The sequence below is a fragment of the Meriones unguiculatus genome, chromosome 4, assembly GCF_030254825.1.
Source record: "Meriones unguiculatus strain TT.TT164.6M chromosome 4, Bangor_MerUng_6.1, whole genome shotgun sequence".
Classification (NCBI taxonomy): domain Eukaryota; kingdom Metazoa; phylum Chordata; class Mammalia; order Rodentia; family Muridae; genus Meriones; species Meriones unguiculatus.
Window position 1 is genome coordinate 105,926,336 of NC_083352.1, and position 121,896 is coordinate 106,048,231.

General features: G+C 46.4%; 2 protein-coding genes across 2 annotated transcripts; one reads left to right on the forward strand and one right to left on the reverse strand.

Moving 5' to 3' along the window:
- Positions 1–54,954: 54,954 nt before the first annotated feature.
- Positions 54,955–66,937, forward strand: Apcdd1l (APC down-regulated 1 like). Its single transcript, XM_060383238.1, is given in 6 exon segments — positions 54,955–54,997; positions 56,451–56,571; positions 59,197–59,318; positions 59,321–59,748; positions 64,622–65,240; positions 65,243–66,937. Coding segments are annotated over 6 exon segments (1,479 nt in total). The 3' UTR covers positions 65,389–66,937.
- A 12,852-nt stretch (positions 66,938–79,789) lies between these two features.
- Vapb (VAMP associated protein B and C) lies at positions 79,790–121,181 on the reverse strand. The gene is made up of 6 exons (XM_021644411.2): positions 120,995–121,181; positions 101,775–101,927; positions 93,030–93,133; positions 90,138–90,218; positions 88,283–88,459; positions 79,790–86,201 (listed from the first exon to the last, which is right to left on the reverse strand). The coding sequence occupies exons 1-6, from the start codon at positions 121,050–121,052 to the stop codon at positions 86,043–86,045; spliced, it is 732 nt and encodes a 243-aa protein (XP_021500086.1). The 5' UTR covers positions 121,053–121,181; the 3' UTR covers positions 79,790–86,042.
- Positions 121,182–121,896: the final 715 nt, after the last annotated feature.

Genomic DNA, 121,896 nt, shown 5'->3' on the forward strand with positions numbered 1-121,896 from the left:
CTGAAGAAGGGCTTGGCTAACATGGAGCAGTTCTGAGGTACAGTGGCACTCAGAGAGTTTCTCTTATACAGTGCCACTGCAAGAGGGATCAAGGATGCTGCCTGCCCCCCCCACCCCAGTATCTGAAGTAATCTCAGCTACCTCTAGTAGAAAATAACACCCTGCCACTGAGCCCAAGGGGTGGGGCTTCAGTGGCCTTCCAGCAGTTTCCGACTTTCTGGAGCAGGTATGCATTGCATGGTCCTTCCCTGGCCTCCGTCCTGAAGGTTGTGCTTCTCTTGTGTGGAAGCATCACAGCCTATGGGGTGCTGGACCACCTATGGAAATCAGCACTTTCTCTAGGGTCTTCTGGAATCAGACTCAAAGGCCCCTCCTCTCCTGGCATAAGGACCCTGGGGTAGATTCAGATTCTGCGTTGCTCAGCATCCCCCCTCAATACTCACTGCACTGGGAGAAAAGCCCATCAGAACCCTGCCTGCCCATTCTCACTTTGAGCCCTGAAAACGTTTGTTGATAAATAGTAGAGCAATTCAGGTTTTGGTGTTCTGTGGATCCCTGGAATAGGAACATGATTTCATTGTAATCAGTGGAGAGAGAAGAGACCCCATTGCCAGGCCCGATCCCTCTTACCCTTCCTCCAGCCTACCTTAACTGCTCGATGGACAAACACAGTGACCAGAGCTGAGTACAGAATGGCCAAGATGCTGATGGTGAGTGCAGTAAGGCTGGGGCCACCTAGCCTCCCGACAACCATGCCTCATTGCTAGCTGCCAACATCGTGCAGAACTCTTTGTGTCATCCACGTTTCTCTATAGTCCCTTAGAACAGTCGCCCAAGACAGGCTGTTATGATCTAGCAGACATACAAAAACAGCAGTATGGCCAAAACACTGCCATAATGCTGCAGAGGCCCGTGGTGTGTTCCCAAGGAGCAGCAGGGGCTGCAACTATTCTCCCTTTTGTTCTGGGGACAGGGGAGCAAGGACTGCTCTCTTGTGTCCCCTCCCGCCACTACATGTACAGTCTGTGTAGGAAACACATGGTTAAAATCCACAGCCGTTGGTCCCAGCAGGACCTTCTGCATTTAGGTAGGTGCTTGGGGTCTGCAAGTGGGTCTGTGAGAGCACAATAATAGATACGCACTGGCTTCCCCCTGAAACCTCTCTGTCTCCCTCTTACTAGGGCCATCCTGACACAAGCCTCTGAGCCTGATGGTGCATTGTCTGTCTGTATCTCCCACAGATCTCCTCATGTCCTCTGGCTCACGTGTCTAGAGGGAGGGCCATGACCACAAAACCAAGATCGAAGATCACCCACCCTCAGGGATGTGTGCAGGTCTTTTAATTTGTTTAAATTGTTTGCTAAAACTAATGGTGTAGTTCCTGGAGCCCAGGGAAAACTAATTTCCTGGAGCTCTGTGAAAGCAAACCAGGGCAGAAAAAAAAAAAAAAGTATATATATTAGCTTCCAGTTTATTTTCTCCCCACCTCCTCCCAAAGAAAGAAGGTGAAAGGATGCCTGCAGCTGACAAATGCTGGTGGCTTCCATCAAAGCCCCGTGTCCCCTGTTGTACGATGAGGCCGCGCAGCTCCCAAGAGCCTCAGAGACCAGCCCCTTCCACCGGGTCTCAGTGAGAGTCTGTGCCAGCCATAGGCTCAAGTGCATCTCAGCCACATCAAAGTCAAGCGCTTGTCACCCAGGAGATGCTGGGGTGAGCAGAGGACTAGAAAAACAATATCTTGTTAACCTTTTTTCCTAGGGGCATTTTGCCCTCTTGCCAATACCTCATGTTACATTTGCCTCATCCTTGAAGAACTGCGATCTTCTGCAGCACAGAATATAAATTTTTTTTTTCAAAGCTAGCAAGAGCAAAAACATAACAGGTAGCTGTCCAGACCTGTTTTAAAAGGAAAAATATATATATATATATCCATCCCTGCTAAGAAAAAAACACCCCGTCGGCTTTTATCACGTGGACTGGACAGGAAAGCCAAGAGCATAAAGGAGCCAAAACTCGGGTTCTTGTTGTTATCATATTAAGTCCATTAGGTATGTAGGGAGGAGAAGGCCTTTACTTTTGGGGCCTGGTTGAAACTATCAGGGACCAGATTAGAGTTAATTAATGCTCTAAACCCTGCAGCCGACAGCTGGGGAGGTTCCAGATAGAACCCGAGTTCACACCTGTCACAGGCATGAGTTCAGAGAGCCAAGGCAGACACTGACAGCCCCTGCCTCCCCTGCACTGCCTCTATGGATGCCTAATCTGTAGCTTACGCTCCAGGATCAAGAGATAAGCCGCAGCACCTTGCACCTCGGAGACAGACAGCGCTGTACTCAGAGCAGAACCTGAAGGGCTCCAGTACTCCGGAAATTGCCGGGGGCGGGGGGTGGGGGTGGGGGTGGCTTCAGGCCGCAAGGCGAGACTGCTAAGTTGCTTCTGGCTAGTAGGAAAGCGCTTATCAATTATTCATGCGACTGGATAAACAGGGATTTTATCTTGTAGCATGAATCAAGAGATAAAAATTCCATTTCAAGAGTGGTGTGTGTGGAAACTAATCCCTGAATGTTAATTGTAAACCGAAAGGGAAGGAGTTCGGAGAACTGTAAAGCGCTTTTGCCTGTGCTCTGCTTGGAACCTTGGGACATTCCCTGTCCCCTGTGCTCTGTCCCCAGAATTTTGTTTCTATCATTCCTACGACCTCCCAACCCCCAAACCAGGCAGCCAGAGGAACGGTAAACCACACACTCTCCGCCCTGAATTCAGACCACCAATAACTGACCGGCTGTACATCTTGAGAGCTGATAGTGGAGGATAGGTTTATGGGCAAAACCCTTCTCCTTCAGCACAACCTGCCAGGTGTTTGGGGTTACACTCAATGTTCTGCTCCTGATTAAAATCCTAAGCAACTGCCTGCCTAACAAGACCGCAGGCAAAATTAAAGCAAGCCTGGGACGATGGATCCTGTCTGCCCCCTGGCTCTGTGCCAACCTGAAAAATACTTGGACAAAAAAAAACAAAAAAAACATTTTCCCAGGTCCAGTAGTACAAGCCCGTCTTCCAGCTACCCGGGAGGTTGAGGTAGGAAAATCAAAAGTTCAAGGCTTGTCCGGGCTACAGAGTGAGCTCAGGACCAGCTTGGGTCACTTAATGGGATCCTGTGTCACAATAAGAACCAAAACGAGGAGCCTGGAGGGATGGCACAACAGCTAAGAGCACAGGACCTGGGTTAGGTTCCCAGCACCCACAAGGCGGCTCACAATCACCTGTAACTCCAGCATCAGGGGATCTGATGCCCTCTTCTGACCTCTGAGGATACAAAGCGAGCACAGGGTGCACACGCATACCTCAGACAGACACACACACAAAAAAAATAAAATTTGAAAAGATAAGTAAGAGAGAACTGGGGATATAGTTCAGTAGTAACCGCACTACCGGACTAACCTGTACTTTCCCAGCGTCTGTGGGGGCCTGGTTCTCATCTCTAGCATCAAAAATATTTTAAGCGTCCCATGAGATGGCCTGAACTCTTGAGTTGGATCCCCAGGATCGACATGATGGAAGAAGAAACCCAATTCCCAATAGTTATGCACTGAACTTCACAGGGACCCATGCCATGTGCTCCCACATCATATGCAAAATAAATAAAAACACCCAAAAAATATTAAAGTACATGGTTTTGTTCTGTCTCGCACCCTTACGCTTTACACAGCCTTGCCGGTAACGATCCCATAAGGGCTGAGGAAGAAAATTACCCAAGAGACAAAGTGGGGCATTAATGGTTTATTTTGGCATGAGATTTGATCACACCTTGGAGACATACCAGTCGTCGTAGGAGGGTACAGCAACACAGGTGCATTTGGATAGAGATAGGCACGCACACAGGCAGAGAAACGTGCAGAAGAGACTGCAATGTCCAGGGTCAGCTGCGGCTGTGCCTCGCTAGTAGGAGTCTATATGACTATCAATTTCATCTTCATTCTACTTTCTCTGTATTTTCCAAACTATATTGGGAGCACTGCTAATTTCATAATGGAAGAGAAATAATAAACTTTGTGCTTTTAAGGTAGTGTATTAGGAGTCTGTATTGATTTTTACATGGGAGGATAACAGCACACTTTATAACCAGCACTGTGAAGGACATAACTGCCTTGGCTTTATTTTTCCCTTCTCAAAAAGAAGATGAATCTGCCTCAGAGGGTATGCCCTTTCTTGGCTCCAGCTGGTAGACGGGAAAGAGGGTGAACAGGGGCACTCTGCCTGGAGCAGACATTCTGTAAGCGTGCGGAGGTGTAGGCTGTATTCTGAGCTCTAGGCAGAGAGGCATCCTAGGAGAACCTCAACAGGTCTGTAGAAGCATCTGTCCACCTTCTTGGCCCTGCTGCTACTCCTCTGAGGAATGTACCACCTACCTTTGTGGAAAAGTGTCCCTTGAGGACCAGGATTGTGGTGTGTCTCCACAGTCTAAGGGATGGTAATTCAAGGGTGAGTTCATGAATCAGGGGGTTCAGTAATGAATTGTTACTAATTGGTGAACATGAGGGGGAAATAACAGTGTTCGGGCAACAACTGTGACAACCACAATGCTAGCTGACTCTCACTCTCACTCACCACTCATCCATCCATCCAAGCTCTGCTCCAACTATCAACTCATCTATCTAAGCCCTAGTCCATCCATCCATTCCTCTGTCCATCCACACACCCACCTAAACCTCAGTCTATCTGTTCACTCATCCATCCATCCATCTATCCATTGATTCATCCATCAGCCCCTGTGTATCCATCACTCACCTCTCCTGCTATGCACCCATACACCTATCTAAGCCCTAGCCCATCGATCCATCCATTCTGTCATTCCTCCACCCAGTAATTCATCTATTCGCTCAGACAACTCCACTAAGTCAAGCAGTACAATGTCATCACCTCCCCACAGCCATAACACACATGAAGCAAGATGAAAAATGTCTAAGATAGGTACACAGGTTGATGAGGGAGGTCGCAAGAAATTCGAGGTTTCCAAGTGCTGCCTCCCAAGAATCAGGGAGGCAAGAAGCCACTCTAGATCCGGAAGTGTGGAAGGCTGAGAAAGCAGACTTCCAAGCCCCGGCCAGACCTTTCCCAGCTAGGCTCCACTGCACACCAGCCATGAGGCCTTCTACTCTTTTCCAGGGAGTTATAGGGTCTGAGAGGGCTGGATCTTGCTCTGGTCTGGCCCTCATTCATCCAGAGCAGCCCAGGAGGCCACTTGGACGTTTATGTGGTTGTTAGATAACTAAGCCGGGCGCTGTTTCTTTGATCAGACACCCTGATAGCAAGCAGAGGAACAGAGCGTTTCCCAGCAAGGCTTTGGTCGATCTTATCTTCCCTGGTGCTTTTAACATAGGCGAGGGTGGGAACACCGGTGCTTAGAAGGGAGAGAACAGACAAAGGGCCGGACTCAGGGTGGACCCCTAGCACCCTTGTGGCTGTCAAGAACCCCCCATATCTACCCCAAGCCCACCCCCAAAAGTTCCTACCCAAGGCCCTCTGTGATTGCCAGCCCAGAATACAGAGCTGTGCCTACTCAAAAGCAATGTTGCCCTGGGAGGCAAGTCACACTAGTGCAGGGTGGGGCTTCTTCCCCAGATAACTTCATGGCACAGCCACTCTGGAGCTTCCAGAGGGATTATTCTAGAGCTACGAAAGAGGTCAGGAGCCAAATGTGGCCTCCTTCCTCCTATGAGACAGAGAAGGTTAAGGCAATGCAGCTTTTTATCTTTTTCTTAATTTTTTCTCCCTCCCTCGGTCTGCCCCTCCCTCCCTTCCTTCTTTCCTTCCATCTTTCCTCTCCCCTCTCCCCTCTCTCATCTCTTCCCCCTCCCTTGGTCTCCACACATCTGCAGATCTTGTTTTGATGCTGTGCTGCCTGGCTGTTTTCTAGTGTAGTCGCCACCATGGAGAATCAGAGCAACGGTGACCACCGTCATGACTCTCAGGAGTATTGACATTGACTACACACCGCACAAACCCTCCCTTCCCCCACTACCGACTGGGGCGGGAGACGCTCTGCTAGGACAGCTGCTCAGCGGCTCACAGCCATCCTGAACAGTTTTCAAAGGCACAGGTTTAGGTGAGCTGTTTGTGCTGTGGGTGGGTCAGCGATGCCACCCAAGGGTGTAGTAGCTGGCTGTGCATAGTTCACGCTCCTGAAACTCATATGCTCATTGGTTGCCCAGACCTGGAGTTGGATAGCGCCTTCTGTTCGGTTTGTCAATAGTCTCCCATGGAAAAATTCCTACTTTTGTTGTTATGGTTGCCTGTGGATAGATACGCTGTGGGGGTATGTAAGGAGGTCAGATAACTTTGTACAGTCATGCGGGTTCTAAAAATCAAGTCACTGGGTTTGTGCAGCACGCACCTTTCCCACTGAGCCCTCTCCCAGGCCCCTTCTTATTTTATATTTTGCTGTATATTGTATTGAAGTGAGGCCTGTGCTGTCTCCAAGCAGCTAAATTTCGGGTAGCTCACCTTCCCCATGCTTCTGCCTCTTCACCTAGTGGATCCAACACCTGGCACGTAGGCTTTTCGAGCTTCCTTTATCATTCCGAGTACAGTTCCTTCCACCTCCTGATACCCACCTGTGTGGCCCAGGAACAATGGTCCAGACTAAAAACTCATTTTTCTCATGCTGGGGCTGGAGGGATGGCTGGAGCTAACAAGAGCTACTGGCTCATTTGGCTGTGAGGGAAACAACAGGTGGGCCACCCTGTGTTCTCAGCAATCAACAGTTCTGGCACAGAAATCAGCCAATACAGCCATTGCGCCTGCCACCCTCTGTGGGGAGCTTCTACTTTTAACAGCAGCATGGTTAGGTTCAGAAAGATCAAATTTAACCCCACCTGGCACTGCCATGCAAAACTCCCTTTCAAACAAACAACCAAAAAGAAAAAAAAAAAAAAAAAGGGCTATTAATGTTTGAACTTCTGTCTACATCCTGGACTTGGAGCAGGGAGGCTGGTCGCCCAGTGATGAGCAAAAGCATGCATCGTCGTCTTAATCTGCAACAGCAAATTTTACAAATTTGTAGACACATATGTACCACAACTATGCAACCTATGACTAATCCGCATGTGCGATTCTCCCCTTCCCCCGCCCCTGCCCTTAGGTCAACCCTCTCCTGCAAACTTCCTGTGACAAGGACACCGTAGGCCAGCAGGGCTTGCTCTGATGTGGCATTCAGAAGTCCACCATGGGCCTCATGCTGTGCTCAGGACTCCACAGACACAAAAGAAATGTCATCCTCTAGAAGGAGGTCCGTCAGTCCCCTCACATCTCCCTTTGTGGAAAATCACTTCACCTTTCCTTCTTGCCTCTTAGGAAAAGAATAGTAAGGAATCCTAGGCTGGGGGTCCTGAGGGTGGAGGTGAAGGGATGTTGGGGTCCCTGAGTCCCTCACCCCAGTTCCTTGTAAGAAAGAGAGGAGAGGTGTTTTGACTCCCTTCTGAAATGCTCAGGTGGGCAGCTGGACCTCGGAAGCTTTTAGAGGGCCAAGCTGAGTGCTCAAACAGGTGTGTCTGGACACAGATCTGCCTCAGAAAGATAGTGTTCCTCCTCCTCTTCCTCTTCCTTCTTTGTTTTTCTCGATGCCCTCCCTCTGTCCCTCCTTCATTTCTTTCTTCCTCTGTCCCTTCCAATCTCTCTCTACTGTCTTCTCTTCTTTCCTTTCCTCTTCTCTCCATTCTGCTACCTCTCTCTCCATCCCCCTCTCTCCCCTCTCTTTTTCTCCTTCCACCTCCCTCTCTCCCCCGCTCCACCTTCTTAAATCTTCTCCCAGGTCACTAAAACACAAGGAGCTGCCCCTTGGGATGATACCCCACCAATCTGGTGCCCACCTCCGGTTCTGTTTCAATGGCCCCAGTGCTCCTGTGGAGAGGACAGACCAGAACCACTTTCCCCAACCGCATCACTCTCTCCCCTTATAAAATCATAACTTTGCCATGTCTCCTTCCCAGGCGGACTAAAGGCTCATTTTGCCATACAAGGTGCCCCTTTCAGTGCCTTGAGGGGGGGGCGCTCTGAGGACTTCTTTGGAGTCATTCTTCCTGTCTTCACAGCTGCTTTGCCTCTGCTCTGCTACCAAAAACAGACTCCCTCCGATGAGTCCAGTGGGGTAGTGGCATGAGGAGGAGTTAGGGTGGAGGAGGAAACTGCAGCAGCTGGCTCCAGGCTTTGCCTAATTACGAAGAGCAGTGCAGGCTGCTAAGTATCTGGAAGACTTCATTTCTGGGGTCCACGGCCCAGAAAGGCTAAGAAGAATCTTTGACATCCCTAGGTCCCTGTCCTTCCCAGAAATACCTCTGGTGTTGGTGCTCTGGCTTTGTGGGGAGGCCTCCTTGTCTTGGGCTATGGCTCTTGGGGAGGCAAGGGCCCCGGGAGGCAAGGGCCCTGGGAGGCAGGATGCAGGAGGTCGCCTGGGAGTGTGAGTGGCAGGATCTGTGCACTGCCCTGGGGCGGTCTCCACCTCTTCTGGCAAGTTTAAACCTATGAGTGTGCAGCTCAGCTCTCCAGGATTCCCAGCCCAGGAACAGGAGTGCAGCCCGGACAAGGGGGCTTACGACCCAGCCTGCCCCAGCCCACAGCTTGCCGGTGCCTCTTCATGGTACGCCTTCCTCCAGCCAGTCCGCAAGGCATACCTGCAGCCATGCTCCCCTACGTGCTTCCTGGTGCTCTTAGGAGGTAGGTGCCACTCTTCCCCATCAGCTCATCTTTTGATGATCCCAAGGGCCTTTGGAAACGGTCCCACTGGGCCTGGGTACCTTCCCTGTGCTTGCTGAGTATCCCTTTTCCATTCTTACCTGGTGGGCACCCATGGCTTCTCCAAAATCTTTCTAGGCCCTGCTGGAGAAGCTGGGCTACCGGGCAGTATGTGAATTTTGCCCCTGGAGTCTTCTTCCAAGTATACCGAGCATCTTTTTGTGTTGGGGCTCCACGAAGGTGCAGGACCATCCCAACAACAGTGAGTTATCCAGGTTACTGAGACCAGGCTGTTGGTTTGGTCTTGCCTGCCAAACCCTTAGATGCACAAGGCTGCATTCTACTGCAATATTGGGAGAGAAGGAAGTGGGGGGGGTACAGTTTTTGTTTCTCACCGATGATACCTGATGGTGAGGCAATTAAGGACCTCAGGGACCCCTGGTGAAGAGTTTCCTCTCTAGAACAAATGCCCTCCTGTCGGCTCGGCTCGTGCTCAGAGCTCTACAAATGCCTGCTGTGATAGCCCCAGGTAGCAAAGGTAAAAAATGAGAATAACCACAGTCATTGAAGTGTATCAAACCCAGGACTCACCCCAAGCACAAGTTAATGATTCTGGCCCTGGTCAAGTTTTGTGGCTTGGAAGCCCAGATTAATTCTGCACTCGACTGTGTGCCTGACCCTTCAGGACTCTTGGCCTCGACTTGCTCCCCTGTGAGATGGACATGAAAACTCCTCCTTTGTCCAGGGTTCCTGTGAGGTACAGAGGATGAGCCACAATGTCCCAGATGGCTGCCGCTAGCACCCGGTGCTGCTCCAGTGCGCAGCAGCTGGTGTTCCAGGCGCTGAGGTCCTGTGGGTGGACCCCTAGCATGTCCAACCCTTTCATAGGTAGGTTCAGGCAGCACAGCTCTTCAACACAGCCTTGCCTTCCCACTCCCAGATTTCTACACAAGATGTTTTGAGAATAGATGAAGGAACCTGGAGAAGAGTCAAGGGTGTTGGCGGGAGGGGGTGGGGGGGAGGGTGTTCTCAGTTTGAAGACTTGTAGATGCACGCATCCATCAGGGCCGAGGAAAGCAGAGGTCACACAGCTAGCTTAGCCCTCAGCACTGAGCCATCCTAGTTAAAAAAAAAAAAAAGTCAATTAAGTCCTTCTTGTTGGCTTGCTGGCAAGGAAGCTCAGGAGGTCTGGCCGGGGGTGGGTGACAGAGCTGGTGCTCATTGTGATGGGCCTTCCTTCTACCGTTTCTTCAGTCCTCTGGTTCTCCCAGGGCCCTGGGTAGGCTGGAGTGGGGGGACACATCACCATAGCAACCTGTAGTCTCAGCCCCAGCATGGGTTGTTTCTTTTGGCAAGCCTCAAATTCCTCACCATGCCAATAAAATCAGTGAAGTTTAGCACCAAACTTGCTCACGGGGAATCTTGATGCTTCATCCCTTGTGAACTTTCAGTGCAGCAAGTCAAACGCCCAGTGGGGTGACCGGCAGGGATCTGCTCTCTGACAGGGCAGCTCTTGGTCAGACCTAAGATCAAGAGGGCGGCAACTCTACCCAGGAAGGCTGCCTTCAAGGCTCCCAGTGCCAACCCCATGCCAGACAGTGTGTCCTAGACAGTGGTTTGGTCGAAGTCCACCCTACCACCGGCACCATCACCCGATGGCAAGGTCTTTCGAATTCCTGGAAGGAAACAGGACCTGGTTGATCGTTCAGTTACTTAAACAGATCAGTACCTGAGCTGGAGCATGCCTGAGCACCATCTCCAAGTTCTGCAAAGGTTGAGTAGAATGGCCAACCCCTCAGCCAAGGATTGTACAAGTGATCCCCAACGTCCACACACCCACCCACATCCTGAGGCTGAGGTTTCTCGGCCTCAGCACTGTTGACGTTTGGAACAGGTTTCTTTGTTGGAGGAGGGACTGTCCTGTGCATAATGGCTGCCTGCAGCATCGCTGGCCGCCTCCACTCAACACACAGAACTCCAGAAGTGTCTCGCAACACTGCTAGGTGTCTCCTGGGGGCAAAAAAACACCTCCCTATTAAGAACCACTGGTCTAGCTAATTCAACCCCATCGGGTAGGTTTTCACAGGAATATTTGTCCAAATTGCTGGATTGGATGGATTTTGTTATTCTTGCTCTGAGCAATCAAGAAATCAAGAGCACAGTGGGGGCCCACGAAAAACAGCGCAGCCTCTGTGCTTTCTAATTGGGACACAGATTGGTTTTGTTTTTTGTTTTTTGTTTTTTTTCCCATTTGTTCTCCCTGGGTCTGTATTTGAAAACGTCTTTGGCAGAGGGTGACAGGAGTGAGGGTATGGTACACATGGTGCCAGATGTATCCCAGGCCAGCTCTCTAGCTACTGGGACCAGTTCTCTGGCCCCAGCAATTTCTGGCTTTAAAAAAAATCTCCAGTTCAAAAAAATTCAACAATTTATGCTTGAGGTGGGCAATGAGAAACCGCTGCCTCAGGTTTTTGTTTTGTTTTGTTTTGTTTTTCAATCTTATGTGTTTTGTGTGTTGGGGTTTTCTAATTTAGGTCTTGCTTTTATCTAAAGCCATCCATCTCTTTGTGATGGCAAGTTACCATTTAGATACAGATTAACCAGAAACAAATTACAGCCATTCCCTAATAGACTTGTTCTGATGGAGAGAACCATTTCAAAACCCAGCGTAAAAAATGGCAAGGAGCTGAGGAGATGGCTCAGCCATGCAGTCGTGAGGACTTGAGTTCTAACCTTTAATACAGTGCTACATATCTGAGACCCGCACTGAAAGGTAGAGACAGGAGGCACACTGGGGCTTGCTGGCCAGTCTTGCCAAATCAGTGAGCCCCAGGTCAGTAAGAGAGCCTGTCTCAAAGAATTAGGTAGAGAGTGATTAAGGAAGATGGATGTCAACCTCTGGCCTCTGCATGAACATGTACACATGTGCACATGCCCAAACATGCACACTGTGCATACACAAACACACACACACACACACATACACAAGAGGGGAAGAAAATTAACTTAAATACACTTCTGAGGCATTCCAAGGGGAATAGAAATTGGTAACTGTGTTAATTATTTAAAACAAAGGAAATTATCAGCAGAGACTTCATTCTGTACTTGGCAAGTCTCAGGCAAATCATCCTGGCCAGCTGCCTCACTTATCTTCTAACTGAAGTTGCAATCTTGAAATTCAAAATAACCAGCTCGAGGCAAACACTGCAGCTTCCTTGATTTTAAAACCATCTGGATGGCAAACCAGAGAGAGGCTACACATGAAGAAATATGTGTGTGACATACAGGACGTTAACTGCGCTAATGAAAGCTGTAAGCCTAAATGAGCCCCTGACAAGCCTTCCAAGACACAGTGGTTCACCGCCAAAGTCAGTCTACAAAATGAAGATCAATAGCCCAATACAAAGGGGAAGGGAGGCTATTAAAATCAACTTGAACTCGAGAGCGTCTAAGCTGAGCTAGGGGGACTCTAGGGAAAGGATGAAATTCTAAAGTTGGCACAGAGGGTAGTTATCAGTTGGCCTGCACAGTTGGGGTCGGTCTGTTCCTGACATGAACCCTTTGTGCAAAGCCAACCTCGACCACTCCCCTGGAGTTTTCAGACTGTTTCCAAAAGACCCTGGAACAGGAAGCCACATCCGGAAGAATGATGTGCCCGGCTAGGAGGAGGCAGTGAAAATGTCACATGGGAAACAGAATGCCGGATCTGCCGGTTGGAGGGGTGACTAATGATCCAGTGAGCTCTCGGACAGTTGGTGGGGGCAGACTGGTGCCCACCATGACATCAGCCTCTGTACCAATTTTAGACAATGACCTGCATCTCACCTTGGCTTTATTACCTGCTTTGCTGTCATGGGACCCTCAGGATCCCTAGTGAGTTTGGAATGTTGATAGCTATGGCCTCAGGATGCCGGATGCCGGATGCCGGATACCAGAATCCAATGGGAAAATAGATATATGCTGGCTCTGGGGCCACCCTGCAGAGTTGAGCCTTTCCCAGAGGCCCTGCATCCAAAGTAAGAACAGTGGCCCTGTTGCTACTGAGTGCTGTTTTCCGCCCACTCTGATGCCCATCAGAGCTCTGCAATGACCCGAATACCTCACAATTATGCAGCCACACCCAGCCTTTGCTGAATACAGCCTTCTAGATGGTCCCTGACTCATAAAGGGAGCCTCTATCATCAGGGCTCTTGTTTCTTCAATGGGCATGTGGGTGGCTATTAAGCTAATTGTCAGAGCTGAAGAGATGGCTCAGCAGTTAAGAGTGCATGTTGCTCTTCAAGGTTCAGTTCCCAGGGCCCATGTGGAGCAGCCGCCTGTAACTCCAGTCCCGGGGGAGGGGGGAATCTGATTCCTCCGCCCCCAGCTCTTACTGGCACATACCCTCATACAAGCACAAATACATAATTAAAAATGAAATTAATGTTTAAAAAGGAATAATCATCTAGCAGAGTAGTGCCTAATGGGTCACGAGCCAGTGAACATATGCTGGGTCTCTTCTTTGTGTAGGTGCCATCACTGGGGTGAGATGGAGGACCAATCAGGTCAATAACAGTCAAGGAAGAAGGAATAAAAAGAGTGATAAGGTCTAAGGGCTCCCAGCTAGGGCTGGAAGGTTAAAGAACATTCCCTAAAAAGGCGACAAGAGGACCAGAACTGGAAATAAGAGCTGCCATTGCCTGGAAGAGCAGGAGGAACATCAGACAGAAATGCTGGAATGAGCAAAGTCTTGGTTTCCACTGAAGGCAGAGATGAGCATGGGGAGAGGGGAGGCTGCAGAGCTGGCGAAGAAAGGGTGAGAGGTCGAGAGCTGGATGAGGTTAGCAATCATCAGGACCCAAATTCCAACAAGTCACAGATTTCAGGAAGGAGTTGGACCTTATGGTCCTCACCCTCACCTGACAGATGAAGAAACTGAGGCACAGAATGACTAGGACTAAATGCAGCTGAACTACTGTCAAGCCTGAGGACCCTCCTTGGCAGGCAAGGTGGCGGTGGTTTGTCACAACCTTGACCTAAGCCTTCTTGTCTGAGAGGGAAAAAAAAAATCACAGTACCTCACACACACTGTCCAAAGGTCCCAGTGACCTGGCCCTGCCTATGAACTGGGCTTCATCCACACAGAAACAGCGCATGCTCATGTGTGGAGTTCAGAGGGCAGGTCAGGGTTCTCATCTCTCCTTCTACCATATGGGTCTTGGAGACTGGACTCAGCTTGTCAAGTTTAGTCACAGGTTCCTCACCCTCCTGAGCCATCCAGCCTCCAGATCCCCATTTGCCTATGGGTTGAAGAATAAATTTCTAGCAATGGAATTGCTGTAATGAAAGGTGTGTGTTAAATATGTCCCTCATCTCCCTTCCAAGGAGTTGTACAGCTGCCCCCATAGAGGCCCCATGATTGCAGTGACCCTTGTTCTCACCTACCCCTCCATCATCATACTTCATGAGTCAGTCTTGCGAGTGTTGATATTCCTGTCATGAGTGCCATAATCATTCTTCATGAGTCAGTCTTGAGAGCGTTGACATTCCTGTCATGAGCGTGGAGGGGTGCCCTACCGGATGAGGGACATGTTTGTCACTTGCCTTGTTGCTGTGATGAAGTACCTAACAGAAGCAAATTCAGGACTGTAGGGTTTATTTGCGTTCACAATTGAGGGTCCAGTCCATCCTGAGGAGAACATCACAGCAGCAGAAGTGAGAGGCAGTCAGCCACCTCATGTCTTCAGTCAATAAGTGCTCTCTCTCTCTGTCTCTCTGTCTCTGTCTCTCTCTCATTAGTGAACTATTTCAGGGCTTTCTTGTTCACCAGGGAGGGCTGTACTTTTGCCTGCCCACCCCCAAACTTTTAATTGTTACTTCCCTTTCATAATCTACATGCGATCTTGAAGACACCATAGCCAGGAAACCACTAAGCTTTCTTCCCTTAAACTCTGATCCCATAATTTACAGAATTCACCTTTACAGGTGCAGTGAAAATCACACTAGAATTTACTACTAATTGTATTTCTCCCCATCAAAATTAAATACTAATTGTATTTCTCCTCATCTTAAATGTCTTTACTTGCATACCTCCAGGACCCCGGTGACTTCTTGCTCTTTATTTCTCGGAATATACGATTCCTTGATCCTTATTTGAGTCTCCTGCATCTTTCTTGGCACCCTGAGTTAACTCTCAGCTTAGGCACATTGTCCAAAGTGTTCTGGAGTGTCTGGATCCCAAACATCCGAGTCTGCAGAGACTCCTTATCTTCTGGAGCCTTCCCTGGGATTTCCACACCTTTCTTGCCTGTCTCTTTCTCTGCTACATGAGGCAAGAATATCTCACACATGTTCCCAGTCAATGTGTCCCTAGTTTCAGACCTGTTGGCCACATCACCTAGATTCCATAGCCCATGCAGGGGAGGGGGGTTTCCTTGTGGCTTCCTTTCTCTCCCTGTCTCGTTTCATTTGTTCTGCTTATTTGACAACCTCAGACATTGGATGCCCTTCATAAGCTTCCTCCGGGGCACTGTCATTCCCACCGTCTCATCTGGAGTGACTAGGCCCATTTACTTTGTGTTTCATACCTTTCATAGTCATGGTATGCTCTTGTATGAATTGTTACGTTGCTCTTGTGTGAATTGATTCTGTTTGTCACAGTCCTCAGCTCTTTCATCTGCAAAGGCTTAGGCACACTACATAGCTCTGTTTCCCAGGGTGCTGGTCTCTCCTCTGCTGCTTCCCACACTACAGGAATCAGCCTCCTGGATCTTAGCTTTCTGTCTCTTTCAGACTTCCTGGATGGTAGAGAGACGCCATTCTTGTTCTGTGGCGCCCAGGGTCTCTGGTGTCCACTAAGGTTTCCATGGGGTTCCCATCATTCCTCTGCATGCTTTCTGAGGTTTTCCTGGGTTTAGCTTTTACTCTAGAGTGCTCTTAAGGCTACATGTGTCACCTCAACATTGCTCAGTGTGGTGTGCTGTCTAGATTATTTCTTGAGAGGAAGCTGGGTCTTAGAGAGATTGGATCTCCTCTTCATCATCTCCTTTCTATCCAACCCAGAACATCAGTCTGTTGAATGGTACTGTCCAGTTAGAGATGTTAAGGATGGCTTTCCCACCTCAGTCTATCTGACCTAGATCATCCTCACCCCTCACACACATGTCCAAAGCCCGTTCTCCTAGGTGACCCTAGATCCTGTAAAGTTGACTGCTGGTATTAACCATTCCTAAAATGGCACCTGGTTGGTCAGGGTCTCAGTGTCAGAGATGGCATCACACACATACAGGAAGGTGGGAGACTGTCAGGCAGCCTGGAGCTACTGGCTGTTTGAAAGGGAATTGATTTGGGTGTTTAGGAAGGACCCTGTGTCCCCCCTGCTATGGACTAGTGGGTGGGGCTTTAGAATGGGGTGAGGGAGTCTCTGCAGGGTGGCTGAGGCCAGACTGTAGTTATGGATGGCATCTACTGGACACCAGCTCTCAGGAAGGCATTTGTGATCTGGGTGTTTTCATTATCTGCATTGTCTACTTGAGACAATGGACATCCTGGGCTAGAGTGTTGTCAAAGGGCAGGTCCCTGGGGAGACTGCAACCTGGTAGGAGCAACCAGAGCTTGTGACAATCTTTATCCAGTCATCACAGGAGTCAGGGCTCCTGGGTATCTTGAGATGCTAATAGTCCTTTGGCATGATCAGTCCAGGGATACTAGCTGAGACACTGTCCATTACTGAGAAGAACCAGGAAAGGCAAAATTTTTCCCCAAAGCTGGGCTACATTGGCAGTGGAAGACTCCTCTACCACACCATTGTTACTCTCATCTCAAGTCCTGATTGAGAGCAGACTGAAGTGGACGAGTTGATGACTGTCTCCTGGACCCCAGTGGTCTTCATTCTTCTTTATAAACCCAGTCCCGAATGGCACATCATTCCACATGCCTCACCTCCATGGGGGATGTGGGACTCCAGCTGAGGATGCTCATTGCAGGGACCAGACACTGGGTGCATTCACACTTAGAGCATGCTGGAAAGCTGCAGAGTGCTCCCTTTAGTCCAGTGAGCACCTACGTCCTTCCCAGGAATACTTTTAAGCCTGCAAATGTGTCATATGGCTTCTTTTTCTTGTAACTAAAGTACCTACATCATATATCTCCAGTGTCTTTGGGGGTGGATGGTCTTAGAATAGGAAGCTCAATAGGGTCCATTCCACGAACATTCATTGGAGCTATCACAAGAACATGGTGTGCATTTGAAAACACTTGTCTAAGGGCTGAGGAGATAGACAGATGGGTAAAGTGTTTGTTCTGCAAGCAATAGGACCAGAGTTTAGATTCCCAGAACCCAGGTAAAGCTGGGCACAGTAGTACATGGCTCTAATCCCTGTGGTCCTACAGAGAAAGGTGGAATCCTCAGGAGCTCACAGAGCAGCCATCCCGGTGTATACAGTGACAAGCAGGAGATCAAACAAAATGGAAGGCAAGAGCCAACACCCGAGGCTGTCCTCTGACCTCCACACAAACACCATGGCATGAGCATGACTTGCATTTCATACATGAACATGCACACACACACAACATACAAACACATCATAGCTATACAGAAATGTGCACCTCATACACAAACACATCATATACATCATAATACACATACAAACACACACATCATACACACACACACACACACACACACACACACGAAACATACATATCTAAGCTTCCCTCCCAGAGCCTCGATACTGAATTACACAGGAAGAAGAGAGGAAAGCAATAGCTTCCACCTTGCCCCACTCTGTCCCCCAAGTATGTGAAAATGCAGAGCAAGACACAGGTGTGTTGAGCTTGGAATTGCTGGTGACCACAGCAAATGAAATGGTTTGCTCTTTGGCATGTACTGTTAGAGCTGTCTTAGCATGTGTTTTTGGTGGCTGGGAGTAGTTGCTAGATAGGTGGAAAATGGACCCATCAGCTTTAACCCCAGGCTGACAGGCTCCAATTTCTTCCTCAACTCTAGCTCCTAAGACTGAAACCCCTGCTTATAGGCGGGAAGATCTGGGCTTTGACCATGAGCAGGGTTTGGATTTACAGGGGCTCTGCCTCAGTTTCTTCTCTGTTGCTGGAATAAAACACCCTGACAAAAGCAACTTAGAGAAGGAAGGGTTGGGTTTGGCTCACAGCACAAGGTATGGGCCACCCTGGTGGGGAATTCTAGGCAAACAGGAGCTTGAAGCAGCCAATCTCATTGTGTCCGCAGTCAGGAAGCAGAGAGAGATACATGACAGTTCTCAGCTCACACTCTCTCTTTATAGAGACCAGGACTCCAGCATGGGGAATGGGGCCACCCAGAGTAGGGAGGGGGTCCCCAACTCAGTCATCCTAATGAAGATAATGGCCTGACAGATACACCCGGAGGCCTGTCTCCCAAGTGACTCCACAGCTCAGATTCACAATTTCAATTGACATCACAGCTTTATATAGTCCCACAGTGTTGGAATTTCCATCAACAAAAGCTACCACCAAAATTTCAGAGAAGGTGAAAAACCTCCCATTTGAGGGAGGAGTCTCAGTTTGCCAGTAAACCCCAGATGTAGAGTTTGAGACTAAATGCTATCATGGGATGTTTAGAGGTAAGAGTATTTGTGGTTTGTGGTATGTGGGGTGTGTGTTTGTATGTTCTTAGGTGCCACTTCTACTAATATTACATAAAGTTTTCTTATTTTGTTTTTTAGATTTATTTTATTTTATTTTAGGCATATGAGTGTTTTGCCTGTGGTATCACATTTGTGCCTGCTATCAGAAGAGGGAGTTTGACCCTCTGGAATTAGCATCACAGACAGTTGTGATCTGCCATGTGGGTGCCAAGAACTGAACCCAGGTCCTTTTTTTGTGTGTTTCTTAGCCACTGATCCATCACTCCTGGTGATTTCCCCCTTTAATAAGCACAGGTTCTTTTCTCACACAATCTGATCTGGATACAGTTCCCTCCTCTGCTCCTCTCAGCTCCTCCTCACCTCCTCTCTCATCCAGATCTACTCCCTTTCTTTCTCTTGATAGAAAAGATCAGGACCCTAAGAGATAACAACAAAACATACAAAACAAAATATAAGAAGATAAAACAACAACAACAAAACATCAGGTCTAAGTTGGACAAGAAAAGCCAACAGAAAAACAAAAGAGCCCCAAGAGAAGACACAAGAGGGGCTGGAGAGATGGCTGAGCAGTTAAGAGCATTGGCTGTTCTTCCAAAGGACCCGGATTCAATTCTCAGCACCCACATGGCAGCTCACAACTGTCTGTAACTCCAGTTCCAAGGGTTCCAACCCCCTCACACAGACATACATGCAGGACAAACACCAATACACATTAAATAAAAATAATTTTTTAAAGATAAGACACAAGAATCAGAAACCCACTCATTTACACACTTAGGAATCCTATGAAAATACTAAACTGAAAGCTATAGTATATATACGGAAGAGCTGGTGCAGGCCCTGTACTTGCTGGTTCAGTATCTGTGAGTGCATATGAGATTTTGCTCAGTTTAATTAGAGCAATTAATTGTTCTCCTGGTGTGTCCTCCATCCCCTTTGGCTCTTAAGCTCCTTCTGCCTCCTCTTCTGTGGGGACCCCTTCTGAGGGGAAGGATTCAATAAAGACATCTCATTGAGAGTTCTGTATGTTCTAAGCTCTCTCTCTCTCTCTCTCTCTCTCTCTCTCTCTCTCTCTCACTGTGTGTGTGTGTGTGTGTGTGTGTGTGTGTGTGTGTGCATAATGTCTGGCTGTGGGTTTTCATATTTGTTCCCATCTGGTGAATGATAAAGCCTCTTCAGTCATGGCTAAATAAAGCACTGATCTGTGAGTATGACAGAATATTAGGAGTCATTTTATTATTAGTCTTTAGACCAGTAGTATTTGGTTTTACCAAGGTCTCTGGGCTATCTAGGCTCTGGTTCTTGGCCACCCAGGCAGTGTTAAGTTGTGGGTTCCATCTCATTAGGTCAAATCAGCCATCAGTTGGTTACTCTCACAAGGCTGGTGCCACCATTTCCCTAGCACATTTTGCAGGCAGCACGGATTGTAGGTGATGTTTTATGGTTGGGTTGGTGTTCATGTTTTCTATTTTCAGCCTGCAGGGTACCTTTCGGTGTCATAGACATCAGAGCACCCTGGTGGAGGTTCTGTGTAGGCACCAGCTTGACCTCGCCATGTCCAATGGGTTGTGTGGGTATTGTCTTTGGCGGTGGGGTCTTGTTCTCATTTCTTGGCAGCAGCCTGGATTGCATAGGACTTTCCCTTTGATCAACAACACAATTGGAATTGGAAGCTTCCTTTGATGACAAGGAATCTGTCTCCCTTATTATTTGAAGACTGCATTAGGATCGCCTTTATATTTTATATGAAGTTTCCACTGATCTAGGTTTCCATAGTGCCCCTCTAATGCCCTTCAGGTCTAGCTGTGTCTCCTCTTATTCCCTACCCTAGTCCAGTACACTCATAAAATCTATTTCCCCCTCCCATGGAAATCCATGTGTTCTGCCACACCCTTCTTCAATGACTAACCTCTCTGGATCACTGGATGGTTATCATTTATTTAATGGCTAACATCTAGATATAAGCAAATACATACCACATTTATCTTTTTGGGTCTGGCTTACCACATTCAACGTGATTTTTTCTAGTTCTATTCATTTGTCTGCAAATTTCGTGATGTCATTTTTTTTTAAAGATCTGAGTAATAATCCATTGTGTAAATATACCACATTTTCTTTATCCAGTCTTCTGTCAAGGGAAACCCAGGTTGTTTCCAATATCTGGCTTTTGTGACTAGAGTCCCACAAGGAATAACTGTCCTTGTGGCAGAGAGAAGAGTCCTCTGGTGTAGCTGAATCTTGAGGTAGATGGATTCCCATCTTCCTGGGGAACTGCCACACTGTTTTCCATAGTGGCTGTACAAGCTTACACTCTGAACAGCAAGAAAGGCAAGTACCATTTGGTTAGGGTTAGGGCTAGGGCTAGGGTTCCTTGAGCCACATCCTCACCAACATGAGTTGCCATTTGTATTATTCATCTTAGCCATTCTGACAGGTGTACAATGGACTCTCAAAGTAGTTTTGATTTGCATTTCCCTGATGGCTAAGGATGTTGAACATTTCTTTAAGTGTTTCTCAGCCATTTGAGATTCCTCTCTTGAAAACCCTTTATATATATATATATCTCACATTTTTAATTGGGTTATTTGGGGTTTTGATAGCCAGCTTATTGAGTTCTTTATATATTTTGGATATTAGCCCTCTACTGGATGAGAACTTGATAAAAAAATCTTTTCCCATTTTTTAGGCTACTGCTTTGTCCAAATGACAGTGTCTTTTGTCATGAAGAAGCTTTTCAGTGTCATGCGGTCCTGTTTATTAATTGTTGATCTTAGTGCCTACAGTAATGGTGTTCTGTTCAGAAATTCTTCTCCTGTGCCAATGAGTTCAAAGCTATCCCTCCACCCTGCCTTTTTCTTCTGTCAAGTCCAATGTGCCTAGTTTTATATTGAAGTCTTTGATTGATTTGGAGTTGAGTTTTGTGCAGGGTAAATAGATATGAACCTATTTGCAGTCTTCTACATGCAGCCATCCAGGTTGACCAGCACCATTTTTGAAGATGCTGTTCTTTTTCCAGTGTGGATTTCCAGCTTCCTTATAAAAAATCAGGTTATTTTTGTATGTAGGCTTCTGTCTGAATAATACTACATAATCATAAAAAAATCCACCAAGATGACATTTTAATTAATATCTATGCCACAAACACAAGGACACCCATATTTGTAAAAAAAAAAAAAAAAAAAAAAAAAAAAAAAAAAAAAACACTACTACATCTTAAATCACACATTGACCCTCGAACACTGGTAGTGGGAGATTTAAATATCCCACTCTCGCCAACAGACAGGTCATCCAGACAAAAACTAAACAGAGAAATGCTGGAGCTAACTGATGTCATAAATCAAATGGACCTAACAAAGTTTTAGGGAACATCTCACCCAAACACAAAGGAATATACATTCTCTGTATCTCACAGTGTTTTCTACAAAAATGCTCTTAATTGCTGAGCCATCTCTCTAGCCCCCTCATTGGCAGCTTTTTTTTTTTTTTTAAGACAGAGTTTCCCTGTGTAGCCTTGGCTGTTGTGGACTTGTTTGTAGGCCAGGCTGGCCTTGAAATCACAGAGATCCATCTGCCTCTGCCTCCCAGAGTGCAGGGATTACAGGCATACACCACCACATCAGGCTCCATACTAGCAACTTAATAGCCCACGTGTAAGATCTAGAACACAAAGAAGAAATCATACTGAGACATAAAGCAAGTCTCAACAGATACAAGAAAGTTGAACTAAGTCCTTGCATGCTATCAGATCATCATGAACGAAAGTTGGATACCAACAACAGAACAACAGACCACTTACATACTCATGGAAATGGAACAATTCTCTACAAAATGAAAAATGGTTAAGACAGAAACAAAGAAATAAATTAAAGATTTCCTAGAATGAAAATGAATGTACAATATATCCAAATTTACGAAACACAATAAATGGAGTTCTAAGAGGCAAGTTCATAACACCAAGTGCCTTCATTTCAAACAAAACAAAAACCAAAACTGACAAGATCTCATACTAGCAACTTTTTAAAAAAATTTATTCATTTATACATATGAGCACTTTATTTGCATGTATAACTGAATGACAAAAGAGAGCATCAGATCCCATTATAGATGATTGTGAGCCACTATGTGGTTGCTGGGAATTGAACTCAGGACCTCTAAAAGAGCAGATACTGCTCTTAATTGCTGAGCCATCTCTCTAGCCCCCTCATTGGCAGCTTTTTTTTTTTTTAAGACAGAGTTTCCCTGTGTAGCCTTGGCTGTTGTGGACTTGTTTGTAGGCCAGGCTGGCCTTGAAATCACAGAGATCCATCTGCCTCTGCCTCCCAGAGTGCAGGGATTACAGGCATACACCACCACATCAGGCTCTATACTAGCAACTTAATAGCCCACGTGTAAGATCTAGAACACAAAGAAGAAATCATACCCCAAAGGAATAGATGGCAAGAAATAGTCAAACTCAGGGATGAAATCAATAAAATAGAAACAATGAGAATTAATACAAAGAATCAATGAAATGAAGAGGTGGTTCTTTGAGAGAATCAATAAGCTAGACAAACCCTTATTCAAATTAATTAAAAGGCAGAGAAATAATATCCAAATTAACAAAATAAAAATTAAATGGGGGACATAACAACAGAGATTTAAGAAATCCAGAGAATCATAAGGAAATAGTTTTAAAAACCTGTACTCCATCAAATAGGAAAAATCTAAAAGAAATGGATAATTTTCTCGATGAATACCACTTGCCAAAGTTAAATCAAAATCAGATAAGCAGTTTAAACAGACTTATAACTTCTGGTGAAATAGAAGCAGTCAATAAAGGTCTCCCAACCAGGAAAAGCCCACAGCCATATGATTTTAGCCCATAATTTGACCAGACTTTCAAAAACAAGTTAATACCAATACTCCTCAAATTATCTCATGAAAAAGAAACAGAAGAAACATTGTTGAATTCATTCTGTGAGGCCACAGTTTCCCTGATACCCAGACAACACAAAGACCCAACAAAGAATGAAAATTACAACCAGTTTTCTTTTTGAACACAGATGCAAAAATACTCAATAAAATACTTACAAACCAAATCCGGGAGCATATAAAAAAGATCATTCACCATGATCAAGTAGGCTTCATCCCAGGGATGCAGGAGTGGTTCAATAGATGAAAATCAATAAAGTAATCCACCATAGAAACAAACTGAAAGAAAACAAAGACAGGATCATCTTATTAGATGTAGAAAAGGCCTTTGGCAAAATTCAACACAGATGGCTCAGTGGTTAAGAGCCCCATCTGCTCTTCCAAAGGACCTGGGTTCAATTTCCAGCACCCACATGGCAGCTCACAATTTGTCTGTAACTACAGTTCCAAGAGATCTGACACCTACACTAATGCACATAAAATAAAATTAAATAGATTATTTTTATAAAAAGAATAGGCCATTTATTCTCTCAACATCTATTCAATATAGTACTTGAAGTCTTAAGTAGACAACTGAAGGAGATATATAAAAGTTGGAAACACAAAGAAAATCAAAGTATCTTTCTTTGCAGATGATATTATAGTGCACATAAGTGACCCTAAAAATTCCCCTGGAGAACTCTTATAGTTGATAACATTTTCAACAAAGTAGCTGAATACAAAATTAACTCACAAAAACCTGTAGTCCTTCTATATACAAATGACAAACAGACTGAGAAAAAAATCAGGGAAACACCTTCACAATAGCCTCAAATAATATAAAATATCTTGGGTTAACTCTTAAACCAAGCAAGTGAAAGGCCTTCATGATAAAAACTTCACGTCTTAAAGGAAAGAAATTAAAGAAGATATCAGAGTATGGAAAGACCTCCTCCCATGCTCATGGATAGGTAGTATTAATATAGTAAAAATGGCCATCCTACCAAAAGTAGTCTACAGATTCAATGCAGTCCCCATCAAAATTCTAACACAATTCTTTACAGACCTTGAAAGGACAATTTTGAGCTTCATATAAAAACACACATACACACACACAGAGAAGAAAAAAAATGATAGCTAAAACAATCCTAAATGATGAAAGAACTGCAGGACATCCATTCCTGATCTCAAGTTATAATACAAAGCTGCAGTAATAAAAACATCATGGTATTGGCATAAAAGACACATTGAGCAATAGAATGGAGTCGAAAGCCCATATAGAAACTGTTTTATTTTTTTAATTAGTATCAGATGAATGAATCTGGCCATGGTAGACCCAACATAAAAATATTTATTTTTCTCTTGTTGAATGATCAAGTGGGGGGTGGGAAGAGGCCTTGAAAGCATGAGGCCCTGAGTTTGATCACAACCTCGGCATGAAGGCTTGTATTTTCAGCACTGGAAGGTGAAGGCTATCCCTGAGCCTTCCTGGCCAGCCAGCCTAGCCTAGTCGGCTATTACCAAGGCGGTGAGAGACCCTGTCTCAAAAAAAAAAAAAAAAAAAAAAAAAGATGGACAATGCATGAGGACATGAGGATGACATTTGAAGTTTTTCTTTAACCTATATGCAAACACACACACAAACAAGAATAAAGGAACAAACAGAGGTCAGGGGCAAGGAGAAAAAGGTGTGAGTATTCATGAAGAGGACCAGAGGGCCTGAGGTTGAGAGCTGAGGCAGAGCAAAAGAAAGGGGCTGGAAGCAAAGAGTTCCATGGGGGTTCTCACCCTCCATAGCCCGGCACCGTGGTGATGGAAATCACATCAATGATGAGGTGGGACGCAGAGGGCCTCATCAGCCTGTTCCACCAAAAGGGAAGGAGACAGGGAGCAGCTAAGGAGCTGCAGCCTATCCTAGGCTCATCATGGTCCAGACCATGTCAAGGACTTTTCTCCAGTGACACTTAAAGATAAAGAAAGTGGGCTGAATGATTATCTCACAGAGGCGGCAGCCTGAGAGGCCAGCAGGAGAAGAGACAGAGAAGCAGAAGCATTACTGTAGAGAGTTTCTCAAAGACTCAGGCTCTTCTGGACACAGCAGGATAAAGGCACAGACACTGAGGGACACCTCCCAATATCTGAAGCCATGTGTTTAGTTTAGAGGCTGGAGAGCATTTCTAGCCACCCTTGCAGGCAGAGGCCCTGTTGTACAGACAGCTAGAAGGTCTGCATGCTCCTTCTCCTCCCTGAGGGAACGGTGAACATGTGAACCCAGCTGGGCCATAGAGATGAAGGTTGGGTCCAGGGATGGAGTAGAGCCACAGACAGAAGGCTCCTGAAGAGAGAAGAATACTGCTTACACCCTCGGTGAGACTCAGAGTCATTCTCAGTTTGGGGAATTGCCAAAGTGATGACAGGACCTTCAGGGGACTGCAGGTAGAGGCAAGACTCCAAGAAAGAGTTTGTAGGGGAGGGCCCTCTGCAGGCCTTGAGGAGGTGTGGTGGACTGGACATGATGTCCAAGATGGGAACCAGTGTGGGAGAGCTCAGAGGACTGGCTATGTCTTAAGGAAAGAAGAGTCACGGTGCAGACTCAGCTGCCTTGCCATGGAGGCTGGTATGCCGCTGGGAATTGGGGCCTCCAGGGTAGAGTTTAAGGCCCAACAAAACTCAATGGCCAGTTTAGACACACCTTCTTTAACCTCCTTCAGCCCTACCTACACCTCCATGCCCCCTTTTCCACCATAGACATTCCCATCAGGCTTCTGCCTAAACCAGCAACATTTCTTTTTGCACAAGAGCCAAATTCAAAAAGAACCTGGGGTAGAAACAAAATCCCTTCTTTCCTGCTTTAAGAAATTATACCCTTGTTAATTAGGAAACTGGACCTCAAACCTACCTCTACCCCTAGCGAAGCATCCTTTCCTGGCTTTCCAGTGCCCAGAGTTTCAGGTTTTGGAGGCTACCAGCTCAGCGTCCAGCCAGCAGCCCACCCGCAGCTCTGACTGCAATACAACTCCTGAACAAATTTCCTCACTGAGCCAGCGCGTTTGAAGCTGGTTTACATTGTCTTTGCTTGGCTGACCTTGTATGCTATCAAATTGGAAAACGTGGTTTGTGTTGTAAGCCCTCTTAATAATGCATTTTAAAAACGAGAGAGAGAAAAAGCAAGAGACTTTTCCATTGCAAATGAGACATGGAACTCTGTGTTTACCGTGGAGAATGCCTCAGTCTGTTTTGAAACATATTTTTCATTAGCTAGACTTTTCACCGTAACAGAGATTTAAATTTTATTTTAAAAACAGCCTGCCATTCCCCCACGTGCACATGTATTTATGTGCACTCTTTCAAAGAAAACTATCTAGGAAGATACACACATCAACAGTAGTGGCGGCTGTGAAGAAAGTGAGAAACATTCTGTTCCTGTGGGTCGTCTTATTTTCCATTGTGAGCATTGTCACTGGGTCTTGCGGAACCAATCCTGGCATTTGAGAGGCTGAAATAGGAGGAGGATCAAGAGTTCAAGATCTCGTAGGCTGCAAACTGAAGAGAATTGAAGGTCAATCTGGGCTATGGAGTGGGATGTTATCTCAGAGAGAGGAGAGACAGAGACGGGGGAGATCGCCACTTAATAACGGTGACATTCTGAGGTGGCAAAAAGCTCATTGGACCTTTCCAAACTAGATACTACAGTCTCATGGCACTATCATGATATGTGTGGCCCATTGTGTGTGTGATTGTGTGACAAGAGAGGCTGCCTGCTCCCCACCAGCCCTGTGACCTTCACTAGATGCTGTGAACTGAGCTGTCCCCAACCTAAAACTCACAGATGAAGATTCTGACCCATAGGACTACACAAAATGACATTGTTAGGAGATGGACGTCTCTGAGGTTATCATGTAAGTGAGGTCACTAGGACCCCTAATCTGAGGTGACATTTGGATGAGGACGTGCAAATGGGACACCTATGTGAAGAGATACAAAGAGGAGGTAGCTTTGGTCAAGCCAAGGCTATACTGGCTGGAACTCAAGAATCTAAAATGATTCCAGCCCACTGACCCCTTGACCTCACCTCTCACCTCTGGTCTCCAGAACATGAGAAAAGATGTTTCCCTTTTTCTGGGGACAGCAGGTAAGACACTGATTCTGTGAGTCCAGCTGGCCTCATCCCTGGCTGTGGGTCAGCTTGAGGTAAGGCAGGAAATCCAGGGTGACCCTGAGGCTCCAGCATCCCTCAACCACACTCTACCCTCTACCTCCATCCTTTAACCAGGTGGTCCAGGTACCACTGATCACCCCAGCCACAGTCACCAGCTTCCTTCTCCCTCTGGCCTTTGCCTTCTGGCTCCTCCTGCTCCTGGAGTCTATTTGCTCCAACTTCCTGCCTCCTGGGTCTCCCTCCTCCTGAGGGACACTTGGAACCAAGTTTACACCTCTCTCGTCTGGTTTGGGAACCTAGCTCTGACTTTTACTTAATGTAGGTGCAAGGCTCCTTCCTCAGTACTGCCAATTTCTCCCTCCTTGGTGCCCGGCCCAGACCTCTCACACCCATGTATGGCCACAAGGAACCTCTAAGGGTCCCTGACCTTCCAGTCCTCTGTCTACCACTCAGCTCTGGGTCTTTTCACGGTTTCAGTACTCCCAGAGTCTTCCTGAATGAAGTCTAAACTGCCCCACAATCACTGGGACCCAGGCGAGCAGCCCACCAGGCTCACATACTGTGCTGCTGAGCTCTGCTGTCCATGGACCTTTGCCTCAGCTCCTTCTTTCTCCTACCAGACCCATTACGATCACGCTCCTGTCTCTCTCTCTCCTCTCGTGTGTGTGTGTGTGTGTGTGTGTGTGTGTGTGTGTGTGTGTGTGTGGTGCATTCTAAGGCCAGAGGCGGACATCAGTGGCTTCTTTAATTGATCTCCATCTTCTTTTTTGAGACAGGGTCTCTTACTAAACCTGGAGCTCACAGATTGAGCAAGACGGGCTATCCAATGAGCTCCAGAGATCCTCCCAGAACTGGCATTTGCAGATACACACTGCCATGTCTGACTTTTTTTTTTTTCTTTTTGCATGGGTGTCACAGATCACACTCAGCTCCTCGTGCCTGCATAATCTCTGAACTATCTCCCCAGCCCCGAGCAAAGCCCATTACTCTCACCTGCCACTTCTCCATAACCGTTCCCTGAGCTCCGCACCCTAGGAAAACACCTTGCATGTGGGCTCAATGGAGTACAGCTGTTTTCAGCTGTACTCTGTTAGACTGAGCTATGTCAGGTACTGGGCTTCCTTGCTTAGCAACACGCTCACACCTGTCATGGTACCTCCTGTGGGAGGGGCTCTTCCAGCATGTGATATACCAAGGTGCTCACTGCTCAGTCACTGCTCAGAAACCAGCCCGGGCTGCAAGCCTCCCTGCACCCACACTCACACCTCCTCTTTGTGTCTCTCCCACACCTGTCCTGGGCTCTGCAGAGGCTACTGCTAAATAAAAGCACTAATTGCATATACTAGATCTCTTTCAGGATTCAGAAAACCAACCTGCACTCATTAACCCTGAGGAAGCCAGGCTAATAGAAATGTGCCCTGTCCTCTGCTCATACAAATGAGGTGGGCGCAGTGTGAAGATCTGACCCCTCCAAGGCCAGCAGTTTATACTTCTGCGGCGCTGGGCAGGCGAGCCTTGTACATGTGCCAACTCCAGGGCTGAAGAGCCAGAAGCGTGGAGAGGTGAGGTCAGGGTCATAGTGAAGCAGCCATAGCCTCCAACCCTGGCTGGTGGGGACACAGGGAAGCTGGTCCTCTGCCCTGTCAGCAGCCGGGAGATTAAGGTGTGGGGACCCCAACTAAGGCTTCATGTCACAAGCCAGGCAATGGAGGCCTCTGTTTTTCATTCTAAGTCATAACAAGGGAAAGGATGTGAACTTTTCTGTCACCTGTGGGCTCTTCTCTGTGACCCCACTCTACAGAGAAGAAAACTAAGGCTCCACATGGGGTGGGGGATGGGACACCAGCATGTTAACCCAGAGTTCTGCAAGACAGCTTCCCATCCTGGATTAAGACCAGTTACAGGACCCTATAGCCAATGCCCAGAAGTCTGGGGCGCAGAAAGGGTGGCAAGCAGACAGGGAGGAGCATGGAAGTTATCAAGCCTTTAGCCTGGAAGCTTATGCCTGCTCACAGTTAGGCCACGTGCATCAGTCCTGCACTCATTCTGTCTCTACAGCCCAAGAAGGGCCCTGTGCTCACTTTGTCAGCCCACTGACATGGCATTCCTAACATATCCTGAGGCAGGACCAGTGTTTTCAATGTGCCCTGGCTTCCTGAAACATGAGGTTGGCCCTGGTCATCACTGTGGGCATGTGACTCTAGAGGAAGGATGCTAGGCATGGAGCATCATGAGTGAGTGTCCCAGAAGAACTGGTGGCTACAGAAAAGGTAGGAAGTGACCAGACTCAGTATTCTCCACAGAGGGGTCAGTAGGCCCTAACAGATACCAAGCTACCCACCTCCTATGAACAGGGCCATGAGAAAGTTCTCTCAATAGCTAACACTTGAGCCCAAAGATGAGCATGAGCTAGAAAGTTGAAAAACAGTTCTGGCTGAGGGGATCACAGGTGCCAAGCCCCGGCAGGGAGCCACCTGCACATGAATCTAAACTGTCAGCTGTTCTCAGGTTCCCAAATGCTAAGGGCACAGGACGAGAGGAATTGCAAAATCAAATCCTTGTTTCTACCCATTCTCTGAGAGGCTCATACATGTGTACAACACACGGTGGCCACATCCATCCCGCATTCATGTCCCCAGCTCTCCTTGCATCCCACCCTTCCCCTCACTCCCAACTTCACGTCCTCTTTTTCCTTTTCCTTTTTTTTTTTTTAATAACCTGCTGAGTCTAATTAGTTCTGCCCACATCAGCAGGAGTGTGTTGAGTGGATTTAAAAAAAAAAAAATTTGCTGAGACTAGAAACATGGCTCAGTGGTTTAGACATTTGCTGCTCCTGTAGAGGACCTGGGTTCAATTCCCAGCCCAGACACGGTGATTCACAACCACCTGCAACTCCAATCCCAGGAATGCAACACTTTCTTCTGTCCTCCTTCTGACACCAGGCACGCATGTGGAACACAGAGACACACTCAGACAAAACAGCCACACATACAGAGGAAAATAAGTAAGTCTAAATATACATGTACATTTGCTAACTACAACAATACATACTTTGCAGTACAGCGTGGACAGACACTGAGCTCAACTCTGCCTTGGCTCTGCTCACCACAGCCCTCCTCAACTCCTTTGCCCTCTCCCTCCCTTTCTTTTCTTTTCTTCTTCTTTTTTTTTTTTTTTTTTTTTTAGCTGTACATACTCTTGAGCTTTGTAACCATAGAAACTTCAGTGATTACAGCATGTGCCGCTTGAGCTGAACCTGAGCCTTAGCTTGTGCCTGAGTTTGATCTTGCCTGACATAATTATGTCTAAGAGGCAAACTGCTTTTGGGTGTGGCTGCATCTATCCACGTTTCAATGCTGAGTAATATTCCAAGCTGTGGGGTAGCTCTTTGTTTTTCTGCCTACAATCATTCCACGTCTTTCTAATTTCTGCTCTGATTAGGAGCAAAGCCATTAGGACCGCCTCATACTTGACACAGATTACCAAAATTTGAATCACTCTCTATTAAGGAGCCATGAAATTACATTAACAGGGCCAAGAGTCTTTTTTTTTTTTTTCTTAAGTAAAAAACAGGGTTCTTGAGCATGGTTAGCTAGCTTCTAGTGAGAGCCACTATTGCTTCCTAAAGCTTCTGCTCCTATCTTATGCATGGTGTGTGTGTGTTTCTGTGTGTGTGTGGGGGGGGTGTGCAAGAGCATTCCTTCATGGTATGTGTATGTGTGAGTACAGAAGAGTGTGCCTACATGATATGTGTGTGTGCCTGTAAATGTTCATACAGCGTTTGACACAGAACATACTTGCAACTGAATGACAGTGGGTGCTTGGAGGCTGCTGGTCTCACACTGTGAATGAACATAAAGTTAATTGGCAAAAGTTGTTTTTCAACGCCTTTGTCCTCACTTAGGCTCTCATCAGCAGGCCTCCACAGCCACACTCCACACACATGCTATTTTGGGAATTCCAAAATTTTGTTTATTCAATGAGCGTGAAGTGCTACCTCATTGATTCTTAATTTGCATGTATCGATGAGCACAAATGTATCTGCACTCTACTCTCCAACGGTGACGTATGAGCCCTCTCTTGGGTGTGGTTTTCTATCGTAGGCCTGGCCTTATCCCTCCAGATCCAGAGGGCTCCTGTCTAGTTCTGTATAGCATCCACTCTCTGCCACCTGCACTGCAGAATTCCTATAGTTTGGGGCTGGGGAGGTGGATCCATCGGTAGAGTGCTTCCACAGCAGGCCAGAAGCCTGGTTTACATCCCCAGTGCCACATAAACCAAGCTAAGTGTGCTGGCTCAAGGTCATTCTCAGATGCATAGAGAGTTCAAGGTCAGGCTGGGATACATGAGATCTTGTCTGAAGGAAAAAAAAAAAAAAAACAAGAAAAAAAAAAAAAAAACCCAGCAATAACAAAAAGCAAGCTTGAGGCTCACCAGCTCAGCTTTAATGCCTGGGCACTCTATGCCCTCTGTTTATGGAATCTTTGCCATCCTAAGGTCAGAAAGACTCTTTTGTCTGCTTCAGAAATGCCTTTTACATTTCTCTCTTTTTTTAATTTAAATTTATATTTTTTAATTTATTCATTTTATATCCCAGTCATAGCACACATACCCCCCCATCTCCTCCCCGTCTCACCTTCCCTCCCTCTTCTCCCCTATCCCTCTCCCCTAGTCCTCAGAAAGGGGAAGCCCTCCTCCCCTACCAGCTGACCCCAGCCTTTCAAGTCTCATCAGGACTGCCTGTATCCTCTTCCTCTGTGGCTTGGTAAGACTGCCCTGCCAGGGAGAAGTGATCTAGGAGCAGACAACAGAGTCCATGTCAGAGACAGCCCCTGCTTCCCTTACTAGGGAACCCACATGGAGAAAGAGCTGCCTATCTGAGCAGGGAATCTAGGTCCTCTCCGTTGCATGGTCCACATTTCATTCTTTTATCCTTAGGAAATTGATATGGAATGTGAGGAAGGAATGTAATTTCCCTCCCTCCCTTCCTCTTTTCTTTCCCAGGTGACCTGGCTCTACTAGATGGGCACCCTTTCGGTTGGGCGCTCTCCCTCCCCCCAGCCTGTCACAGAAGCTGCGTGGACCTGAGAGGCGGAATCTGCCCCTCTGGTTCCTTTGTTTCTGTCTCTGCAGAATCCACACTATCACAATCACCGCATTTTCCAGGAGCTCTTGGTCAGCTGCGCAACAGGCCCTGCATCTTATTTCCTCTCAGTTTTTGACGTCTTTGCTCTTTTGTGTTTTATAATCACCTTGTCAGAATCCTAAAAAATAATAATAATAATAAAACAAGACAATCTTTTTGGTTTTTTTTTTTTTTACTGGAATCTATTGCATCTTCATAGAGAACAGACATGTCTCTTGATGTTTTATTTTCTATCCATGAATATATCTCCTTTCATTTATTTATATCTTCTTTAATGTCTTTCAATAAATTTTTATAATCTCCTCCAACTATGTCTTGCATATTTCCCTGCGATGTATTCCTAGGTGTCTGATACGTTTTACTGCTGCTGTAAATGTCTTTTCCCCCCTAACTATTTGTTGCTGTTATGGAATGTAATTGATTTTTGTATGCTGCTCTTTTTCATTCGTCTATCTTGCTAAACTCCTATTATTTCTAATAATTTGTCTATAGATACTGAATTTTTATACAGACAATCATATCATCTGCAAATAGTGCCAATTCCATTCTTTTCTAATCTTTATGCCTCTGCTTTCTTTTCCTCGCTCTACTGCAGGGACTGTCCCTAAGATGTCTAATGTAATTGGCATTCATTTCAGTGATATAGCAACCCCCGTCCTACTCCCGCTCTCCAAAGTCCAGAATTTCACCATTAAAAAACAGCATTCAGTGTGGGGATTTTTGATAATGTCCCTAATCAGCCTAAGGACACGGCGAACTCTTTTCTGTGACAAGGGCTTTTGATTGTGAATGCGTGTGGAATTTTACCAGAGCTCTCTCTGCATTTGTGAAGGAGCCTTTGAATCTGGGCATTTCGGTGAGTGCGTTGACAGGTTTCTCTGTCGCCACCACTTAAGCTCGACACAGACACGGCACGTTGTCTTTGCTATATAGAAATGCACTCTTCTAGTACTTTATGTAAGATTTTGGCAGCCTCATTCGTGCAGAAAATCCTTCTCTCAGACTCTCCTTTATGCTTCTCTGCCACTCACTGTCCTCCAGTGGCTTCAGGCTCTTTCTCTTAAAAGTGTTCCTTCCAAAGGAACAGGACAGGCCTGTGACAACCCTAGCAACCCTACTGACTTGGAAAATACTGGAATGTCCAACCTGTGTCCCACTGGCTGCATGAGGCCAAAGTAGCCATGAGTGCCTTACAATACAACGTCATCATTTACTTTAAAATATTAAGAAATTCTTTTAAAGTATGTGGGTGTGTGTGTTGGGGGGGGTGTTTGTGTGTGTGTGCTCGCAAATGCAGGCACACTCATGCCATAGTGCACATGCAGAGATCAGAGAAGAACACATGAGCCAGTGTTCTCCTTCCATCTTGTTTGTGAGGCGGGGTCTTTCTTGTTTTTGCTGCATGCTGTATACCCAGGCTACCCGCTGCTGAGCTTCTGAGAGACTCCCCTGCCTCAGCCTCTCCTGTCATCATATTGGAATATCCCACCTTAAGGCTGCTGGCATTACAGACGCTCACCACCGTGCCCAGATTTTACAAACTTTTATCTGAGGACTTAATACGTGAGTGCCCTTTCTTTGCATCATTTCCATCTCCTCCTTACCATCCAATTCCTCTGTGTCCTTCCAACCATTCCCTCCAGGATTCACGATCTCTTCCATAATATTTTGTTATATATATATATATATATATATATATAAAACCTACTGAGTCCAATTAGTGTTGCCCTTATTTGCATGTGTTTAGGACTGGGGTCTTTCCTGAAAAAAAACAAAAAAACAAAACAAAACAAAAAACCTGGTTCTTCCTCCTTCAGCAGCCATTGACAGCTCTTCATCTAGGAGAGGGGCCTTGTAAACTGCAAAGAAAAGAAGCTTCTTCAGGGAGGAAGCTCTTGCACTAATGTCTGAGTAGAAGAATAAGGTCTTTAGGAAGCAGTATTCAGAACGTCCCTATATTAACTTAGGGACATAGTAGCAGTATGTTCTGCTCTAGGGTCTGTGACCTTTCCAGCTACAGGGTCTTGGCTAGATTTACAGTACCAGGCATGAGTTCCTTGGAAGTGAACAAGCTTTAGGTCGGATGAGATAGTTGTTGGTTCCCCCAAGATTTAAGTACCTCTGTTGTCCCATTGGAGATAGCTTACCAGTCTTGTCTTGCATCCATTGTTTTTATGTGGGTTCCAGGGACCAACTCGGGTCAACAGACTTGTGAAGCTCATGCTTCTACCACTTGAGACATCTCCTCAGCCCAGGAAGCATGGAGGAATTGGAGGGGGAGGGGAAGATGAGAAATGATGCCAATAAAGTGCACTCATACAAAAAATCCTCAAAAAAAAAGTTTTTAAAAGCTAGGCATGATGGTGAGCATCTGTAATGCCAGCAGCCCTAAGGTGGAATATTCCAATATGATGACATGAAAGGCTAAGATAAAAGAGACTCCCAGAAGCTCAGGGGCAGCTAACCTGAGTACACAGCATGCAGCATATATTGATACAATAAGTGTATGTACTCTCTCTCTCTTTCTCTCTCTCTCACACACACACACATGCAGTTCTGGAGCATGAACTTTGTAGATAGCACATATGTTGCAGTGTCAAAAGTTGAACATGCCCGATGGTTTTGTAAACACTGAGGATGTGAGATGGTCAGATGTTCATTGGCTATGTCCGTTTCTGGCCACTCTTTATTTTTGTACTCTGACCTCTTCGCAGTCATGCGTTCCCTTTTGCTATAGGTTTGTGGAGTGATTTCAGGAATCTTGTGATTACTCTCGGCTGGTGGGGTGACCCCAGAAATCTAGGGATCACTACAGTTTGACAGAGTGGTGTCAAGCATTTAAGGATTGCTGTAGGTTGGTAGAGTGACGTCAAGGATTGGAGAATCCAATGCAAGGAGTCACTGAGTTGAGCAGAATTTGCTGATGTATTTGGCAACCACTCCTAGCATGTTGCTAAATCTATGGTATCCAAGACCAGCTGTGTCACTTCTATCATGCTAACATGGAACCTAGGAACTCATCCTCTGGTTCTGGCCACCAGAACCATGGTTGGTGGAGCAGAGATGGCTGAGAACATTTCCACTGAAATGGAGGAAAAGGGGGGGGGGGGTATGCAAAGATTCTGCTCACAGCTCCTGGTGAAAGAAACCAGACTGTGGCTTTGCAGAATGTAATGACAATCTTACCATGGCAACCACGGCATCACACTGTAATGAACTGTGTCTTAGAAAGCTTTCTCAATCATCAATAACAACAAAATATTTTAAGTTGGGTGATCTAATTCATTAGCTTGAATGCCAGTTGGAAGTGTTTGTGCAAATATGCCATCTTTCTGATGAAAGGGCCCCCCATCAAGCTGAATAAACCTAAGGCTTCCTATCTCCCACACTTGTCCTTGGTCATAAGACCCCAGGCCGAATGGCAGGTAGTTTCTTCCTCTCGATCTTTGGAAGAGGTCACGCTAGATAGGGGAGAGGGACAGTTCTGAGTCTGCAGTTTGGTAGAGGTCATCTGTAAACATCCCTTGGCCTAGCTGGGCGGTGGAGGAAAACATTTTTAATCCCAGCACTCAGGAGACAGCAACAGGCATATCTCTGAGTTCAAGGCCAGTCTGGTCTACAGAGTGAGTGAGTTTCTCTGTGCAGTACATAGATAGATAGATAGATAGATAGATAGATAGATAGATAGATAGATAGATAGATAGATAGATAGATAGACAGATGACAAACAAGCAAACAAAACACCTCCCTTGGCCTGTTTGTTTGTGTTTTGTGGAGTAGGAGAGATATTCAAAAGTGCCTTCCTAACCCTTTAACAGCTATTGAATGATTTAGAATAGATGTTACTTACAGGCTGCATTTTTTATCCCACTTGATCTGTAGTATAGCACCGCAGTATAGAAACCCCAGTGTCACTGCCCCCTCCCCCTGTTCACCCACTCTGTGTTCTTCCTGTTATGTTTGGTGAGTCTCACCTGAGCTCGGTCTAATTTATTAGCTTGTCAGAGAAACCAACATAGACCCCATTCCTTCGCTCTTCAAGAATGTGTTTTCTGTCTTATTGATATCTGATCTTTCTCTTATTATCTTTTTCATTTCCACTTTCTTTTGGCGTACTCTCTTTTCCTGACTCTTTATACTGATGGTGATTGTCACCCTTCCTCCTTGTAAACATAAGTACCTCAGCTCACAGACTCACTTGAAAATGTAGCTCTCTCTGCCTCTCAAAAAGTGTTTGTGAGCCCTGAGTTCTTTCATACTTCTAGAATCTGCCCGTATTTTCTTCAGATTTTCATTTCTTCATTGATGTTCTTTGTGCTTTGAACATTTTTCTTTCATTCCAAAGCACATAAAAATTTTTGTGTTTTAATTTTTTTATTATTGTATGTATATTTGTGTTTTGCCCACATGTATATATGTGTACCATATGTGTGCCTGGTGCCCATGGAGGCCAGAAGAGAGTGTCTGATCCCCTGGAACTAGAGTTACTGGTGGTTGTGAGCTGCCTTACTGGTTCTAGGAAATAAATCAGAGTCTTTAGAAAGAGCAGCCAGTGCTCTTAACCACTGAGCCATCTCTCCGGCTTGTGTAATTATATATATATATATATATATATATATGTATTATTTTCTGGTTTTTCATTGGTTTGTGTTGTAACTGGAAATGTATCGTGTGCTTGACTTCACCAAGTCTTCAAGTCTGTTGAGACTTATTTTACAGCCTTTTGTGGTATTGTTATTTGTAAATGCTGCAGTTTCAAATGTAGAAAAAATATACATGCTCTGAGTATTGGCACTGAGATACATGGACCTGCACATACATATTGTCTCTTTTTTATTTTTTATTTTTTTTTTTTTTTGTTGCTGTGATAAAATAGCCTGACAAAAGCAAATTAAGGATGGAAGGAAGGATTTATACAAGATAACAGAACCAAGTTACAGTCTCTCCTGGTGAGAAGGCATGGCAACAAGAGCGTGAGGAAGCTGGTAGCGTTGCAGCCACAGTCAGGAAGCAGAGATGAGTCATGGTGCTCAGCTTGAATTCTCCTTTATATGCAGTCTGGGAGCTCAGCCTAGAGAATGGTCCTGCCCGGGGGCAGGGGGAGGGGGTTGTCTTCTCCCTCAGTTAACTAACCAAGACAATCCCTCACAGACATTCTCAGAGCCTAACTTAAATCTCACTGGTCTCTCACAGGCGTGCCTGCAGGCTCACCTCCTAGGTGATTCTATATGCCGACAAGGTGATCGGTGACACCAACCATCACACGTGCACTACAGTCACATGTGTGGTGGGGGAGACCTATAATTAAGTCAATTTCCTTTTCTCCTATGATAACCTTTTATATTGTTGTCAGTCTTTTGTCTGCTTGACTTACGCATAATTGAGAAGCCAGCCTTGCAGTTCTGTGGTGAGAGTCTGGCTTGTGTGAAGCCCCAGGTTAAATCCCTGGTAGCCCTCTCCCCCTCAAATTAAAGATTTGTATTACAATCTTCCTTCACAGTGACAGACTTGTTAGGATTTCCCTATACCCACAGTGGTCTTCCCACTGTATATTCTGATGCTGCCTTGGCTTTACCTTCCTAGTAGATTGGACCCTTTGCTGCAGTGGCCACCTCTCCCCCAGTAAAGCTTTTGGTTGTACATCCTCCTACCTCTGCTGTTGACGCAGCCATCTGCTTCCCCTTGTTAGCAGCCACTGTGTTTCTTTCTACCATTCTGGGTCTCCTTGTCTCGTGTATATCTGTTGTAAATGTCACAGAACTGAGGAGAAAGAAGGTGAATCTGATTTTGTCATCTCATTAATAGGTAATAAAAACCATTTTCATTCATTCAGATTTTTTTTCAAGCATCTTTTATCTTCTCCAAATTGTTACTTTATATGACTACATCTCCCTCCTGGTTTTAGGGGCTACCTTTCCAACCCCCTTTTTATTATGTGACAAAGTCCCACTAAATTGTCCAGGCTGGCCTCATACTCATTCAGTACCCCAGGCTGATCTTGAACTCATGATCCTCTTGCCTCAGCTACCAAAGTAGCTGAAATGACAGGTTGGACCTTTTAGGCTCAGCTCCAATGACTCTTTCTTATCTTTCCTTTCTTATCTTTTTTTTTTCTTTTTTAAAATTTTTACTTTTTATACTATTTGTGGGGTTGGTTTCATTTTTTCTATTCTTTTTGTTTGTTTCTTTCTCTAAGTGCTGTGAGTTTAGATGAAGGCCCCCTATACCCTCAGCAAATGCTCTCCAATAAGCTGTATCCCTGGACCCTCTTTCTGCCTTTTTTTTTGAGACAGGATCTCACCAAATTGCTTAAGCTGGCCCTGCCCCTGCCTCCTAAGCCCCTAGACAGAAGGCCCAGCTGCCCATGTCATTGGAACTATCCTTTCTCTCTTCTTTCTTCTGTTTTGAAGTTAGCACAGTGCTTGTGCGTAGTTTGTGAACATTTTGTTTTGTTTAGACACGGTCTCACTGTATAACCCTGGCTGGGCTAAAGCTTGCCTGAAGGCCAGGCTGTCCTTGAATGCACACAGATGCCCCTGCCTCTGCCTCCGGAGTGCTAAAATTAGTCATGCATCACTACACCCTGTTGACTTACAACATTTTAAAATTAGTTACCTATTATCCTCCCTTAAATGTCAGTCTTTTCACTGTATTCTATCTCTCTCCTCTTAAAAGCCCGAATTTCCTGACTTTTGTATATTCCAAATGAAACACACATATCTGAAGATTCATGACTAACATCCACATAGGACAGAAAACAAATGACATTTGTCTCTCTGGGTCTGAGTTATGTCACTCAGAGTGACTGTTTCCAGACCTATGTATTTAACTGGGGATTTCATGATTTTGTTTTTTTTTATTATATCTAGTTCAGATTTTTTTTTATTTTATGTGTATGAATATTTTGCCTACACATGTATGTACTACATGTGTGTCTGGTTCCTGCAGAGGTCAGAAGAGAGTGTTGGATTCCTGAGACTAGAGTTATAGGTGGTTGTCAGCTTCTGTGTGTGTGCTAGGAATCAAACCCAGGTCCTCTGAAAGAACAAGTGCTCTTAATTCCTGAGCCATCTCTCTCCAGCCTTAATTTTGTTGTTCTTAATAGTTAAAAAAAAAAAAAAAAGAACCACATTTTCACCATCCATTCATCAGCTGATGGACATTTAGGCTGTTTCCAATTTCTGGCTCTTATGAATAGAGCAGCAATGAGCATGGACGAGCAAGTGTCCCTGTGGGGAGATGTGGAGTCCTTTGGCTAAATGCTCAAGCATGGTAGAGCTGCATTTTGTGGGGGGCTATTTTCAGCATTGTGAGTAACCTCCAGTGATTTCCATTGTGGCTGCACCGGTCTGCACTTCCTCTGGCTGTGAATTGGAATTCTCCTTTCCCTGTATCCACCCAGCATCTGTTTTCATTTGTTTGTGAGGGTTATTTTATTTGCTTTTGTTTTGTTTTGTTTTGTTTTTATCTTAGCCATTCTGACTGGGAAAAGATGAACATTTTCTTTAATTTTTAATTTGCATTTCCCTTATGGCTAAGGGTGTTGAACACTTTTTTTTTTTTAAGTGTTCCCTCACTGTGCCAATGAGTTCAGACATTCCTGCTTTCTCCACTAGCAGACTCAGGGTGTCAGGTTTTATGTTGAAGTCCTCGGTCCATCTGAAGTTCAGTTGGATCCAGTCTCATTCTTCCACATGTAGCTAAGGCTTAAAGGGGAATAATGGATCAGAGAGGGTTAGAATGGGAGGGCAGGGTCGAGGAGGAAATGTGGAAAGTGGTAAATGACACTAAAGACTGTTCCAAAAAGTCATATGAGAGCCTACTGCTGTAGAAGCTTCATATATAACGAGAGCCAAAACGGAGCTACTCTATGATGGAGCTGCAGTGGCTCTACTACGCAACAAATAAAAAGCCCCGGGCCAGAAATGGTCTGCCTCCTTTGGAGTTGTTGGCTGGTGAGGTCCCACAGACCCCCATGTATTTCAGGCTATTACCAGTGGTTTTGGTTACTCCCCAAAACTTGATAGTAGGACCCTGTTGCTGAAGGTACCATATGCCTGAGTCCTAAGAACATGAATATATCTAAGTGGTATTGACCTGGAAGCTTCATCCCTGCTGGCCAGCTTTCAGTGCTGTAAGGTGCTCTACACACTACTGGAAGGGAAAAGCAATTAGCAATCTTGTCCAGCTGTGAGCCTTGTATATTACAATAATGGCTGGCCTGGCAAGACATAGCCATTTGTGCAATAGTGGCACCAACATCACAGGCATAACCAACCACTTTCTTATTGAATTTAAGTCCTACTCCACAAGATGAAACCCATTATTACCAGAATAATAGTAATAATAGAATATCCCTATTACTATTATTCTGGTAAGTGAATATTAAATTGATTCTCGGTTATTTGCTGCTGTACCCAGAAACCAGTACATTGCTCACCCCACATCAGAGAAGTTTCTATTTGCAGTACGTGGCAATTAACACAGAGTTCCACAGCATGTCAAGGTGCAGAAAATATTAGCCTCTGGAATGCTCATCCCTAAATGGAACATCGGTTCACACCTCTTCCACCCAAGGCTCGGATATCATATCAGAAGAGAGAGTGGAAAGAGAGCCAGAGGTAGTGAATGACTAGAAGGAAACAGTGTCTTCCAGACACTGAGGGCTGCTGCATGTGTGAGCAGATAGCACGTGGCCTGTGCAAGCTCAAATCAGAGCAAATGCCAGTATGGAAAGCGGAGTGAGGCACAAGGTCTTCCTGGCTGAGGAGCTATTGGCAACTAACAGCTGCTGCTGGAGGAAGAGTTGATTTGTTTTTGGTTTTGAGAGTCTAGGTTCAATAAGTTGACCACACTTCAATAGAAGGCCATACACTCAAGAGTACATGAGCAACAGAAATTGCACTTGAAAGTTTTGTTTCTTTTTAAGAGAGAGGAAAAAGAGGACACCAAGTTGCGTGGGTAGGGAAGAGAGGACCTGGGAGATGAGTGAATAGGATTGTACAAAATTTCCAAATTTAAAATATTGTTAAAAGAAAATCCACACACATAAAAAAAAAAAACAACAGACCTCTCAGGATACTGAGAAGATGGTTCAGTTGTTAAAGTGCTTGCCATAGAAGCATGAAGAGCTAAGCCCTGTCTCCATCATCCACATGAATGTTAGGCATGTTGGCATAAGCCTACAGTCTCAGCCCTGGGTGTGGAGAAGGAGTCCCAGGGCTCACTGTTCAACCAGCCTAGCTGAATTGGCAAGCTCCAGGAGTGGTGAAAGACCTTGTCTTAAAAACTAAGGTGGAAAACTGTTAAAGAAGGCACCAGATACCAACCGCTGGCCTCTATGCATGTGCACACACGTACATACAAGAATACATGCAAAAAATTATAATGAGGTAAAGAACAATCAAGGAAGACACTCAACAGCACCTATGTTTTCCACACACATGCTCCCACCCCACCCTCATGCAACACACAAAATCAGACCTTTCATAACATGCATGGTGGTGCATGCCTGTAATCTCAACATTTGGGAGATGAAGGAAAGATAATGAATTCAAGGCCAGGCTCAGTCACATAGCCTGGAGGCCAGCCTGAGCTATCTAAGACCTTGTTTGAAGGAAGGAAGGAAGGAAGGAAGGAAGGAAGGAAGGAAGGAAGGAAGGAAGGAAGGAAAGAAGGAAGGAAGGAAGGGAAAAAGAAAAGGAGGGAAGGAAGGAAGGAGGAAAAGAAGGAGGGAAGAAAGGAAGAAAGAAAGGAATTTTTTTAATTTTCCATCAGACCTTTCTTCAAGTTAACTTTTCTTTTTCATGAATTCGTTTGTCTAGAGCAGTGGTTCTCAAGCTGTGGGTTGCAACCCCTTTGGTGGTCAAACCACCCTTTCACAGGAGTCACATATCAGACACTGTTCATATCAGATACATTGATTCACAGCAGTAACAAATTTACAGTTATGAAACAGCAATAAAAATAATTTTATGATTGGGGGGTCACTACAACATGAGTATTAAAGGGAAGCTGAGAACCACTGGTCTAAGGTGATAAGTTGGTTATAAATGCTCCCTGTTTTGGCCCCTGTCCTTGGGAAGACTGCTTGGGTAGGCATGTAAGTCTGAAAACATGTCTGTTTCTTCCATCTCTTTTGCAGGTCTGAGCGTTGACTTTTTTTTTTTTTTTTTTTTAATTATTCTGCTTGGTTCTCACTGAGTTTTGTGGCGCCAGTGGCTTGGTACCCTTTGTCATCTCTGGAAATTTATCAGACTTTTCCCTTCATCTATCGCTCCTTTGCTTTTCCTTCCCTTCTGAGAGGCATCACTTAGTCCTTCTTATTATGTACTCCATGTCTTTCATCCCTCTTTGTTTAATTTTATGTTCTTCTGTTTCTTTTCTGACTTAGAAGTCATTTCTTTACATCAATCTTCCATCCCAATGATCTCCTTTTCAACAGTGTTGAAAATCTGCTACAACATGCAGTTGGGTTTTTATTCTGACAATTGCACTTTCATTTATTCAAGATTGTTACATGTTCTTTATACTTTCTTGGTGATTTCTATAGCCTTGTGTTGCTTGCTCAGTTTCAAAATTTTCATACCTTATTTAAGTAGGAGTTTCTCATATATATATATATATATATGTATATAATACATACACAAACATATATATATTCTATGACATAGAATTCCAGTAGCTGGTGTTCTTTGGATGCGAGCCTTTTGTTTCTGCTAACCTTTGTTCACAGAGAGTTGTTGACCTTTGTCTTTGGTGATCCTTAATTGGGAATTCGCATTTTCTTGATTTTTCTCGGAAAATCTTGGACTCTAAAATGGTAATGATTTTTTAAGAGGCCATTTGTCTTTGCTTATTCCAGGAGCCAAGAAGCATCAGGAACCTACGGCTAGTCCAGCCCAGTATCCCACCATCCTAACATGGGCAAGGCCCACATTTCCATTTCTCCCCACCCCCGGACAGTTTCCACAGGACCCAGTGTGGTGTTCTTTGGAGTCTAGAGTATTTAGATGATTCTTCTCTTTTTGAAAAAGCGTCATTTAGATTATGTGCAAATGTGTACAGTAGAATGCCTCTGAATATGCAGATTGCTGTTGCAGAGATAGAATGCAAACTCATGCTTCTTAGCACTCTAGAGAATGAATTACAGATGCCTGTGTGCATGCCTATGGGAAAGCGAGAGGCCATTGCAACCCTTCCGCTGGTTCACAATAGGGGCCTGAGTTAAAGTCGTGTCTGTGAAGATACACAGAGGAATATGTATCTTCATAAAATAAAACAGCTGCTTTTTTTTTCTTTTTAATTAACTGCTGCCCTTAGTTAGTTTTGGACACAGAACAAATGTATGGTTAATCAGGGACTATAACTTCTTTTCCACCTACAAATGTTAAATTGGCAGAAATCAAAGCCCTGTTTTCAGAAATGATGTGTGATGGCACACACCTGTCATCCTGGTACCTGGAGAGCTGAAGTAGGAAGATAGGGAGTTCAAAACCAGACTCAGCAACTCATGGAGATCTTATATCAAAAATATGTATGCATTATGACTACATTTGATAGCTTCTGGTGTGGCCAGAGGTGGCTGGATTGGGTATCCTCACATCTCCAGCAGAGAAGAAAGCGAAGCAGCATTTTTGGAGGACAATAGGACCACATTCATTAATGTTCATTGTACATAAAATTTCTTTGTGAGGTGTTTCCAACTGACATGCACAAACTTTACACCAAGAAACACTGAAAAGGTTATCTGATGTATTGTTCTTTATAATAGAAAAAAAAAAAAAAGCAAGAGTCAGAGATAGAAATGACCCACAATGTAATAGTCATCAACAGAGGAACAGTTAATTGAATCAAGATTCACCCCAGATGTTACAATTCTGCCTTTTCCTTGAAGAGGTAAGTCTAAAATGAAAAGCTGTCTCTGATAATTTAAGTATAAAAGCGAAGGGGAGAACGATGTGTATGAAAAGATCGCATGCATAAAAACATTTTAATAGCCAAATAAAAAACGCATACATATATATATAGGCAAGGACGGGCAGAGAGCTGTTTCCTGAGAGGATGGATGAGAAACCATGAATGTGATTCACTGTGCGCAAAACCACCAAGGCTTCAGGGAGAAGCACAGCTTTCACTGTTCACTTCCCACCTAATTCATATGCGCTGAAAACCCCGCTGCAAAGCACAGACTGCTCTTGTTTGGAGAGTTCCATCCATTTTTATTGGGCTCTTCTTGACAAAGGTTCCTGCTTCCCTCTGCTTTTCCATCTCCCATTTCTGCTACTTGATCATCTCAGATTCTCCCCCTATAGACCAGGAGAAGGTACACAGTCCTCTAGCCTAAAGAAAAAGAAGACCTTCTGCAAAGATCTCTGAAACCTAGCATTAGATTAAAACAGTAGGTTTCAGAATGATACATTCTGAAAAAAAATTTAAGTGTATTATATTGTGTATAAAAAAGAAAAATCTAGAAAGTTTTTTTTTTTCATTCAAGAAAGCAAATGACTCAAGTTCCAACAGCATCACTGCTGAAACATGGCTCAAAGATGGCCCAAGCACCCCACCACAGGTTCTTGTGGGGAACAGGCCCAAGTGTTTGTTCATTTGGTTGGTTGGTTGGTTTTTTCTTATGTTTTCTGCATGGCCCTGGGCATAAAATGGCTTCCATGAAAATAACAAGCCACAGAACACAACATGTCTGTCATGTACCTCTGGACCAGACTGGCTTCTCTGTCCCACAGGACACTGCAGCCCTCATTTACGTAGCACTGGGGACAATGAGCCCAGAAGATTTTCCAATTAGGCTTGAGTAAGTGCCCTGTGTACCACCTGCAGCCCTACCTACCAAAGCACTCTTCCTGTCCCTCCTTCTTGACTGTCTCACTTCCCTTCAGAGTTTGCAGCCTAGGGCAGTCTCCAGCTGCCTCCCCACACTCTGTTCTCAGCTGTATGGGTCCCTAGCCTGTGCCTTCTCAAACAGCACACCCCAAAACAGAACTCATTCCCAGTTCATCTCAGGAACAGCACCCCATGTTCCCTGGCTAAGGACCCATGTGCACCCCACATCATTCCTCAGGTTATTTTTCTGTCTGCAGCCCCGCTGCCTCTCTGTCCTGTGATGCCCTGGACCCTGACAGGTAACCACGTCATCATTAACACTAGCAGCGGGGGCTCAAAGCCTTGGCCTCCAACCACCTGTGGCTGTGAACCATCAAGCCAATTTGATTCTTTCTGATCATTGCTGTCCTAAAATTGAATCAACATTTCTCTTCCAATCAAAGAACTCATTTTCACTTAACTTATTTTTAAAAATAATCTATCAGTCTCCTCCTTCACTTCGTCCTAACACCACCACAGGCTGGATGTGGCAGTTATTGAATTGAGTCAAAATAGACAGGAAAGTAATCAGATGTATAATGCCCATCCTGGCCCCCTGAAGTCAGAAGTGTGTGTGCATGTGCACATGTGTGCACTTACACACACACACATATGCTCGCATGCTCGCACCATAAGCACCACGTCCTTCAAAACACAATGTTTGAGAACACACTGATCTTCCCCTACCATAGCTCCTCTGCCCAGGAACACTCCAGAGCCTCAGCCCCCTGCAGCTGCTCATCTCTGCACTCTCCCCATGACAACATCTAGAGCTGTGCCCAGCTCAGGACTAATTAAACTGTCCTCCATCCCTGTGTTCTTCACACCTTCCTGCCACCTTCACAGCTCTGCCCAGAGAGCCCATTACCTGGTCCTCCATCTGTCAAGCTGTTTCTGTTTATGTAAGACCCTGAAGGAACATGCAGTCACTGAATCCAGACCCACAGACTACTTCTCTACCTCCCTCTGGCGAACTGGACATGTACTGGACAGAATGTGCCAAGACAATGGTCCACCAACTGACTGTGAACCCTAAACCCTGGCAAAAATATGTCCACAACTCAGTAGACACACACACAATCGGAACTAAATAAATGCCAAGCGAGGACCAGGACAGCACGCACAGGTAGAAGAAGCTGTGCTTCCCAATTGCTGGATTTGAGTTAGGGCTTTTCTGTTGATATTTACCTAAGAAAAGTCAGACCTCATCAGGGTCCATATTCTGATCTATAGAACAGTAGCAGACAGTGTGGGTAAGTCAAGCTGGGCTGTGTAGAGTAAGGTTTTCTAAAACTCACACGCCATTTTGCTGTGATGGTACCCAGTCTATCCCTGAGGACTTAATCCGCCAGGGTCATGTAGCCATTGCATGATGTCCCCTAAGCAACCATGAGTATTATTCCCCAACATGACAAACAACGGGGGTCACTAGGGAAGGCAAAAGTGAAAGGCCTGTTTATCGAAATTTAGGAAGCCAACTTATTTCCCAGTACTACATGCCTTCGACACTTAAGCCAATATTTGTGTCTTTAGGGTTCTACTTGTATGGTAAAATAAGGCTTAGACACGCTCCTGAAGTTGAACTGTATATTGATTTTAGAGATGCTAAAATAATACCATAATTAAATATTACTATCTCTCTTAAAATCTGGTGACTCCTAACAAAATGGGTTCTTGATACATGAAATAGTTTCTCCCACACATTCCTACTCTAGGGATAGCCTTTATTTTGAATATATGAAAGAAATCACGAACTTAATCTCAACACAATGCAAGAAAAATTGATTGGTTAGACTCAACATAATTTTCTTGCAGTTAAAAATCTTCACACTTTCCGACCCAAAGTCCCTGCTCTCTACATGTCTTTGGGGAAAGACTCAAGGAGAGAGTCTTTTGTTCACTGTTAAGGACCTTCCTGGATGTCGTTTCTTGTTCCATTTGTGCCTTTTGTTCTGAGTTGATCACATGTCTCTTTTGAGACACGGATGGGTAAGCCCATTATCCTTCCACTTCGATCTCAAAATATGTCTTCAGTGTGATCTAACATGATGACCCTTAGTGTGGGAGAGAGCATGACCCCCAAAGCTGGCTTTCTATCGACTCCGACTCCGTCTTGTCCAAAGACAGGGAAGGATGGAGGAAGGGAGGAAGGCCTATGGCTCTCAGCTGGAGGCCAACTTTGGAAGAGGCCTTTGCTCGGTTTCCACCGGGACGCCCAACCACCCCAACAGAAGCTCAAGAGGTCCCCCTTGTGGGGACTCCCAAGAACAGTCCAGACTGTGGTGTATCTCCCCCAGTGCCGGGGTGGCTTCCTGTCACCCCCTAGTCTTTGATAGAAGATCGCAGGACCCAAGATCCTTCATGAAGACCTCCAGTCTCCATGGTTCCATGAAGACCTCCAACTTTCTACATATTTCTGAAAGATGAGAAGGTTCTTGGTCCTTTAGAAGAAGACCTGAAGGCCACCAAGTTCCCATGTCTCCAAGAAGAACTCAGCTCTTAGAGGTGCTTGCTCAAAGTTCCTTCTTGGGCAGCCATGGTTCATTGGGAAGCCTTCACCAACATTCACTCAGATAGATGTCTTGTTTCTTGTGGAATAAGCCACAACCTTGTGACATTCATGCCAAATTCCTTTTCTACAGAACAATGAAACTTGGGTCTTCTGCCAAGAAATCCAACAAGGATTTGTTGGTGCAGTGGAGACTTCCAGACATAGATCTGTTCAGCAAACACTGTTTCAGAGCTACACTCTTCAGGGCAAGAGACAGTGTCCATCAAACACAACCTTCCAGAACCTCCAAGTGCTCAGGACCATCCCACCCTCCCCCTCTATGTTCATGCTGAAGGCTGGTTTGGGGCAGCATGGATTAAAGATGTCTAAAGTTCTACCTAGAGATCCAGAATTCGGCACCGATGAAGCAGAGGAAGCCAGTCTAGCCTTGTCTGCTAGACTCCACATCTGGGTGGAGAGGGAAGAGCCCCCATTAATCACCCATATGCCTGGGCTATTTTGAAACAGCTGGGCTCTGGCTAGAATTTTCCAGTTTTCATCTGGTTGAGGGGGAAGCCCGAGCTCAGAGCAGAGTGATTAGCATTACCATGGGGCCCAGAGAGAATTTTGATGGGAAGTTTTTGTACTGGAACATTCTTAAACAAACAAACAGAAAAACCTGGCGGATGGGCTAGCTGAGTGGGCCAAATCTTGTCTCCCAAAGCCCCTCATTCCTTTCCCATCCCAGGAGCAGTGGGCTTCCTCTTCCCTTAGCAGGAAATGCTAAGCTCAGGCCTCGGGAAAGATGTCCCAATGGCAAACCTCTCCTCTTGACAAAAGGCTTCCCACGCACAGGAGCTCATGGCCAGAGCAGCACCAATGGCAGGGCTGAACTGATGCCTGGGTTCTGGGGTGCATGGAAGCTGAGAGGACATTGGATAGCCATACTTTTCCTTGCTAGCTTTCCCATGCGGGCCTTCATCTGCAGGCCCCCCGTGCCTCTTCCATCTGGGAATCGGCTATCGCAGGTGTCCCATCCTTCCCGAGGTCCTCAGGGCGACCGTCCACTCTGAGGTCACCCAGCAGAGAACACATTCCAAAAGGCCTGAGAAACTGCCAGGAGTGGGAGGTGGGACACGCTCATCCTAGAACTATTTCTGAGTTTCCCATGGTTGAAATGTACACACACGCATACTCCCCAAGCACAAAGGCCTTAGATTAGACGGATTACAAGGCTCTAAGATTATGGCCAAATGAAAGACATGTGAGGTGGCTGAAGTGGAGCCAAGCACGACACAGGGGCCTACAGGCTCCGGGGCGTCCAATTTTGCCTTCATTCTTCTGTGATTTGTTGGAGTTGTCAGTACATGTCAATGTAAGACCTTCTCCGGGGAGATCCACTGGACATTCTCATGCCTCGTATGTGGTGATCTCATCCCGAAGCCGCATGTTTTCCGTAGTGATGGTGAGGGCTGCCCCAGCTTCTGGGGCTCTCTGAGCACCATCAGCCAGCACGCCCCAGTGTGCACAGACCTCTGCTAATCAAGAGCTGTTGTTTGGGTGGGGCCTGTTCTTGACACTTTTATTTAAAATGTGCACAAGTCTCCAGCCCAAGCATTCCAGGTGAATTACCTCAGGCTGGGGGGTTTGAAATAAACCAGACAATGTTCTGACTTTTTTGTTTGTTTCCTTTTTAGTCGAGTGCGTTTTTTTAAAGCAAATCAGCACTTTTGGAGGTAGAAGCAGGAGGAGTTACAGTTCAAGGTCATCCTTGGCTACAAAGTATTTAAGGTCTTCAAGGTTGGCCTGAGATTATGAGACTCTGCCTCAAAAGAAAAAAAAAAGAAGAAGAACAAAAGAAAGAAAATGAACTACATGGGAGGACGGAAGGAAGGGAGGGAGGGAATGAAATCTGATTTATGCACAGAGCACAGGGTGGGGCTGCTGAGCCAAAGTCTGAGTAGAAAACCAGACCCTATTCGTTGGACCCCCTGTTGCCCAAAGAAGACCCACATTCCATTCCTAAAGTGGGGTTCTGTCCCTTGCAGTGGCGCACCCATCGCTGGAGTGTGACCAACCTAAATCTAAATGGAGCCGTGATGGTGGAACACACGCCACCCAACTTGGAAGTCAGTCACTCTGCAATCTGTGCAAGGGGTGCCTATCAACGGTCTCCATTGTCAGTTGTATGTCATCTTAGTGAATGTGATGAGCAGAGTGAACAGATGCTAAGATTAGTTTTGCCTGTTTCTTTTTTGCCTTTTGTCTTTGGCTCTTAGAAGGAATCAGGTACCCGTGGTGTTGTATCCGTGGCCTTATCTGTATGGTGGACAGACATTCCTATTGAACCATACTATAGCACTAAAAGACCGTAACTGAGAGAAGCAGAATTCAGGATGGAGAGTGGTTAAGCCAGGGCACATCCCTGGGTAGAGCAAGAGCTAATGCAAGTAGCGGGCATTGGGCTTGGAGTCTGGATCCAGTCCTTGACCTGACCCAATGTTCACATGTCATCTCCACTCAGCTGCCTCTCTTTGCTCTCCACTTGCCTGGGCTGCAGATCCTGGGAACACCATTACTCTCTGCCCTTCCTTAGAAACTAACAACAGCTGCAAATCTACTGCCAGTCTGACCCTGACAGCTACTTCCTGAGAGAAGGAAGAGGTATGTACAAGGCAATGGGGGATGGTGCTCACAGTGAGCAACGGTCCTCCTGATCTAACTGAAAGGAGTCAGGGAAGGAGAACTTGGGGGAGAGGGTGTTGGTCTAAGAACTTCCCATCAACCAGGCATTGTGCTGGGAGGGGCATTAAGAGCAAGAAAGCAGAACCTGGTCCTAACGGGGCTTGAGGATGAGCATGGCAATACTTCCATGGAAAGAAAGGAAAGGAGGGATAAAGAAAGAGCAGAAAGAATGGGGGAGGGAGGGAAGGCAAGAGGTAGATCAATAGAAGAAATGTGAGAAAGAGAAAGGAAGCAAAGAGGGAGAAGGAAAGGGAGGGAAGAGGGAGGGGAAGAGAAGCAGGAAGAGGGAGAAGAAGCCCTGAGGATCGGTACAGCAGCTCTCACCAATGGTGAACATGCAAATCTTGATGTCTACACACCATTTTCCATTAGAAGAATGGAGGGGCTGACTCTAAGATGTTACAAAGTGAATCCAGAGCCTTTTCCACCTGGGAAAGGTAAAGAAGAAGAAGGAGGAGGAGGAGGAGGAGGAGAAGAAGAAGAAGAAACTTGGCAAGGTCATGTGGAGAAAATGGTGGAGATGAACTACATCACAACTAATGTCTAAATCAGTGGGGATTTGGAGAACAAAACACTGAAAGTAAGAGTCTACAGCCTGAAAACTAAAGTTCCTATCCCAGAGCAGGTATGAGTAGACATCACAAGCCCATCATAAAGTCAGCTACTAAAGGCAAGGATGTTCCCAGGTCTCCAGGAGGCCTTGAGGCATATTACTAACCACCAAGACAACTGCCCTCCCCTAGTCACAGCTCAATGGCAGGAAAACCTGGTAGCATAACTGAAGTCCTAATCTGAAGTCCGAACTGAAGACTGACTGACTTGGGACCTCAGTGAACTAAAGTCGTTCATCACTTTTCCACCCCTCCCCACAAGGCACAGGTCAAACTCAATCATGAGGAAACACTAGTCCCAGACAAAAGGCCTCTGAGAAAAAGTGTCAAGGTTGGGGGAAATAAAAACCAAAGACACGTGGAAGAAATGTGGCAAGTGACTGGACCCTAAACTGTCATGAGCAAGACAGTGAGCAAACCTTGGACAGGCTGTTGACCACATTCTGCTTCCTGGTTTTGACCATCGTTGGGTGTCTGAATAGATGGGAACCTTCAGAGTAGGTAGACAGAAGGTATACCAGAACCCTTCTGCAACATTTTCTGAAATCGTTCCAAAAATCAAAATCGAAATACAAGAGTAAAGTAGATAGAGAGCAGATAAATAGTTGCTGGTTGTGGAAAGGCTGAACAAGAGTAGGGAGTGGCTGTGCCAGGGATGGCTCTCCTGAGAGATGGGGGCGGGGGCACAAAGCTACAGTGCCAGTCTGTGGGCCAGCACCAGAACAGATGAAGGAGACCATATGGCAACCCTTCTTTGGTGGCACCCTGAGAGTGCCCTTGTGGGATCTGCTGGGTGAGAGGAAAGGGGTGTCCACAAGCCTCATGGGCTAGGAGCAAAGTTAGGCTGGACTGCCAAGGACACTGGGGAACCTGGGATGTTAGGGACTATCATGTCCTTTTTCTTGAAGACACCCAGGATCATGGTGGCTCTGAGTTACTGCTATCAGCCTCTATAAGAAGAAATTCTAACCCTCATGGGCAACAGGGGTGTGTGTGTGTGTGTGTGTTTCTGTAAATGTCTGTAAACAAATGCATGCGTGCATATTCATCCTCAGGCAGCTGTCTCCCTCAATGGCTCTCCACCTTATTCCCCTGAGAAACTGTCTCTCACGAACTTGGAGCTCACTAAATTTTTACTAGACTGGCTGGCCAGTGAACTCGAGCCAACTTCCTGTCTCCACCACCCTTCCCCCCCAGCACTGGGTTTTACAGAGCCACTTAGTCACATCTGGCTTTTCACAAAGGTGCTGGGGATGCAAACTAAAATTTGTAAGTGCACTTAGCTCACTAAGCCCTCTCTTTAGTCTCCTACTCTTTTGCTTTTCTGAGGATTAGGCAGCCAGAGCAGAGAGGGTCCCTAGCCTCCTACACACACACATCTACACACACATATACACACGCCCATTATCATCATTTCTCATCCAACCCTCCTAGGCCTGCTTCCTGGAAAGAATTCCGGTCTCAGGGCTGGGCAGGCAGGGTCTCCAGGCCTCCACTATATATCTGCAGAGTGCTGATAACCCCGTGGTCCTCAGGATGACTTTGGTGAGAAGCAGGCAAGCACAGTGGATTCCATCCATGGGAACTATATGGATGAGGTCCATTCATAGTAACAGTGAGATTGGTGGCTGCAGGCTCTGAGCGACAGATGTTGAGTGCAGGCTTCCTTAAATGGTGACTGGATATTTGGGAACTAGACAGAGATTGTAGCTGCCTGCTATTGTGATTATTTTAAATGCCACTAAATCGTGCACTTTAAAATGCCTAAGGGATACATTTTCGGTGGAATGGTTGGGTTTTGTTTGTTGAGACAGGGTCTACATTGTCCAGGCTGCCCTTAACCTTGTGATGATAACTGTATGTATCACTGTACCCAGCCCTGATTATTGTATTAGATATTTTTTATTGCATTTTTAAGGTTGTCTAAGTGAGTTTAATTCCTTAGCACCCATGTTTAAAAAACAAAAAAAAAAAGAGTGCCTACCTACTTGGTGAATTCCAAGTTACAAAGAGACTTGCTTCAAAAATAAAAGGAAAAGATGAACACTACCTAAAGAATTACAGCTGGGGAGTCCTCTGTCTTCCACATGTACATCCATACCTGTTCACACACACACACACACACACACACACACACACACGTAAGAGATGGCTTGCGAATACAAATCTAGCTACCCAGCACTGAGGAGGCTGAATAAGGACGATTGGGAGCTCCAGGTCAGCCTGGGCTCCTGGCATGTGTAAGTCGGTACTGCATTCAGCCTTGGCAAACAAAGACGTTTCTTTAGGAGACACACAGCCAGATCCCTCTTTCATTCCGAGACTCTGTTTCCTCAACTGTAGGATGGGGATGGGATGGCCCTGAACTCCAGATGACCATGAAGACTGCAACTGGCAATTCCCAGCAATGGCCAGGCAGAAGGTGTGTCTGCCAGGGCTGTGGAGTGCCACAGCATGACACAGATCTAGCCTCAAAGCAAGGGGACTCCCGGGGAGTGAGCTCGGCAGCTGTGGGAACCCTAGTGCATCTCTAGAGCTCCACAGACCGGGACTCAGCAAGCATCCATGCTCCCCAAGGCCACAAACATGCCCCATATGGTGTCTGTGCAAGTGGCCTGTCCCTAGTGTTCTAACTCCTGCTAATACATCGGGCCATGGCAGATCATATTTTCAGCTCCGGGAGCCTGGTCTGAGCAGTTGGGTACTCTAAATTTAATTCTGCAGGTAATTTGAACGATGCTATCTAATTTCAAATGTCCCTGCTCTTATGAGTGCAAAAGCAGCATAATTTTTAATTAGTGGGTAAACAGTAAATACTGAAAGGCAGTAAAGTGGACACCACTGTTAATTAAAAATCCATGGTTGATAAAAATCAATTTGGTCCTTGCATTCAGGTCCCTGCAAAGAGTGGTATGACCCAGCCATGGCCCCATCCACTGGCAGTAGTTCATCTAGTTAAGACTTTCCTGCGGGGAGAGAAAGAAAGCGGGGTGAAGAAAGGAAAGAAAATCGAGGTCTGTCCCAAAGCTGTGAGGGGCAACATCGTGAGACTATTTCTAACTATTAAATTGGGTTGGTTGTGTTGATTTTTATTTTTTATTTTTTATTTTTTTTACAGCCTTTACATTGAGGCTACGAGTAAGTGGCATGGCTGGGCTCTGGGGCTTTCTTCAAGAAGGTCTCCATTGTGCTGGGCTCTTTGTGTGTGTGTGTGTGTGTGTGTGTGTGTGTGTGTGTGTGTATGTTTATGTTCTGAAGACAAAGAGGTCTGACTATATCTCAGAGTCTCCTAATGTAATTAAATCCTAATTTCTCTCAGAAAAACAACATAAGCAAACACACACTTAGGGGAAAAACCATCTGAGGCTTGGTGACAGAGCATGACATCTCTTCTTGGTGCCTTCAGGGGAGGGGTGCCTGAAACAAAAATGATGGCTTCCTTCCCAACATCTCTTCAAGAACCAGAGATTCATAGAGACAACAACACTATCATCTCCAGAGCCCACGCACTGTTTCACTGTGAAATAAGGCAAATAAGGCTGACCCCCTCCTGATTCTCCTTTGCTTCCATCTGTTCACCGAATCAACACTTTGCGACAGGTTTCATTGACACCGGTGATGTTCAAATTAACCTGCAGAATTGAATCCGAAGAATCCAGCAGCTTCTGACCACAATAGAGATGCAGAAGCACCAGAATGTGCTCTCGCTGACAGCTTCGGCAAGTCTGTCTCAGGATTCATGGGCTCGGTGTGGACCTCACGGACCACAGTGATCTGACTCATGTCCTATCGACACTGTGGAGGGTTAATTCTGAAAAGCCCATCTTCTATCTTGCAAAGCTTTCGTCAGCCTTGCTTCCCCAAGTGACGGTGGGCCATATTAAGGCACCTTGCCCTGGTTAGCTATTCGGTTTTGTTTCTCCTACTTGGCTGACCTTGATCTACAGGTCTGTTGACCAGTGGGACCAAGGACCACACTCAGACCTTTATTCAGTCTTTGCTCTTCAGAATGCAGTGTCCTGTACTCTGTGTCTCTAAATCAGCTCCCGTTGTTCTCACTGGTGACCCAGAAGAGCACCAGTCAACCTGTCAGACTTGAATGTGACATCATGGGCTCTGTCTGGCCTTGGCTTTTCTTGGCATGTGCCACAAAGCCACACCCAGCTCCTAGAGTGGCCACAAAGATTGCAGAACATACTAGAAAACACCCTGGATCCTTCCGTGACTGACCACACCATTGCCCGTCATCACCAGCTACATCACTCAGCCTTCTCAGGGTCACAGGGTCCCCAGGGACTCTGGATCCCAGGAACATTAAGTTTTCCTGAGAGATTGCTGGGCACAGAGAAATTGGGGTCCAAGAGCGTACCAGGTAGAGCTCTGAGGGGTAAAATGGGGTTCCCTGGCCTCCCCTCAAGCCCAGCTGGGAACCTGTGAGCATGCAGTGGGGAAGGGATGGGAGTATGCCGTGGGAGAGTTTCTCTACTCCATCCACAGCCTTCCCTGGAGGCCCTGGCTGGCCAAGGCTCTCTGAGCCCCTCCTGACCTACTTCAGCCCCAGGCTCGGTGGGAAGGGCTGGGTTGGCAAGCCTGATGTGGTGGCTAGCAGCTGGGGTCAGGGGCCACGATGAGGACAGTCACTGCTGTAAGACTTGGATGCTGCTCCACGCTAGCATCCTGCCATCTGGGCTGTGTCAGCTGGCCTTCTGAGTGGGGATGACAGCTCCTTAGCAGCTGAAGTTTTGCTAGTCAATTCTGAGCGGCAGTTAGGCACTGTGGGATGCTGTCCCACACCCTTGCCAGCCCATCCTGGGCTCACCAGAAGGACCCCTGCTGCTTAGCTCATCATCAGACACCTCATTTGCTGTGGTGCTGGCCAGGACTTAGGGAAGAGGGCCAGGTGGGGTGTAGTCTCTGTGGCTGGTCTCCTGCCCACTTTCTAGGCACCGATCATGCGCTCAGTGAGCACTGGCTGAGTGCTAGCCACATGCTAGACTCTGGTCTAGAGAAGGGGTCAGTGTCGAGCCTGCTGTATGTCATCAACAAACATCTGGGTGCTCTGGGGCCTGAGGTGAGCTGTGCAGCCTGCCTGACCCCCTGGCGTGGGGAGAGCAGGTGGGCCAGGCAGTACACATGGAGCCTGTGAATCTCTGACTGGGTTCTTTATCCTTTGCAGCGGGCACTCCAGGAGGTTGCCATCTACACTGGGAGCCCCAGTGCCAGCAGCCAGTGCCTAATGGTATGCCCATCACTACGGACCTGTCCCCACACCTCAGTGGGCCCTGGATCTCCACTGGGTAAGACTTCCTTAGGAGCCCAACCATACACCACTGGGCTGGGTAGAAGATGTCTCCCTCTGAACGTCAGTGTTGACCTCTGTGAGGTCGGGACAGCATTCCCAGGTCCCCAGGGGCTGCCTGCCAGCCTCAGTGCTTGCTTTCTCCCCTCTGGAGGTGGCATCTGGAGCAGGGAACCGTCGGGTATCACGTCCAACCAACAAGGTAAAGCTGAAGAATACACATGTCTGTTACACAGACACTCAGGCCTCCCCGATGCGAACTGGTACACAGGATGTGCAGTAGGATTAGGTGCTAAATAGGCAAACGGGGAAGTGTGTAATGTAGATTTAGCATGGCAGTGAGCTGCGCTGCAAAGCAAAACCCACGCTGTAGCAACACCTGTCCTGAAAGGTTCCTGGAGATGGAGACATCTGGTTGAGAGAAGTCCCCACTCTGAGATCCATGGGAAGGGGTGGGCACGGAGGGCAACTGATAGAAAAAAGCAAGGTAGGAAGTAACTGGCCAGAGAGAGCCTGAGGTTCCCAGCCTGTTCGTCTGACCTTGCCAGAGCAGCTCTGCAACCCTCATCTGTGGTAGCCATCAGGCCACCCTTCCTCCCAGTGTGGGAGCTGAGGGGGTGTTGTGGCTTCCCTCATTTATCCCCTCAGGTCTCCTCCTCAGCCCATTCCATTCTGGGGTCAAGGACTGAACTTCCCTTGTCCTCCTCCACGTGCCTCCTGAGCTCATGAAGAAATTCGCCTGCCAAACATCTGCTAGCGCTTTGGGTGCCGGGAGGGGGCAGGTTGCAAGCTCTCAGAATTGCTCCCTCGAACTTTTCCCAGGCTCTGGAGCTGCTGCCCTTCCTCATTCAGCCCAGCTGGGACCCAGGCAGCTCCTAGCAGGGTCACTGAGTGCACAGAGAGGGGTGCTGAGCTGTGCCGTTCCCGCCTCCAACAACAACACTCTGGAGCAGTCCTCAGAAACTTCTAGAACTCTCTTCCTAGAAAGTCCCTGCTGTACTCTCCTAGCAGGCCTTGCTGCTTGCTGAGAGGCTCGTAGAATGGGCTCAGTGGTCTGGGACTGTGCTACAACCCTCTGCAGGCCCTGGGAAAGTCGTTTTGTACTGTAGGCCCTATCTGAGGTCCTCGAGCGTGCAGGGTGACTCCACTGCAGCCATCGCCTGGTCTATTAGCCACTTACTATTTTTCTTCAGACCAACTTACTTTTATTTACTTAAACATGCTCATGCATTTTTACAGCCTTATTGGGGTATAATTGGCATACAGTAAACAGTACCCATTTATAGTGTAATATAATTATTTTTAAAGAACGCCTAACATAGCTTCGGATGCAGAGAACAGTCACCCGCCATAAATAAGAAGAAACTGTGAGGAGACTCAGTGAAACAAAGCCACATAATTGGGTTCTCTCTAGATTCACGGCCCGTCTCAGGCTCAGCGTCTGCTCTCTCTGGGAGAAAAGGGGGAGCCTAGACTCATTAGCTCTCGGCTGAGGCTTTCTCCTTCATCTTAGCAGAAAGCCTGAAGGAAAAATGGGAGCCGTTTTCTGCTTGGATGATAACAGCCTAAGTATGAAATACATATTAAGATGGCAATCCAGGTGGGCACCAAGAAATGACAGGGCGTCCCCAGCACCCATTAGAGTGAGCCCTTGGTAGGGACGTTCCATCCGTGGCCATGACTGTGGAGCCAGTAGTGAGTTTATACACCTTTTCCTTCTGAATAACCCCAGGACCTGTTTACATAAAGCCTGGAGACCAAGTCAGCTGACCACCTCTCTCTCTCTCTCTCTCTCTCTCTCTCTCTCTCTCTCTCTTTCTCTCTCTCTCTGTGTGTATGTGTGTGTGTGTGTGTGTGTGTGTGTGTGTGTGTGTGTGTGTTACAGAGGTAGATGTAGCTGTCTTCCTCAATTATTCTCCACCTTAGCTTTTTGGGGTAGAATCTCTCACAGGGACCTGGGAATCTCCATCAATCCATAAAGATACTCCTGTCTCCATCCCTCAGAGGTAGGATTACAGGCACACACCACTGTTGCTTTCTATTGTGTGGCTGGTGGAGATCAGACTTGGGGTGGGGGCGGGGTCATGCCTGTGGGGGCAAACACTTCACCCCCTGAGCTATCTTCCTGGTCTTGTTCTGGTGCAGCCATTTTCACCGATAGCAACGCTGAGTGGCTGCAACAGAACTCCCGTAAGCCTTCAAGCCCCAAAGCACAGGTTGTCCAACCCCTTTCTGGACCCTAGGAAAAGGAGGCAGCTCATTGATAAGGAGACATTTGAGAGACACCTGTCTGCTCTCCTTCTCCTACCTGCTTCACTCAGTAGGATGTCCAGGACAGAAAAGGGAGCCCTGGAACTCAGTGGGAAAGAGGCCAAGGATCCTTGGAAGCTAAGAGTACAATGAGTAGTAGATGGTGGCAAAAGCCCCAGTTAGGACCATGAGAAGGAGAACTGGAGAGCTTTTATGACAATCACAAGATTGAGAGGGTCCCCAGATGGGGAAACTGAGGCCATGGGGCCCAGGTCTGAGTGAAAGAGGCTGGGGATGTGGTAGCCCTGCCCAGAAGGAGGGGGACACCCAGGCGGATTTTCGTTTCTCTGCCCAACACCCATCTCTCCAGCAGCTGTGAGGTATGGCCAGAGCCAGAATTCCTCACCCGCTCCTACACCTTCTACTCCAACCGCCTCTTCCGAGCCTACCAGTTCAACTACAGGGACCCCTCCTGCCAAGAGCCTCCCCACTCGCTGCCATCAAGGGCAAAGTTCGTCTGCGCCAGGCCTCCTGGGTCACCTGGGGTGCCACCGAGGCTGACCACCATCTGCACAAGGTGGGCATAGTCTTCCACAGCCACAACGCCCTGTTTGACATTGCCAGGCGCCTCAACCAGACCCAGGCTGGCCAGGACTGTATAGGACGGCTGCCTCCAGACCGGACCTGGCTGCCAGGGATGCTGTATGAGCTGCTGAGCTCCCGGGTCCCAGGTGACTGCATGGTGGCACTGGGCTTTAGCATGCAGGAGCTCAGTCTGCTGTGCTTGCAGCGTCACATGTAAGAGCAGCCTGGGGTGGCACCCCATTGAGTGGAAGAGTTGTTCCTTGGGGATGTCCACACCAACTGGACAGAGAGGCAGCACTACCATGCCACTGGCTACCAGTGGCCCCTGCAAAGTGTTCTGGTGAGTATGGAGCCCTCCAGGGATGTTCTTAGTACCCAGCCCAGCAGGTTCTATAGGATGTGGCCCTGCTAAGGGTCTCTGCCCTACTCTTCTCACTGCCCTTATCTCTGGCCAGCTAACCTCAGGACATTAGCACATTCTCTTACCTCTGCCTGAGCCTTCCCTTCTCAGCTTTTGCAGGGAGAGATGGTATTTTGTAGAGAATGACCTCGCTCACCCTCCCCAGCCTAGTCACTCTCGGCATGCATCTCCTGGGTTTGGTCTTCATGACGCATGCAAGACCCCATGGGTGTCCCAGCAGGACGATGACTCAGGCAGGTTTCTCCCTGTTTGGTTCTGTTTACCTGGTCCCTCTATTCTCTGCTCTACACATCTCCCAACACCCAGCATGTGCCGCTCTCAGGGAGCCTGCCCGTCACCTCCACACAGACACCAAGCACTTCATCAGGGGAGGTCTGTGGCACAACCCAACATGGGGTATGGGGTCTGGCATCTGGCTAAAGGCAACATAGTGTTGGCACATGCACTAAAAATACTGTGCTGGGCCTGAAGTACCCACTTAGTAACATCCTTCAGGGGTTCAGGGGGGCCCACTTGTGACCAGGGGGAAAAGCACTGATGGGTGTGTGCACAGGAGCTGGTGTTTTAGGGTGTTGCATCCAACTCCACAAACATTATGGAGTTAGTATAATGGACAGAAGTGGAGTTGGGACACAGGTACTAACTCTCACTACTTAAGCTTAGTGGAAACAAAGGTGGGGGGTTGGGATTCTGGATTAGGACCCGGGTCTCTCTGAACATGTGGGTCCAGGGTGAGGCCTGTGGTCTTCATTTCTCCTCCTTTGTTTGTTTGTTTTTTTCTCATTGTTGTTGTTGTTTGAGACAGGGTTTCTCTGTGTAGCCCTGACTATCCTAGAACTCACTCTGTAGACCAGGCTGGCCTCAAAATCAGAAATCTTCCTGCTTCTGCCTCCCAGGTGCTGAGATTAAAGGTGTGCACCACCATACCCAGCTTTTTTTTTTTTTTAATGCACTCTTCATTTCTAACCCATGACCTGGTGATCTATGAGCTGATCTCCAGGGTAAGGAGGTTCTGCAACCTCAACTGTAAAGAAGTCACCATATTGTCCCTACACTGCAAAAGGATGGAACTGTCACTCTAAAAGAGTAAGGCTGGTGGAGCTGTCAGTGCCAAGAGCCTCTCTGGTAGCTGGTAATGCCTGAGCACCCTCCTCAAAAAAAAAAAAAAAAAAAAAACCTGTTGAGGAAAACCTTCTGTCTTTAAATGACAGCCAGTCCCACTAAAATAGCCTTAAGATGCGAAGCCATGACATGGGATGGCTGAGAACAAGACTCCTTCCTCACCCTCAAGTCCAAGGAGTAATAAGTGCAAACAATGTCTGAAGCAATGACAGAGGACCAGCGTGGCACACAGGGACATCTGGTGACTCTGGGACTTGCTGCTTATTATGAATGGAGATGAAAGACTCTTAGGAGCTCCCAACCAGTGTACCCCATATTTATCTCCTGATAATCAAATTAAGCATGATAGCACACATCTGCAATCCTAGCATTTTGGAGGCGGAGGCAGAGAGCTTGCTGTGAGTTGGAGGCCAGTGTCAAAAATCAACAAAACAACCAATTAAAAAAAAAAAAGCAAATGGAGAGAGGAGGTAATGAGTTCAGCCATCTTTATCAAGTGCTATTTGAACCTTGGGCCATCTACCCAACGTGCAGCAAATACTGAGTACCTACTGTGTACTGTGCAAAGCCAACCGGGGCAATTTCTGGTCTCCCGTAGCTACTGCTTGTCAGAATCCCAGGCGGTGGGCCCTAGTGATGACAGACAGACCAAGCCCATCTGCCTTCACTTTTCAACTGCTCCCAAAACCCAGGATCTGGGAGGCAGAGAAGGAACACACCCAGGTTCTCCTGAGTAGAAAGGTAGCCTCTAGCTTCTTCAGAATGAATCCCTTTCGTCAACTGTCTATGCTTCTCAGGCCTTAACCTTCCTTGTTCCAAGGAACACCACGAGGGCTGACTAGCATTCCCATCTCCTGGGCAGAGCTCAGGGGCCACTACCCCTTCTTTTCCTGCTGCCTGGCCAGCCCTGGTGGCCTACACAGGCTGGGAAAGTGATTGAGAAACAAGACACATAAAAACATGTCATTTCGGACCAGTGCCAGATGCAAAGACATTAAATGAAAGGTCTGCTCGGCAACCCCCCACCTGAGGAGGGGGAGGAAGATCATTTGAGAGAAGAAACTGCTGCAGTCGAATCCCCAAGTAATGCTTGCTCGTTACCTTCTGCTCTCGGGGGGGAGGGGGGGAGCCTGAGCCTTGCCCATGAACCAAACCAGATGGTAAACATGAACATTTTTAAAAGTTAATTTAAAACCAATTTGATCCCCAAATTTATCGCCCAGATATAGAATACTAATCCATGCTCCACCACAGTCTTCCAGACGGCATCACCGCTGGGGTTAATTAGAAATTGGTACATGCCACAGGAGAAATGGCTTGGTGGAATGGGTGTAAAGTTGGCAGGTGTGAGGCCGGGGGCTTTGTCTGTTAACACGTAGGCCTCTTGTCTCTGTTGAAGACACCCTGGAGGTGTTTGATGGGGATGGGAGCTTTGTGGCATCTTCTTTCCCCAGCCCTGAGCAGGAAATGCCTTGTCTGTCCCCTCACCCACCTGCTATGTCCCAAACCGCTTGCCCCCAAACAACTGGTCAGCTCCTGAAATGTTCCTCTGTAGAGAGATCATGTACATGGGAGGCCATGAGTGTGTCTCTGTGCACGTGGCAGGAAAAAGCCACTCTGGGACTATTTCAATGCTGTGCATTTGGTCCTGTCAATACACATTAGTGTGAACACAGTTCAGAATGTGGGTTAAAAGGCCTAAATTAGAGGGAACTCTTATCAGCCGGCCTCCCAATTACCGACACTCCGGCTAACTGCCATTGCTTCCTCCATCACAAACAAGTCTGTCGCCATTTACCAGTGCTTCAAAGTGCCTTCAAGTCCTCCAGGTCAGAATCCCCCAAACAGCAGCTAGGCAGAATAGTGCTCACTGTTATCTGTACCCCTTGGAAGCTGGGGCAGAAAGGATTGCCTGGAGTTTGAACTCAGCCTCAGCTATATATCAAGAATAATATCCAGAAATAAAACATGATATAGGGTCATGTGTTGTAGAAATAGAAGTTCAGCTTCCTCACAGGAATAAATATTAATAGTAAGAGCTTTGAAAATGTGGCAATCCAAACAAAAGAAAAAATGCCCTTTCCCTTGCCTTTCCTGCTTGGGCCTCAGTCCTGTTCCCTCAGGAACAGCGGGAACAGGGTTGTCTGCCGACTCTCAGGTCAGCCCCGAGCAGTGCCTATTCTAAGGCCATCACGTTTGCAGAGAAGGCTTTGCATTGACTTCTGGGCAGCATCTCCCTTTAAGGAAAAAAAGAAGAAGAATCGGGGAAGGAGAAGTGGAGAAGGAAAGGGGTGGGGAAGATGGGAGTCTCTGGTTCCTTTTTGGCTCCAGTAAACTTTTTTCACTCCAAAAAGTAGACGGATTACTTCCACCCAGTTAAACTTAATGTCTGTTTCCTGTGGATGGGTGGTGCCTCAGCTAAACCGAGCCTGGGATGACTTCTAGTAAGCCAAAGCCAAAAGAGACCAGTGCACACCTTGGGGCAACAGAGGGAGCCTGCAAACCCCAGTGCAATTGGTTTTGTCTGTTGCAGTAATGCTGGAGGCTGGGCATTGTGGTCCATGCTCATAATGGCAGCACTTCAGGGAACTGGAGGATCCCAAGCATGAGGCCATGAGCTACAAAGATAGCTCATGGTTCACTTGGGCTACATAGAAGAACTTTATCTCAAAGGAGGCCAGGCAGGAAAGGACTAGGGAGGAGGCTCACTGTGCCATGAGATTGCAGACTGGAATCTGGATCTCCAGATCTCGCTTCAACACTGGGCAGGTATGGTAGCCTGCCTTCGGTTTCAGCATTCAGAAAGCAAAGGCAAGGAAGTCCAGGGCCAGCGGGCTAGGGAGCCAAGTCTGGGGTCAACTGAGAGACTGTGCCTCAGAATAAAGTGAAGAGTGATGAACGGAAGATTCTCTTTGTCCACTTTAAGCCTCTACATGTGCTGCACACACAGGAACACACACGCAACCCCCCCCGACAACACATACACACACACACACACACACACACATACAAACTGTACATACAAAAGAAAAATAACATGGCAGCCTTGGGCATCCTTGAAGAGGATGTGCAAACTGAAGTGAGGCTTTGGGTCAGGTCCTGCAGGGCTGTGTTCAACTATGGACAACTGTGGCAGGCCACCTGGCCTCTGTGTTAAGCTGTCCTCTGTCAGTTTCAGGAGGGACTCATCATCCATAGCCCCTCAGCATGCAAGGAAGCTGCAAATGTGAAGGAGCAATGCTGGTGAGCCAGGAAGGCAAACTGGACAGGACTTCTTCTAAATCTGGAGGCCTAACCCACTTAGACTTCAGCCAGTTTCTCATCATTCAACCCATGTGTATTTATGGGCAGCCTGGGGGTTGTGGGAGGTCAGGACCTCAGCCTATAAACCTCTTCCTGTCTAGTGCAGAAGGGAAGGAGGGGAGGGTACCTATGAAGGGGTGATGGGACAGGTCTCCAGGATGCTTTAAAAATGTCAGGCCTTTGTTGGGCTGAGGCTCAAGGAGGAGGGTGCCTTTGCCTTCAAAAGCCAAAGACATCAAGAAGGCCAATGTGTTGGAGACTAGGAGGGGGTCTCACCTGGCCAGTCATGGTATTCTGCACTGGGAGACCATTCCAGTTGAAGGCTGGCTCCTCCTGCAGCCTGACCACTCTGTTTTGACTTTGGCAGCAACACGCTCGGCCCTGCCTGGCCTGCACTCTCATTGCCTGTTCTGATGAACACCACCCCCCTGTGCTGCCTGCCCAGACAGCCCTGCCACTGCGCCTTGGTGGCCGCTGGGTCAGCATGGGCTGTGAGGCGAGACCTGCCGTGCTGTTCCTCATGCGGCTCTTCACCTTCGATGAGCACAAACGCACCTGGGAAGGGCGCTACCGTCGTTTCTCTGACCCTGCCTGCTGCCAGCCCACCTTCACTGTGTTTGCAGCCGGCCACTACTCCAGAGGCACCCCATCTCCCAGGGTCCACGGCAGCACTGAGCTGATGTTCGAGGTTACACAGGCCCACGTGACCCCCATAGACCAGGTTACTGCAGCCATACTCAACTTTTCCAAGCCAAGCAGCTGTGGAGGCCCAGGGATCTGGTCAGTAGGCACTGAGAGGGATGTCACAGGCACTAACGGGTGCCTACCCTTGGGCATCAGGCTCCCACATGTAGAGTATGAGCTGTTCAAAATGGAACAAGACCCTCACGGGCAGAGCCTGCTCTTCACCGGACAGAGGCCCACAGATGGGTCTAGTCCCAAAAAGCTTGAGAAACGCCCTACCGCCTTCCAGTCACCCCTTGTACTCTGAGACAGGCCCAAGGGACCCCCAGGCCCTCAGAGCACAGGCCTCCAATGCAGAAACTCTCCACTGGGCAGGCACCTTATCTTCCTGTCATCCCATTCCCCTTACTACTCCTGGTTCAAGGACTGGCCCTCTTTGAATGGCTATGACATCAGTGTTTGCCTTCTGGGTGGCCCCTTGTACAGTGTGGCCCTGCAGATGCCCACCTGGCTCTGCGCTGTCAGAGCACTATGGGGGGAAGACAGCCCTTCCCTACTGCCATGTCTTGAATGAACATACGGCCCTGCCACCTCTGGTTCCTACACAGCTCAACAGCACTGCAAAGCCAGGGGCACAGACCCCAGGCTTGAATGTGGCTGCCAATTCTGTCATGTTTCTAAAACCCTACTGCCAGTTTTAATCATGTGGCTGCTGTTAGTCTACTTGCTCTTCCTTGCCTGGGGTACTGAGACAGAGAAGGCATCTTGTGATGGTGCCCAAGGACGCTTCTTTCCGCTTAGCCAGGTTCTGGGTTGTGGTGTGGAGATCATTAATTTGAATTTAGCAATACAAACTCAGCCAGGGCATGAATTAAAGATGCCACTTGGGGCGTTCAGTACCTCTCAGCTCTCTGGCAGAGGGCTTGTCTCTCTGGGGCCAGTAGGCTTCCTTGACTTCTGCCTGTTGGCATCTTTGGGCATCTGCCTGTTCTTCTGTAAGTCAGACCTCAAGCTGGCAACACAGCACACAGATAAATCCAGTCCTCTAGGGCCACAGAGCACAAAAAGAGGGTTCTGTCTGAGCTGAGACCTTGGCCTTTCCCCGCAGGCTGTGGCCTCCAAGTCTCTCGTGCCCACGTGTAGAGCCCACAAGCTTAGGGCTAGCCAAGAGGGGCACAGTCCACAGAGGAAAGTGCATTGCTGCCTTTGGAAGCTAATTAATACTAATGACAGCTGCAGCACAATGCGCTCTGCAGTTAGCCCCATCTTCTTCCAGGATCCGCTGCTGTCAACAGAAGGGGAGGAACACAGCAAGCATCTTTGGGACCGCCCCAGGGGGAGGTCAGGACCACCAGGCTGCATAGCAACATCTGGAGGCAGGACCCAGGAAGCCTGGCCTCCCCAAGTCCCCACACTGCGACGCTAATATGTTGAGTTCTCATCTGCTCAGGGGGGCTGTCATCACGGTGGGGACCCTGCTCATAGGCCTCGGGCCTCAACTGCACACTGTGAGATTAACTGGTGTCCTGGTGGGCTCAAGGGTTTTCAGGACTGTAAGCCACTTGTTCCCACCTCCTTTTTCCTCCTCCCACCCGTGTCTCTTATCACAGATCTTGAACAATTCTATATGAGGCTAATGATGCACGCAGAGGAAAGCCCTTGTCCTCCCTGAGACTGTGTGGGGTTCAATCAGTCCAAGGGGATTGCTCTAACTTATTATCCATTCTTCTCAAAAAAAAAAGAAAAGAAAAAAAGGCACCAAGTTAATATTCTCTGTGGGTCACAGACAGCTACGAGTGTTCCTGGCATATTTACCAAAGTACAAGAAATAATTAGATTATTTACAGGCTTGGACTGCATGGCAGTGGGGAGGGAGGTTAACACCATGGGCATGACAGTAGGTGTTGAGAACACAGCCATGGCTGAGCAAGCCTATATCTGAGGCTTGAAGCAACCATGCCAACGTTCATCATCAAATTTAAATCTTTTAATAAAGTTAAACAGCCTGAAAAATGTTCTCACTGGTTATTAAAGTCAACCAACGGGATTATAGTTCCAAAGAAAAGACACATGTGAAGAGAATAAAGCAAAGTGGTAAACCCCAGCCTGCTGCACCCTCCCAGTGCCCTGCTCCCTCATCCCTCTATGGTGCCCACTGTGCTGAGTACCTCAGCTCTGTCTTACTGTTGTCTGCAGGGTTCAGCCACAGCTCCCCACACCCTGGATGTCTCTGCCTTTCTGCCTCTTGATCACACTGAGGGGTCTGGGGACCCTTGCCACATGTCCTCCCCTAGGCCAGCAGACACTTGGCTCTTTCCTTTTCATTCAAGCCTCAGACTGAACATCATCTCCTCAAGAAGGCCTCCCCCACAACGATCATCCTACTCTCTCTCTCTCTCTCTTTCATCCACCATTTTTGCATGTTGATCGATGTTTGAAAGGCTTTCATTTTATTCATGTTCATCACCTGGCTCCTCTAGAGACTATAAGCTCTCCAGGAAAAGACAGGGCCCATCTCAGTATCTTCCCATGGGGGTCAGAAGGACCTGGTGGGAAACTGGTGAGAGCCACAGGCCACTTGTGGCCTCCACAGCTGGGGAAGACTGAACCAGTTTCTCTTGGGTTTCCACATGGAGACATGGGGGCTCCGAGAGGGGGCTGTCATGAGGTTACACAGTAAGCAAAGGCTTGGATCAGCTGGATCCACAGGCCAGGGATGAGGGTTTTCTGGGGGAGATTTGGGGGAGGCTCCTTTGTGTAACAGGGCAAGTCATTTGAAACTGCTCAGCGAGTCGTAAGCCACCTGGTTAGGTATGTTGAGTCAGAGAGTGCTTCTGGGCTGCATTAGCTGGGCTGAGCTATGCCCCTTTGGAGGCAGAAGATGGAAGAACGAGCTAACAGTCTCTTTCAGTGAGGAGAAGAGGGGTGGCAGAGGGCAGGGCCTCAGAACCCCCAGGCCCTACCACCCTAGCAGAGAGACCCAAGAGAGCTCTCCTTGGCAGAGGGGAAGAGCCTAGTCGTGGCTGTGAGCAAAACAAAACAAAATTAATGTTCTCCACTGTATGTGCAGTCACGTTGAAAGGGGGGCAAAGCCCATGCGGTTGATAATTTCACAGTGCAAGTCCCAGGAGAGCAAAAGAGCTTTTTTCTTTTTAATAAAAAGTTTAGATTGTACACAGCTCTCGGAGGCCTATTAGCTACCAGACTCTTGCCTAGCAGAAGACGTCGTTTCTTTGCTTTTCTCTAAGCGAATGTGTTTAATCTCCCAGCGGTACTACCGTGCTGAGAAGCAGCCTGTGCTGGTGACGTGCACAGGCTCTCGGTGTGTCCTCTCCTGGGAGCCAGGGTGACTCAGGCTCTGGCTGGAGGTTCTGACGCAGGTGGAATTGCATTGGGGCCCTGTCAGGGGCCGATGCACGGCCATTAGTGTCACTGATGAGGGCTGGGGGTGGGGTGGGGTTTCCACTTACAGAGGTGGGCTTTGGGCAGGAGCTGCCCACCTCCCATCTGTTCACACCCCATCACCTGGAGACCCACTTCCACAGAGGACAGAAATCATCTGTCCACACAGGAGAATTCTCCTCCTGTCAGGGCAGCCCTCTCATCCCTTCCAGCCACTCTGTGGTTACCCCTGTTTTCCCCACAGTCAATAACCAGCCCACTCCTCCTGTTTCCTCCAGCCCCTGCCCACCTGGGCACCCAGCCCCCACATCTTCATCACACATTTATCAGCAACATCCTGTTTATTCACATCCTCTTTACACTCAGCTTCAGAGCAGCAGGCCTCCTGTCAGGGTCCCTGCTGGGCCTCCAGCATGCAGTGTCACCTGGCCCTGCAGGAGCTTACCAAACCCTGGCTGAGCAGGTAAATGCTCTGTCCTGTTTGGAGCTCAGGATGCAGCCAGTAAGTATCAACAAGGCCTCTATATGCTGGCTTCAAGCACGCCTGATGCTGCTTTTTTCAAAAAAGATGGTCAGAGCCAAACCCAGACATGGGAACTGAAGGATACTTTGCTTTCTTAGGATAGTTGTTTCTAAGGCATCAAGAGTAAATCCTGCCTCAGATCAGGAGGGCACAGGGCCTGACATTGTCCCAGACACCCCAAACTTCTCATTCTACAAAAGCTAAGGAATTGAGACTCCTTGAGTCTCCATGAAGGAGCCATAGGCCAAGCCTGCCCCGAAGCCCTTCCCCACAGCTTCTTAATGGTGCTGTGAAGGGCTCCAGGCCATGCAGCCTGAGTTAATGCCCTAAAAAGCAACAACTGTACACAGACTCTTTGAGGAGGGTCCCTCCCCAGTGCTGTGGCACTTCCTAGGGGCATTTAGGAATCAGTATCTCTCAGTACTGGGTACTTTTTAAGAGATTAAAAAGCTACTTGGGTAGCTTTTTAATCTCTTAGATGAAGAATGAGAGTAACAAATGAAGGCTACTCTGTCTGTTAAAACCAATTGTGCCACTTTTGTAAAGAGACACCAGGTACCTTAGGAGGAAGGCTGGCTCTCCAACTCTGAACTCAAGCGATCACAGCTATATTCCTTTCCCACTGTTTCTTTTGGAAGTTCTTATACTTTATGGGAAAATAATTAAAAGGGACAGAGTTTCAGGGCTAAGTAGAAAAGAAGAGAATGTGGCCGGCAAGATAGGAATAAGATTGAGCCTGGCTAGACCATAGCTCATGCCTAGCAGTAGGCCTTGGAGAGTTAAGAGCTCATTGATGGTCAGGGTGAGTCTCAGAAGCAAACTCAGGTGTCACAGGTCTGGTTAGAGAACTGGCTGCCTGGCCAGCTCAGGAGACAGAAGAGCAGAGGGGCTGGACATCTTTGCAGTGCTTCTAAGTGTGTGAAAGGAGCTATACCCACTAGAGCCATACCCAATCCAGCAAAGAACCAAAAGTTCAACCTGGGGATCTTTGGATTCAGTGACAGGCAGGAGCAGAGTATCATGCTGAAAAAAATACAGGCTGTGAATAAAACTATAGTGTTAAATGGTGAGTTGACAGCATCCCTGCAGTCCTTGGCTTCCACAGAGGCAATGGCCAATACCATGCTGCCAGGTGGTAGATTGAAAAATTTTATCCTTTTAAATACTACACAGGTCTGCTGGACCATACAAAGCCCCGTGTTCAACCCTTGGCACCACAGAAAACAGAAAAACCTCTACCGTTCCCAGCTCCTCTGGCAGGAAAAAAACAAACAAGAAATATTTAACAAAGAGGTGGGATCTACACCTCCTAAATATGGTGATGAGACAGAAGGGGCAAGAGTTTGAGGCCAGCCTTAGCAATGCAGTAAACTGGCTCATAGGAGACCCTATCTCTAAAAATAATCCCCAAACAGCACATACACACAGAAATAAACACACACACACACTAAACTCAAATGTATATACATATAGCTAATAGTGTGTGTGTGTGTGTGTGTGTGTGTTCAAGAAGCAGTTACCACTCACAAATACAAACTGGGAAAGAAAGAAGTCTTGGAAATTACAATATGCAGGAGGCAGAAGCAGGTTGATCTCTGAGTTTGAAACTAACCTGGTCTATGAAGAAAGTTCCAGGGCAGCCATGGCTATATAGTGAGACCTGTCTCAAAAACAAACAAACAACAACAACAACAAAAAGGCGATACAGAAAAGTTGTAAATTGAAAAATTTCCTCAGAAATAAACACCAGAATTTGGAGTGATATTAGACTTTCTAGAGGGCACCATTAGAGGTAGAATGATGTTTTAAGAATCTTCACAGGCACTTTAAACCTTGTCTTTTATACCCAGTACAATTATCTAATCAAGTAGAAGAACAGAATGGGACAGTTTCAGTTATTTTTCTCAGAAAAGTTGTGTCTCACATATGCCTTTCTCAAAGACCTGCTAAGGAATGTGCTTTTACAAAAAAGGCAAAATAAGAAAGACCTAGTTATTCCACTCCTTGGCATTTACTCAAAGAACTCCATATCCTACCATGAGGATATTTGCACATCCATGTTTATTGCTGCTATATTCACTATACCAAAAGCATGGAACCAACTTAGATGTCCATCAGCATATGAACAGAAAATAAAATGGTGTACATATACAATGAAATATTATTCAGCTGTAAAGAAAAAATGAAATCATGAAATATGCAGGAAAATGGATAGACCTAAAAAGCATTTTAAACAAGGTGAAAGAAAAGAAACGCATGTTCTTCCTCATATGCAAATCCTAGCCTAAATTATACACACATATATATATGTAAATGGATATAAGATGAGTATAGTAAGTATACAATTTAGAAAGGAGACCAAGGGGCTAATAATAGGTGATGAGGAAGGATGGAATGCAGGCAAAAGGACACAGGAGTCATGACAGACGATCTAAAGCTATTTTTTTCTACTTTCAATTTTGTCAATTCATTCTTGTGTATGTTACATAAATGAATAAAATGTAATTGATATTGAACATGCAAATGGTTGAGTGAAGCACCTGGCTTCATAACAGCAGACATAACTGTTGAGAAGTGCACTAAGCACGAAGTTTGGGCAAGTGTTTGAGAGAGTTCCTTAGAGCTTACTGGGCACTGTTTTCATTTGTGAGCCAATTAGAAAAAAAGAAATTTTGTTTTTCAAGAAATACCATAAGGATACAACTGCATAAATCAAAAGGAAAAGATGGAGACCTAAAAAAAGAGAGCAAAGGAGACCTAACAATGATGCTAAATAAAGCCCATGGGCAGCGGCCAGCACAGAGAGGAGATGGGCTGGGGACTCTGAAGACAGCTGTGAAGGTCATTGTGTGTAAGCACAGACTTACCTGCCAGGGTTTACTGCCAGGTTCATTACACAGTGAAACCTAAACCAGAAAGACTCAGAGACTCCATGACTCCAGTGAAAAGCCACGGGTTATGAGTAAATGGTCAGTGCTGTCCACAGCACAGTTGTCAACAATACTGTCAATGCTCAGTCTAGAACAAGACACTGATACAGCCAAGCTCTAGGGCATAATTTTTGGAAGGGAGAGGAAAGAAAGCTATCATTGGGACAGGATTGAGAGACTATTCAATTCCTTATCTTTCTTTTGGAGGTTGGTTAAATGCTAATTACTGGTTCTCAGGATCTGGTTATTGCCTGCCATAGGCATAGCTAAGGTTGCCAGGCTTTTGAGGATTAGAGAATCATGAGAAGCACAGGACTGAGAGACAGGAAGGGAGGAAGGAGGAGGACACCATGATGGGCTAGCCTGGAGAGGAAACCTCATAGGTCCAAACGGGGGGAAAGACTCCAGTAATGGCATGAAAAGGCCCAGATGAAGTATAAAAGCAAGTATTTAAAAGATTATGGATGAAAGATAGGATGGTTAAGGAGGATGGCATTGGATGGGGACTGGGAGATGGATGGTGAGGTGATTTAGACAGTGCAGGCAGGAATATCTGCCTGGCCCAAGGTCAATAAGGCAATAAAATAAAATCTAACAGGTGTCTGTGTCTTATTACTTGATAGCAGATTAGATAATACCACCATAATAATCATAGGGCTAATAATAAATAATACATAGCCCAAACACTCATCGTTTCTTTTACTTACAACAATGAATAGTGCCTAACTAATTCAAGTATCCACGCCCTTTAAATCATACTTCATCATAATTTGGTGGGGGAGGCGGGAGAATAAGTTCCCAGCAACACAACTTAAAACCTAAAAACTCCGGAGTCAAATACTGTCTCTTTAGGAACTCTTATACACGCCCCCAAGACAGCCTACTTCCGGCAAAAGCAGACTAAGATTTAACAAAACTGGCTTCTGCCACACAAGAGTTACTCCTTGCTGCTGCAGGCTGGCTCAGCTCTCAGAGAGCAACAACAGCGGCCATGGCTAGAGAAGGCAGAAATGAGAGGCAGGCAGACCTCGAGACAGAGCTCGGTCTGGAACGGCATCTAAAAACCGCCATGGCAGAGGGTCTTTAGATCCCTTTTGGCTTTGTTTTAGTTACCATAGTCATGGATCTGGTTGCAAGGTGTCTAATGGTGATGGCTCTTCTCCATGCCTGCTCCAAGAAAGTTCAAGAAGAAAATGGAGAGAAAGCCAAGGGATGGAATAAAAAGTTACAGGCAATAGAAAGGGAACTCTTCCCAATAAAAACTAGATTGATAATGGCTGAAATTCCAAGTTCTCTGGCTACAAGATGCTTGTCAACTCTCTCTGGGAAGGGTTCACCAATACTATCACAGCAAATAAATTCCAAAAAATAATTAACTGGACTTTGCTTCTTATAGTCTAAATTGGCACAACTGGCTCAAAACTTAAATTTTTCTTGCTTGATTTTCATTTAAAGGCTTTGAATTACAATGATACTGGATTTGAGATAAAATATTTGAAGAAGATGGTGATGGCACAGGCCTTTTAATCCCAACATGAAGGACACAGAGACAGGCAGATCTCTAAGTTCCAAATCAACATAATTTACATAATAAAAGCCAGGATGACAGCTCCTGCTATTAGCCGATTGCAAAGACAGTCTAGGATTCAAAATAACAAACTTTCCTTTTAGGTTAATTACCATGTAAGTGCTTTTTTGTTAATAATGGATATTATGTCCTTACTGATCTACAGGTTGGATTCACAGCAATTTTAGATTTATGTGGGGAGAGATGATGTCACACTGCTCTAAAAAGGCCAGCCAATCTCCTCAGAAAGTGGGACTTCCACAGGAGAACTGATGCCAAAGGGCATTTTGGATTAAGAAATATGTTCTGTTGGTCAATGTAAGGACCCAAAACTAGGCTGGGAGACAAACATGCAAACTGCATGCCTCCCATGTCAAAAAAATTTTTCAATGCTGACTAAATTAAGGTGTTACACTGCTCTGGCAGCTGGCTTATCCTTTTGAATGTGAGACATTTCCACGGAAGACAGATGTCAGTCATGCCGGATGCAAAAACAAAAAACAAAAAAGAAAAAAGAAAAAAGGGGCTTATAGGTGGCAAAGCACATGCCAGACTAGTTAAGTCCTAAACACTCAAAATTACAACTCATATATTTAAAAGGCAGAACTGTCCATCCCATATAAAAAAAAAGTGGGGGGGGGGCAAGCCAAAGAATAGCCACAACCAATGTAAAAACCCAGGTACAAGATGCCTACGGTATGCTTAAAGTAAAAGGGAGTTTACAGAAAGTTTGGCTCTAAAGGCATAACTGTCCATTTCATATACAAAAAGGGATAGGACAAAAATAGCCTAGGGTATGCTTAAACTCTAAATTAAAAAGGAGTTTATATAAAGTTTACTTAAAACATGCCTTTTCTATTGCTAAAGGCATCGGGCTTGTCTCTCTAATGGGAGGCCTTCTCTCAGTAGATGGGTAATGGCTTGGCCAAATACAACAGGTACCCGAGAGCCCAAGAAGTATATTTTGATGTATACAACCTTGTTTTGATTTTAACATGATAATCATTGTATGTTCAATAATAATGGTAACTTATATTGCTGATCCCAATACATGGGAATAGCTCTGAAGTTGACTGAGATATGGATGTCTATGCATAGCTAATAATTCTTGTTGGCTACAGAATCTCCATGACATGTACAGGCCATTCTTTCATAGAGCATGAATAAAGATTCACAGATGGCATTAGTCTGCTCATACAAAGAGCAGAGAGCCATCCTAATTGATCTGTGTATCCTGGACATCTCATACATTTACAATTTTAGAACTGTATAATGCTTGTGAGAAATTACACATTTTCAGAACAAAAGAACTGGACACCAGTGACACTGGATCAAAACTGACAGGATTCTTCCTTTCAACATGCTGAGATATTGACATATCTGTTCCAGCATCATGTATGTTCCAGCATTTTGCTTGTTTCAGCCTAAACTGCCTCAGTTGCTGTTCCTCATCAAAGTCTGCTCCCAAGAGAGCTTCAAGGAAACCGACAGATCTCAATTGGTCCAGCATTTCAGACTGTTCCAAACAGGACTTCTATTAAGCCTGGAATTTATCCATCCATCTCCCAGGCTCCATCCAATGTCCCAATCCTCCTTCACCATCCTATCTTCTATCCATATTCTTTTAAATACTTGCTTTTATACTTCATCTGGGCCTTTTCATGCCACTTCAGCCCCAAGAGGTTTCATCTCCAGGCTAACCCATCATGGTGTTTTCCTCCTTCCTTTCTTCCTGTCCCTCTGTCCCATGAGTCTCATGATTCTCTCATCCTTAAAAGCCTGGGAACCTTAGCCATGCCTACCTGATTCTGCTCTGCCCAGGTATAGGTCATTTAATGAACCAATCAGGCATAATGTTTTAGGCAGGTTTACACAAACAAGGATGGGTGTATCTGGTGGGAAGTAACCAGATCTTGAGCACCAGTAATTAGCGTTAGACCAACCTCCAATAATTTCCTAAATTTCCTATATAAAAGTCATTTTATACAGTAAGAATAATTATGAAACAATTATAAGAACCAATAGCTAAGCCATATATATATATATATATATATATATATATATATAATATCTACTGTAAATGTATTTGGTGATCTTGAAGAAAATATCTATTCTGTCTATGAGGGTCTAAGGTTTTGTATCTAAGTTATTTTATGGTTTGTATCAGTCAACCTAAAAACATCTATCTAGACCTAAAACATCTTTTTAATTCCTAAGCAACTAAGCTAATTGTAATATTATGACTCTCTGGTCTTAAACCTCATCAGAGACTTGAGGAGGAATAAAATTAATTACTTGAGTAAATAGGAAGTACATGTTAGCAGCTACCAAAAGACAGGAAATGATAGAGACTGTTTCCTGCCTGAACAGCCACCCAAAATTCTTTATTAACACTAGAGCATCAAAAAAAAAAACAAAAACAAAAACAAAAAACAAAAACAACAACAACAAAAAAAAAAACACTAGAGCATCATCTTCAGCCTTCTGGTCTGGTATATTTAACAGACATATATGTGAAGCAGGAACTGTTTAGGACTTCCTTACCCTGTCTTGGCAGAGTTAGCAGTCTACTTGGTCTGTATTTGAGCTTGCCCATTTCAGGCAGAATTCTGTCTGTCCTGAAGTGAGAGCATTTTTCTTTACCTGGGTGGCTGGTTTACCATATTTGGGGCAATCTCCATATGGAGGTTCTTTGATGTTCAATCATCTTTTTTTGAGGTAGGCTGAGTGCTGCCAGGAGATGACATGTCTGATTGTCAAATAATCCTTAAAATAATAAAAAGCAATTTAAATGCCATATTCTGTAGGTCTCTGAGGTTTTTGAAGACTTATCTATTTGTTTTTATATAATCTATCTATAGAATCATATCTATCTGTTAAACTAAGGATGTATATTTTTGTGATGAATTAGGCTAGTGTCTGACATGACCATGAGTTGGTTAACTACAAGTAACTTGCATTATCTAATATCCTAAATTTGTAATAGCAGTTTAAAAGTATTGGAAGTAACCTTGAATTTGTATCAATATACAAAAATTTATACCAGTGTATCAAAAATAGACTTATTTTTGCATCAGTATACAAAATCCTATTCCAATGAGTTAAAAACAACCTTATTTGAGAATAACAAAGCCTTAAGTTGAGTAGATTCAATAACCTACCTTTTGTCTTATTCCTATAAGATATCCCTGTATTCCCCTTTCTTTTCAATTCCTTTTCTTCTTATCTGAGAAAAAGAAAAAGGAAGAGAAATCCCTAAGTCTAACCTTGTTTTCTCTCTGAATAAGACCACTAATAACTTATAACCATCTCCCAATAACAATAAACATTCATAGCTCAAGGAAACAACCAAAAACCTACCCAATCCCCCTTAAGGGAAATGGTGGATGGATCCTATGGATTTCTTGTAGCTAATGTTTGGGATGAAGCAATCCTATTTGGCCCATAAGAAATTGGAAAAAAAAATGGTTAAGCAAGCTAGCAATAACATTTGTGGACCAGTCTCTAAGTGTTGAGAAATTCCAGGCTTAATAGAAGTCCTGTTTGGAACAGTCTGAAATGAGATCCATAGGTTTCCTTGAAGCTCTGTTGGGAGCAGGCTTTGATGAGGAACAGCAACTGAGGCAGTTTAGGCTGAAACAAGCAAAATGCTGGAACATGCATGATGCTGGAACAGATATGTCAATATCTCAGCATGTTGAAAGGAAGAATCCTGTCAGTTTTGATCCAGTGTCACTGGTGTCCAGTTCTTTTGTTCTGAAAATGTGTTATTTCTCACAAGCATTATACAGTTCTAAAATTGTAAATGTATGAGATGTCCAGGATACATAGATCAATTAGGATGGATCAACTGTCTAAATTGGGAGGTAATTTAGACAGTGTAGGTAGGAATATCTGTCCAGCCCAAGGTATATAAGGCAATTATAAAATCTAACAGACATCTGTGTCTTATTATTTGTGATAGCGGGTTAGATAATACCACCATAATAATCATAGGGCTAATAATAAATAATATATAGCCCAACCCTCATTATTTCTCTTACAGCATCTTTCATAGAAGAAAATCAATCAATAATGTCTGTGCTAATAAGCCATGCATATTTTTATGTTACTTGGAATTGGAAGTTCTAGCATCAGGAGCAAGTGCTGCCTGCCACCTGAGGGACATGGAAGCCCAGGGTGACACTGCCTGCTGGTTTTCATTGTGAGGTCATTAAGCAACTTCAGCTTTTTGTATTGTATACACAGAAGGTTTTGGCATAAAACAAAAGCCAATCATATACCGACATGTCTATTCACAGATGTATATGTAGTACCAATTGCTTCTGATGATGTAAAGGGCAGATCCTGATGAGAGGGATTTTGAATGTGTTAAGGAAGCCAGACAGTGGACTTGTGGTTTGCAGAGAAAGAACATGACTAACAGGGGAATAGAACAATGGGCAGTCTGCAAATGGGACTCAGACTCCACCCTGAGTTTATGGGAAACACAGGAGAAAGGAAAAACAGGCCAATGACAGGGACCTGGCCCGGGACCACCAGCCCTTCTTCACACATTGGCTGGCTCAGTATTGGTGGCTGGCTTTATCGTTACTAATGGAAACTATTCCTCTGGTCAGAAGACATTCTTCAGAACAGCCACGTGACTGCAGAGAGGATGAAAACACAGTGAGACTTGGCTTTGAAAGCCTCCTGCCTTCCTACACATTTTCTTAACGTTTTTGAAGTAGCAGAAAGGTTCATTTTTCAAAAAGTCTATAACATGAATTTTGTGTTTTTCCAAATTTTTACTCTTTCTTTTCTTCTTTGAAGTGATTTTAGTGGTCAAACGTTGCTGAGAAAACAGAAACAGAAGTTCTACTTGAAAAAAGAAAGCTTGGATTGTAAGTGCAAGTCTGGCGTGTTTTCAGTGTCTGATGGGTACCCCACTCCCATTATAGCACCCAGCAAACTCAGGGATGACAGCTTCATCCCCTAATGCACTAACAAAAGACCCTGAGAGTCTGCAGGATAGCCCTACCCCCTCATCTCCCATCCTGACCACCAGGATCCCCTTACCCCCCATTCTTTAGCCCTCCACAAGCAGCAGGGATGTGAATCTGCCTTTGATTTGCAATCTTAGTGAACACCATGGGGAGAAAGACACCCCCCCCCAGGATGCGGAGGGGCACAAGTTTAGGCCAGTACAGTCACCAAGCAGAGGTCAGAGCATTCACTGTGAAGCCTCAGGGCCATCCCCCCGCCTCCCCCCCACGGGGTTGGGTTGGGGGGGACTCATTCTTATGCCCTTTGCTGCAGAATAGGAAACCCATTCTGCAGTTATGTGCAATGCCTGCATCCCTTCTGTCAGCTAGTGCTGCCGCCTGTGTATATGGCCTTTATTCTCCTACTCTCAACCTGGCTTCACCTCAGGTCTTCACGGGCTTTCAAGTAGTGTTTACTTGTGGCACAGCTGCTCACCCCAGGTAGATACAAGCAAAAGAAACCCGAGACAGCACATGCACAGCGAGGAGTAAGCACAGCTGTATGAACCTGCGTCATCATCTGCATACGTGTCTGACAGGGTGAACCAGCTACTGTTGGATTGTGACAGCAAAACAAACGTGTACTTTTCAGATGAGCAAAGACCAGTGTAAGAAAATGACCTGTCAATGAGGGGAAAAGGAGTGGATCAGGAGGACTGAGACAGTGGGAGCGGTCCTGGGGGCAGTGGGACCAGCTACTCAACTTCAAAATGCAGACTTCCTTTGTGTGTACCTTCTAGGGGCCAATCCCATAATATCAGGACTCATCTGCACAGCTCCGTATGGCAGCAAGAGCAGAAAATTGCTTCACAACACCTCAGCTGGCTGAGTTTCAGGTGCACTAGACAGAGAGTACCAAGCAAACAGAGCAATGCTATGCGTGCTGACACAAAATGGTCTCCAAAAGGGCAACTTGCAATGGCAGGGCAGGTGGAAAAACTCAGACTGCCTCCAGAGGAAGGGGGCCAGTGGAGAACTGCCTTGGGACTGTATTGTCTGGTGTTGTATGACGTCCTAGCTTTTCCAAACGAGGTTAAAAGTGTCTTGGTGAATGCTTTCACACAACACCGTGAAACAGAACTGTCTGTCAGGACTTAAAAGACAGCAGCCGGCTCATTTACACTGGCAGTGACACCCACCTCCCCCAACAGGAAGACCTGAGAATGCAGAGGACCCCATGCAAAGGGGCACATCACTCCTGGGGAGTTCCTCAGAAGCAAAACGAGAGAGTTGATCCAAATCATCTTTAAATCTGGGTTCTGGTGCAAAGACCCCCGGTTTTCATATATTTCGGTTTCCATCCTCTAAGAAGCAGGGGGTGTGCAGAACAATGGATCTTGGTAGATTCTCTGCAGCACACCACTCTCAAGCCCTCCATTTAAAATAATTTTACACAGAATCATCATTTAAATATATTCAGAGCATAGAATTTATTGAACATGATATGGAGACAGCTCACAGGGAAGTTTATACCGGGGCAGGGCAGGTTTCATCAGACCAACACACATGTGACAATGCTTGGTACACGGCTCTTTTGGTCTGGACACTGTAGAAATCTGTCTCCTTCCCTCTGGGAAATGTAAAGTCAGCCAGAAAACCATGGATTTATCACACATCAGATAACAGAAGCACATGACGGTGAAGAGTCCTTTCCCGCTCTGGTTTTGTGAATGAACAGGAAATACAGCTTAAATGCATAAAGGAGAGATTATGAAAATAGCAGCATTCTAAAACAGCTCTTAAGATACTCAGTCCCCAAAATGTTGACGTATATTGAGGCCAGAATGAACACACACAGTCACAGGCTGCAGATCTTTGAGATGAGAAAGTATGTGAAGCCGGATGGGAACGGCATGCATTACTGAGGCTGTTTTTCTCCTTAGACGGGGAGGGGGCGGTGATGGGAACATTATCTAGTGTTTATTATAGCAAGTTCCAAATGCCAGCATTTCATATATTTTATTAAAAAACAAAACAAAACAACAACAACAACAAAAAAAAAAAAAAACCAGAACAACAGAAGAAATGCCAGCACAAAAACAAGGCCTGATGCATTTTCCATTTTTCTACATAAGAGCACAGATCTTAGGCCGCTTACCAGCGAAACACACTAACGCCAAATGCCTCCTACTGACTAGTTTCTCGGTGCCTCATCTAGCGCAGAAAATAAGGGAAGTGCTTTAGGAACGGCTGCTGCATGGATCATGAGCAGAAGGCAGTTTCGTACACATGGTTTCACTATCACAGACAATAAATTCTGACCTTTGAAGCCATGTAAGAGGCTCAATGAGAAAAGGCTTTTTTTTTTTTTTAATAAATGCTGCACAAGAGAGCTAGCAGCTGAATTTAGCTTACTTCTAAAAAGCAAAGAGATGGGAATGCAGGCAGCCTGTCCATAAAAAAGATGGAGGCCTTTATGTGTTACAGGGAGAGCTGGTAAGTCGATGTGTGGTGCGCACATGCTAATTCATCATCTCCGGAAGTCATGTAAGCTCTGTGCTCTTGTTAGCACGGAGCCTTAATGAGACTGTGTTAAAAGATCTGATTTGTCTCCCATAGTTGGTGTCTTCTGAAGGGAGACAGAAAGTCACAGGTGATCTGTTTTATTTCGGCCGGACGTGGCTTTTAAGCATCAGGGAAACAGAGCTGCGGTTGCAGCTCTACCATGCAATGGCCCTGCCGGCTCCCGAGGCTCATCAGGATGCAGGCTGGAAAGCAGGGCAGAGCATCCACCCTGCACCCACATCCATTAGGGAGATGATTAAACCTGCATCAGCCCCTCGCTGCAATACAACAACCGTATTGCATTGTTACAGGATCAGTGCTTTCTGGTTCAAAATAATCGTCAGCATTTACACGGCGGCAGTGCCCACAGCCACCCTTCCTCCCAACGGCGTGTTCTCAGTGTGATCCACACTGTGGCAACACTCCAAGGTATCAGAACTGCAAATGTTTGTGGCAAGTTGGATAATAGCTATGTTTTTGTTGCTAGTTTTCCTTCCTCTTCTGCAGAGCAGATGCACACATATTCTAATAAATTAATCCCATTAAGGGAGAAAAAAAAACCTAAGGTAATTATTATATTCATCAAAACCACCCTTCCTCCACCTTCCCATATCTCTCTTAAACACAATACAGATGTTCATGTGTGCTGTGCCTTTGAAATTTTTACACATGCCTCTGTGATGGGAATAAATGAACTGGGGTGAAAACTGCAAACAGTGCTATGTCAATGGCTCTAGTCCCCTTCCCTCGGGGCCTGGTTCCCTTGTGCATCCCAAGTAGCAGGTACTCTTAGTGGCTGAGCCTCACGTGTTGAGCAAGCAGTGACCATGGGAGGACCAGGAGCCAGGGGGACAATGCACTCACAGCGCCCAAGCTGTCTGCACCGGAGGCTCCTGTGCCAGTCGTCTGTCACTTGCTCATGTATTTCTCCACAGGTTCAGAGAGAGCCCCAACACCATGAGCTCAGCTGCTTTCAAACCTCAACAGGCCACTTCTATAATGCCAATTTTAATGAACTTCTCTCATTCACATTTAATTTACAAGTTATGAGGAGCCTCCAGACAGAGCGGCCTCCCCTCACTGAGACACAGTGGTAATTTTCTTTCTAAAGCCCCATAATTCCCCAGGCACAGGGGCAGTGAGAGTAATGGAAACAGCCACATGTATTCATCATGTGGGATGTGTTCAGACCACACCAGAGCCCTGGTTCTTCCTTCTCAGCCTGGAAAAACCGGCTGGGTCGGGGAGGCAGACATGACAACGCATATGAGCTGACTTGCTGGGCAGCAAATACCTCCCTCCACCTTGTTCCCTCCATTGATCCACAGATCTCAAGCAAGCGGCGCTTTAGAATGTCCGCACAAGCTGGGGCTGACTGAGCTCAAGACTAATAGGTTGCCCACTCAATGCATTGAAGCTTTTGTCTCCCTATGTACAGGGCAGAGCCCAGTGTGAGGTTTTGTGGAGGTGCTCTGAAGCCAGGATGGCACTGGCAACTGTTCCCTTGATAGGAGCTCTTGTTTGAGGAGGGAAAAGACCTCTATGTCCAATCAGGCCAGGGAACCCCTGAGGGAGCCAGTGGGTGATGATCCCAGAGAGTGATGGCAGGGCCTCCCTATGCTGCAAACAGCACCCATCCATCTACGCTTTGCAAGGCACTTTTAAACACAATTACATTTCTGCCTGGCTTTGAAAAGCATTCATTCTCAGTAACAGCAAACACGGCCAAGTGTAATTAGGATGAGTCTGGTGCCTTCCGGTTACTTGCAAAGTTTTACTTGTCCCCTCCATCACAGTAGACAGCTGGTAGGACACGTGACTACCCCGATAAGCAAGGGAAATATGGGCCTCTATCCTGGAGAATGTCACCCAGGTATACAGATGACCTCAATCATGGGACCAACTCTCCTGTGTCTCCATCTCTCACTTAGAAGAAGGATTTTGCAAACTGTAACTAGAAATTTGCACTTGGGCCAGTTAATTTTGAGGAGCTGAAAATGACAAATGACACTGCATTTTGGCATGCACTCTTGAGTTTGAAAACACCAAGATCTGTGTGAAAAAAAAAATACCGGCACCATTTGGGAACTGTCAAACTATTACACACAGCGCATATGCTACACACAAACACACATGTGCACACACAGGGCTTGTTTTCAAATTAATCTGAAGGGCTATTTAGTTCTGAACTCTCGCTGCATCCAGTTCTGTCTGACTCAACACAGCCGCAGGCTGGGCACTGCTATCTTCACACAGCAATGCTGTTCCTAGGATTTGTTTGAAAGCAGTTAGGTTTTCACGGCTCACTGGAGGTTCTTCATTCCCCCTTCTGTGTTATGTAGGTATAAGCTGTCTCTCTAGGCATAAACTGTCCACTGGTAAAAATCAATTTTGATTTTATCAGTATTTATTACTGCTGGTGCCAGCAGTTTAAAAGACCAGAGAGGGAAAACATGCAAACTAGGAGGAGAAAAAAATTAAAGCCAGGGCTTCACACTGACAGATAATAGCGCCTGCTGTCTTTAAGAGGTGCTCTGTATCTTTCCAAGCTTAAATTATCAACTTAGAAATCCAATCAATAGCAGTTGATGGGACTCTGCCACTGTGTCATCTGTGAGTGCTGTAGTTGGTGCTTCCAAAGCCAGGATACCCAGTGAGGAGGGGCAGGAGGCCCAGCAATCATGGAGGACTTGCCCAGGCTGCCTCATGGCTGTCATCACACCAAATATCAGCTTTACACCTCCCAGAACATCTGACTCTGTCTTCTCTGGAGACAGCAGACTTCTGGGACAGAGAGCCATACTCACCTCCTCTTTGCCTTACTCATTTTTTTTTCCTCTGAAATTTTCAGAGAAGACACCCCAAATGTGCACAGCTCTCTTCAGAGCCCACATGTAAGTTTTCTTCCTGCCAACACCTCTCTCTCTACCAGCACATTCTTCACTGGCCAGGGTGACTCGGACAGTTACCCAGTCTGCCTTGCTAACCTAAACCTTCCACCCTCCCCTCGGTTAGGAAGTCCCACAAACTACCACGCTCAGCCAGTCATCTGAGGAAGGGCTCCCGAGTACCAAACAAAGGAAGGGTATCTTTCTATCTGGAGGGGTGTTGTTGTTGTTGCCCCTAGAGCAGAAGCGCCTGCAACCCTGGCCCACCGTGTGCATTCTCACAGCAAACACACAGCCACCTTCCATGGCCCAAGCCGGGCAGCTCCTGGACACACTACTCCGCTAGTGACTCTGCTTCTCAAGAGTTGTCCTGGCACACACAGACATCCCTTCACACTTGCAGACCCTGGCTCTGGTGTCAGTTAGATGATACCCCAGGTCCTGACGGAGGTCCTGAGTCACTCCATTCTCAAAGCATGGAGGGGCCAAAAGAAGCTGCAGCAGGATTACTGGCAGCACTTGTGACTGCCAAATCTCAGGCCACTATGGAAAGCCAGGTGGCAGAAGGTCAGCACTCTCGGCTCAGTCTTTACCCTCCCTTTCTCAGGTACATGGAAGGATCCAGAAACTGACTTGGGGAGGAAACCAGGGCTGCTCAGCATTCCCTGAGAGCTCCTGGGGCTGCTTACCGCCCAGACGCCCCTCTCACCCAGCTCAAGGTTCACCCAGCTGGCTAGTCAGGCACCGCAGCAGTGTGGCTCGAGGTGTCCAGGTCAGTCTCTTCATTTAGATGGGCTTGTCCTGTCAGACCCTTCAGGCCTGCCACTGAAGGGCCAAGGTCACAGAAGGGGAAGGACAGCGAACCCGAGATGGCAGCAGCTTTATTTTCTGTGCTGTTAGCTGAAGCCAACCAAAAATATAATAAAAGCAATAGTAATATATGTATGTGTGTGTACACAGATGTGTGTAGAGTCAAATCATTAAACGTGTGTTTCCCACCGACAGAGTTCATTTTAAAATCAACCTTCCATAGCACACTAACGATGATTGATAATAATAATCCCACACACAGCAAATGTGACAAAATGACAAAAGGACTCTTAATTTGGGGCTTTATTTTAATCTCTTCCTTTACGATGCTACTTAGTTGAGCAGAACTGGATCAGTCTTTTACGGCATGAAATTAATTCACAGTCAAGATTCTTCATCACCAGCAGATGGATTTGCTGAGGTGCTTTCCCCCCTGACCTCCCTGGCCCTCGTCCTCTGCAGCCTGACTCATTCATCCTGAGAAGGGCAGGTCAGACCTGGCCTGTGTTCTGGAAGGGGGACTGGTATGGGAGAGAAGAACAGTCTAGAAGACCGGATAACAGAGCTGACTGTCCTCAGGACACCTGCTACAGACCTGCAACAGAAGGCTTCCTGGCAGCTGTCTCGAACTCAGGCCCTCCCCATCCCTCAGACCTCCAGGGACACGGAGCCACCATGCCCACATAGCAGTCCCTCACTGTGGTCTGTGGCAAAGGGACGTGCGGGCTGCAGCACTGCCTGTACTCTGGTGACAGTAGGAACACATGGGATGAACTACATTAAATAAGTTAAATACGCATTACCATCTCTGATGGACAGCTCAATTTCACTACACGAGCCAACAGTAATTTAGCTTGGTCCCTCTAAGAGAACAGAGTACAGACGTCGATTTCCAAGTATTGGGCCAGTCAGTCCACTCCCGCCTCTCTCACCACCTACAGGTACACAAGATGTGGCCACTGTGCAATGCATTTTGGCGTCTGTAGCTCTGTAGGTCTGAGGAGCTAATGCTTGGACAGAACAGCAGGCCTGGGGAGGCCACCTGGGTGAGAAAAGACAGCACGCCCCACCTCGCACGACTCGCACTCCCATGGGCCAGCCCCAACACGTGAGGAAGAGCTTCTTGCTTTAAGAGACGTGATCTAGCAACATGTGCCCAGGCCTACCCGAGTTTAACGTGACAGCTACAATATGCCACTGTGATTAATCACGGCATCCTTCAGTAATTGACCATCCTTTCCCCACCCATTTGCTATACATTTTTAACTTTCTAAAAGATCATTATATTACGCTATATTTGTGTGTGCATTTGTGTGCATGGGGAGGGGTATTTAAAGGCAAGACCTGTGAGATGTCATCATACATTAATTTCTTTTTACGCATGGTTATGATAAATTTAAATCCCATGATATGGTAGATCCATCAATCCAATCTGCCATCCTTTGCATGCGGCCTCTACAAGGCAATCTTCCCTATAATGACACCAACGATAAAGAACAAAACCACCAGAGCCAGCAGCCGGGCGCTGAGACCTTCCTCCTTCCCAGTGGCAGCCAGAGCTGCCATGGGGCTGTTGCTCTGCAGTACCTTCCTCACCCGAAGCCCGTCTTCTTCCTAGGGGAACAAGCACACATTTCAGAAGCAGCTCGTGGCTTGGCAGACACGATCAACCAGACTGAAAAAGGCACAGGGAAGCCAACAGAAGAAGGCACTGCCAGGACTCTCCTGGCCTCAGTGTTCCTGCCAGAGCTGCTCTCTCTCTTTCTCTCTCTCTAATCCCAACCTGAAGAGTACTCCTCAGCTCCTCCTGAACTAAAAAAAATCTCTTCACAGGAGTGGCCAGGTTTTTTGGCCATGTCTTGGCTTCACCCCTGCCTACTTCCAGGTCTAACTTCTGCCCTGCCTTGAACCCACAAGTTTGTTCAGTCAACTCATCTCTGAAATCTCAAAACACAAATCACAACCAGCTATCCAGTGGAGACCTATATAACCTGCAGGGTTGGTGCTTGGTAAGAGGTCTAGGTAGACTGCTGAATCAAATCTTCCTTGGAATTTTAAACACATACTATGTACAACTGCTGCCATGGCATATAAAGAAGAAAACCTTCATTTGTCCACCACAAATAGCTTCTTCTAACTAAGGCCTGGCTTCTTGCTTCCAGGCACACAGAAGCTGGACCAACCCACCATGCTCCCAAGGTCAGTAAGGAATGAAGGGTCTGTCTTTTACTCCCCATGCCTGAGGGATCTGCAGGTACCTCCGATGCTGCTTCCCAGGCTCCTCTGCTGCACAGGGCCAGTGCCAGGAGGCTCCCATCTTCAAGCCTCCCATACTGATGACACTCTCTATCCTTTTCCTCTGCTTCTTTCTTATCTGCCAAGTGCCAAGTTCAGTCTCCCAATGATCTGCAGCTCTAGACGGGCCCACTAAGGACACGAGCTGTAACCATCATTGTCTCCTCTCTCCCTCAGCCCCACTAACAGGGAGCTCCCCAGGGCAGCCTGCTCATAGCTGAGCCTACAACGCCTGGTACACAGATCTCAGTAAACAAGAAGCCAATGTCTGGCAGGAAAAAGCGTGTGTGTGCCGTGCGCACACATATACACGGCTCCATGCACATCAACATGGCCCTGATATTATTTTAGAGATATTCTGCTCATGGGCAAGGAAGGCCAGTACCACAGCACAGTGATGAATGAGCTGCAGCGTTCGATTAACTTAAAAAAAAATGGGCACAGCAAAACACAGCATTTATTTTATTGAGTTTACATAGAAGCTACCCCTACCTATAGATCACTTTAAATGGTGCAGAACTCTATTTCTGAGGAGAAGCACTCAAAGAGAAGCTTCTGGTGCTAAGGCCACTCCTAAGCAGCTGTCCTCCCATGTCTACCTCAGAGCGGAAGCAGGGAGTCGGCTTAAGGGAGTGTCTTATGCGCATCTGCTGCCACAGCAGGTAGAGAGGGGAAATCTATTACATGCTTGGGTGGTATCATCAAGATTAAGAACAAATAGGCCTCAAAATTTAAGCTGCAACAAAAGTTCCTATATTCAGATGTTCAGGTATATCCACATCTGAGTCAGACAGATTCACAGTTCTGCAGCTAGAAGTGAGGCCAAGAGATACTCAGCAATCAGGCCTGAGAAATGGGCCTGGAACAGAGGAGACCTCATACAAACTGTGTAGACAGCAGCATGGGCTGCTAGACCAAGGGCGGCTCCAGCCTCCGCAGGGCAGCCTGCATAGCCCAGCCAGGTGCCCTGAGCTGCAGCCTTGGTTTCTCCTGCATACCTCCACCGCCTTAACTGGGCCAGTGCCGTGGCTTCCTCTCACCACCCTCAGAGCAGCCTGAGGAGCTTCTACTGCTCAGACCTACTTAGACTTCAAAATTCATTTGCCCATGTTAAAACAGTAGGGCAGGATTTGGCCTCCAACTAAGATTGCCCCAGGGATGCACCACAGTGCAGTCTGACAGTGCATATTCAAAGAACCAGCTCAACCTAGACCAATGGAGGTAGGAATGGGTTTGGTTCCTTAGGTAGACAACAGTTTGGCAGTCGTCTACAGTCCAAAGATCTTTTGAATGCTGGAGGGAGGAGAAAGTAAGCAAATGAAAAGAAATAAACCAAACCATGTAGGCTTGGGACTACCACTGAGCATCTATGATGCCAGTGTGCCCAGCAAGGGAATTACCTTGAGCTGCCTGCTCTCTTCCCGAAGCCTCTGCACCTCTCCCTGCAACCGCTTGCATTCCTCCATCACTTTCTTCACTTCGGTGTCATCAAGGGATGACGTCAGGGACTTAGTGGCCGCCGGTGCTTCTGTCTTGGATGCACTTGTGGGTATAATTTTATTTATTTCTACATCATGCTGTTCAGAAATAAATGAAAGCCCAAGTGTCACCAACTATGTAAGAAAGGATTTTATGCAAAGTAGTTCTCAGCACAGAATACATGAGGTAGCATTTCCTCTTCACTGTAAAATGTCACATTTATTTTTTAAATGGATCACTTTATCTAATATCTTGATAATCTAAAGCTACCGGGCCCTAGAAATTATGAATAAGGGCAAATAATGAAGTTGGGCTGAGGCTAATACTTCAAGGAGGAGAAAAAGGATCGTGCATATTGCACTATCAAATTCCTGCCATGCAAAAATTAGCATACTGCAATTGTGCAAGCTCAGGAATTATCAGCTGCAAATTACCTTTGCAGAAGAGCTGAGCATCCCAAGCCACTGGGGGTGGGGATGGGAGTGGAGTGGGGATGGGGAGGTAGAAGGTCCCATGAGTGCTAACCATGGGCCACCTACAAGGAGGGATAAGGCTAAACAAGTTTTGAGTGAGCCAGGTATCTGGTTGGAGAGGTTACACCCTCCTGTTCCCCTGGACCCTCTTGGAGGACGGGCCAGTCAGCGGAAACAGAACTAAGAAGCAGTCAGGATGGTCACCTGAGGTTCTGGGCAGCAACCTGAAAAGCAGGCATCAAGCTCTACCCCCTTCACCTCCCCACAGCAGGGAGAGCCTCGGAAGGCAGAGTCCAGTCCCGAGCCCACTTATCATGGGCCTGGGGTTGGCATCCACGCCTCCCTGCTTCAAAATTAACTTTTCTGCAACAGGATGCTATTCTCTCTCCATTCAAAGATCTAAGACAGCAGTAGCTGATTACAGAGCAGAAGAAAACACGACACAGTTCTGACCCCAATCAACAGCATTCTTGGTGCTCATTAGATCATGTGAAGAAACACTCAGAACGCTTCCCCTTCCCAGCTCCCGACATCGCTGGCAGGGGCCTTGAAGATAATGTACAGCTTTTACTTAACACCACTTTAACTTTTCTGGCCAGTTTGAAGGGAAGTATACATCAGTATTTGAGATGTTATGTCCTTCATTCTACTGGTCCATAGTGAGGACTCAGGTGAAGTCAGCACAGAGATAGAGGAGACAGCCAGGGAAGCAAGGGACAAGGATGGCTCCCAATGGGGCACACAGCAACCTCCGTGAAAAACCCAGGGCACTGCTAGTGCCTAGAGAGCAGGGGTCTGGCTCATGCTTGACACCCCACAGTGCACAGGGTGCTGCTTCCTGATGAAAAGCAAAAGCTGGTCCAGAGCAAAATGACAAGAGCACTGAGGCCAACAAAGTCTCTCCTTAACAGAGCTGCCCCAGAGCCCACAGGGAAATGGCAAGGGAGAGGAGTAGATGCTGAAAGGGGCACTGGAAGGACTCTCGTAAGAGTTCACCACCTGCCCTAGCACCATAATAAGGGAGAAATTATTCCATTTTGGTCTCCCTACTTTGCCACTCCGGGATTCATGACCTCAGGAGCCAACAGGTTATACTTCTCAGGGGGACAGTGTTTCTGTTGGCTGCTTCCCCAAGGTTGACTTCATAAAGCCTGCGTATCTGTTGACTTCAGCTTATTTTTTCCTTTGTACATTAGAGGGAGGAAAATAATTTGCCAACTTAAATCTTGGTTGCACAGGAGATGGCATGCAAATAAGTATCAGCTTGCAACATTCGATTACTGTTAACTAGAGACATACTTACTGGTTTAGCGTTTTCTGCTGGCAATTCAAACACACATCTAAGCTTTGAATCCATAAGATCTTCTGGTTTTGCCTCCTTCCACTAAAACAATTTAAATTTAATAATCAGGGTATTATCAAGCTGCTGGAAGAATAATTCTCCTCCTATAACTGACAATTTCAGAAAAATACTCTTAATGAGAAAGCTCTGATGTATATCAAATAAAGAACTTAAGTCTGCTGAGATTTCAATATTTTTAACATGACAAGATTAAATGCACTAGCTCTCCTGAATATTTATCACACTTTGCAAACCCTGCAGTCTTGTTGCCTAGCTCCTTAGAGCCTGCCCAAACTCACCCATTGCTGCTTCACAGGCAGCCCAGGCCCGGAGAGCACAACTCAACAAGGGCTGCCCACCTCTAAAGGCAACTCCAGCTCTCCTTAAGACACTGTAGTTTACATGACAGGGCACACACTACCTAGAGAGCTGAAGGGTGAGTATTCAGCCCTACCCTGTCAACCACCAATGGGTACATCCACCAGAGAGCCATGCCACTCCTGTGGCTGCATCAGGATAGCCCTGCCCAAGACACCCCAACCACAGTGGCTTTCCTGGGGTTTGCCCCTCACTAATGTCTCCTTTCAGGTGCGGAGGATGGGAATCCAGGGAGGGTTGAGAATGGCAAGCCAGCGGATCAGCAAGGTGACAACTCAGAAAAGGGAGACAGCCATCTCCACCCACCCACCCCCAATCATGCATGACAGCTGGGGCAATCAATTTCTCCAGCACAGAGCACTGCTAGCCTAGCTACAGCACAAGCAGTCAGTGGGACAGCACTCCACCAACAGGACACCTGAGAACACAGAAAGACAGCAACACATGTCTGTTGTTCTGTGAAAGGCCCATGATCATATGCCTACATGTGAGTCAGACAGGATCATGCAAGGACCATCTCTGTGCTCAATGCTGGTGACAGAGTGCTGGTGAGTAGGACTCAATAGTCTCAGAGAACTGTCTGCAGACCACAGGGCAGACAGGCTCCCACACCAGCTGAGCCAACTCATGGAGCTGAACCAAGAGCAGGGAAAGCTTGCAGTAACATCACCTAAGCATGGATTGTTCTTACCCTCAAATTTGAATCTAAATTTAATGATAAGGAAATAATCAGATGATCCGGGATTTCAGACTTTGCCTCCAAGCCCACTGACTTGGACCCTAAAGCTATAAATCCGAGGGGCTTTATAGCCAGTGCTTAAAGTGCTCGGCACACTGGATGGGACTCACCCTCATTAGGCTGCTGATAACTAGCTCACTGTGTGAGTGCACACAGTCCGATATCAAAAAAGAGCATCCTTGTTCTGCAGGGCTCGGGGACAGTCAGCAGCCTTCCTCCTGTAGGCAGCTAGCACAAGGAAGACCATGACAGCTCAGGTAGAATGTTCACACAGAGTCCACTGAGGCAAAGGCAATCAGGCACTGCTGTTTCCTGTCACTGTCAGCTCAACAGCAACACTGGCTTTCCTAGCAGTTGGGCCTGGTGCAGAAGAACCAACAACCACCTCCATCCAACTCGGCTTTCACTCAGGTGGGCATGTCCACAGAACCCTACAGAATGCGCTGCCCAAACACTTAAAACAGCTATTAAAAACAACCCACGGAGAAATAAAAAGGCCCTTTGTCAACCTGCAGCACCCGGGCTCCTAATTGCTGAGGTGACGTGTAGGACGTGGGCACACTCTCCTCAAAACCCTGTGGGCTGAGTTTTTATCTCCAATTCACAGGTGGCCAAAACCTCAAGAGGCATCAACAAAGCCTACTCGAGACAGACCACAGCACTAGTAAAGGAAGGCTCCTCAGAGCAGGACAGCCAAGCCCCCGCCCTTCCAACTACACCACAGCTGAAGCCAGGCCAAAGGCATGGCCTGTGGAGGGTCCACCTTCTGTGCCTGTCATGTGCTCCCTTCATTGCATAGACTAGCACAACACAAGTCAGGAAATGAAAGGGCACAGAAATGTTTCAGTCTTATGACAAGGTCTTGCTCCAACTCAATACTTGTCTTAACCTTCCCTTTCTACCCCCAAAGGTAGGTGCCAGTGAACAGCTGGTTTTGCTTTCCCAAGCTCCAAAACAAAGACTGAGTGGTGACATTGGGGTAGGAGACATCCTCAGGATACAGCTCTGAAACAGAAACAACTGCTGATGTGATATCTCTGGGCTGGCCAGACACATCAATAGGCAGCACCCAGGTCCTTGTTGATTCACTGAAATACACGAAGAACCACCTTTGGGGAAAATTGCCATTCTAATTTCTCTTCTTCCAGAAAAAAAACAATGCTATAAAACACTGCTTATTTATGAAAACAAAGGCATCTTAATTTTACTAAAATTAGGGGCACTGCTAAACATGTACGTACTCACACGGGGAGGAGGGATGGAAATGAAGGAAATTAAAGAACAAAGAAGCAGGCTCAGGGTGCAGCTCAGCTGCAGAGCACCCGGGTAGTATGAACAAGACCCGAGTTGGAGCCTCAGAAAAAGAAGCATGCTGACCAGAACCAGATGAAAAAGGAAAGCAACACAAGGCAGTGTCAGTGTGGAGGAGGGGCACTTAGTGTGCAACACTTGGGCTTGAGGGGCTGGACACAGGACAGAAGCATCCTGAACACTCTCCGGTGGCACAGGAGATAGGGAGGAAGGGGTCCACGAGAGCAGAGCACTGGTAAGTTCAGTTCATCAAGTCAGAAAAGAACAGCCACGTAAACTGCTGCAGCTATTCCCGAGGCTGGGAAAGCACACGAGGTAGAGCGCATACCTTCCTCACAGCACAGTGCCCCATCAACAGTGAAAAGGCATGCACCCGCCACAGCTGCCTCAGCAGACTGGAGAGAGGAAGAAGTGTTCGTACTTACTACTGCCTCCATATCGGAAGTGTCAGGCGGAGCAAACATAGACTGAACCATAAACTTGTGTTTACTTTTCTCATTGGGATCATAATCGAAAGGCTGTAACATCACTGAGAAAGAAAAGATTTCATTAGGAGGGTCAGAATGTGGTTATCAGAGTCATCTGTCACGCTAACACTTACACTGTGGAGTAAAGCAGCTTCCCAGTTCTCCCATCTGGACCCCGAGGAAGGACATGAGCCAGCAGGGATGGATAGCCTCCCCAACCCCCATTCTGCAGGTCAGCAGTTAAGGCCAGAAAGGCTGGGGCCTGTCCCGCCTGGAGCAGGTACTACAGCACTGTAGGCTGGGTTTAGAACCTGGGTACCTGACTTCTGTTAATACTACTCATGCTCCTACAAAGCTTCCCTAACCCGTCTTATAGTTCTTACTGAAGACATAAACTGGGAGAAACACCAAAGGCCTATTTTTCTCAAGAAAACATTGCCAAATGATCTTTTTGAGAAGAAAGACAGAATAACTCAAATCGTTTCAGCATGATTTTTCGTTTCTCTCCGCCCCATTTCCCACGCAGCTCATCAAGGTAAGGCTTGAAATATGATTTTGCCAATAGAATTCTGGAGACAGCTTATAAGCTGGATTTCCCACAGCAAAAAACACAACTCCTGCCCCTCCCCCTTCCAGAGCCACCCCCCCCCCATACTGAGGGGGTCTTCTAGTCTGATTCGCTTCCTTGGACCGGTTTCCCAGACGACCCAGGCCAAACCCTGTTACATGAAGGCTGCTTGGCAACACACTCTTCACTGCACTGCTTTAATGAGCCTCACCCCTAGTGTCCTTCCCTGAAACCTAAATCCATGAGCAGAGGAAGCTTCAGAGAGCTAGTGCGGGCCTAGTGTCTCCATGTGCCAGAAACTGGGCTCTGCTTTTCAGCACTATTGTTACCCCTCTGGATTCCTAAGAGGCATGTACTGCTGGAGGGAGGGAGAAGGCTATTATTCTGTGGTCTGTTTTTTAGTTTTCCTTACTTCACAAAGACACTCAATCCAAAGGTTTGTTTCATAGTTCCTGCTCTCAACGCATCAAAGGATGCCATTCCTGCCCTCCACAGCCTGCAACATAAAAGGCTTCTACCTCCTAAATGGGAAGCTAAAGGCTATGAGGGGCTCCAGCCTGCCTCTGACTCAGAGTCACATTCCCACTCTATGTGTCCATCTGCCTATAGGTGATGGCCCATACCTTTAATCCCAACACTCTGGAGGCAGAAGCAGGTGGATCTCAATTTGAGGCCAGCCTGGTCTACGTGGCCTGTACAAAGCCGAGGTCAACCCTAGCACTGAAATTAAAAAAAAAAAAAAAAAAAAAAAAAGAAGCAAAACAAAACAACAACAACAAAATGCTACTTGTCTGCCACAGAGCTGTCTAAAGATGCTATTAACTTCCTGCCTGGGTAACACACCCACCAAGACAGTAGCACAACACGCTGAATGAAGCGGACATGAGAATTAGTCTATTAAGATGTCAAATTTGCAGAAGCTGTCAACAATGCCAGCCTTTTAATTTCTTGAGAATAGCTACTTTCATAATAAATATTATCACTAACATATAATTGATGGATTTTAATTTTTAAAGAAATTAGTCATTTTAAAATTTCTAATATAGTAAATATCACTATAGCTCACAAAGACCCACACTCTTTGGGATCTTCAACTGTCAGTAACACAAGAAGTTCAGAGACTACATAGGAGCATGGCTAACACGTACACTGCCTTCCTGGCCCTTTCCAGAGGGAATCAATCCAACTAGTGCCTATAGGGAGCCCTTCTTGAGATGATCTAAAGAGAAAAGAGTTAATGAAGGCCATGCCAGAGCCACAGGAGCAGGCTTGAAGCCAGTACTGTAGATAGAGGGTGGAGGGCCCCGAGGTGCTTTGCTGCTCTGAGCAAGCATACATTTGAAGGCCCACTGCAGCTTTGCCAACAGCTATCACTAGATCCACAGTGGAGAACCATCTGATGGCAAGGCACACAGAACAAGGGCTGGTGGTTGCCGGTTCTATCTTCTGAGTCAATACACATGTTCACAGCCCTGTTCAAGGCTGACTGGAGAACCCTGACCAGGAATGGGAAGTAGGGTTTCTGGAGTGCTCTTCTGGAAAGCCCTGGGAATAAGGTGGGGACTTATCCCTCCCCTGCTGCAGAAACAAGCAGAGAAGCAGCTGCCTGCCTCCCACTGGCTGTCCTTTCTGTGTATGACATTCTACAGACCCTTGGTATACCTCGGGACCCATACCCCGCTTCACACAGACCTTCAGGTTTCTGTTCCTCAGCTGCCACCATCTCATGTCAAACCCAGTTTCAGCTGAGACTTTATGAGAACATGATGGAATAAATGTTGGTCAGCGCTAGTTCATTGCAAATTGTGGCACAAATTATGTACTTTTTTCCATGACAGGCTATAAAAGAGCTTCCCATTAACTTAACTTATTTCATTTGAATACCAGAGACACGGATGATAAAAACCCTAAGTGAACCATCCTCCCTCAGAATGCATCGGCTGACAGAACATTAAAAGAGGCCTGTTACCAGGAGACGACCTACGTCCAGTCACACCCTCACCCACACTGTGCTCGGGACACACAGCCCACTGCATTAGACATGGAAGTGGGGCCCTTGTGAGAAACCTTCAGGGTCATGGGGCACGGGACCGATCAGGCCAGACTTCCTTCAAAAGACAAGAAGCCAGGCAGCTGAAAATACACACCGGCTTAGAAAAAGAAAGCTGCTTCTGGGGAGCTGGGTGGCTACAGACTATTTTGATGTGCGCCACAGTGAGACAGGGTAAATAAGGAAGATCTGCTCCAGTGTCAGAATCTGACCTGGAAGCGTCTGCATGTTCGACAAGGCACAACCAACTCTCACTCACTTTCCCCCAACCAGGGGTTCTTCCCATTTCCTTTCCACCAAAATTAGCCCAGGCAGCCCTTCCAGACCAGGAAGACACCCTACAAGCCCCCACAGCACTTCCTATAACAGCAGCCCAAGCAGAAGACACTCAGCTCAGTCCCTTACACCCCTGGTCTTTCCAGGCCAACAGACCTGTTTCTGAATCAGCAAGGGTTCATCAAGCCCTGTGTCCTACACCTAGTGACATTCTCCATCATCCCTAAAACCTACCCTCATTCCTGTGATGCTCCTCACTATACTCACATCCCAGCATGCCCTTGGAAGAGAAGATGGCAGCCATGTACCAGAACTGCAAAGGAGCCAACTAAACAGAGTCTGCTGGATGGGGGTCCCACTGAAAACCTGATCCTGGAGAACAGGGCTGCACTCTTTTCTGAAAGCAGTAGGCTTGGTTGGAAGGTGCCATGCCTGTTCCTGCTGTGGGAAGCTCCCTCACTGTAGCCGCTGTCTACAGGCCCCATGTGCACCTTTCTGCCACTCTGCTTTCCCTAGTTAAAATGGGTGTTTGTGGAACTTCCTAAGGTACTCATTTGCATGTTTCCACTGGCTGGCAGTATGCACCCTCTCCCTTCCTAACTTCAAAGCACACTACAGCTTACACCCTGATCCAGCAGCCTCTCCTCTCTGCTCTCTCTCCCCAGTGGCTGCTTCGCTCTTCTTCCCACTCCTTCCTGCTGGTTGCTTCCTCCTCTCAGAGTTCACATGTCAGAAGACCACCACCTACCTACCAAACTGTGTTTGCAGCAATGTTGCACCACTGCTCTTTTTAGACAAGCTTCTTCTTACCAGCTCAGGATGGTCAGCATGGCTGCAAATGATGGACTGCTAGCCTGAAACAAAGGAGTGGGTATTGCAGTTGATCCCAGCCCTCACCATAAGTAATTTCGTTATTTCCTTCCGAGGCCACTGTAACTACTTTCTTGGGCCTCCACTACTAATGCCGAGCAAATAAATAATTAATTCCACCTGATTATAAGAACATTACTGACCTGTCTCTGTGTCCTCTGTGGGCCTCTCTGGCTCCAGTGCTGGGCTCAGGTAGCAAGCACTTGGTAGTCTGCTCCATTTGTTTATGTAGAGGCCACAGGGCACACCTCACTCACTCTTCAGGATCAACAGAAGGGAGAATGCAACAGGCTGTATGGGCCAAACACCCAGGTTCACTCACCCTTAATTATGAAGGCCTTCTTAATATGATTTCCTGCTGTAACTAACAGCAGAACACAGCCTGGCCTCTCTTTGGGACTCCCAGTATAACTGTGCACCCTATACCACCATCAATGTATTTCTGGCTCACCTTGGAAGCCAAAAAGTACCTTTCAGCTAAGTAGCTCTTGACCAGTCTTCTGGATCCTGCCCCTTGGTCACATTCATAAAAGCAGGGTACAGTCTTCCTAAGAAACCTGCGGCCTACAGCAAGCTCTGAAAGGCTGTAGCACAATTAAGATGAGTTTCTGCTGGTAAAATATTTTAAGCCATAATCTAATCTGGTGAAAAGATTAGAGATTTATCTTAAGCAGCAGTGTAGGCTGCTCTTATCAGGAGCAGCGAGGACGGCTCATGGAGACCATCCAGTTAAAAGGCTGCACTTATCAGAGCTTCCCAAAGCAAGGATTGGATCCAAGGAAGGGTGTTGATGGCAAAGGCCCCATGGCAGCCCCTCTGCACTGGAAGACACATACCAGGCTTCTTTGTCAGCAAGTTAGGGTACACTTCTACCCTGAGGCTCAGCATCTGAATGCTGCAGCCCACAGCTGGCTGGTCCAACACCAGTAAACAGCAATATCCACCCAAGCCAGCACCATCTTAAATGAATTAATTATCAATTGCAATACTACCCAATTACATTAATTGACCAACATCTCCATCCTATAAGCTGCTGATATTCGTTCTTTCCTCAGCATTTTACTAGAAGAACTTTATGGGTTAAACATGATTTAAAAGAGTTCTGAAGGGACTGTCAGAAACCAACATAGCCCTCCCTGCTCTGAATTCCAGTTTAAAATAGAGATTCAGATACTGGGAGACCTACGTTTGGTCTTAAACCATCTTCAATTCCAGGGCACAATGAGTAAAGTGATTATGTACCTAAAAACTGGTGTCTTCAATGACTCTGCCCACACCCCTATGGATACTCTGCATGCATAATGTACTTGGCACAGGCAGGCAATGTGCAAAGCTGAACTGCAAGTGAAAGTGCTCACCACTTTGAGGGATTAGAATTCACAGAGGTTATACAAATACTAAACTTAATGTCATATTACAGGAAGCCTAAGTATTTTTGATGGGCCCATAATTCTACCACTTCACCTGCTGAACGTGCCGGCAAACATGGTTTGGAATATTAATGGAAAGTCCCTCATTACTAAACCACAGCATTAAAAACAAGATCCGCCACTATTAACAGCCTTCCACAAAGACATCTTCAGAAATTACATACCTTAAAAACATTTTCCTACCATTCAGTTTGAAAGATACTTAATTCTGTAAAATTAGAATACCATCCCCCCAAGCTATGAAAGCAGCTCCTTCCCTCCCTGAGTCAGCAACCTCTGGGTGCTCAACTTCCCTCCTGCAGCCTCATCTCCATGTGCCTGTGCCGCCAAGGTGCATATCCCACATGCAGGCCCAGCCTGGAAGGCTGGTGCTCACTGGGAGCATGGACCCGAACCCTGGCACCCTGGAGCAACCGCCAGCTGCCCTGTATCTTACATGGAACAGACAGTTTAGAGACACAAGAGCCAGAGGATAACGACAAGGGAAGGCCCGGAGCACCTCTACTTGGAAATGTCTACATGTCACACTTCAGTGGCACAAAACCCTTAGGCTATGCCTTTGTCCAGCTGTGGCTGGACTGCCTACGGTAAAGAAAGGAACTCCATGCACACAGATATGTTGTGTTCTGCAGGAAACAGCACGATAGGTCAGAGCCTGAGATTTTGAAGCATGATGTAAGGCCCCCTGAATGTCAGGTTCTTTGGAAAGGCAAACAGAGCACCACAGGGTGTGGCTGGAGGTCACTGCCTATTCCTGTCAACGCCAAGATTCAAGATACAAGCCTTTAAAGCCCAGCCCTACCCTATCCCCACCACTCCCAGCACCCTCTAACACTCACACTTTACCCTCCTCCTCTCACTCCCTTACAGGGATGATTTATAGCCTCGTCTAATAGCACCTCCCAAGAATCTTCAGAAATGAAAGGACATACTAGTCCTTTCCTTTCCAGGTACTCTGTGACACTCTGGGTGATAAGCAAAACCATACTGATAAGATTTTAAGTTCATTTGATGGTCACCATTTTGTAAAATACATGCAAAAATTTCCTCAGAAACATGTGTGCTCTATAGGAATTCATGAGGGCCACACATTTGTCAAAATGCATAGAATTCCTTTGCTTTTTTAAGGTAATGAAAATAGTACACAACTTGTCTCCACTGGAGTCTGGCTGGCCTGTTTATTTACTATGGCAACATTGGTATGTGCACAGGTGGCCAGCAGGCTCAAGGACAGACCTGGCTTCTCACTCAGTTTTCCTAACCTCAAAGCTCATCATCTATGGACAGTGAGAAGCAACAAGAGGATTTAAGCACAGTGAGGACAGTGTCCTACCTGTGTACCTGCCTTCTCCAGGGACTCCAACTCACCTAATATCTGCACTCCTTGAGGAACCAGGCCTAGACTAGAACACCAAGTCCTAACCCAAGATGTGCACATCTAAAATATGACATCTATACTCCAGGTCCCTATGGCTGAATAGGCAGTGCCACGCTCCTGGCCCCTCCTAGTCCAGCACCCACAGACAGGGACTCCACAGAGACTTTTCCCATGTGCCATCCTGCCTCGGAAGGGGAAAGCTGCAAACGTGTTTCTCAATCCAACTGTTTGTCCTGTCTCTTCCCCCCTCTGGTACATTCCATCTCAGAGTCTTCCTTGGGCAGCCCCTCTAACCTGGTAAGGCAGCAGCATGTACCATAGGAGAAACCTCTGCCTCTAACCCACGCTGACTGACGTGTGACAGAGAGCACGTGACAGGGACGGAGCACATCCATGCTGGCTCCTTATTTTCTGAGCTGCAGAGGGAAGACACAACAAAAAAGCTGCCTTTGCCAAGGAGCCACTGATCACTCAGAACATTCCTGACAGAGGAGAAAGACACACACATGCACATGTACACGCACACTCTCAGACACACACACAGACATGTACACACAGGCACACACATACACACACATGGACACTCACGAAATCAGGACAGCCACACAAAAATACACACGAGAATACAGAAGTCACATAATCATCTAGAAATTTGAAGATACGCCTACACTATACAACCACCTGTGGAGATTATTTTGTTCAGAAAACCAGGATGCTTGTTTCCTTTGAAAATTGGTGATTTTCATCTGCTGATAAACTCAAATTTTCTGAAATGTGTTAATGATAGGGAATTTGAGGGATGGGGCTTAAAGAAAAGAGCAGGGCTTAGAGAGCTCAACATGACCCTCTGGCATCACACCAAAGGGGAACAGGACAGAAGAATCCAGCTGCCTTAATCTCAGCAAAAATTTAAGAAACACAGGGCGGTGGGAAATCACACCCTGACCACTCCCTTCTTCCAGCATGCCAGTCACAGAGCACTGGCTCTGTCACGCAGCAGATCCATGACTCAAGATGGACACAGAATATATATGACAATGCACCCTGGACAGTGCAAAACAAACGATGGGAGTGTGTGGGCTCTAGCAGTAGGAACCCTTCTATCGCTGCTGGCTACCAGCTAACTGCTCCTGACTAAAAATCTGACTCAAGAGTCCAGACCAAGCCTTGCAGACTCAGAGAGGAGCACACAGGGGGAGCTGGGGAGGGTGCTCCATAATGAGAGACACCAACGGAGGCGAGGAATCAGAGTCTGAGATAATGAAACACCTTGTATCTTTCCAAAGAGGTGAATCATTTTCTTTCAGATGTCAAGTGAATAGCCAAATGTATCACAATCAAAATCTATCATGGAAAAGGCCAGACAGGCACTCACTTCAAAGGAGAAGCGGCCTCTGCCGATGCCGAGGCGGGGCACTGAGTCACCGGTGTCTAAAGGGCACATACTCCCCCACAGCTACTCTGAGCACCATGAGTTCTAATGAGCTGCAAGATCACCAGTCTCTAAATACGTTTAAACTCTAACATATCACTCATACCTCCTCAATTCTGAAACGCAATTCTCAATCTGGGTACTTTATCAGCCTCTTCTGAGAAGCTGGGCTTTGGAAAATACACGTGTGTCATGCAGAAGGGGGCTTCAGAACACACAGGACCCACAGCCTTGCTGTGCATCTCTGCAGCCCCACCTGCTCAGCTTTCAAAGCACCAAGTGCATCTCCAACCACCAGATGACATGAGCAACGTCAGAAATCAGTTAGCTTAAAGAAAATAACTCTATCTAGCATTCTCCTACAAAGTAAAACTGTTTATTCAGCCCCTTCCTACTTGTCAAGGTGCAGATTTAATTCCAAAAGAACAGAGGCGCCTGCTCTACAGTCAAATCTAAAGTCACCACTTTAATTTTCCTCTGGCTACTAAGGTATAGAGACTGCGAGAATCAAGACAAAGAGACATGAATTATGGAAAGCTAAAGGTGATGAGGCACTAAGCTCTTTACCCAGAGTGGGAGATGGGAAAGGTGGAGAGAAGTCTGTACACGCCTTTACTACCCTGAACATACCCATTCTGACAAGGCCCTATGGCTCTGGGGCCTCAGAACCCACCCATGACCTCCAGACACAGGACTTACCAGACACATTGAGAGAGGCCCCGGCGTCAATGACCCCACTGTTGGGTCGTACGCAGTACCTGCGTGGTGCTGTGGTCTTCACTTTAAAACATACATTTCGGTCTGTTGGGTTGCCAAGCTTTAGGTTGGTGGTGACGACATCAGTGAAGGGACCTATGCGGAGAGACAGACAACTGGTTGGGGTCCTGTGAGGAAAGTATAGGAGACTTGGCAGGAGAGATACAGACATGGGGACAGGAGGAGCTGAGATCTCCCTCACACTATGCCATGACTGCTGTCTTATAGCCACGAATGTAGCTCAGGAAGAAAGGAGATCTATGAGAATGGTGAAAAGATCTAGAACCGGGCAGTCTAAATACAACAATAATTAGTTGTGGTCAATATTCACTTCCACAGACCCCCAGTGGGATCTGGCAAAAACAGTGTGAAGGATCAGGCATGGGTCCCCAGTGACTATTAAGAGCAAAGTGTGTCAGAGTGGCAGGTGGCAGGTGGACTCTGGGAGGGTAGGATGGTGTAGACAGTAAAATCCCTAACCGCATGTCTATAAGGAAGCAGGCCTCGTTCAGAGCCTGCTAGCAGCTCCAAGCACTGAGGCTCCAGAGAAGCCTGGAGCAATGCTCTGTGGCCCTAGGCTACTGTTTATTACTATTACTTATTCATTTCCTACTTTATTAGATTTTTTTAATTAAAAAAGTAAAACATGCTTCTTAAAGCAAACCAAACAATGAAAGATGTATAAAGGGAAGTGAATAAACTTTCCTCTGTGCCTGAGGTTACTAATATCAACCACATTGATATGGAGCTTGTGCAACCATCTAGACTTAGTAGCGCTGTACAGGGTACATACCTGCAGGACTTCTTCTCATTGGCTAACCTACAACCAACGAAGTGGACACCTGATCTCAAGGCTTATGGGGTGTCAACTGGGGAGAGGAGAGGTGAACTGCCAGACCTTTATTCTTGTCGTGTGTGTGTGTGCATGTGTGTGTTTGCGTCTGTGTGTGTTGCTATGGAGCAAACCCGGGGACCTGTTTGCGTCTGTGTGTGTTGCTATGGAGCAAACCCGGGGACCTGTTTGCGTCTGTGTGTGTTGCTATGGAGCAAACCCGGGGACCTGTTTGCGTCTGTGTGTGTTGCTATGGAGCAAACCTGGGGACCTGTCCGTGCGCGTGTACCCAGCCTCTGAGCCCCATGGCCATCCTAGATGCACTTCAGGTTCCCTATTTTCAACATGAGTGCCACATCATTGTTTCCTAAGGCAGGCTTTTCAGCTCCACCTTTCACGGTTACAGAAGCAGGGAAGGGAAATGCGTTTCCGTGGTTACCAAGATATCTACCGGCTCACCTGTCACATATCAAAGACCCAATAGACACTCGAAGGTGTGCTCTGAAATGCTCGCAGTGAGTTTCAGCTGATGAAGCAGGGCTATCCTTTGTCCATCTCAGTCCCCAGCACTGTGTCTAGACTCAGTAAAGGTCTCAAGACACAAGCACCAAGACAAAAACTACTCACAGGTCATTTCCAGAAAAATGGGTCCTCGGGCTGGCCTCCTCTGAGGTACTTGAAGTATGAAGGATCAACTGAATAAAAGCTTAGCTTAAGCACAAATGGTGGTTGAGGGAAGGGGCTTGAGTCAAAATCTAGCACACTGCAGCCAGTGCAGCTACAAGAAAGCACTGGTCTGTCCAAATAAGATAGATGTGGACAGTAGGGGGCTAATCTAAGCACAGGACAGTTTTCACATTTGCTAATGCACAATCTTATCTGTAAGACGCCCAGACAAACAGTCTGCAATCTCACTGTGCAAAACACAACCTCCTGACACAGCTACTCGGCTCCCTTTACACAGCTGGCACCAGCCACACTCACGCAACTTCAGGCCCCTTTTCATCTTCCCCAACCACACAGTAACTGTGAGCTGGAAGCCCAGTGCCACCTCCACACAAGAACCTGGGGTAGGTGCCAACTCAGTGGCAGTACCTGCTGCTCTATTAGTCCCTCCCCCACTGACCCTGTGGCTCTACCGGGGGATGAAGGAGTGTATGCATGCATGGCAGTACATGCAACAAGATGACTGCATCACCTATTGTTTGAGGATAGTTTAACCTAAAAGCTCTTCTTACTTCTGGGACAGCATCTTGGAGACCTAAACACCTGAAGAGAACTTCTCCAGTTGCCTACCAGAAAAAGCCCTGATTCTGATCCCCTAGGAACCAAGCTGAAGTAAGAAAGAGGACTTCCTGAAGGATCTGGAATATAGCTATATCCAGAACTGACTCCACTGTAAACCGCCCCCTCCCCCACTGGGAAAGCATGGAAAAGTTAACCTGTAGCCCAAAGGCTTTTTAGCCACAGAAAGAGACAGCTGGATGCTGACAAGGCAACAAGTTTTGGCCTGCAGAAAGAAATGAGACACTTGGTGCTGAGACTGTCCAGGGGCTTACAGGCTAGCAGCTCTCTGGAATTTTACCCTAGTCCACTGTCCTCTGCACACAGGCTGATCCCCCTTTACTTAAGGTGGGGATCACTTCAGTAAGCACAGTCTATAAAAAGGAGAGCTAAAAACAGCTCTGATTTTCTAGGGCCAGAGAAAGTGGTAAGCCCTACAAGCCTGTATGGGTACAACTCGCAACCCATGTATTTCAAAAAATACATGAAACCTTACTCTACAAGTGCAGGTGTTCAGGTAGCCAGGGGTATAGGAATGGGATGGAGGAGCCACCCTTGGAAGGAGCCATTTCTAGCATCAACAGGCCTATGGGGAAAGGGCCAGGCATAGTGGGTCATGCCTGTTAACCTAGCATTGCAAAGATGGAGGCAGGAGGATCAGAAGTTGAAGGTTAGCTTTTGGTACATGGACAGTTCTAAGCCAATCTGGGATACAAAGATGAGCCCTGTCAGAGAGAGAGAGAGAGAGAGAGAGAGAGAAAACACGAACATACAGAATGACAGTCTGAGCATAACCCAAAGCTTTCTAAAGAGATTTGCCTTAAGCATTGACACATGGTCAGATCAGATACATAAACCATCTATCAGAGCATACAGATATCTCACCCTGGGGCATGCACAGTACTTACTATGCCCACCCTAGTTTCTAGGGTCTCCCCTTCTGCTTCTCAGAAAGCTGGGGAGGGGAGCCCAACTGTAGACCTCACCAACTCTGTAAACATAAGCTGGATCCACTGAGCACAACACTGTGGCAATTTCCCCAGGTCAGCCTATTATGTGGCAATCTAAATGGTGTTTCAATTTACATGAATCACATAAAAGATGATCTAAATTATTAAAAGACAAGCAATATTGGTAACAGTAAGTGGGATAAAATAAGCTGTATTTCTCCCTTAGCACCCTGCCTTGGGTCTGGGCACTAATTTGTAAAACTCTGGAGGGAGCCATGCTGGAAAATATATGCAGCGCAGACATCACTGGTAGAACAGCAAAGTCTCATGAGTAAAAATCAAGGCATTTTGTAAAAACAAGCCAATCCTCCTCATCCCACTCTGGGCAATTTACTCTAAGAATTTTATTGAAAATAAATCCGATTTGAGTAATTACAGGAGATAAACCATGTTAGTGTTCTCCTTTCCCCTGTACTAATGAATTAGAACACACAAAAACCTCAATAAAAATGATGTGAAGGCTTATGAGCATCATTCAGATTTTTCCTAGTCACTTTCATTTCATAAAACTGCCATTTCCATTAAGGCATTACGTAAAAAATGGGATTTTATTCCACAAACATGCATATTTATCACCAATGAACTTAAACACTGCTTATAAAATACAAAGTCAATTTTAAAAATGAAATCTTCAAAAGTTAAGGTTTTTTTTAAGAGATGAAAAAAAAAATGATTTGTCTCCAGAGTGGAAACATATCACATCCTTTAATTACTTTCATCTGTGTCATCTATCCCTTGATCCAGATGTCTGTGTGAAATTAGAAATTTTACATCTCCAGCAAGAACACTCACAGAGAAACAACTCCAACCTAGAGTAAAATCCCAACGTGCTTTAACATTCTCTTCTCTATGTAAGAGGCTGAATGGGTTCTTTCTTCCCCTCATTACAGCTGTGTGCACCTGCAATCATTTATTAAGTTTTATAAAGATGCTCATAAAATAGTATTAACTAACAGAATATAAATTCCTCCACTTGTTTTTGGAGAGATTAGATCCAGCAAAGCATGTCATAAACCACCTGCACCCTCCCCAGGTCCTGGGGCTTGCCTCTCTGTCTTCTTTAAATTTCTTAAGAAAGATCAGAATTCCACCTATTTGAGAAAGTAAAGACCACAGAGCCAGAAGAAATGTGTGTGTTCATAAGAGTAGGCACGGAGGAAGATTCTTGTGTGGCCATCACAACACAAGCTCAGAATTGAAGCACCATCTTGAAGTTCAAGGGAGAAGGTCCAGTTCCAGGTGCCAAAAATCTCTCCAGAGACAGTGACATCAAGCCAGGCACTGGTGGCTCACATATACAATCCCAGAGGCTGAGAAAGGAAGACTGTGAGTTCAAGGTCAGCCTGAGCTACACAACACACACCAGCAAATTCCAGGCTACAGAGTGAGATCCTGTCCTAAACAAAATAAAAATGAGACAAGAAGGCTGGATTGAGTTTACCAATCCAGAAATATCCAGGTAATATCTAAGTGTTTCCCCAACCTTTGCATGGTCTGAAAACTTTGTGGTGATTGTTGCCACAAAGAGCATCATTTATATAAAGCTCCTCCTGTCAGGAAACCTAAAGACCAGCTTCACAAGATAGCAACTTAGGAGTTCACAGCAGGCAACTATAGAGGCCACAGTGAAAAGTCCAGGCACTCGGACTCAGCTGGGCCCTTCTCATCTGTAGACGCAGGAATGTCTTAGGATTCTGCCTGGTAAGTGAGTGATAAGACTACATGGTGGAAGAGGAAAAAACGACATTTTATTTTTAACACAGCAACTCAATTCTATTACAAAGTAAACATTAACAATGTCAAATGTAGCCAGGCATGATGACACACATCTTCAATCCCAGCACTCGGGAGGCAGAAGCAGGGAGATCACTGTGATTGAGTTCAGCACCAGCTTGGTCCACACAGAAAGTTACAAGCCAGCCAAGGGTACATCGTGAGGGCCTGTTTCACAATGAGTAAGTGAATAAATCCTAAGTAAGATTCCTGGAAGGTAACATGGAAGAAAATCTAAATTGTTTGGATGACTTTTTAGGAAAAACAAACAAGATAGAATCCACAGGGAAAAAAAAAATCAGTGATGAGCTGGACTTCATTAAAATTCAAAGCCTATGGGCAAGGCTGGCTTGGTAGAAGAGGGCTGCCTGACACTCATGGAATCCTGTATCCCATCCCCAGAACTGAAAAATCAAATAAATAAAAACATCTGCCCTCCAAAGTAACATTGTTGACAGAACAGGAGGACAGTAGCTACAGACCAGGAGGGTTATCTGTGAAAGATGCACCTGATAAAGAATCGTCTGCCAAATATATGGACAACTCTTAAAAAAACAGTATGAAAATGTACCACCTGGTTTAAAACTGGACAAAAGAGCTGCAGACATCTCACCAAAGATAGGAGAGGGCAGGGGCTCATGGGATAATGATCACCATTTAGTCTTAGAAATGCAAGTTGAAAACACAATGAGGCATCTCCACTCGCTTCTGCGCACAACCCTGAGCACCAAATGTGGGGAGGACTTGAGGCCACGAGGCTGGGAACAGTCTATGTGGCCACTCTGAAAGACAGCCAGGTATTTTTCTTTTTTGTTCTATTCGAAATTGAACTGAGGGCCTCACACATTTGCTAGGTAAGTATTCTAGCTCTAAGCTGTGCTCCCAGCCCAGCTGGGTATCATTCTTCCTGATCCTCTCCCACTAGAAATGGAGGTTTAACAGCCTCACCAGAACAACGTTCGTTACAGAGGCAAAACAAAGTCCTTCAGAAGCAGGATACAAAAAACTGTGGAACATGCAGATGGGGATAATAGTCACACAAACAACAACAACAAAACATGATGAAACCATCTTCTAAGTGACAGTCATAATGTGGCATTCTATAAAGAGCAAAGCTGCAGAGAAGGTAACCAGGTCCTGGGCTGACAGAGTGAAGGGATGAACAGCAGTGAGAACCTGTCAGCTGCCAGCAAACCGCAGGGCACACAATGGACTTCAGTGGGTCTAGGTTCCCAGCAGTACAGCCAGCACTGGAGTAGACAGCAATGGGCACCTGTTTTGTTGGGGGCTCCCCTTTCTGCACAATCTCTCCTGAGCCACCACTCATAAATAAGCAAATAAAAATACAAAAACGTAGAAAAGAGGAGTGCTTTGGCATGCTGCAGGCACGTTGCAACGAGTACTCAGACTCCAATGCAAGCGTACACAGGAACAGGCCCACAGGGAGGAAGGGGTCACTGACCCTCCGTTTTGCACAGAAATCCCTCTCTTGCTCCTCTAGCACTCATGAGACCCTAGTTTATGAATATGCATCCTTCCTGTGTAATTTATCTATTGGTGTAGCTACAAGCCTTTGAAATTCACACTGCATGTGATGCCATACAAGTTACATACCAAGCTGACATGTAAGCTACCAGGTCCCAGCCTTCCAGACAGAAGCTTAAATTATTAGCTTGGCTGTATCTCGAGTCTGCATGAAAAGGCTGCATCAGTTTACTCTCTTGCAAACACTTCCCTCTCTGTGACCCTCCAAACAATAAGTGACCACATTCACTTCAAGCCTGCAGAGAGCCTTCGGGCAGAAGCGAAGACTTTTGATAGATGTTGTTGGGACAATAAAACAGTCCTTGAGGTCTCAATACAATCAACTCTGTACATGGGAAAATACAGTAAAATTGGAAGATACAGGCCTTCTGAAGTCAAATCTGCTGTTTACAGTTATTCTGCCACAGCCTGTTTCCACCCAGTACCAAGCCCCTGCCTTCAGCCTTCCCTGACTTCAATGCCCACATTTGTCTTCTAGAATGGAAACCACAAATCACATGATTCTGCCTCTTGCGCACACTGGTGGTCAGCACCTAGAACAGTTCCAGGAGCAGTGTAGCAGCTCAGCCCGGCTGGAAGAGGAGGAACAGGCAGAGGACTGGAAGGCTGGGTTCTTTCCCACGCGTCCCTTTGAGTATGGCCCGTTCTTCAACCTCACCATCTTCCCTATAGGACCCATTCTGCACGTCTGCTTCCATTTCCATGGACTGGCCCCATTTATCATTACATCCAGGTCTAGAACAGGGCAAGAGGGCTGGATGAATGACAGGCCGATGTGAGCTTTTCTTCCTGTGAGCTTTTCTATGTTGCTGAGTGTGCTACTAGCAGGACCAAATATCAAGTCCTTTTGTGTGTGTGTTCTCACAAATGGGTTTGTGTCAAAAATGCTCTTGTCAGAACTGTTCAGCTTTTTAAAAGTTTCCTTCCTTCTAAAAAGCAATGAAAGAGCAGGCTTGGTTGTATATGCCTGTAATCATAGCTCAAGGAAGGCTGAGGCAAAATGATCAAGAGCCTGCGGTCAGCCTGGGCTACAAGTACAGCACTATTAAAAGTGGAGGAGCATAGAGAGGGGGGTCAAGAGGTCAAATAACATGTTCAGAGCAGATTGGCTCTTCAACAACCATGAAGTCTCCAGCTGTTTTTCCTAAATCTATCTGTCCTCTGAATACTAGCTTGCCCATTAACTCGATGCTTTGGAAACAAAGCCAAACTGCAGCAGGGCAGTGGTGGCGCATGTCTTTAGTCCCAGCACTGGGGAGGCAGAGGCAGGCAGAGCTCTGAATTCAAGACCAGCCTGGTCTACAGAGTGACTTCCAGGACAGCCGGGGCTACACAGAGAACCTATCTTGAAAAAAACAAAACCAATAACCAAACAAACAAACAAAAAACACCAAAGCATTGCAACCAGTGTGCTTTTACCAGCACGGGCTGAAGCCCAATCTTACAGCTCTTATTTTGAAATAATCACATAAAGAACCCACATACAGACAAAACTGTTCTAAAGGAATTTTAGACCAAAGTATTCTAAACTAAGTACCCTCCCCAACATTCTCATGAGACAGGTGGCTACCAAGCAACGTCACACCCACAATTGCAGCTGAGGAATCAACATCCAGAGCTGTCACTGACAGCAACACGAAAGCAACCCAGGGCCAGCTTGGCAGAAGTAGAGCCCAGCCCCCTACTGAAGTCTCACTTGATTCCTAGCCCCTTACAACCCCTGCCCACAGGCCCACCACAGGTGGGAAAGCTGGAGGACAGCCAGCTCTCGCCCAGCTTAAGAATTCAATGATCCAAGTTGCTAGGAAAGGCCTGACAGCAGACTCAGGAAGCGACCTAGAAAACACAGGGTGTTAGGCAGAAGGGACAGCCCAGGAAACAAAGGAGCTAAGGCTTGGCAGAATTCTCACATGTAACACATGTGTTACATTCCTCTAAAGGACTAGGGCACAGCAGTGTGAAAGAATGAACTGGATCCGTATTGCTACTGCTATGTCTGAAAAGATGCTGAATAACATGTGGAGCACAGCTAGCTGATAAAGAAAACATGGAAAGAGACTATACTAAAACTCCTCTGGTGAGTGAAGAAAAGTAGGAAGTGTAGGCTGGCAGCCAGGGAGCCAAGACATCTAAATTACTCACTAAGTTTCACTTATCTCATTAAAGAAAGGTTTAAATTAAGGTTATTGCCCCACTAACATCTAGCTATGCCTGGCACTTATTCAATTATCTGGCTACTTCTATATTTTCTACATAAAGAAAGCTCATGATGGCACACATCTTTAATCACAACACTGGGGAGGCAGAGGCATGTGGATCTCTGTAAGTCTGAGGCCAGCCTGGGATGCACAGCAAAACCCAGTTTCAAAGAAAAGCTGGGTAGAGTATGAGACCCAGACTATGGCATACCTCTGCAAGGAAGCTCTTGCCCAGAACACCCTGTGGGTTCAAAAACATTGTCCTAACCCATGTCTAAAACCAACAAACTTATGGCAATAGTCATTGTAATAAAATTTATAAAAATCAAAGGTATTACTTAGAACATGTTCAGCCTAGCAGTGGTCTCAGTAATTCTAGAAAGACCTAACTTTCAACTTTAACAAAAGTTGTTCTCAGTATAGGAGATGCCCTTACTTATCTAATGATAGCCACTGCTCAGGTGGGTGTGGTGGGGCACTCTTGCAATTGTAGTACTTGGGAGGCTGAGGCAAGAGAACTGCTATGAGTTCCAAGCAACCTTAGCTACAAATCACACACACAGTGTCTGTCTGTCTGTCTGTCTGTCTGTCTCTCCCCGCCCCCCAGTAGTGACAACACAGCCCATGAAGGACATGGCTGGCCTTCTATGTCTCTGCTCAACTGGATATCTCATTTCACCAATGTGAGAAACAGCACCATGCAGCCAGTCGTTAGGATGGATTCTGATTTGGTTTCCCTGTCACTGAAGAACGTAGTAGCCATTCCAGTGAAAGGAGACCTAAATGAAAAATATTTTCTAGTTCCCCTATCTCTGCTTTGGGAAGTATGCTCACTCTTCAAGGCTCTGCTCAAACACCTTCTATTTTAGAAAAAGCTGGGGAATACCTCCAGCCAGGAGAGAGTATTCATTCCTCCTTCCTCCTGTGCTCTAAAACAAGCACTTCCACACGTGTGTTTTGCAGCCTGACCCTGGCTACCAGGCTTCCCAACCCATTATTCATTTCCCATCTCTCCTTGCATATTTTCTCACATTTGCACTTTCCACACCTACTCAACCTACCTGAGACTCACTCTCTCCACTCTGGCCCACACAAATCAGTTACATTACCCTCCATCACTTAGTCACCAGCAGGTTCTAGGGGCTCCACCCTCAAGACAGTCAGAATCTGAGCACTTCTCACCTTTCATTGTTTGCTACTCTGGTCCACTGTACGTCTCGCCTGTTCTGAAGCCTAGATCATCACAGGAGTCAAAGAGCTCCCATACCTAGTCCAAATCATCAGAAACATCAGCCAGACCATTTAAAAAGCAAATCCCTCCAAACCCTACTCGTCCCCATCACAGCACAATCTCATCTCTCCAGCAGTTTCCCTGTCTGTGCCCTTAAGAGCTCATCTTACCCCTCTTTCACTCAAGGCACACGGTTGCTGTTCCCTGACCTAGGAGCTCACTGCCACCTGCCTTTCCCAGGGTTTAGAATATCTTCCCCTAAATATCTCAGGTTTATACAGTTGTATACAGGTCAACCTCTCAGCTCAAATTCGCCAACCACAGTAAAGTGGCTCCCCCAAGGTCCCATTTAAAATGGAACCCAGGGGTTAGGATGCAGCTTAGTGAAAGGGCACATGTCAAGCATGGGCAAGTCCCCAAGTTCCATCCCCAGAAGCACAAAATCTTTTAAAATGTAAAAGTAAAACATTTTTTAATTTTAAAATAAAACACATGAATAAAAATAAGTAAATCATTATTAATAAAAAGATAAGAACAGAGCTGTTCCCAAACCCTTTAACTCATGCCTGTCTTTACTTAGCATTCACCTCCAGCTGACTCGAGTCTGATTTTCCTCACTGGAAGATGAGCTCCATAAAAACTAAGGATTCCCCGGGTTATCCTCCACAGGAGGGATGCTATGGCATACTGCAGGCAGCAGGAAGTGGTGAGCTAATTGTCCAGTCTCTGGGCTCGACTCTCAAGCTATAGAGAGATAGGCACTACTGCCTCCCACCCAGAAGACTGGACCATTCCAGGGCCCATCCAGAACTAAGAGCAGTGTCTGTGACTGAGCATGCAACTGAAACCAACATGATGTATCTGGAAAGCTCAAAGGTGGGAGGTTCCAGAATCTTGAGGTCTACTGTACCCTCTTCAAACTAACTTACATTATTCTTCCAACACAGCTGGCGCACAAAGCAAGCTTGAAGGAGCCAATGAATGTTTTTAAACAGAACTCTCACGGTCACATTTCAATTAAGAATTGGTGGCACAAGCCTGTAGAAGGGGAGAGAGTTCAAGGTCTGCCTGGGCAGCTTAGTTACACTGTGTCTCAAAATAAGAAGTTACCCTTCCTCATAAAAAAGGGCTGGGGATACAGCTCGCTGGTAGAGCACTGGCCTAGCACATATGTGATCCTGTCAATCCCCAGCACAAATGAAAGTCTGTCAATTGTATTCACAATAGTTCAAAGTATGACAGCGGCAGGTAGAGTATGGACATAGTACTACATCAGTTCTGAAGGATATGTGCAGTTAGCAGGCCAGAAATTTAATGATTTAAATGGTCACACAAGTGTGATAATGAGGAAAAGAGAATAGATGTTTGCCTAACAGGACACAAGAACATTCCCAAGACACTGGGACACGTTCATGGGCAAGATGGTAAATCACCAAGGAGGAGTGGAGTGTGTTGAGTCTAAGGTTTCCAAGACAACCAGGTTGGCTGGAGATCCAGCCAGTCAAAAGAGCCAAAGAGCCTCCTGGAGCCAGAGAGCAGGCAGGGCACTATGTGGAAGGAAGAGGAAGGAATTACTAATGGGCAACACAGGAAAGGGCAGGCCAAGGAAAGCCTAAGGCCAGAATCCTGATACATGGAAACAGAAGCATCTGGTGAAAGTCCAGGAAAAAGCCAGTAAGTCTCCAGGAAAGCCAAGGACATCAGGTGCCAGAGAGAGACTAATGATGGAGAAGGGTCCACAGAAGAGTAAAGAGTGGAATGCAAAGGCAAAGAGAAGACACGAAGCCAGGTGTCAATCCCACAGTATCCTCAGCTGGCATGAAGGAAGACTAGCCAACTGAGGTGGAGGGAGGTGGGCTCTCTTCAGGAAAGGGCACCACAGGTGCATCTCGAACAAGGATGGAGGAGACAGGAGAGGAGAGGAAGGGCCTGGGGAAGAACTGCAGAGCAAGGAGCCCTGGGCTTTCCTGACAACACTGGGCCCATATATTAAGAGAGTGAGAGAGAGAGGGAGAGAGAAAACATGCCTTGGAACTAAGCAGGAAGAAGCAGGGAAGATGGTGTATGCAAAAGTCCTATGGCCAAAGAGAACAAAGGCTGAAGGGGTAAGATGACGCTGGTCAGATGGGAAGTGACAGCTGCATATCATTTTGTTAAAGGATTTAATCTTTATTCTACTGGCCATGGGGCGACATTAACCAACTTAAGCAAGATATGATCAGATTTGCATTTCTGAAAGCTGTACTGATGTGGAGAAAAAGACAGGCCCCAGACTGGAAGTTCTGTTAAGAGGCTATTAGTCTGCCAGAGGAAAACAAGCCCACCACTGAGGAAACAGAGTAGAGGGGGCCCATGGCAGTCACAGCCTCTCTGGGCTGCTCAACCGTGTATATGTGAGGGCCACTCAATAAGTTAGCAGAAAGAGATGAGGCCAAGGGCATGAATGGTACAAAAGGAAGAATGCCCAAGTGTCACAACTATGGATAAGTACCCACCATACATGTGGCATAGAAGGGTGACCTCATGCTGCCCTGAACCTGCTACATGTTCTCATGTCATCATTATGCAAAATGATACAGAACCTTCAGTTGCCCTCCACCTAGTGTTACTAGTCTCCAGGTAACTCACCTTGCCCTGCTCCTCTGCCCAAGGCTAGCACACAGGACCAAAGGGTCAAAGCTTGGCTAGGAAAGGCTGTGTGCCACCTGGAAAGGCCATTTACTTTAGATGGTACTTTCCGGTCACACTCATCTCTTCTGACTCACACTTTGCCAGTCTCTGCTAGCTGAAGAAATCTCTATCATGCATGAGCTCTGCTGAGACACCCAAGAGGAGGGCTGAACCATACCTTGCTAAGTCTAGGGTTTCTGGGGAGGTGGCTGTAAACACCAACAGAACCTGATGGGGTGCGCAGATCTTCACACAGAAGATCACTGCACACTCTGCAGTTAATAGCCTCTGAAGAAATGAACTGGCATTAGGAAGCTACTCTGGTCTCTTCCTGGACATCTAAAGGAGTGACAGGTCACTAGCCACTCTCCTGGAGTCTTCTCAAAAATCTGAATGGGGTTTTCACTCTTAGCAAAAATATGGGCAGGATTTGTGCCCACGATACTTCCATCAGTGCTCAAAGGACACAGGATTCATTAAGTGTGACTAAGCCATCTTTCTTGAATGGGTCATTCAAGACTACCCAGTGAAGGAGAGCATGCTAATCTTTGTACATAAACATTTAAAAATGTCAGGGCTGGAGAGATGGCTTAGCAGTTAAGAGAACTGCCTATTCTTCCAGAGGACTGGGGTTCAATTCCCAGCACCCACATGGCAGCTCACAACTGTCTGAAACTACAGTTCCAAGGGATCTGCCACCCTCACACAGAAATACATAAAGGTAAAGCACCACATAAAAATAAATATTTTTTTGAAGTCTGTGTTCTTTAATTCTCCTTTTTTTAATAAATATTTTTTAAAAAGATGTAAGACCTTCAATATAAAAGAAATTACCCTGGTGACCATTCATACTTCCTTCACTGCTATAAACCCTCTGCCTCACTTTGCAGAGAATGAGTCTGCGTGAACTAGCACTAAAGAACTATCTGCAGTGGGGATGAGAAAATATATATGTTAAATGTCCTTTTAATATCCTTTTAGCAATCAATTTTAAATAGTGAATATTTATTTTATTATTATATATAAATAACAAAAAATTTCTTATGAGATCATATATTTTAATGGCACCGACTCCATATACCCCATGCATGATGATGCCATGATTCTTCATCTTAAAATGCAAGGGAACAATCCAGTAGTGCCCATAGGGCCTCTTTCCAGTCAACAACAGCTTCTGTTTAAAAATGCATTTAACATTTTGAAAAATGGAAATTCTAGGAGGTATTTTATTACCACACCATTACTTTTTAAGATAATCTTGGAATGACTGTCAGGTTCAGTAACTCTGTTTCCAGAGCAAGGCTCTCTAAGCTACTCTTGCTTCTAAGGCAGCTGCCCAGGTCCCTGGGTAAAGGCTTCAAAGAACCAGTGAACAAGGGCCAAAGCTATCTGGGTATGATGTGCTGACAATGGCCTGAAAGGGCCTGAAATGATAGAAAACGAGGGGGCGGCTGAAAACCATAATGCAACTTTGTTTTAGCACAATTCAAGGCTTTTATTTTATGAAAGACTCCATGGCAAGCTTCATCCTGACTAATGGAAGCTGCGTTCTGTGTTCATCTTCTATTATCTTGCTGACAGCAGTGTTCCTTCCAGACCAGGTCACCCTTCAGATGGCAAAGTTTTTACCAAATGAAGGGAAAGACAGTCTGTCTGGGAGATAATTCTTCATCTTAAAATTCAAGTTTCTAGTTCTAACATTCTCTGGAACTTATTCCCTTGTTCCACCCCTAATTTTCAACTACTTAGCCTAAGACTGCAGGCGCAAAATACATCTTTCTGAATGTAATCTTTCAGTGTAATAAATAAAAGATGGTGTTAATGCTACTTAAGAGTCGGGCTCTTTAATAAGCATCAGTTCAGACTAATTACTTCAATAAATCAACACAGGGATGAAAAGTTACTAGGGAATTGCCAGGCTGCCGGCCACAAGCCCTCACTGAGAACAAGCCCTGCCTTCCAAGTACAAGGCCAAGGGCTGCACACATGTTTTCAGATTAAAAAAAAAAAAAAAAAGATAAGAGAAAGTTACCTTCTAGCTCATTTTTATCCTAGGGATATGGTTCCAGAAGTAAACAATACTGTCAATGAAGATTTAAGTTTGACTCAAGCCCAGTAAACTTAATGCCATTTGCTTTTTTAATGAGCAAGGTAGTTAATAATTAAATACATGAAGATGATCTATTCAGGATGGATTTTAACCACGGCCATAAAGAACTGTAAGTTCGCTACTGACATTTTGTTGTGCTATTCAGAAGTCTGCTGACCAGAGCTCCAACCCACTGAGCAAGCAGTGGAATAGTAATTACTGCCAATGATGACTGTAACCACTGGTTGGGAGATTGCTTTTAGTTTCTTCCCACCAATCTTAGATCACATGTCAACTTGATGACCTGAACCAGTGAGTCCAAGCCTGTTCTTGCCATACAAAAGATAGTTTACCCTCAAGCTTGGTGTGCTCTAGTGCCCCTGCCCAGGTACTCAACCAGCTGCTGACTTCCCAAATGCCATCACTTAGGAGACAAGGAGGCGTTGTATCTACACTGGGCTGGTGCCTCACCCCAGTGATGTAGTTAACTATTGTTCCCAACTAGGACTGATAGAAATTGGGGGAGGGGTACTGGCTCCTGGACAATGACCCAAAATATACAACACACCACTTGTCACAGAGGAGAGCTGAAGGAAGAGGAAGGAAAGACACAAGTTAGAGCTCCCAGGAAGACGCCAAAAGTGGACAGGCCTTAGAAGGCCTGGCACAGAGAAAAGAAGGCCATGAAGAGAACACTCCTTCCATAGACTTCCAAAGCCTTTCACTCTCTCAGGAAGTGCCCTAGTCTGAAAAACTTCTCCTCTAACTCCGTAAAGATCAGGGGTCTAGGCAAACCCTCGGCTTTGTGTCTTCCCTTCAGCCTTTCTCCTCTGGGTGTTTACTGCAGTATTGTGCTGGAGATAAAAGCAAGGGCCCTAAGACCTGGAGAAGACAGGAGCTCCAAAAGGAGACCAACAGAGCCAAAAACACTGAACCCTGGGGGTCCTGAAGAGAATGATACCCCAACCAAGGACAATGCATGGAAAGGTCCTAAAACCCCTGCTCAGATACAGTCATAGTGGGGTCCCTAGGAAGGAAAGCAGGGGCTTTCTCTGGCATGAACTCAGTGGCAGGCTCTCTGCTCACCTCCCCCTAGGGGGTGCAGCCTTGCCAGGCCACAGAGAAGGACAATGCAACCAGTCCTGATGAGACCTGATAGGCTAGAGTCAAAAAGAAGGAGATTAGGGGAGTGGACTAGGGGAAGAGCATAGGGGGAGAAGGAGGAGGGAGGCTGAGATTGGTAGATGAGGGAGGGGGCCACAGCCCAGATACAAATTTAATAAACTGTAATAAATGATAATAAAAAAGAATTAAAGAAAAAAGAACCAAGGGCCCTGCACCACTGACCCATATCATACTCCAGCCCTTTGCTTTTGGGGTTTATTTTGCTTGTATGTTTTCTTGAGATGTAGCCCAACTTGATCTTGAACTCACAATCTTCTTGCCTTAATTTACAGGCATGTATCACCATGTCCAGCCTATAACATTTAAATTTAACACAGCATACAAAATTTCCAGGATTATGACCAATACTAAATCCCATACCACCATCTCCAACTGTAGTAAAAGACCAATCATTCCCTGAATGACAAGGACATTGATTAGCTCACAAATGTAATTCATTTAGATGAACCTTAGAAATCAGAGTCATTATTCTGGATAACATGGAGACCAGTTAAATCTGAACACTCACCTGAAATGAATTTCCTTAACACAATAAGCCAATTTACTGGGCCTCTCATTTTATTGTCTCAGCAGTCAGCTTAAAGCAAACAAACCAAGAAACTAAACACCCAGCTGGGCTTGGTGGCACAATCCTGGCACAAGGGAGCTACAGCAGGATAACCAGCCACTCCTGAGCAGCCTGAAAGGCTAAGACTTCATCTCCAAGACAAGGACTCTGTGCTAACACATGGCTGGCCCTCACCATGCCCCCATCAGGTCTCCAACATCCACGGATACCTCTTGTAGAGTGAGGACATGTGGCCACCAAACCTCTGGACTATCTCCTTGGCAACCAGTGATGTTGGCTGGAGAAGTGTCACCTTCTTAGCACTGCCATCAACCCAAGGGTAAGAGAGCAAGGTGGCACTCAAGGTCACACACACTTAACTGGGAGAACTAGAACACAGCCGTCTGCTTCTCGGTCCGCACATCAGAGACAATGGTCTATGGAGGCTTCATGGCATCAACCCAAGGTAGGCCGGTCAAGTCATCATACCTGGTGGGTGTGTAGACCTGTGTACCAGCCAGTCTGGCCTTCTCTGCCCCCACCTCCTAACCACAGCATCCCCATGGAGCAAGACTTCAGCTTTGGGACCTCCATCCACACTATTAGCCAGGCCAGAGACACTCCCACCCACTTCCATGCTGCTGTCATTGGATCTTTTGAACCAGATCCAGGGACACTCTGTCATGATATGATGTCCCACACTCTGGGATGTTTGTCCCTCTATCCTCTGGATGTAAAGGACAAGAGGGTGTTGAGGGAAAGCAGGTTAGTGCAATCAACTGGACTTAAATTTTCCTGGGTTCCGTCACGTGGATATGGACCAACGGGATAGATGTGCCGTATCACGGGGAAGAACTTCAGGCTACCCCAGTGAAATCATGCTGGCAACTTGGCTTCCTTTCCCAGTCTCCTCCTCCAAAGAGCAGCACAGAAAGGCAAAGAGATGTCTCGCAATGAAGGTAGATCCTGACAACCCTTTCTAAGCTGAAAATACGTTTAAGTAAAAACACATTCGATCATTTCACCTTTCCGAACACACAACTGACCTCAACGTGCTCCAGACTCACATGAGCCTCCAGGTGCCCAGAACCATCTAGCACAAAGCCCATGTGATAATAATCTGCTATTCAAATACGCGTTGAGCCCGTAATACCAGCATTTGGAAAGCAAAGACAGGAGATCCATCTCAAGTCTGAGGTTAGCCTGAACTACGTCACAACTACATACCTCAAACAGAGAGGGCCAACGAGACAGCTCCGCATGTAAAAGCAATGGCTGTGCAAGACTAGAGATCCAAGTTCAATCCCTGGTACCCACACGATGGAAGGAGAAAAATGACTTCTGCAAGTTGCCTTCTGACGTCCACATGTTCACTGTGGCATATATACCCCAATACACAATAAATAAATGCAAAATGAAATAAATAAAGGCACGCGATGAGGAGTTTGCACTCACGTGCACACCCGCCACAGAGACGGACATTTTATAGCTATGACAGGACGCAAACACAAAAGACACTGCAGAGCTACAGCTAAAACTGGACTGTGGCTCACTGCTATGTGGTCACAGGAGATCGCATGACACCATTAACCTGGAAAAGAATCAGAATTCAAAACTCCAAATAGCTTCAGCCAAATGCACACCAGTTTCTCAACACCATCAGCCGAACCCTGTTAAGTGTGTGGGCAGGGGGGCGCTCTGGCAACTAGGATGCACTCTAAGCAGACGCGATTTTTATCTTAAAATGTTTGCGTATGTGTCTGTGTGTGTTTGTGCACTTGCGCCAGGGTACACTCGTGGGGTCAGAAAAAGACTTGTAGAAGTTGGTTCTCCTTTCATCACGTGGGTATGGGGACTCAACTCAAGTCTTCAGCCTTGACGGCCTTTACCTGCGGAGCCATCTCTACGGCCCAGTGTCAGGCTTCCTGGAGTTTCTGTCTTCAACTTGAGTCACTGCACACTCTGGAGGCAAGATAAACAGCCGCAGCCCTGAGGCCAAGAATCTGTGAGTACAATGGCTAAGTGTGTGGACTTCTGAAATCAGACCGTACCTGTGCCAACTAGATAAGAGCCGTGATCGAACACTACTTGCCAGCGGCAGAGACACGGGTGACTCTCACACCCCCAAATCGTGGGCACCTGTTGTGGGTGACATGTAGGCGATACACGGACGATCGGAGCAGCCAACCTGAAGTACACCTTCATAGACTCCAACTTCACCCTCCATAGTACTTACCACCAACTGCCACCATCTTTGCTCACAAGTGTGATGAGCTCTAAAGGCCTCCTGTGCCCAGTACGGTGACTCAAAACATGAAACGAAGCAAGGAACAGACCGGACGTGGTCCCTGTTGCCTCACCGCCCTTAGATTTGGTGAAAGGAAACATACATGCATACATACATAAATACGTGTGTATATACATATATACGTACATGTATGCATACGTACTATTACATGAATATACTCTGCATACATAGTTGTCTACAATGCACCTTTTTATTCACGTGTGCATGTTGGCATGTATAAAGTGCACTTTACACACAAATGTATACAAAAAGTGTACTACACAGAAAGTGTGCACAGGCTTCCCGGGCTGTAGTCCCAACAGCTACAGAAGCAGCAGTCCCGGGAACACTGAGAAGAAGGGGACTAAGGCAGACTCCATGCACTGACTTCACATGCATGCTTTAGGCGCCTGGTGCATGCGGGCCTCAGGCGGACAGCGTCCTGCCCTCAGGGCGCGTCCCTTCCGGCGCCGGGAGCTGAGTGACAGCTCCCGGGCCGGCCGCCCGCTTACCTCGGAACTTGAGTTCGTGCTGTGGCTCGAGGCTCAGGACCTGCTCCACCTTCGCCATGGTCCTCCCCGTCGGGGCGGCGGCGCGGGCGGGGGGCGGCGGCCTGGGTGGCGGGGCTCAGGGGCGGAGGGCGAGGCCGCGGTGCCCGGCGAGTTCACGGCACGCACACACGTAAGCACGCACGCACGCCCCGACGCACGCACGCACGTAGGCACACACGTAGCAGCTGCCGGGCTCCGGCAGCGGCCAGAGGCTCCAGCGGCGAAAGGCGGACTGCGCATGCGACTGATTTTTTGAGGCACTGCGCAGGCACAGCCCGGGCTGTGGAGGGCGGAGCTTCTGCGGCAGGGGGCGTGGTCTCGCTTGGCTTGGGAGGAGGGGCGGTCTCCATCCAGAGTGTTTAGTAAACGCCTGCGGGGAGAACTGTTGTTAAGTGCTTTACTTAATAATAATAATTAACAAGAATAAACTTCCACTTTCTTCCCGCACGTGTGGTGCCAAGCTCTGCTGAGCCTGAATATAATAAAGTACTTATTATTCTTATAAACGCAATGTTTACGGGTTAGTGATATGTGCCAGGCCTTGTGACAGTTCATAAATAACAATTATAACTATAATAAACTGGCAATTATTGTTTGCTTATTTCGTGCCACTCTGCTAAATACTTTCAGTAACTGTCATAAATAAAAGCTATTCTGCATTCAGCGCTCACCAAGCCTCAAAGCGCTCCACTGAACCATTTACTAATAGATACCATTTGTTTATGCAAGAAATATTTAGAAATACAATAATCGGAAAACGACCTGCTTCATACCTTGTTAGGACCTCATGGATAGACTAAATTGGTTACACAAATAAATCATGTCATTAAAAGTGTCTGGGCTCCTAGAGCTGTCTAATGCCC

Bases quoted from the DNA above. Each gene is read 5' to 3' on its own strand.
- Vapb (XM_021644411.2), bottom strand. From the start codon at position 121,052: ATGGCGAAGGTGGAGCAGGTCCTGAGCCTCGAGCCACAGCACGAACTC. The intron at 90,219-93,029 runs GTAAGTACGAAC...AAATTGTTTTAG, and splicing joins CTTCCGATATGGAGGCAGTA to TGGAAGGAGGCAAAACCAGA. The intron at 88,460-90,137 runs GTAAGTATGTCT...ATTTCTGAACAG, and splicing joins CAGCAGAAAACGCTAAACCA to CATGATGTAGAAATAAATAA.